We start from the raw sequence: 144,179 nt of genomic DNA, 5'->3' as shown, positions 1-144,179 counted from the left end.
TTGAATCCAAAATATAAAAAGAACTCATAAAACTCAGAAAACAAACAACTCAGTTTAAAAACAGACAAAATGGCCAGGCACGGTGGCTCATGCCTGTAATCCCAGTACTTTGGGAGTGGAGTTTACAGATAAACAAGGGAAGAAGCTAAAATGATCCATGAGATAATGGATTCGAACTAGAAACTTCAATATAAATTCATGTTTAGTTTAATATAGGTACACATTGTTACACATAGAAATATTTATGGATATATGTATACACACTGGTTAGTACACACATACTGCCTTACCCTGTCAGCGCAGACGGTCTAGAGGCAGTAACGCCCAGTAACAAGAAGCACACCTAGATCCCAGGTCCTGGTTTCTAATAGTATTTGCTAATAAAAGTGTCCTGGGCCTCTTGGACAGCTGGCCAATTCTAACACTGGGGCAGGTACTACTCAAGAGGAGCCTGAAGTATCTTGTAGTGACAAAAGGAAGTGCAAAAAAAAAAAAAATCCGACACATACATGCAATGAAGGGGAGAGAGGTGTCTGTCAAAGGAACTCAGGAGCCAACTAAAAGAGCCATCTAGGTATTAAGTCCAGCATGCATTAGCTCTTTCTCCTAATGCTCTACCCCCCGACACCCTGCTCTCCCCCAACAGGCCCTGGTGTGTATTGTTCTCCTCCCTGTGTTCTCATTGTTCAGCTCCCACTTATAAATGAGAACGTGTAATGTTTAGTTTTTTGTCCCTGTATTAGTTTGCTGAGAATAATGGCTTCCAGCTTCATCCATATCCCTGCAAAGGATATGATCTTGCTCCTTTTTATGACTGCATAGTATTCTACGGTGTATGTACCACATTTTCTTTATCCAGTCTATCATTGATGGGCATTTGGGTGGGTTACATGTCTTTGCTACTGTGAATAGTGCTTCAGTGAACATACATGTGCATGTATCTTTATAATAGAATGATTTATACTCCAAGTATATACTGAGTATATACCCAGTAATGGGATTGCTGGGTCAAATGGTATCTCCAGTTCTAAAATTTTGAGGAATCACCACACTGTCTTCCACGTGGTTGAACTAATTTACATTATCACCAGCAGTGTAAAAGCGTTCCTATTTCTCTGCTACCTCACCACTAAAAATTAGCTGGGCATGGTGGTGGGCACCTGTAGTCCCAGCTACTCAAAAGGCTGAGGTGGAAGGATTGCGTAAGCCTGGGAGGTCAAGGCTGCAGTGAGTCATGATCACACCACTGCACTTCAGCCTGGGCAACAGAGTCGGAACCTGTCTAAAAAAAAATTCTAAAATAGAAAGTCCTTTTAAACAAAAGTCTGCATCATATGTAATTCTAATTATTTATATAGGAAAATTACTTTCCATACAACAAAAGAGTAAAAATTTAAAGCACTATCCTTGATTTTGTAACCTTTTCCCCAAAACTACTGAACATACCATCATCACAATATATTAATGTTGTCTGTCATAGCATTTTGACATACTTTCCATGGTTCTCAAATGTAGGTCATACTGTCTCCTCAGAGGGCCACTGCAAATCTGGAAGAGTGAGTTGAATTGATATGTTGCATGGGAATTAGTACTGGCATTTAGAGGATGTAAACAGGGATATTAAAAATCCTGCAAATCAGCAAGGCATGGTGGCGCACGCCTGTAGTCCCAGCTGTTCCAGAGGCTGAGGCAGGAGAGTTGCTTGAGCCCAGAAGTTGAAGGCTTTAGTGCACTATGAATGTGCTTGTGAAGCCCCTGCACTCCAGCCTGGGCAACATAGCAAGACACTGTCTCTAAAAAAAAATAAGTCAAAATTTCAAAAATCCTGCAAATCAAAAGGCAGACCCACACAATGAATATTTTTTCTGCCCCAAATACCAACAAGGCTTTTCACTGAGGAACACTTAAAATGGAAGTAATATTTCCATTTTCCAAGTACATAAACTCCCATAGCATGGGACTAAATTTTACTATTATTTCCACCATCTTGGTTTGGTGCCACTTCTTACATATTGAAATTACTTTCTTGTATTATCATCATCTTCTTCAATAAAGTCCTGGGATTGAGCTAGAGCAGTCATCCTGATGTTACAAATAAGTAACTTGAGAAGCACAGAGGTTTTGTGGCACCCTCACGTGAATCAAAAGCCAACCCTATCATAACTTTCTGTTTGTCTTTTCATGTGGGAATGCAAGTGAATCTATGTTTCTCAGTTTGGAGAAATATCTAAAATAAGGAGCTGGGTCACTCACACTGACTCCTCCTTCTTATCAACTCACAGGTGGAAGAGAAGTTTGGAGTTAATCATTTTCCTAAATTCCATTATTCTTCCTCTCAGAATAATGTACAGTTTTCTTGTCACAAGACAAGAAAATGTACAGTTTTCTTGTCACAAGACAGATCTTCCTTGATTTAAAGTTAACCATATTCTAAGGGAAGATGTAGTTAAGTCATTCTTCTTTTTTTATAATTAATTCTTACATCCTACAGTCTATTCTTTCTCGATAAGCTGCAGTGTTCTGTAAAAATGAGGTGATAGCTGAGGTATGTACCTTCCATTCTTTTAAATTTACATGGTAAGTTTTACTTATAAAAATTTAAGAAATCACTTTCTACATGAATAGCACCAACAATAAAAAACAGAGTTAACTTCACAATGAATGAAGTATACTCTTGTGACTACTTCAGGAAAGAGGTTACTGGTTAATTTAATTTTACGGTTAACTTCGTGTTCACAATATACCAAATTGTTTTCAAAATTTGTTTTAGAACTGCAGTCTAAGTCACAGAAACATACCCAGAAGAATAACAGAAGTAGAACACATTGGGCAAGGCATAACCCAATGGCAAGAAGAAATATGCAAAAGCCCAAATTAGATACAAAACTCACTTAATAGACCGGGCTCAGTGGCTCACACCTGTAATCCCAGCACTTTGGGAAGCCGAGGCAGGCGCATCACCTGAGATCAGGAGTTCAAGACCAGCCTGGACAACATGGTGAAACCCTGTTTCTACTAAAAATACAAAAATTAGCCAGGCATGGTGGCTCGCGCCTGTAATCCCAGCTGCTCGGGAGGCTGAGGCAGGAGAATCGCTTGAACCTGGGAGGCGGAGGTTGCAGTGAGCCGAGATTGTACCACTGCACTCCAGCCTGGGCGACAAAGCTAGACTCTGTCAAAAACAAACAAACAAACAAAAACCCTCACTTGATAAATGTATACATTAGAGGAAAAAAGCTAAATGTTTTTAAGGACTATTTCCATGAAATTTACTCTCCATTCTTGGAATATTTCTTTCCAGATTACCAGTCAATGATTTAAAACAAGAGTGGAATCTACCCAAGAGATAAATGTTATCAAGTGGTTTCAGCTGTCATCAAAAGTGCCACTGCTTTGTGAAAGGTAAATTACAGCATGATTGAATAATTGCAATTTTTTTTTAATCTGTCTATGGTCAGTTTGAATGATCTGGATTGACATCCTGGGGTTTTACCTAATTTCTTTAACCTCACACTTCACAATAATTTGCATATGTGGCTAAACCAATCCATTATATGTTGCTTCTTTTAACTTTCAATCCAGAATATAAACTTTTTCTGACATTCTCAAGTGTTATCAGAGTTAAAGACAGGAGTTCGTCCTCTTCTCAATCTTTAGTGTTCCTAAGAATCACACAGGAATTGAGTGAAAACACAGTTTTCTCAGGTCCCATCTCTAGAAATTCTGGTTTTTAGATCTGAGTGTGGGAACCAAGGAACTGCATTTTTAATGAACAACCCCTCCCCCACCCGCCATCCTGGAAAAAAAAATTCTGTGCAGTCTGTGAATCACACTTTTTAAGTGTTTTTAATTTTGTAATGCTTTATATTGAAATCATTTTAGACTCACATAAAAGTTGGAAAAGTAGTACAAAGAGTTCCTATATACCAGTTACCCAGCTACCCTAAATGCTAACATCTTATGTAACCACAGCGCAATCATCAAACCCAGAAAATTAAAATTAATACAATATTTTCAACTACTCCCCAGGCTGGATGCACACTCAGCCACGTTCTCTGCTGACGTCCCTTTCCCGGTCCAGGAGATGACCCAGAATCCCATTCTGCTTTATGAGTCGGCCCTCCTTAGTCTCCAATTTGGGAAGTTCCTCAGACTCTTGTCTTTCATGACCTTGACACTTTTCAAGAACACTGACTAGTTATTTTGTAGAATGTCTCTCAGTTTGGGTTTTTTTCTTTTTCTTTTTTTTAGACAGGATCTAATGCTGTTGCCCAGGCTGGAGTACAGCAGCGCGATCATAACTCACTGTAGCCTCAAGCTCCCAGGCTCAAGCAATCCTCCCACCTCAGCTACCCAAGTAGCTGAAACCACAGGTATACACCACTATACCCACTTATTTTTATCTTTTTTATTTTTTGTGGGGACAGGGTCTTGCTATGTTGCCCAGGCTGTTCTTAAACTCCTTGACTCAAGTGATCCTCCCTCCTCCCCCTCCCAAAGTGCTGGGATTACAGGCATGAGCAGTGCACTTGCCCAGTTTGGGTTTCCCAAATTCTCTTTGTGATTAAATTTTGCTCATGTATTTTGGCAAGAACACCACAGAAGCAACAGTGTGCCCAGCTCAGGGCATCTTATCAGGAGGCAGGTGATGTCACTATGTCTCCTTATTGCTATTATACTTGATCACTTGGTCAAACTGGCATTTGCCAGATAGCTCCGCAGTAAATTTACTAGTTTTCCTTTGTAATTAATAAGTATCCTGTGGAAAGATACTCCTTGACCAAATACCTTGTTTCTCTTTCTTATTTCTTCTCTCATCGCTCATACTTTTTTTTTTTTTTTGAGACAGTGTCTTGCTCTGTTACCAAGGCTGAAGTTCAATGGCACAATCACAGCTCATTGCAGCTTCAACCTCCCAGTTTCAAGTGATCCTCCCACCTTAGCCTTCCAAGTACCTGGGACTACAGACACACCACCATTTCCACACCTAGCTAACTTTTAAATTTTTTGTAGAGACGGCATCTCGCTATGTTGCCCAGTCTGGTCTCAAACTCCTGGGCTCAAGCGATCCTCCCACCTTTACCTCCCAAAGTACTAGGATTACAGGCTTGAACCACCATGCCCGGCCTCTTCTCTCATATTTTAACTTACTAATTTTAGCAACCATTGATAACGGATGATTGCAACAATTGCTATGTGTTTACTAAATGGTCATTTTCCATTGTTATTAATGATTCCTTCATTTCTTCTCCCCTGTTTTTTTATTTACCTACTTCCTTATATTTATTCAATTAATTTTTTATATTTGAGACACTCCGTTCTACTAAATATTCCACCAACGTTTTTGGAGCTTCTGTGATCAATTAGGCTTTGCTCTAAGTCCTGGAAAGGTAAGTGAGTAATAACAGTTCTTGCTTTTTAGAACATTTTAGTGTATTAGACTCAGGTGAGTTTGATTAGCATAACATATTTTCACCAAGCCTGCTTTAAGAGACTGAGTTAACTGAACTTCTGGTATTGATCAGGGGCTCTCAAATTTTAGTGAAAATAAGAATCACTTAGGGTCGGGTGTACTGGCTCACACCTGTAATCGCAGAACTTTGGGAGACCTGGGTGGGAGGATCACCTGTGGCCAGGAGTTCGAAACCAGCCTGAGCAACACAGCGAGACCTCATCTCTACGAAAAAATTTAAAAATTAGCTGGGTCTGGTGGCACATTCCTGAAGTCCCAGCTGCGCAGGAGACTGAGGCGGGAGGATCACTTGAGCCCAGGAGTTCGAGGCTAAAATGAGCTATGATCTCAATTAGGAAACTTATGAAATGTGCAGACCCAATACAGGGACTGACTCATCAGTGTTTGTAGCTATGGGACCTCAATGATTAAGACCCAGGGGGTCAAGAACCACACTTGAAAAACTGCTCTAGATTGAGAGCTCTGACAAGAGAATAAAACTCTTTGCAAGGCCCCTGGAGGAGCAGATTAATCTCTTCCGCTTTGGCATATTTTTAATTAAAAGATGCATTTTCATTTCTTCAGAAAAAATTCTCTTTTTTCTAAAGCATATAAACAATTCTTTTATTTAGGGCTATCAGTCTTTCCCGAGACTCATCAGTTTCTCTGACCAGTGAAGAAAAACATTTGTGGAGGATGAAAACGCACTGGCTTTCTGCTCATTCAGGGTTGTGTGACCATAGCACTTGTTAGCAGTACTGGAAAACGGTGGTTTTGCTTAATCCTGCTCCTCTGAGGGCTCTGGATGACCTGAGCCTTGTTGTATAAGGTTCTTGAAAACCACCATGGAAAAGCAAATAAAACACATTATTATAGTTTCAAAATATTATAAAATGTTAGCATGTTTAGGTGTGCTCAATACTAGTTTTCTGTATGCTGTACAACTTTTACTTCGTTCCTAAGGAGGGCCTGAAGCACAGTAGAATTGGGAAAGAGAGTCTACTTGAAGTTTTGGTCATCAAAGGCCAGGACTTAGAAGCCACTTCTCCTTCCTAGTGTATGAATGTGGGGCAAACCATTGAAGAGCTCTGAGTCTTAGCTCCTCAAAACAATGGGGTAATCCCGGAACCTTGTTGTGCCAACCTCACAAAGAATGAATGAGCTTCCAATGAGATCATGATGCAGGGAAGTATTTTTTGTTTCTATTACAGTAACTCGCATAAATACTCTTTGTTATTGTGGGCCACAAATAAATTTAGTTGATTGCCGTTCTTAGAAATAAAGGGCATTAACCTTCAATTCTTAGGGTTCCCTGAAGAAAGTACTGCATTCTATTCAGACGATAGATTATGATTAGAATAATGAGGGGAACAGCTTTTCCCACCTCAACAGACTATCAATTTATGTGCTGTTTCTTGTTTTATTGGATCTAATCAGCAGCAAAAAGAATGTTCATTTATAATAAGTTCTGAGAAACATAATTTGAGCTATATAGATAGAAACATTATTTATTGCTTTAAATAAACCATTCAAATGATGGTTTATTTCTTATGAATGGACTCTGTGCCACCAGTTAAATTAATGAATTTTTTCTGAGTGAGATCAATGGTGGAGCTGAGAAACCTGTCAGAAGGAGAGTCTCCAGTCCTCCTGTGCCGCTGAGCACGTTAAGCCTACTATAAAGTTTGTTTGAATTTCTCTCTTAAACAGTCTTAAATATAAAACAAACTCGAACCCTTTAAGGGAAAAAAAGTTCCCTTATGTATCTGCTAATCTCCTTGTAAATCTTCCAAGCGTGATTAATATGATTACTTAAACCCAACTGTCCAAAGGGGATTTTTGACAGTTTTATGAGGGAATTAGTTATTTTCTATTTTACGGCCGGTCCTTTTCCTCTCAGTTGTGAAGCTGGGTGTCTGGGAGCCAGGGCCCGCTGCACTCAACCCGGCCTGGTTCACGGCGAAGTCCCCAGGCCGCATCCTGGACGTCTCAGCTGCAAAGATGCTCCCCTCTCTCACCTGCGAGTTCTCTTTAAAAACATGTATAATGATTAAAAGAATGTCTTTTGTCTCTCTAGCCAAATTACTGCTAAGTAGACTTTCCCTTTCCATCACACTGAACAGGCGTTTGCGAACCACCCATGGCCTCCCAGAGCTGCGTTCCTGGGCTCTTCTTAGAAGTTACTTTCACCGTAACGACTTGTCCTGTTCTCAACTCTGGCCTGTCCCCCTTTCCCCAGATTTATGGCGCAGTCATTTTTATTTTTCATTCAGTTCAACTCTATGCCCATCTATCAACTGCCCGCCTTTAAAAAGGCAAAGGACCTGTTTCCCTTTTTCCCACAGGATATAAAGACTAGAGCAGTGGTTCTCAAAGTGGTTCTCCCAGGCTCCCCTGGAACCTTAGAAAGGAGAGCTGTCCACCTGCTGAGTCAGAAGCCTGGGGTGGGACCAACAGTCTGTGCTTCCACAAGCCCCACAGGGATGTTTGGTGCTCACTTGCTCGAGAACCACTTGAGCAGAGGATCAGCCGGGGTCCTAGTAGAAACGCATGGGTAATGGGGCCCCCAGGAAATTTGTACAAGCTTGCTAGTCAGTATCAAGCAAGATTATGTAGATTGAATTCAGAAAGAAATGTTTTAAGTTTTATTTAATATACTGAAAGAGGATATTTTCGACTGGCTTGGAGAGGAAGAAACGTTTTTTGTTTGTTTGTTTTTTAGAGACAGGGTCTCGTTCTGTTGCACAAGTTGGAGTGCAGTGGCGCCACCCTGGCTCACTGCAGCCTTGAACTCCTGAGCAGCAGCAATCCTGCTGCCTCAGCCTCCTGAGTAGCTGAAACTACAGGTGTGCGCTGTTGTGCTGCCATTTTATTGTTTGTGTTTGTTTAATCCCTCTGATTTTTGTTTCTCTCTTTCCCCTTCCCTGCCTTCTTTTGAGCAAGTAGAATAATTTTGGCATTCCCTTTTAGTTAACTATTATCTAAATAATTATTAATTAGTGACTTTTTCATTAATTTGACTTCACAGTATTTTTTTCAGAGGTTGTTTTCGGGATTATAATACACATTACCTAATCTAATTATAATACACATTACCTAATCTAATTATAATACACATTACCTGTACTTATAGTTAGTATGTTACCATTTTAAGTAGAAAATTGAAGCCTTACCACAACTGAAGTCCCTTTATTCTTCCTCCTTTGTGTTATAGTTATTGTATGTATTACATCTCTCTATCTGAAACGCTCAATTGACAGTGCTATAACTGTCAAATTTCAGCAGCCATACATCTTAAAAGGACTTAGAAGAAAAACATAGTCTAACCTATTTACCCAGACATCTATCATTTCTGTTGCTTTTCCTTTATTTCTGAAGTTCCATGTTTTTCTCTGGTATATTTTTCTCTAAGTTTAAATAATATTCTCTAGCATTTTTAGAGGGGGTCTGATGGTGATAATTTTTTTAAGTTTTCCTTCTCCTAAGAAATTTTTTAAAGTTTTCCTTCTCCTGTATTTTGCCTTATTCTTGAAGAATACTTCCTCTGGATATAGAATTCAGAGTAGATAGCACTTTACTTTCTGCATTTAAAAAGTGTGCTACTTCCTTCTGGCCTTCATGGTTTCTTATAAGACATTCACTGTTAACTAAATTGTTATATCATCAGTTCATAGTTCTCTGGCTGTGAAAAGACTTTATCTTTAGTTTTTAGCTGTTTGATTATGTGTCTGTGTATGCTTGTCTTTGAGGTTATTTTGTTTGGAGTTTGCCAGAATTCTTGGAACTGTATGTCTTTTACCAAATTTGGGAAGTTTTCAGCCATTCGTTTTTCAAATATTTTTCTGCATCATTTTCTTCTTCCTATTCTTCTATTCAATAATATGAATATTAGACCTTTTGATATTGTGATGTTGTTCTACGAGGCCCTGAGTCCCTGTTCATTTTTTCAATATTTTTCTGTGTTCTTCAGACTAGATAATTTCTATGGCTCTATCTTTAACTTCACGGATTTTTTTATTAGTCATCTGTATTCTTCTGTTGAAACCATCCAGGTGAGTTCTGATTTATTATAATTTTTAGTTGTAAAATTTCTATTTTTAAAATATTTCTTCTATATTTCTGCTGAGAGCCTTTATTGTTCTATTCATTTCAAAAGTGTGCAAACTTTATTTCATGGAACATGGTTATGAAAACTGCATTAATATCTTTGATAATTTCAACATCTGATTTATTTTAGGGTTGACATCTGTTATCTTTTTCCTTGGTAATTGGTCACAGTTTCAAGGTTATTTGAATGTCAGGTAATTTTGGATTACATAAAAATGTGGACATTTCAAATATTATATGTAAGACTCTGAGTTTCAGGAGAATATTTATTTATATAAATATTTTTTGATTAGTCAGGCAATAAACTCAATTAAGTTAAGACTGCAAGTTCTGACTTGCTTTCCGTGGGCAGTGTGTTTCCAATGTCTTTGAATAGAATAACATCAAAACCAGAAAACTGACATTGGTACAAGAGTGTGTGTTATTCTATGGTATTTTACATCACACAGGTAAAGTCTTCTGTTTGTTTCTGCCCTACATATGCACCCCTCAAGAGTTAGTCTGGGAGATGTGTAGTGTTTATATCACGGTTTAGTTCCCATAGCTTTTGCTGTGCTTCTTTGGGTCTGATGTGCATATGAACAGTTTGGTTGTGAGCTCAGAAATTGCATGGTTCATACACAGAATTAAGGATGCCCTTCTCCATCTCTCTTCTCTCTGGGGTTACCCCCCATCCACTCCAGTCCCTTTTCCCAATTGCTTTGGGGGTAAAGTGGATTTCATTTAGAGTATTAGCCTCCATGCTGCTGCACATTGTCATGCAACGGTGGCCACCTTCAGTGTGAAGCAGCAGGAGAAAAGAGATAAATTAAGAGTATTTCTTTCATACTCTCCCCACTCAACTCACAGTGGCGTTTTTTTTTTTTTTCCTAGTCTTCAAGCCAGAATGAGGGTTTTCCCTGAGTTATTGTTGTCTGTTCTCGCTATAGTTATGTGAATCAGATCACCCTCAGGTAAAAGAAAAAAAAATCCAGAAAACTCACCAGTATTCCTGTCATACTTTAAGTTTTGACTTCCCTCATCAATCTGCCTCCTATGGTGTACTTTTCAGTGTTCAGATAGCTGAATTTTCTATAAATGTCAATTAGACCCTGTTGATTTGTGGGGTTGTTAAATTCTTCTACATAATTGTTGATTTTCTATTCAATTATTCTATCAGATGTGGAGGACGGGTGTTAAAGTCTCCAACTCTAATTGGGATATGTCAATTTCTCCTTTCAATTCTATCTGTATTTGCTTCATATATTTTATGACTGTTGTGTAGTGACATACTACAGCAATGTCTTCTTGGTGGATTGACCCTTTTATCATTACGTATGTACCTCTTTCTCCATGGTAATTTTCTCTGCTATAAAGTTAACTTGATTTGATATTAATATAGCCACTCCTACTTTCTTTTGATTAATATTTGCATTATATATATTTTCTATCCTTTTACTTTCAATCTACATACATAATCACATTTGAAGTTTTTTTTAAAAAAAAACAGCACATAGTTGGAGTTTTTTTCTACTATGCAAATCTCTGTCTTTAATTTTTTTAACTATGTACATGTAATATAGTTATAGCTATGTGAAGGCTTTAAGTTTACCATTTCATTTTAAATTTTATCTTTATTCTTTCTGTTTTTGCTTCTATGCTTTCTTTTTTTACCTTGTTGTTTGTAACTTGCACCTTTTTGAAGAATTCCATTTGGTTTTATCGATAATGCTTTTGAGTGTATCTCTTTCTTTAGGCTTTTTTTAAGTGGTTGTTAAAGGCATTATATTATACAAACATACCACAGTCTGCTAGTGTTAACATTTTACCAGTTGATGAGAAGTGTACGAAACTTGCCTTCCTTAAATTTCTTTACCCTCACCTGTTTATAATTGTCCTAAATATTTGTTCTACATACTTTGAAAAACACATCAGATAATGTTAGTATTTTTACTTAATAATCATCAAACATAATATTTTTAGTGCAAGAGAAGAATAGTCTATTGTGTTTACACATATTTTTAATAATTCTTTTGTTCTTTCCTCTTTTTTGTTGTTCTCACATTTCTCCATTTATCATAACCTTTTTTGTTTTATAAATTCCTTTTGCTGCTTTTTAGGATAGATCTTCTGAAGTCAAATTCTTATTGTTTTCCATCATCTGTGTTTGTCTTGATTTCCCCTTAATATCTAAAGAATATTTTTACTGTATATAAAATTATGATTGACAGTCATTTCCTCTTAGCACTTGAAAAACATGTGCGACTTCCTTCTAGCTCCCATAATTTCCGATATTATTTGAATAGCACTGTACTCCAGTCTGGGCAACACGGTGACAACTTGTCTCTGGAAAACACACACACACAATAAAATGGTAGGCCTAAGCTAGTCATGTCAATAATTATATTAAGAGTAAGATTTCTGACCAGGCTCGGTGGCTTACACCTGTAATCCCAGCACTTTGGGAGGCCAAGGCAGGCAGATCACCTGAAGTCAGGAGTTCGAGACCAGCCTGGCCAACATGGTGAAACCCGGTCTCTACTAAAAATACAAAATGAGCTGGGCATGGTGGCACATGCCTGTAATCCCAGCTACTTGGAAGGCTGAGGCAGGAGAATCGCTTGAACCTGGGAGGTGGAGGTTGCAGTGAGCCGAGATTGTGCCATTGCACTCCAGCCTGGGCAACAAAAGCAAAACTCTGTCTCAAAGAAAAAAAAGAAAAGAGTAAGAGTAAAATTTTTATTTAGCTCTTCATATCTTCTATTTCCTTGCTGAGACTTTCCATTTTCTCATTTGTTTCAAACATGACTGTAATTACTTCTCACATTTTCTGATAAATATTTACAATCTTTTACCAAAGATTTCAACAGCTGCATCATCTTGGTGTCTGTTGGTTGTTTTTCCTGTTAAGGTTGAAATTTTTCTTGTTCTTTTAATGAAGAGTGAATTTCAAATAGGCATTTGGAGAATTATGTTATGATACTCTAGATATTTTTTAAACCTTCTGTTTAAGTGCCAGGTGTCGTAGCTCATGCCTATAATTCCAGCACTTTGGGAAGCTGAGGTGAGAGGATTGCTTGAGGCCAGGAGTTTGAGGCCAGCCTGGATAACATAGTGAGATCCCATCTCTACAAAAACTTTAAAAATGAGTCAGGCATGTTGGCACATGCCTGTAGTCCCAGCTACTCGAGCAGCCAAGGTGGGAGGATCACTTGATCCCAAGAGTTCAAGGCTACATGGAGCTATGATTGTGCCACTGCACTCCAGCCTGGGCAACAGAGTGAGACCCTGTCTCTAAAAAAAAATAAAAATTAAAAATCTTCTCTTTAAGCAGGACTCCTCTGACACTACACTTGTGAGGTAAGGTGGGCACTACCTTGTTACTGTTAGTTGGGGTGGAAATCCAGATTTCCCCCTAAGCCTCTATTAACATCTGAAGTGGGTATACATCTCACTATTCCTGAGTAGGAGTGAAAGCAGGATACTCACTCAGTCTTCTCTGACACCTCAGCACAGGAGAAGAATTGCCTTATGACACTTAGTCAAGAATGAAAATATATGCTAATTTTGCTAATCGGGATGCCGCTTCTTCCATCGTGTTTGGCTTGAGTGCGATGGTTGTTATCTAAAGTTCTCTCACTTGCTAGGCTTCCCCTTTCCTGATTCTCTCACTACATAGAACAAGCTTTACAAGGCAGAGTTTTGTTGTTGTTGTTGTTGTTTGTTTGTTTTTTTGTTTTGTTTTGCTTTTCTGTACCCTCTTGGCATTTCTTTGTTTCCGCCTTCTCCTGCATCCAGTCAGAGCTATATGCAGCAAAAAGAAAACTCAGGAAAACTCACCCTGTGTCCTGGAGCTCCTAGCTGGGTCTGCCTTCTCCCAGTCTTTCAGAGACTTCTTATGTTTGTCGTATATATAACATTCAGGGATTTTAGCTGTACTTTATGGTAGAAAAGAAGTGTGTCTACTGCATCTTGTTCCAACCCAGAAGTCCGTGTGATGCAAGTTTAATCATCCTGTCTCAATTATTTTTTAATAGGGTCACTCATCAAGAGGACTTACAATGGTGTCACCATAAGTCCCTCTTTTGGATTAAAGATTTTATAATTCATTAGCAAACAAGGCAAAATAAGACAAAACTCTTTTGCTTCAAGTTTCTGAAAGTCTCTCCAAATTTGATTCTACCTATCACCAACTGTGCAAAGATTGTTTCATCATCTTCTGATGTAATTTATAGGGCTCATTCAGAACCCAGCTGTCCTATGACCTCATATTTATCCAGGGTTTTCTTACATCTAATAAAGAGTGCTCAAGTAATTAGTTTTCAAATTACCTGCTTCCAAAACACTCGCATAACTAATTTCTGAGTTGTACTTTAAGGTTTTTCAGAATACGTAATATGTATTTTCTCAATTTTCTTCTATCTAGGAATTAAATCTCACGGAACTTAATTTATTTATCGAAATTAATGGTGCAACCATGAAACTTAGGATAGTTATTGACCATATTTGAAGGTTTTCTCTATGAATCAGAATTTTTCTGTGTGCCTTCAAGAAAACTAATGAGTTGGAGTTAAAGGGAGAACATTTCAAGAATCAGAGATTATGCAAAGATGAAATGAATTGCCCCTGTTGGTCGTAACTTTTTCTATCTCTGGAGAAATTCAGACATCAGTTAGATTTTATACAACTCTATTGATGATTTATACTAGGTCTGAATTTTAGAATACAGGGGTTAAGGTGAATGTTTGAATTCATGCTTTGTATCTAAACCACAACTAAAAAGATCACATGCCACTCAAATAAAGCATCTATTAAATTTTGATTCCCCTGGTAAGTTGTCTACTCACTCTCTAAAAAAATTAAAACACTTTGAAAGTTGTCTTTTAATTAAGAGAATAGATTTTAACTCATCAACTGCCAAAAGAATCCATCAAATATTTATTGTATGTATAAAATCTGAATAATTGAAAAAATTACATGACCATATTAGATTTTTCATCCACTATTCCTCAGTTCAAAGAGAGATTTGAGTAGATGTAAGATAAAGAGGCTTGCTGTACTTCACATATGAATATCAGCCAATTTCAAGAAGACAAGGTTAATTTCATATGCTCTTTGGTGCCCTAATTATTAAAGCAATTGTCACTTTTATAACCAGCATTCCTAGATGTCAAATTGAAGACAGAAAATAGAGTATCATAAACTTGATTACCAATAATTGAAGCACCACACTTACTTTAGGAAGATAATTATTGTTGTTTTCAGTGGGACCATACTCTGACAATTGTGAGATTTTGCCTAGTCTCACCTTCTGCCACTAGGAAACATATCCAGGCATATTTGAGAGGAGCAGGTGGGCAGTAATAATACATGTTTCCTAAGTGTGCTACTCGAAATCTAAATGTCCTTTCCCTTATTTATTTTCTTATTGTGCTATTAGAGGAGTTCAGATGACTTAGATATTGATATCTATAGAGATTTCCTTCATTGAAGCATCTCTCATTCACAGAATATTGTTTCAGATGCTAAAAATCTCAACTATTTTTTCTGACAGTCAAGAATTGGCATTAAGGCCTTTGTTATACCTTTCTGCTAACATACTTTGGGATGTGTAGTTAAGGCCTTGTTGTAAATTGCTCCTCCAGACTTTGATAAGAAATTAGAATGAAAATAAAAATGTGTGAGTAGGACTAAATGTTGTCTTATTACATGAAAATATCTTTGAATTGTGACTTATTCCTGTAAACAAGATGTTTTGTTTTTATTCCTGGTAAAATAATTTTAAATATCATCTCTAAATTAAAGAAAATCATAATAGAACCAATTAGAATATGTCCATGAACACTTTCTTGAGAATCATCAATGTACGGCTTATGTTTTAGAATGTCTTTAGTATCATAAATTACTTAATTTTAATAAATAAAGTGTATAAATTTAATAAGTATTTATTATACAGATCATTTTTAGCACAAACCATTGTCAATATTAAGTTTGATGTACAAAAACAGGAGTGTCTAAGGCTATTTTCTACTGGTTCAGAGTCACAATTTCTTTCCTTTTTTTTTTTTTTTTTGAGATAGAATCTCTTTCTGTCACTCAGGCTGGAGTGGCACGATCTTGGCTCACTGCAACCTCCACCTCCCAGGTTCAAGCGATTCTCCTGCCTCAGCCTCCCAAGTAGCTGGGATTACAGGTGCCCACCACCATGCCCAGCTAATTTTTGTATTTTTAGTAGAGATGGGGTTTCTCCGTGTTGGCCAGGCTGGTCTTGAACTCCTGACCTCAAGTGATGTGCCTGCCTTGGCCTCCCAAAGTGCTGGGATTACAGGAATGAGCCACAGTGCCCGGCTCTGAGTCACAATTTCTAATAGATCATCCCCTTAAAATAATCAATACTCACCAGGAAAAAAGTATTAATAAATGACTCTGAGGATTGTCACTGGCATGACATATGAATGCAGAGTAATTTTACTGAAATAATTAGTAATGGAACCCTTCTATTGTTAGCATTGTTAAATGACTTTGGAGGCAATGTGCTAATTATAAAAAAAGATAAAGACACACTAAATGTGTGGCCTGTGTTTACATAACAGAGAAATATGCAGGGCTATGCCGTGGCAATAGCTCACCATCTTTGCCAACACCATTCTAAGCACTTTACATATGCTAACAACTTTAATCCTCCCAGCTGTCCTTCAAGTTGTTAATACTAACACTATCACCATTTTCATTGTATAGATGAACAAATGAATCATGCAGCAGGCCACTGGTCCAAGGTCAGAGCTGATTAAGTGGCAGAGTCGGAATTTGAACTGGATAGTCTGCTCTAGATATCGTGTTCTTAACTCTCACCTAGTAACTTGTTAGTTTCCTCACTCTACATTCATTTATTCACTGAACATAGTCATGAAAACCAAATCAAATTTCACCAGTTTTGCACATCGGGTGTTTTTTTTTTTTTTTCTGACCTGTTTTAGGATGGTACTTGAGATATTTTTATTAATTTGGCTTTCCTTGTCTACAGAAAGAACACTTGCATCTCTGCAAAATTTGCAATTAGTTCCTTGGCTTGGCTGCAAGCATTTTCACATAACTGCTAAGATAATAAACAACTCCTACTTTTCAACAGCAGAGTTATCTGTTAGAATGCAATAGCCACAAAAGGGCCAGAATTTCAAATGAACAGTGATCATCTAAGAAGCCATACTCCCCTGCAATAGCACGATTCCACATGCACGTTCTCAGTGGTCATTCTGACTAGTCCTCTGTGTCGTCAGGGGATGCTCAAGCCCCTTCTACTCTAAGTCATCATGCTCGCCAGGCTGTGGGCAATCCAGTCACATTGGACAATACAGTGTTTAGTGAGTAGCTTTCATCAGGTTTAGTCCCACCATGAGCTGTTTATAAGGTCACATTTATTTATGGAATAATTTATTAATTTAAGGCAACTTAAACATTCTTGTCTTAAGTGTATGTTAATTTTATCATGGTTCATATGCAATGTAGGACATACATAAAACAAACATTCCTTCACTGTTTTCAACATTAGTATTTCCACATGCAGCCCTCTTCAGCAATGCAGAAGGAGCATGCCCCAGCTTCGCTGACATCTGATATGAGGACTAACTTGAACTTTCTAGGACACTTTTCTGGGTTGCTACCAATGGCCGTTGCAAGCTGGAATCAGTAGTAATGGACAATAGATCACCTTTGTTTTCCAGACCTCTTTTGGGAGGTGGCAGTGAGTTTAGAAGGTAAAAATCTATGAGAAAGCTGAGCCTGAGAGGAGGCCCTAAGATGGAATTTCTAAAGATAGAGAGCAAATGAGGCAGCCAGGGACAGTCTCACCAGAGATGCTGCTCAATGTCTGGCTGAGAAGAGCATAAACCACTTAAGTCAGGTAGAAAGGCCTGAAAGCATGGGTACTTTAAGTTTTGATGAACTTGGTGCTCACTAAAAAGCAGTTCCCAAAAACTCTTTGATACCTATGATCCAACAATGTATACAGCACAGATTAGTCCAAGTTTGATGAGATTGTCAAATATTATTGAATTTACTATTATACCTGATTATATTTTTTCTGTCCAAATTAAGGTCCAGTGCTCTGAGATTTCCCGCCAGCAGTAGCGTATGATGTAACTGTAGTGTTTGTCTCTCAGGTAGCTCAAAAACACCGTTAAGTACAGAGCTGAGATGCACACATAGGGGGCACAAAAAAATAACGGTTGGCCAGGCACGGTGGCTCACGCCTGTAATTCCAGCATTTTGGGAGGCCGAGGTGGGTGGATCACCTGAGGTCAGGAGTTTGAGACCAGCCTGACCAACATGGTGAAACCCTGTCTCTACTAAAACTACAAAAATCATCCGGGCATGGTGGCGCGCACGTAATCTCAGCTACTCAGGATGCTGAGGCAGGAGAATAGCTTGAAGCGGGGAGGCGGAGGTTGCAGTGAGTTGGGATTGTGCCATTGCACTCCAGCCTGGGCAACAAGAGCTAAACTCCATCTCAAAAAATAAATAAATAAATAAATAAATAAATAAAATAAAATAAATGGTTGATGAAAGGCAAGCTTAAATTGAGATGGAGCAGAGACCCCTCTTAGTGGCCTAGCAGGCCTTCTAAGCATGAAAATAAAAGAAAATCCCAAGTTTCTTTCAAGGAAAATTCCAGGCACCTCGTTGGCCTTGAGAAGAAAACGAGCAGCCTGATAAGCAAGAAGGTAACAGTAGCTTAAAACAACAGCCAGGAAGGTTAGAGTCACGAGCTGTTTGGTTCCCTATGGAAACTAAAGATAACATCTTAACATATGTCCCTGAGTTGTTTTTCAGAAATCAGATGGAAAATCCTGTCTGCTGGCAGGTAGACCTCAGATGCAGGGAAATTGAGGACTGAATTCTGACCACTGTTCTTCGTTCTAAATTTCTTTGTGGGGGACCTAGACGAAGTCATGCCCACAGGCCGGAGCTCAACATTCCTTTCTACTGACCCCAGGATTTTAGACAAAGCTTGACAAACTTCAAATTGGAAAATATTTGAATCCACCTATGACTTGTGGACCCTCTCCTGAAGATGTCCCACCTTTTTACACCAAAAGAATGTATAGCCTCCATGTATTGATTTATGACAGCCTGTAACATCTGCCTCCTACTTTGAAAACTCTTACATGTGCCCAGGCACAGTGGCTCATGCCTGTAATCCTAGCACTTTGGGAGGCCGAAGGAAGTAGATCACTTGAGGCTAGGAGTTCAAGACCAGCCTGGCCAACATGCAGAAACATCATCTCTACTAAAAATACAAAAATTAGCCAGGCGTGGTGGCACACACCATAATCCCAGCTACTCGAGTGGCTGAGACACGAGAATTGCTTGAACCCAGGAGGTGGGGTTTGCAGTGAGCCAGAATGGTACCACTGCACTCCAGTCTAGGCACTGTCTCAAAAGAAAAAAAAAAGCCTCTTATGTGTAGGCCATCTGGGAGTTTGAAGCTTAAGCATTTGCTGCCTGATTCTCCTCATGTGGTGCACTTTAATAAATGTCTCACTTTCTCTTGCTGTAAATCCTGATGTCAGTGTTTGACTTTGCTGCACCAAGCAAGTGGACCCAAGTTCAGTTCGGTAACAGAATCTGTACGTAGTACATATTGATCAAAAGTTTTAAAATCAAAAAAGGAAAGAAGACTAAACATTTTGAAATAATGCCTTAGATGCTATGTAAAAGTTGAATTTTGTGGCCAGACTTGGTAGCTCACACCTCTAATCCTGAAAGAGGCAGGAGCAGCCAAATGCCGGCCAGGTCATTGTGCACAGGGGGTTTGCCTAAACATGCCCATGGTAAAAAATTCCATCCCTTAACACATGCACAAGTAAGAGAAATAAATCGATGTGGAATGGCTCAGACTAAGGGACCACCTGTGCACTGAAAGAATGGGTTGGAGCCACCAGGAATTCACACCTTATACTAGGGAGGAGCCTGGCCTCTTCAGATGGTGTGTGATGGTCTGGTATTCCATTTCTGAGGTGGAAAAGCTGTGTGCAGGACCCCTCTTTTTGTTGAGAGCTTTCCTTTTGCTTAATAAATTCTGCCCTCCTCACCTTTCAATGTGTCTGTGTGCCTAATTTTTCCTGGTCATGGGACAAGAAACTGGATTTCGGCTGAACTAAGGAGCAAAAAATCCTGATTCATTTTGGCAGCCCGTACAAGGACATGAGGAAGGGTGAGTAAAATGTGGACATCCTCAGACTTTTTTTCTGAGGGGAGGGGAATCTGCCCCCCACCCCCACCTCACGTTGCTCTCAGGGGTCAGGAATGTTAGCCTTGCTCCACCCCAGTCTTTTATATGGCATTTTCCTTCTTTTTCAGGATGGTAATAGCACCTATTTTTTCTTTTACAAATTGTGGGTCCCCCACTCCCACGGCTGTCCCCCTTTCCTCCCAGCTGGGGCACATGGCCATGTCTACTGCATGTGTGTGCTGTGTCCAATGGCCATGCAGGGCAGGAATGAGCCTCAGCCACTGCCCAGGCCCCAAGGTGGCCTCAGGGGCCCGGGCCCATGTGGCCAGCTGGCCAGTGTCCCCTGCCACACATCCACAGAGTCTTCACCTTCCCTGGCTGAGGGGTCCAGCTTGGTTCAACAGCAGTTAAAAGTTTCTCTCCCTGTTGGAGAAACTCATTTGCGTAAGAATAAGAGGTTTCTTCCCCAGGCATCTTTTTCTTTTATCCACCCCGTCAGCAGTTAACACAGCACTGTACTTAAGCTGTTTTTTCTTTTCTTGTCTTTACCCTGTCAGCAGTTAACACAGCTCTGTACTTAAGCTGTTGTTGTTGTTGTTTTCTCCACCAGATCAGGAGTTAGTGGGTTGGTGCGAAAGTAGTTGCGGTTTTTGCCATTACTTAGAATAGCTGGGACCATGATTGCATTTGCAACAACCTCATCACACAGCCCTGCAATGAGAGGGGGCTTCTCTATGCCAGAGGTTTTTTTTTTTTTTTTTCTCCTTTTGGAAGGCATCTTATTAGACCAGGACCCCAGTTCACAGGAAACCCTTTATGTCTCCCTTGTTGGAGGAGGACTCAATCCCACAGCTTCACCTTAGCATTTGGCTTATGATAAGGAGTCTGTGCAACCCCCGAGACACATTTTTGTCCCAAACTCAATTCCAAGCTTCAGAACTCAAAGGCTCCTGACAGCAGTGGGGACAGGGCATATGTGGGTAACAGCAAATAATCCAACTCCCTAGCCTCCCTTGTTAACATGAATGAAAGTCGCATTGGCATCCATGGGGTGGCACCCTGTCAAGGTCACTGGGACTCGGGGATATAAGCACATAAGGTTATATCCTGCCTCTATCAGGATATAAGCACAGAAGAAAGAAAGAGGGATGCTTTGTCTACCTCTCCCTCACATACCCCAGGTATTTTCTGGGAAGAGACAGGAATTTGGGACTCTTTGCTCCCCTCTTTCTGGATGAGTAACCAATTCATTTTCAGTCTGTACCCCTTTCGATGACTCATGAACCCCTGGGACTCCTTAAAAAAAAAACCAGAATGCCTTCTTTTTTCCTTTTTCTTCCTCTGTTCTCTCTTCACAGAGGGGTAATTGTGTCCCCATACTATAGAACACTCCACTCGGATCCTCCAAACTGAGAAAAGTTAATTTCCCAAACTTTAAACTCGTTGTCTTAGAACTGAGCTCGGAGAAAGGGAACCCATAAGTCTGACATGCTGGCAAAAAGGTAAAAGTTTTTTTACCAGTCAGAATTTTGGCTTCCCTCTCCCTGTGCCAACCAGTAAAAGAAATGAGAAGGATCCGTGTTTATATTCTCTGTAACCTTTTGATCAATGAAAAAGTATTTATTAGGTTGGTCTTAAGCTGTGACAAATCTGGTGTGCTTTGCCTGTCTTAATTGAGACTTGTTGGTTTCACTTGTGAGGTTTCTTGTGCTAAAATTCAAAAGCCAGAAATATTGGCCACTTGGCATGGCTAAAGTCAGGTAATAAAAGATTTAAAAGGAATTTCTTAAAGAGTGCTCAGCTTAATTAGAAGTGGATATCCAAGCTATAAGTATATTTAAAAGGCCTGTATGTTTTTCTCTTCATGGATCTTGTTTTCCTGAAGAAGGTTTTTTTCTCAGTTGACTGAATTATTTTTCTCCATTTTGTCTTTCCACTCTTGGTGCATACATGTGAGGCCCTAAGATAACTTCTAAGAACATGGGACTTCTTAGAAAAACAGAGACGGCGCCACTGACCCTGTCTGGGGGAGAAACCTCTGTTTTTCTCATGGAAACCCAGGAATTAAAGGTGGATAGATCTCTCTCAAAATCTGTTTCTGTCTTTCAGCCACACCTGTTTATTGGGCCCTGGAAGTTGCAGGCTTTCCTTGTCTTACTCTCAAAGGGCTCCACCCAGAGGCCAATAATCCAATTATGAGATTGGCAACTGAAAACTCTTATAGCTACTGGACCTTCTTCTGACTGTCTGTGTAGTTATATATGTGTTGTGTGTGACGTCTATTAAAAAAGCTCTAATTAATTGGCTTAAAGAAGGATAAGCACTTGGATCAAATATATTTTGAAGGAAAGATAAAACTTGTAATGCCTTTTAGTTCACATGACTTTAATCTTTGAGAAATAAAAAGTCTTGAAGATTATTGGTAAAATGCAAATGTCATTAAAATATAAATAGGTGGTCTAAATTATGCAGGTCAGATACTAGGTTTGCTAAATATTTTAAGGTTATAAACTGCTTCTCTGGCTTTTGAGAACGGTTCAATTTGCCTGCTTCACAATTGGTTAGGTCTGGGCATATGTGGAATTAACCAAACCCTTAACTACGCTGGAAGGAGTCACACTTTACCATTGCCTAGTACATAATTAAAATAATTTACCAGATTTTACATTAAAGTTAAAAATTGCTAAGAGTTACCATTATAACATGTAATTGAGACCACTGAAAATGGATTTACATGCAAGGTGTGTAAGAATAGTAAAATGTGTTTGAGTACAAGATTATAAGAAGGCATGGAAATGTAAATTTTTGGCTAGGGCTAAAGGATTGTTTTGAATTAGACAAGATAAAGCTAAAACTTTAAACAAGTTATGGAAGGATTGTAAAAATTAATCTTGCAAAAGAAATTCTGTGGCGAACATACTAAATTCAAAATGGTATTATGGCTTTTCTGTAAATTGAGCATTGAAATAAAAGCACAATAAGGTTTTTTTTTTCTTAAGGCACTAATCTACTCTTTAGCAAAATTTGTAAAGGGTTATAAAAGGTTTATAAGAATCTTACCTTACGGTCAAACTCATCAAGATTGGATGCAATGGTCTATAAGGTTTCATTTTAAAAATTGGGTTGACATTCATAGTTAAACTAATGTAAGCATAAAATTTGGCTTTCTCTCCCTCATACAAGATTTTCATGTAATAGTAAAGGATAATGAAAGATTTCCATTTGCTTTGCCTAAAGGCTGCCAAGAAAAAGAAAAAGAAAACAGGAGACAAATTGTTTGGAAAGCTAAGTCTTCCCTCTTAATGAGTAAAGGTGTTTGCCTTGTCTTAAAATGTTAGAGTCATCATTTTGGCAAAATAAATAACTTATGGTAATGTGGAATTCTATTTCATAACATCAAGTGTTTTAATCCTCTAACATATTTAACAGGCTTTCCAAAATGAAATTTCAGCTTCAAGGTTGTCTTTCCTGACCCTAGCCTTTGGATGCTACAGAGGGGCCCCTGGAGTATCCAGAAGAGAGATAAACAGGATTACCTCATACGTTTAGGTAGATAGGATTGCCAAAATGATGTTTAATCTTCTTCAGGTTATATTTTAGTAAATAATATTAATATATGCTCCAAAACTATATGGGATCTCTAAAGATTCAAATGTCTGAGTATACACTATCAGTCACAATTAAGGTTGTTATGTTAAGTTATTATAAACTACAGAGATAATCAAATTTCTTTGTCAATCGTGTTTTTGACTGTAACTACCCTGGACATTTTATTATTCACAGACAATTGTTGTCTTGTTTTGATCTTCTTCAAAAGATGGTTTATAATCAGCTATAGAACTTTGACAGGTGTTCTTAAATGTAGGTTTCTGATAACATTGGAGATTGTGACATTAGAATAAAGAAACAACATACAGGAACCATGAAGAACTGAAATTTCTATGAATATCAAGAAGAACAAGAACTAACTGAATGGACTCAACTAATAGAAAATGAAGTAATTCTTTTTAAACTTTTGTTTAAAACATTGCTGATCCTTGTTTTGTTTTTCAGAGTCAAGGAAACTTATTTTGAGCTATTTTTGACCCTTAATAATTGAGTAAGGTATAATCCTGTGAAAAAAGTTTGGAGCATATTTGTTTCTCTCTGCCTGGTTTCTCCAGAATTTGAAAACTAGTTGTGAATATTCTTAGCTTATGGCAATATGGTTATTTGCATCAGTGCAATAACCATATAAGAACCCATTTTCTTTTGCCACAGGATGCAATTGGAGAAACTGGTTGTTTTACTAAGGCTTTGACTAGAAGGGTATGCTTATCTTTAAGGAGTCAAGCTCGACTTGCAGAGCCAATAAAAGCCCCTTGGGAAAACTGGCCCCATACCTTCTCTACACAGTCCCTGTACAGGGTTTGTAACCTGTGGTGAGTAAATAATGTCACTTTCTAACAGGCCCAGGAATCCCATATTCTTGGGACCTCAAGAAGAGAGGAATTCACCCAACTTACAGGTACTTGAGGATACAAACCCATGGTTGGGCTTGGCTTTAAAAAGTCCTATCTGAGATTCCTTATGGAACAGAGTTCCATCAAAGCCAATTCAAAAAGTCTATGTAAAAATAATTATTCTTGCTGCACTTTATGCAAATAATCAGGCCAAATATAAGACTAATGTTTATTTTGCAAACAACTCAGTCCTATCATAGTTTTTTTTTTAACAAAAATGAGGAGTGGAGAGAAATTATGTGTCAAAACTTATCATACATTGTCATTAAATTCTAGACACATTAGTTGTTTTTAAGCTATTTTTCCTACATTTTAGACTAACCCTGCTCATTCCTGTGAACCAACCAGCAATCTCTGACTGCAGCTCAGAAGAAGTAAAAGGGATAGGTAATGTAAAAATCTGGATCAGTATTCTAGTTCTGTGCAATTATCCTGCAAATCTTGCCAGGTGATGAGAGTAAATAGAGCACCCATCACCCAGAGGTTTATTTGTTGGGAAAATAAGACCAAAGGAGTTAACCAAAGCCAAGCTCCATGCACCCAAATCTTAGCAGGCTTAACTATAGTCACCAGTTATCTGGGCACACTGGCAGCCTCGGGATTTTTGAGCTGTCCTTAACCCCCGTTTTGTTTCATTTTAATACATGTCTTCTAATAAACCTGTTTGTCTCATCTTGCCTTGAGGCCATCAAACTCCAAACGGTCATGCAACCAGAGCCTCAACTGATGATCCCCCTTTTGCCAGGGACCCTTAGATACGCCTCTGAGGAAGACCTGACTGCCCATTTCCCAAAACAGCGACCCCCCGTCTGCAGGAAGCAGTTAAGATCAGTCATCATCTTTGTCCTTATTCTAACCGCAGTTAAACGTACTTCTTTAGAGGGGGAATAATAGAGGCAGGAGACAGCCAAATGCCACCTAGGTCATTGTGCACAGGGGGCTTGCCTAAACATGCCCACGGTGAAAAATTCCACCCCTTAACAGATGCACAGTAAGGGAAATACATTGATGTGGAGTGGCTCAGACTAAGGGCTCACCTGTGCACTGGAAGAATGGGTTGGAGCCACATTCACGCCTTATACTGGGGAGGAGCCTGGCCTCTTCAGCTTCTGTGTGGTGCCCTGGTATTCAGTTTGTAAGGTGGAAAATCTGCATGCAGGACCCCTCTTTTTGTTGAGAGGTTTCCTTTTGCTTAATAAATTCCACCCTCCTCACCTTTCAATGTGTCTGCATGCCTGATTTTTCCTGGTCATGGGATGAGAACTCAGATTTTAGCTGAACAGGAGCAAAAAATCCTGCATCAATCCCAGCACTTTGGAAGGCCGAGCCTGGTGGATCACTTGAGGTCAGGAGTTGGAGACCAGCCTGGCCAACATGACAAAACCTTGTCTCTACTAAAAATACAAAAATTGGCCAAGTGTGGTGGTGGGTGCCTGTAATCCCAGCTATTTGGGAGGTTGAGGCATGATAATCGCTTCAACCCTGGAGGGAGAGGTTGCAGTGAGCCGATATCATACCGCTGCACTCCAGCCTGGGCAACCAAGCAAGACCCTGTCTCAAAAAAAAAAAAAATTGAATTTTTCCCAGAAGACAAAAGCCACTCAGAAGTAGGTGGGAGTAAACTATTAAGGTGACTTTGAGAGTAGTCTGTGATTTTGACCAATGAGCAACACAATTTTTGTTTCTGCTTTCTCTTTTGATACATTCTCTTCTAAAGTTAAAGAAAACAGGTTCCAACTCAAAATTTCGTGGCATCTTTTGAGATAATTTGACCTATTTATCTATTGATTGTAGTGATTTTCTTGTTCATTTGTGTTTATTTTTAATTGTATAAAATAGTAAGCCTTTCTCATATTTGTAGAAATAATATTTCTTTGTGCAATGTTGGGCATTTCATTTTCATTATGATATGTACTAAAGAGAATTTTTCATTTGTGTGTGGAAATATCCACCTGTTTTTAATTTACAGTATTTAATCCTAGGATTCTTGTTTTTTAATGTTGTCTGCAATTCGTAGCTTCAGTTCATCTGGATATTATTTTGGGGTATTGATGTGATGAGGAGCTAAATTGATTTTTTTTTTTTAGAAGCAATGCAGTTGTCTCCCTTGACTAATTTTATAAGGTGTGCTGATTTGGCTAAGTTGGTCTCATTCCTCTGATGCTTTATGAAAAGGATTCAGTGGACTCAGCTTCCTCCCTCTTTTAATGGTCTTGCAGTCTAAAATGATGGTTTCAGCCCCTAGGCAGAGACAGCTGCGGACCTGTTGTCATGGGAAGAAGTGAATGCCCTGATGGTGGTGTACACTGAATAATGCTTCAGGGGTTCTACCAGGCAGATTGGCAGTGGCTGGCTTTAAAAACTCAAAATAAATCATCCTGTTATCATCCTTTCACCATCCACAAAAATAAAACTGCCTTTCTCTTTTTCATGCAAATACCTCCTAGGCTATAAGCTACATCATTTAATTTTTTAAAAGGGTGGATCGTTTGTTCTGAGCACTGAATCTTTTCTCGGGGTGCTGTTAATGATTGCAGCAATGTACATATTTTTAAAATGTCACCTTTGCAAAGTGTCATATTTTCCCCATTTCCTTTCTTTGAATTCCCCTTTTCTACCATATTTATCCTGTGAGTAGACAAAGACAAAGGGTTCTGTTGTCTGAAACTGCATCAGGATAGATTTAGGCTAGACACAAAGAATGTTTCCAAAATAAAATACACTTGTTTTGGGCACCTTTGCCAGCTGCTGCTCTTGCCTTCCTGGACTCATAGCTTAATGCGACAGGCATAAAGACAGGATGCTGAATTCTAGACAAACACATGCAAAGTCAGACAATAAGTAAAAAAAAAAAAAAAAAAAAATTCTAAGGCAGCTTCAGGTTTAGCAAATACCTTAAAGTAGTGGTCCAATCTGATGCTTAACACGTTTGATTTTGGGAAACTAAAGGGAAGGTAGTGGCCACTTTGGAATGAGAAGAGTCAAAATCAGCTGGGGTAGAGGATTGGGACTACAGCCTCTCAACTCTATACCCCTTTCCTTTCATAGTAGATACTTAAAAGTAAATCTGTTGTGAATAAAATAGATTTTACATCTGGGTTAAAGGGAGAATAATACTGCCTGTTGTCAAAAATGGGAAGTGAGGAGTAGGAGTTTGAGACAAGGTAATTTCCATTTGTCTGTAATAGTTGAATTCCTGAAAAATGAATAAAGTTCATGGTCCTGACCCTGGGCTAGTTCATTAACCTCTCTACACTTCAGTGTCCTTATAAATAAAACACACACACACACACACACAGAGAGAGAGAGAGAGAGAGAGAGAGAGAGAGAGAGAGAGAGAGAGAGAGAGAGATTGATTTTATTTCCAGGTTGAAAAACATGGTTAATCTAGGTCCTGATTATAAGAATTAAAGAAAGAGGAAACAAACACAAAGGATGGCTTGCCAGTCAAGATGGGCTTATTTTAGAGAAAACAAACCTGAGAGGGGTGTCTGGCAGAGTTAGGTCAGAGAGTTTTTAAGGATTCAGGGTAGAGAGTTTATCAGACACTTGGACTGTTTCTGTATCTCTTTGTGGTGCTTATCTGGGAGGGAGAGTTGTGTGTCTGTTCCCATTCATCTTTCCGCAGCTGCAGGCATATCCCCTGAGTCTGCTTTTAGCTTCCCTATTTCAGTGCACCTGAAGGGAAAGGAATGTGCTTATTAAGGCCCACTGTTTTACTGGGGCCCATTGTATGAGGGTGAAGTTTGGCAGTTACCCAAAAGACTTTCCCCTCACCTCCCTCTGTGCCCAAGCTGTCTTATCTGTGTTTTACTGCCTGCTCTTTCTGGCTGCTTGTAGTTAGAAGAGAAGTGATTTCCTTAAAATACATGATGCTAGAAAGGGAGCTGGAACTTAAAGTGATGGTGTTTGTCCAAGATGATGGTGCTCTTGCTCTGTCACTGACTCAACTCAATTTTTGAAATTCTAGGAAAGAAATAGGTGGTTAAGATAATTTGGAGCTAAAATTCTGAACAATGCTAATCTGAACAGTGTCAACAGAAACAAAAGGGACTTAGGAGCTTGCTAAGACTTCATTTAGGGGAAAGCATGGAATGGATAGAAATAAATGAAGCCATAGACACTTATGGGAAAATAAAGCATATACATACATATATATATATATATATATATATATATATGCATATATATGTGTGTATTGAGACCCATATATGTATATGTAAGAAAATATAAAGCATACATATATGCATATATATGTATGTATTGAGACCCATATATATATGTGAGAATATATAAATCAACCATTTTAGTTCTTTTTAAAAAAGGAATGAGGTGGAACACACATATGAAGTCTGTGAATATGCACAGTTAACCCTACTCTGATGAAAATGTACATTATATCTGGCATCTAAAAAATCCCTCTCATGCCCTTTCCTAAAAAATGGACTTATGTCATCATAGTTCATTTGTCTGTACTTGAACTTCATATAAATGAAGTAATTCAATATGTAATCATTTGTATCTGTTATCTTTAACTCATTATTATGTCTGTGAAATTACTTCATGTCATGTGTACCAACAGTTCATTCATTCACTTAAAGACAGGGTTGCTATGTTGCCCAGACTGGCCTCATACTCCTGGTCCTAAGGGATCTTCCCACCTCAGTCTCCTGAGTAGCTGGGACTACAGGCATGCACCACCACACCCAGCAATAATTCATTCATTTAAACTGCTACATAATACTCTGCTGTGTGAGTATACCACAATAGATTTATGCATTCTTTTATTGAAAAGCATTTGGGTTGTTTCCAGGTTTTATCTACAAACATTATTTTACACGGCTTTTGGTGAACATATGTACTCATTACTCTTGGGTAAATATTTAACAGTGAGATTGCCATGTCAGAGTGCAGGATTACATTTAGTTGTGAAACATACTGTCACATTTTTCAAATTACTTCCCACCTGTAGTATATGAGAATTCCAACTGCCTCCCAAGAATCTTTGCCAACAGTTGTTATTGTTGGTCTTTTGAATTTGAAGCATTCTAGTGGGTGTGCAGTGGTACCACATTGCGGTTTTTATTTGCATTGTCCTGATGACTAATGATGTTGAGCACTTATTAAAAATAGTCATTAAAACTGGTCATTTGGTATCCTCTTTTATGAAGAATCCATTCAACACCCAGTTTTGCCCATTTCTAAAATTCACCTATTTGTCTTTTTCTTATTGATTCATGGAGTTATTTATATGTTCTGGATACTAATCTTTTGTTGGATCAATATATTGCATATGTCTTGAGTCTAGGACTTGCCTTTTCACTCTCTTAATGGGGTCTTTTGATGAACAGAAGTTCTTAGTTTTCATCTAGTCCAATGTATCAATATTTTCTTTTATATTTTTAAAATTTTCCTGTTTAAGAATTTTTTCCTTCCCAGGGAAAAGAAGGTATTTGTCTATGTTTTCTTCCAAAAGTTTTATTGTTGTATCTTTCCCATTTAGTTCTGTGATCCATTCCAAATAAATTTTTGTGTCTTAAATAAACTTTGCGGATAGCATGCAGTCAAGGAGAAGGTTCATTTATTTTTCACCTAGCACCTTTTATCAAGAACACTTTTCTTTTCCTACTGAATTGCACTGGTGCCTTGGTAATAAATCAGGAGACCATATATATGTGGGTCTATTTCTGTACTCTGTTTTCCACTTTACTTTGTGAGCACAAATGAGGATGGATTTAAAGTACTGGATAGTAGTTTCCCAAAATGCTATTTTTAGATTGCGACATGAATTGTTTTGTCTTGATGGAGTTCTTTCGATTCTTTTCCCTGACTTACTTTCCATCTCTTTATAAGGAAAAAGATAGCAGTGAGCTCCAGAACATGCACTGACAGTGGCAACCCTAGAATTTTTTTCCATCAATTCTGTTGTATTTTTCTTACAGTTTAATAATATAAAATTTAATATGTTGCTTAATCCAATACACAGAAAGGGAAGCGAAATTATACAAGTACTAAGAAGACTTTATTTTGCATTTTCACAATTCAAATTCATTTTCTATATTCATGACAGTATATACGAACATCTAGAAATATCCTACAAATGTTTTGAGATCTGAGAGAAATATCAGATAGTGCTATAATCTAGAACTTTAACTTTTCCTATTTTTTAATGTATAAAGAAAAAATTACATCACTTTAATGTTAGCATTCAATTATAGTTATGCAATCTCTATTGCAATGACAATATTTAAAATTATCTTTTAATTAGGAGAGTACATTTTTGGCTCCTGCTTGTGAATGAAAACATGAGCTACAAGAAGAAATATTTATATACACTTTGGCTGTGATATTTTTATGAACTGATTCCATATATTCTTTATAAACTGACAAATAAAAAGAACTCTCCTGGCCAGGCGTGGTGGCTCACGCCTGTAATCCCAGCACTTTGGGAGGCCGAGGTGGGCAGATAACGAGGTCAGGAGATCGAGACCATCCAGGCTAACATGGTGAAACCCCATCTCTACTAAAAATACAAAAAATTAGCCAGGTGTGGTGGTGTGCGCCTGCAGTCCCAGCTACTCGGGAGACTGAGGCAGGAGAATCACTTGAACCCAGGAGGTGGAGGTTGCAGTGAGCCAAGATTGTGCCACTGCATTCCAGCCCGGGTGACAGAGCAAGACTGTTTCAAGAAAAAAGAAAAAAAAAAAAAAAGAACTCTCCTGATTTAATTATTAATCAGTTTCCCTGATGCATCTGGTGTAACTAATATACCTAATTCAATTCTCTACAAGTACTTGGTCACTGAACTCTTAATGTCTTCTGAAAAGTTCTAATGTCCATCTCAGAATACACCTGGCTCCTATAAGGACAAATACATTAAGCAACAAGTGCAGCTTTAATTGTAAAATTATGGATTTCTCTTTTCCCTAGATTCACTCTTGCTTCCTTGAAATGTTAGATGAGCCCTTATAAGGTTCCACCTAACAAACACTGATAGAGAGCAGCTGAGTAAATGACATTTATGTCAATAGTTTAGGCAAAGAAGGTTCTGCTAGGATAAACTGAAAGTAACTGGGCATTGTTCATTAGAAGCCAATTTGGGCTAATTATCACTGTGGAAAGTCTACGGTTTGTTGCATCCACGACATACGCAAAGTAAAGACCAAAAAGGAACCTCAGTTTTGCCTGAGATCTTTCTCTGAAGATCTTAGTTTTTAATATAAGCCAAATACAGCTAAAGGAGATAGATGTAGAAGAAGTGACAAAGCTAATCACTTTCTCAGTTCGGTTATTTTTGAAGCATGTAAACTACCTCAAGAAATGTTGCTGGGCGCGGTGGCTCACGCCTGTAATCCCAGCACTTTGGGAGGCCTAGGCAGGCAGATCACCTGAGGTTGGGAGTCGGAGACCAGCCTGACCAACATGGAGAAACCCTATCTCTACTAAAAATACAAAATTAGCCGGGCATGATGGTGCACGCCTGTAATCCCAGCTACTGGGGAGGCTGAGGCAGGAGAATCGCTTTAACCTGGGAGGCAGAGGTTGTGGTGAGCTGAGATCGCACCACTGCACTCTAGCCTGGGCAACAAGAACAAAACTCCATCTCAACAAAAAAAAAAAAAAGAAAAAAGAAAAGAAATGTTTATGAGGTTTATGAGGCACTTCTGTAACAATCCAAAAAGGGCTCATTTAAATTTTAAGAAGTAATCCTCACAGTTTAAAGAACTTCTCTCATTTGGAAAGAAAAAGATAAGTGTGTGCTTTAAGGTTAGTTCTGTAAAATCTTTAATTCCTATGGGGGAGAAAAACCTCTATATCTCATATATGTCGTGTTTTCCTTAACAACTAGTTTTAGAAAAAAGCAAAACTGAACTGTGAAAATAAAAAAAGATTGTTCCCAGTGAATGATTTAAATTATTATTTTAAAAATTAAATTTATTTTTGAGATGGAGTCTCCCTCTGTCACCCAGGCTGGAGTGCAGTGGCACAATCTCAGCTCACTGCAGCCTCTGCCTCCTGGGTACAAACAATTTTCCTGCCTTAGCCTCCCAAGTAGCTGGGATTACAGGTGCCCACGACGATGCCCAGATAATTTTTGTATTTTTAGTAGAGATGGGGTTTCACCATGTTGGCCAGGCTGGTTTTGAACTCCTGACTTCAAGGGATCTGCCTGCCTCCACCTCCCAAAGTGCTGAGATTATAGACGTGAGCCACTGCCCTGGAATGAATGATTTAAATTAAAACAAAGATTAAAGTATTTGAAAATATATTTGTTAAAATTATTTTCAAACACAAAATGTGGATACTAAATAATCTTTAGATGTTGCTAACCACCATTAATTTAATTTTACTTTTTTGAGATGGAGTCCTGCTCTGTCACCCAGGCTGGAGTGCAGTGGCATGATCTCAGCTCACTGCAGCCTCCACCTCCCGAGTTCGAGCAATTCTCCTGCCTCAGCCTCCCAAGTAGCTGGGATTACAGGCATGCAGCACCATATCGAGCTAATTTTTATATTTTTAGTAGAGATGGGGTTTCACCATGTTGGTCAGGCTGGTCTTGAACTCCTGACCTCAGGTGATCTGCCCGCCTCGGCCTTCCAAAGTCCTGGGATTATGGGCATTAGCCACCACGCCCAGCCTAAACCACCATTAATTTTAGGATGAAAAGTTAAATATTTTATTTGTAAAAGCTTTTTTTTGTTGTTTTTGTTTTGTTTTGAGACACGATCTCATTCTGTAGCCAAGGATGGAGTGCAGTGGTGTGATCGCTCATGGCTCACTGTGGCCTCCACCTCCTTGGCTTGAGCAATTTTCCCACCTCAAGTGATCCTCCCACCTCAGCCTACTGAGTAGCTTGGGATCACAGGCGCATGCCACCATGCCTGTCTAATTTTTTGTTTTTGGTAGACATGGTGTTTATTTTGCCCAGGCTGGTCTCACACTCCTGGGCTCAAGCAATCCTCCTCCCTCAGCCTCCCAAAGTGCTGGGACTGCAGGCGCAAGCCACCACATCTGGCCCACTTTTCATTTTTAAAAGATAAATACAACCTTTATCCCAAAGAAAAACAGAGGGAAGAGAGTAGTAGAAATGCATTTTAGTGCTTTCTTAAATACACAGGTGTCTTCTGCCATGTCTGAGCAACTTTTTATGGGATTTGGGGATGGGGTGAGATAGGTTGGAGAGCTTACACGCCTTTTTTTTTTGTAAAGAAAGATAACAGCAGTATTGACATTGAAGCCTAGGAAGACACCCTGCAACTTCTCATCAGTGTTTTGAAAGTATGTGGAAGCTTTTTGAAATCTTTCTAGGAATATGTAAATATTTCTACAGCACTTTTCAATATGCAAAAATATTTTACTTAACTTCCTCTCATTGTGAACATCACAGTAAGTTGTGAAGATTATTTCTTACAGATAGGGAAATTAAAGCTAAAAAAATAAGTTGCATAGGCTAACCAGTAATTTCCTTTAGAATCAGGGTTTCAACCCAGGTCTATAAACCAAAAGTGTTCTGCACCTTGTCAGAATGTGACATTGTATCATACCTACAATTCTAGGCAGCAAGAGCTGCATAAAACACTGGAATTTTCTGGAGGAAAGTGGTTCTGGAGATGTCTACGCTTAAAATATTTACCAAATAAATAATGACGGCTATGTTCGGCTCAAGCATTTTTGAGGTTCAACTACTGACATCGATGATACGGACCTACTGATAAGCTTGGGCGAGGTGCAGTACTGAAGTTTTAATGAGCAGAAAGTAGACTGCAAGCCCTAGACACAGGCAGTTTCGCCTTGCCCTCAGAGTGCACTCAGAGTGACTTTTCTAAGCATTAGGCTTCAGCATTGTTGTGGTCTATTGGTTAAGTGTAATGGATTCACTTTGTTTGATTAGGTTCAGATTTTTCCTTAGAGCAGAGGTTGTATTTCTTTCAAGTACAAGGACTAGATTCAGATAAAATGACAAAGGTCAGCCTTGCAAATAAATGATTACTTCTTGGGTATTAACTCTGAAAATGTGGACTCCTTTCTGCAGTACTGCATTTCATATTACAAAAGGCCCACTGCAGAAAATAGTCAACACACTATTTGTGTGATGAACCATATCCTTTCAAGGTATGTTCGACTGTCTCTTCTTACATTAATGTACTTGCTCCAGGAAGGAGTCAAGGCAACCACCAGTAACATCCAACTTACTATTACAGTAATCTTGAATATATGATCTCTTGAAAAGGTTTGAAGAGCTTGTGAGAAGGGCAGACACAGTGGCTCACGCCTGTAATCCCAGCACTTTGGGAGGCGGAGTGAGAAGAATTGCTTTAGCCCAGGAGTTCAAGTCCAACCTGGGTAACATAGCAAGACCCTGTCTGTAGTACAAAAAGTAAATTAGTTGGGCGTAGTGGCAAGCACCTGTAGTTACAGCTACTCTGGTGGCTAAGGTGGGAGAATTGCTTGGGCCGGGGAGGTCGAAGCTGCAGTGACTGTGCCCAGTACACTCCAGCCTGGGTGACATAGTGAGACCCCATGCCAAAAAAGAAAAAAATATTTTAAAAAAGCTTGTGAGAAAATATCACACAAAACAACTTCAGTGAAGTGATATTCTAGTCAGCTTCCATTTTGCAATCATAGGCATTTTGCTTTGGCCCTTCTAATCAAAATAATTTCACTGTTATGTGAATACAAAGATCATTTTGATGTCAGGCATTATTTAATGAAGATTTTTCCGAACCTCATTCTAATCATAAACTTCTAGTGATGTGCCCTGAATTAAAATAATTAGAAATAATATTGCAGTGAGGCATTGAACAGGTATTTCAGTATGTCAAAAGCTGGAATTTTCCACATTTATGTTAACAATTTGGGCTATTTCCAATTCCAGGATGGTTTAATAGACAAATGCTAAAGAGAACACACAAACAGAATCAGGCACCCCCTACAGCCTGAATAACATTAGACGAGTTTTTTAAAAAAATATCAACAATTATCTAAAGAAACAGTCTAAGAGGCTGTGGATGTGTGGCTAGGATTTTAAAACAATGAGCAGTCCAACCAAGACAATGTGGACTCGGCTGTAGTCTCAGAGATATAACTAGAATATAATTATTGTAGTCTCAAAAAAGCTAACACCTGAAAAATTGAAAAACACAGCATGGACCCAACAGGGATGAGAAAGTGACCTAGAGAAGGGTGCTGGGGGAAGGAAGACATGTGTGAGCTACACTGAGAGGGCGCGTCCGCCCACATTAGGCTACCACAGCTGGGCCATTAGGGCCCCTGACTACTAATTCTTGTTCCCATTTCCAGCTTTCCAGTCAACGTTTTGATAATTCTCCTTTCCAACAAAAAGAATCCATTTATTATATTTTTCTTGGCAACTACATTTTACCAATTATACCAGTGTCATACCCCACATGACATGCCCTGCACATACACAACATGGAAAAACTAGTAGTAAATTATAAAATTTTTCAATTTCACAAAAGTTTGAAGATATTTAGAAAACACACAGTACTGGCATACTTATAAAAGGAAAGAGATTTATCTTTCAAGCAAAAAGATGACTATACATGCACACACATGTGCTCTAAATGTGGAGAAACATCTTGACATTCCAGTTATAGTCACAAGCCTCTACTCACCTTCCAATCCTCTGAACTAGGGACTGTTGCTAGTTCATGATGTGAGATTTCAACTACCTCAACTGACCATACTCTTTATTAATAACAGTAAATGGCTGTTTAATAAAATGAACATTCAATTGTTTGAAAAGCCTCTCTGATGTCTTAGGAGTGCACAATTGCTCATGGTCATCGCTAGTTAACGTGGAGGTCATTTGGGAAATAACAGGTTTCAGAGTTAGGCAGTGACCTCTGTCATACTCCCGCTTCACATGGGAGTATCAAGACCAGAGAGGTGAGAGAATTCTCTTATGGAGTAGCATTTTTAAATGCTCTTACTTATGAAGTTATTTAATAAAATACTATTATTTGTAAGGCACTTCAAAATATTTTAAATATGCACAATTGCCTTTAGTTCTAATTGTTAATAGGAAGAGCCCTCTAGTAAGATTTCCAGAGTGTGAAATGGCCATTGTCAACATTTAAAGAGTAAGTAGCCCACTCATGCTTCCCTGTATTCTTTGATGCTATAGGCTGAACTGGGCGAATATTAATAAAAAATGCATTACTTTTAGAAAGGATCTAATTAAGCATATGGTGGCATGAAAACAGAAAGGAAAAGGCACAGATTTTTACTGGACAATGGATAGCCTATTTTAAAGGTGACATGTTGACAACTCCAGGAGTCGTGCTTCTCAATCAGGTAGAATGTAGAGATAAACTTTTAAGAAATGACTAGGCCAGAAATTGCTGAAAGAATGCAGTTATAGTGTATGCTTGTGAAGATAAGCTTCGTACTTTTGGAGAAGTTTAAGAACTCATTCTTTAAGAAACTAGGCAATTCATGTTAGAAGCCTGGGCTGGTTAAGGAGCCCACTGGTAGAATTCCAAAGAGATTACAGTTGACACCTAATTAACTCCTCACTAATACTATGACTATTAGAGGAATTAATTGATGGTACTTCCAGAGCAGTCTAAGAAAAGGGTATTACACCACTGATTTGGAACTAGATTGTCAAAAGCATCTTTGCTATTAGGTCCCACAAAACTGGAAGAGTTCATTCCAAAGCAAAACATAACATTTGTAAAAATAGCTCTTGAGAGCCTAGTGTTGCAAATTCTTAAATTGTCAACATTTAAAACTTTAGTGATGGTTTAGTACAGTTAGAGGGATTCTTGTCTCTAGAAGGCCAAAGGGTGACATCGTTAAAATGGTTCACTAGCACGGTATTTCAATGGGGCATAGATACTGGGTAAAGAGGCAGTCCTATGTGTATTCTTACAGGACATGTACATTATATTACTGCTTTGATTAGAAGAGTACATGGAGGACTAATCTTGCATTTTGTTATCTCGAGGCTTGCTACTTGTTTCTACTAACATTAGAATTGGTATTGCTATTAAGCTTCATTTTAAGGTGGGAATGAAACAAGCAGGTGGAGCTCTAACTGGTTTCCAAGTCTGAGACACCTAAGAAATATGTAAACCCAAATAGCTTACAGCTGACTGTTCAGTCTCATTACCACTATGTTAAGAATTGTTTGAAATAACTTCCATCTTACCCATAAAGATTATAAACTATACAAAGCATTTTTTTAAAATGGCCAAAGACAGCTTATGTCCTAAGAGTATGACTAACATAAGAGCTATCAATTAGTGGACATTAATAAAGAGTTTTCACAGCTTTCCAGTTTTTACTTCTAAGTAAAATGGATAAATCTATGAAAATGAAATTTTAAAGTAAACATTACCAAATTTGGTGCCTTTAGGCATCATTAAATCATATGCTTAAAAAAAAAAAACTCCAAGTATACCGATAAATTTTTATCTGAATCTTAAAGGGCAATAGCTATTTTAGACCTAACTTTAAAAAAAATGTGATTTTAAAAAGATCACAATTTCCCTGCAGCTACTCTTATACTTGGACTCTGGGTTGGCTCTGTGACTTACTTTGACCAATTGACATGACTTCCAAGCTTCTTTTGCTGTCACTCTTTTCGGAATGCTGCTGCCACTGTTTAAGAAACCCCAGGCATTTTGACAGAGGCTCAAAAGGAACCAAGGCATCCCTAACTAATCTCCAGACATGATTGCAGTCACATGCGCAAATGGTTATTTTAAGCCAGCAAATGTAGGCATTAACAGTTACACAATATACACCTGATACAGAAATTAGCACCAACAGTGAGACTGCTGCCCTAACAAAAACTTAGAACGCATGGCACTGCCTCACAAAGGCTATAAGAATAGTGAAGAAAATTGTACTAGCAGAGGCTGGAAAAGTAAAGAAACTGCTACTGAAAGCTGGAAAGACAGGAACTTGTGTCTTGTGGTGGCAAAACAACTGGCAAAACTATGAAGTTGTGACTCTGGCTGAGGTAGTTTCCAGGAAATGTTCAAAGCATCAATTGGCTTATTTTGGTTCTGTATAGTAAGGCATGGGAAGAGAGAGATGAAACAGAGAAGAAACTGTTCTGCTGGGTTGGATCCAGTCTCTGCAGCAAGCTGAAAATTCTCACAGACAGACAGTTTCAGGGTAAGGAATCAAGCCTGTGGCTGTTAGGCCCTTTGCTATGACTTCAGGTTTAAGTCATAAACCTAACAGACCTTCTTATGTAGACAAGGGGTGCTCCTAGGAGTCTTGAGTGTTTTCCCATAGTACACTAGCCTTCCAGAGAGAAGTCTGTGTGAATTACGACTTAACTTTTAGAGAACTTCTGTCAGTTTTATAGTAAACCCAAAGTTTTTAAGGAAACTATACTTTGCTGAACACATATAAAGATATTTCAAAATGAAAAGGGCCTCAAGGCACCCAACTTTGAACAAACAGGAAATAACCAATCTATTGTATCAGTCAACCTCAGAGCATCTGAAGCAAATACCGCAGTATTCATTTTCAGCAAATGTATCCCTTTAGTCCCTTTTTGTTCTTTTGGGCCCATGCATTAAAGTAATGACATTCAGTGATTCAACTATTTTAACCACTAGAAGAAATTAAGGTACACACTGAAATTTTGCTTCAGATGAGATTATAATTCTGCAACAGTGGCCAAGTCACTAAAGCCTCTGAGCCTGTTTTATCTTTAAAATGATTAGGCCAGTAGTAACGTCACAGAAAATAGCAGATTAGAACCCTCAGATAATTGGTCCCTCCACTTAAAGTACCTGATGCAAAAGTCCTGTACAAAATACTAGCAAATTGAGTTCAGCAGCATATCAAAAGGATAATATAATGACCAAGTGTGATCTATTTGCAGAATGCAAGGATGAGTCAACATACAAAAATCAATCGACATATTACACTAATAGAAAAAAGTCCCACATATTCATCTCAATTTAGGCAGGAAAAGCATTTGACAAAATTCAACACTTTTTTCATGATAGAAAACGACGACAACAACACTCAACAAACTTAAAATAGAAGAAAACATCTTCAACTAAAAGATCATACGTGAAAAACCCAAGCTATTATCGTACTGTTATGGTGAAAGACTAAAAGCTTTTTCTGTAAGATCAGGAACAAGATAAGGATGTACATTTTCACCATCTCTGTTTGACACACTAGTGAAATTTTAGCCAGAGAAATAAGGCAAGAAAAAGAAATAAAAGGCATCCAAACCGAAAAGGAAGATGTACAACTATTTGAATTTGTAGATAATCTGAAAATCCCAAAGAATACACAACACATATACACACAAATGGTAGAGCTAATAAATTCAGCAAAGTTTCAGAGTATAAGATCAACACACAAAAATCAGTTATGTTTCTTTACCCAAGCAATGAATAATATAAGGAAATTAAGAGAACAATTTCATTCATAATAGCACCAGAAAGAACAAAATACCTAGGAATAAATTTGACCACAGTGGGCCTCTACATTTAAAACTATAAATTTTGGTGAAAAGAATTAGACACAAGTGGAAAAATACTTTGTGTTCATGGATGGTAGACTTAATATTGTTAAGACATCAACATCCCCCCAATGTGAGCCACAGACAGAATGCAATCCCTATCAAAACACCAATGATTTTTTTTCCAAAGTGGAAAAATACCAACCCTAAAATTCATATTGAATGTGATGGAACCCCTAATAGCCAAAACAATCTTGGGGGAAAAAAAGTTGAATTCATAATTTCAGATTTCAAAATTTATTACAAAGCTACAGTAATAAAAACACTATCATTCTTTATAATAGTCTCTTCAAGTGGTGCTGAGATTACTGGATAGCCACAAGCAAGAGAATGAAGTTGGATCTCTACCTCACATCATACACAAAAATTAACTCAAAATGGATCAACAACCTAAATATGAAAGAGAACACTATAAAACTCTTGGAAGAAAACACATAAGTAAATCTTTATGACCTTGGATTTGGCAATGGATTCTTAAGTTGTGACACTAAGCAAAAAAGGAAAAAACAGGTAACTTGAACTTTATCAAAATTAAAAACTTCTGTGCATCAAAGATTTAATAAGACAACCTACAAAAGATAAAATACTTCTAAATCACGAGTTTAGCATCCAGAAAATATAAAGAACTCTTACAAATCAATAGTAAAACAAGACAAACTAAAAAACAGGCCAAGAGCTTGAATAGATATTTCTCCAATGAAGACACACAAATGACCCACAAGCAAGTAACACTCACTAAAATGGGCATGATTTTTTTTTTTTTTTAAAGAAAACAAGAAGTGATAGCAAGCATATGAAAAAGTTGGAGCCCTCATACATTGCTGGTGGGAGTGTAAAATGGTTCAGCCACTGTTGGAAACAATTTGGCTGTTCTTCAGAAAGGCAAACATAGTATTACCATACTTTCTAACAATTCTCCTCTTAGGATATACCCAAAAGAATTGAAAACAGGTACCCGTGTACATACGTGTTTTCATAGCAGCACTAGTAACTACAGCCAAAAGGTAAAAACAACCTAAATGTTCATGAAGAGGTGAATGAATAAACAGATTATGGGATATATTTTATAAATATATATATAACATGATATACATGAAATGGAATTTTAGCCATAAAAAATGAAGTATTGATATTGTTCATTTTCAAATGACTAACTTTATGTGAATTTCATCTCAATATAAAAAATGAAACAAAAAGGACTAGGTTAGATGATTTCTAAGATTTCACAAAGGTTTAAAATCATAAGTCTATAATTCTTCCTTATTTTCTGGATACAGGGTGGAAGGGGTTAAAAATAAAGTTCAGCAGTTTAATGCCCTACTCTTGAATATGAGGAGACAAGCCAGGATCATAAGATATTTGAGGAAGACTTCCAACATGAAATAAAGACTAAATGAGAAAAAAAGAACCACGGAAGACAATAGAGAGAATATAAGAAAATTAAAAAAAAACACTAATTTGTATCTTCAGAGTTAAAAAAAAACCAAAAAAAGTAACAAAAAAAATAACAAAAAACAGGTGCATAGGATTCATGAAAAGGTGATCAGCAATCTTGGAAGTTAAAGCCATAGTTGTCAACACAAAATTCAATGACATGGCTTAAAAGACACATTGAGCAAACTCCCAGATGACACTAAAATATTAGTTAAATAGAATGTAGGAGATAATATAAAAAGACATTTTCTAAAAAAAATTTCCTTAGTGCTACAGGACATACATCTCTAGGTTGAAAGGGTTCTCTGACTGCCTAGTACCAAGAATGGTTGGGGTTAGGAACTGCAAGACATTATCATCAGACATAATCTATAAAAGAGCACAAATGGAATGGTATTAGATTTCTCAACACCCTAAATGACAGAAGACAATGTCTGCAAAAAAATGACACTGTTAAACTATCAATCATGAGCCTATTTACAGAGGTTCAGAAAATTTATTACATTAATTCCTAGGAAGTCACTTGATCAAAACCTCTAGTAAGAAAGATGAGAGAGTCCATGAAATGCAGCTTCCTAACAAAAATGTTAAGGAAAGTTTTAGAATATGAAATAGTCAGCTTAAAGAGCAACCAGATGTTTGAAACAGAACAGTTCCAAAATGGAGGTCTGAGAAAAGTGGCTTGATAGACTAAAATATGAAGCAGCATCTGCATCTGAAAATACTGACGCTATGATAACTACAAGGTAACAGCACAATAAGAAAAAAAAAATCTTCAAATAAAAATCTGTGGGCTGTACAAGAAAATGTAATCATCGTTCAGGACCTAGCTCAGCAGGGAACAGTTAAGTCTTCATAATGCAAATCTTAATGAACAAACTAGAACGTAATAAAGTATATAGGAAAGACAGAAAGAACTACATCTTATATGAGAAAGTCAATTAAAAATGTACATGGATTTATCAAAATGTCAGTATAGCCATATAATTTGGCACTCCATATACAAATGTCTTTACAATTAAAAGTAATCGCCTCTAGGTGGCAAAATTTGGGAAATAGGACAGGGATCTTGGGGTGTATTATTTTTTGGAAAGGATGTGCATGTGTTTGTACCTTGACAATTTTAAAAAATCAATAAAAATGACCGTTCGTATGATTTTTGTTCATTTTGTTCTTAGTATATCCACTCACCTTTGCCAAAATAAATCAATGTAATTCATGTGTGCTTAAAGTTTACTTGCAGTAAAATGTGATTTAAATCTTCACTTACATAATAAAGGATCTACATTTCTATGCAAGTCTGAATAGTACCTTACAGGTTTGATTGTATTACATAAACAAATCTTTATAATAGCTAACACATGTTGAGTGCTTAGCATATGCCTGAAATTGTTCAAGGCACTTTACACTTATATTTCTCATTTAATCTGCAAAATAACCCTCTGAGGCAGGTCCTATTATTACCCCATTTTAGACATGGGAAAACTGAGGTTCAGAGTTTATGGAACTCATCTAAAATTAAAGTTATATCTAGAACTGGAAGTGAGGTATCCTAATGCCAAAGATCAGGGTACACCACCTTTACCCAAAGCTAATAACTCAGTTGATGAGTTTAGATTCCCAAGTTTCATTTCTCTTCAACTTTTTAACTAAGAAAAGTATTTCACTTTTTGTGCTTTATAAACATACACGTGAACAATGACAAGACAGACACAAAACAGCATATAAGGAAACTATAGGCAACAATCTTCAACAATATTCAGTAATATTAATAAGATAATGATTTGATTTGATATCATGTGTCACAAAAATTCCATAGCACAATGACCACATATGAAATTTGAAGGGTACCAATTAAGTCAAAATGGCCTACCTGGCAGATTTATTTACACCTAACCAGATCTGCTTAACAAAATCACCCTCTATATAAAGTTATTGCTTTAACAGTCTTTGCATAAAGATGTCATGGAAAGATTAAATAGAAACATGTGAAATCATTTGTTCATTTATTCATTAACTTGTCAAATTCAGTTTTCTATACACTATGATGTTTATTCCATTTTGTACTATTAGATATACATATTTAAAAAAATATTTAACTTATTTTTATGAAGAAATTAAATATTTTCTGAAAAAGAATTATTTTATTATTGTTCTCTAGCAACAAACCTCAAACAATTCTCATCCAACTCAACTAACTCATTTAAATAACTTTGCTCAATGGCAACTTCTCTAAAGATCTAGTTTACACAATTCTATTCTACATAACACTGTTTACCCTGTTACATAGTATATAGTTAAAGAACATTTTTGTAATAAACATGTTTCTCTTTGATATGATACATAACAATATTTTCACACTTCCCAGCAATCACTCAAATATATTAAAAATGTATCCTTCTTTAAAAGGCACACACATTTACAGGTTCAAATCTTTATTGTTTTAAAATTGTACAGTTCTTTTACAATACAATATTTTGTTATTTAAATGACCTCTAAATGGTTAATGTGCAATGAATATCTTTTGTTCTGAAACTCAACCATGAATTACGATTTCATCAATATGATTATTCTAGAGTCATAAAGATGTTGGGAAGGTTTGAGTCTGCATTTGAAATGGTTAGTAGCACAGACTCTTCCCTTTAGAACCCAGATGACCAATCCACTGAAAGTGCTTTTGAAGATTGCTGATTATTTACGGCTGATCTTAAAATCAGTCAATCAAATTACAGTTCCTTTTTTTTTTTTGAAACATCAAAGGGCATTTAAAAAAACTGAAACAATTTGCTTTAGTATCTACTGAGGCAAACTCAAAATGATTATCAGCATGCAATAACACTCCTCTTTATTTTAAATAGTTTTGAATAATTTATACATTTTATAAAGAATGTGTTAAAGAGTGCAAGTATTCTGATACTGATTTCACAAAAGGACAAATGCTGGTAATAATAACATTTAACATCTAAGTTCAAGCTAGTGTATATTTAACAGGCAATTAATATGGCTCATCATAAGCCACAATGCACAAGGTATGCCCTTTGAGAAAATGAAGTAGTTTGGTCCGCATTTCTAGAGTTGTCTGGGTAAAAAAAAAAACCAAAAAACAAAAACCATTTTAATTCAGCCAAGGATTCTGATGAATTTATTATTCCTAAAATGAAGCCAGTTAAAAAGTAAACGATGTACACCAATGAAGTATATTGTCACGCTGACTTTTGCATAAAAAGATGGCCTGCTGTTTTTGGAGTGATGAATGAGCACTGCAGGACAAATCAGAAAAAAATGTCATAGAATGTATTAATTTTGTCCATAAGTTATACTTTCTTATTCCATGATACGGCTTTCACTCTGTAAAACTTTGTCCCCAAAGGAACTTTAAATCTGTTTTGTGCCTAAGAGGGAAAGAAAAAATGGAATCACTAGAGTGATTAAACCACATCACACACACACACACACATACACACACACACACACACACAAAGAAACAAAAAAATAAACCACATCACACAAGCACCCTCCTACCATATTACTCATTGCTGAGTATTGAGGGGTTGGAGGGATGTGGGGGTCTTTATCAAACTATGTAAGATCTACCCCTCACGAACAGGGAATATATTGAGTGAACAGGAAAGACAAAGTTGGTAGCCACTGCTAAAGAATATAATACAAAGTGGGCCATACATCATTGTTTTAAGTATCAAAGAAACCTCAATACTATATGGTTCAAGTTCTATTCGTATTTTGTACATTGAGGCCCCAAATTATAGTGAGTCAGGAAGAATGCTCAGAAGACTTCACTGACTCTAGAGCACTGATATTTTTATACAATCAGTCCATTTGTTAAGCCACCAAATACTTTACACTACCTTTCTTCAATGGGGGCAGAGTATGAAAATAATAAAAGATCAACTGTATTTATAAATAAAATTCCCTTTTTGTCTCTAGTTATGCAGGGATTTTTTTTTCTTGCAAATTAGTTACACTAGTAACCTAACAGTCATAGAACACAGACTTCGTAGTAGTTTTCCATTATATGTTGTAGTTACTACAAGATAGCTTGTAGTTAATCTATCTCTACTATCTAAGGGCAGCATGAATACTTATAAATTGCCAGTTCAAACTCACTCTCATTAAATTCAAGCTCTAACTGAAATGAGCATAAAGGCCAAGAACAGCAGTGGTAATGATTTCTATATAAAGCAGTATTAAAATCTTCTTTACAGTTCCCAGGCTTAGTATCACATGATGTCGTTTTTACCTTTTTGGCTTGACAGTATTCTTTTTCCATTACTTTTCCAAGTACCCAGGGTCTTCTAGATGCACCTGAAGCTAATGAAATTAAATAGTTAATCTCTTTTTGAAAGTATGATTATAATTATTCATGGAAACATAACTGCCAGAATTAAAACAGACTAAAAAAGCTCTCATGAGTGGAAGAATATGTAAGACTTTAAAAACTACTGAAATCACTGAAATGCTTAACAATTTACAAAACTAAATTCATGTTACTTTTCAACCAGTAATGTGTGTGTAGCTCTTGTTACTCATTAAATATACATGATATGTCAAATCACAGAAATAACAGCTCAGGAAACACTAATAATCTAAATACAAATCATGAACAAATATCTAGGAATTCTAGGCTAACTCAGTAGTGCCATCTATTGAAAGAACTAATAAAGATGACCTTTCCCATTTCTTTAAGCAAACAAAATGTATAGGTTCAAAGCAAAACACTGATTTTTGATGGGCAGTATTTTTAATACAAGTTCTCAAAGGCAGCAAGTGAACAGTTCTCACATCTGTATGCCACAGTGCTTGGCACAGCAGTGTGTATACAGTTGGTACTCAATAAATTAATAAGGGCTAAGAACCAAAAAATTCTAGAAGGGCAGTACTTGTGTGAATGAAGGAAAGCTGAAAAATGTGAGAGAAGACACGATAATCCTAGTCCTCATAAAGCCAAAATGTGACAAGCCAAGTGGTACCCATTCTCTTTTTAAATTCATCAGAAAAGAAGCTGTCTTATTAAAGTTGACTTCAAAAGTATTCAGGCAATAAACTACAGATGGCTTTCAACTTATGATAAGGTTATGTCCAGATTAAACCCATCCTATATTGAAAATATCTAAGTTGAAAATGCATTTAATACTTCTAATCTACTATACACCATAGCTTAGCCTAGTCTCAGAACATTTACATTAGCCTTCAGTTGGGCAAAATCATCTAACAAAAAGCATATTTTAAAGTGTTGAATGTCTCATGTAATTTATTGAATACTAAAAGTGAAAAACAGAATGGTTGTGTGGATACCGAAAGTAGAGTTTCTATGAATGTGTATCACTTTCACACCATGGTAAAGTCAAAAAGTTTTAAGTAGAACTACCATAAGTTGGGAACTGTCTGTATTGTGTTTAGGCTAAAGCCTTTGAAAGAAGGCATACGGATTTTTATTCCATAAAAATAATTTGGGAAGATATACACGAAAGATATCCCAAATAAATAATCAGAAATGAACCTGAAGAATACGATCACATGACAGAAACAGAAAAGCCTCTGGACAATAGGATGTGGTGAATTCTCTGAAGAGCAAACTAGCACTTCACAGCCAATTACTAACATCCAAAAAGAATCATCTAAAAATAAATGCTTGTATGATGCCAGAAGAGTAATAAGCCCCACTAACAAAAGGCATGAAAACACTCTGGTAATCCGCACTCTCCCAAGGCAACAACGCAGGGGTAGCATGATCCCAACTGGCATTCCTCAAAGGAAAAAAGGAAGGAGGGGTTATTAATGGTTAAGTAAGACTGCTAAATAAATAAATTCTTTTCTGCAGTACTTGAGAAAGCCTTTAAAATGGCAGTGTGCATTTTTAAAAAAGGTTTTTAATGTTTCCCAGATTTAAACACTGAAGTCTTCAAAATGAACATGGAAATGTTGAAAGGTAATGGGCTAAGATGAAACTTATCATCATACGGTTCTGGGGGAAAAAAGGGGGAACACATTTGTGTATATTTATATCTTAGATACATACACATAAAAAGATATTGCAAGTGGGGTAAAATGTTACAGATGAATCTGGGTAAAGAAATATAGGTTTTCTTTGTACTATATTAATCTTTGCGACGTTTTCTAAGTTTAAAAATCATATTCAAATAAAAGGTTTAAACAACTGAAAACCAAAAAACCCTATAAAAGACAAAAGAAATATCAGGTTCATTATTTTCAAGGTAAAAAGTACTAAGTAAAAATAGTAAGTTATAAGCTATCTTCTCATTTTTCATGGTTACATGATTACTGTTTCATGGATACTCTAAACAGCCAACCACAAATAGCCATGATGGAGTTGTCATGGGAAAAAGTGGCCTAGTTCAAGACTAGGAATTTGCCAGCCTGGTCAACAAAGCGAGACCCTGCCTCTACAAAACAAAACAAAAAATGGGCATAGTGGTGGTGCAAATCTATAGTACCTAGTCCCAGCTACTCAGGAGGCTGAGGCAGGAGGATTGCTTGGGCCCAGGAGTTCAAGGCTACAGTGACCAATGATCATGCCACTGCACTCCAGCCTGGGTAACAGAGCAAAAACTTGTCTTAAAGAAAAAAAAAGCCGGGTACGGTGGCTCAAGCCTGTAATCCCAGCACTTTGGGAGCCTGAGGCAGGCAGATCACAAGGTCAGGAGTTTTGAGACCAGCCTAGCCAACAGGTAAAAACCCGTCTCTACTAAAAATACAAAAATTAGCTGGGCGTGGTGGCACACGCCTGTAATTCCAGCTACTCGGGAAGCTGAGGCAGCAGAATTGCTTGAACCTGGGAGGCAGAGGTTGCAGTGAGCTGAGATCGTGCCACCGCACTCCAGCCTAGGCGACAGAGCAAGACTCCGTCTCGAAAAAAAATATCTATCTATAAATATATAGATAGATACTTGACTTTGTTGCGAGTCAGTCCAATTAGATTAGGAATATCAATCTAAATGGACTTACTTCGTTTTAGTGTTAAAAATAATTCTACTTAGGCTAAGTACGCCAGGATATCTATTCTGTTCTTTTTTAGTATTTTAAAAATCAAATAGATAATAGACATTGTTACTTAGTATATTTTAACAAAGCTTATTTCCTTTTTAAAAAAATAAGTGTATAGAACAGTATAATGATAAACAAGGTAGGAACATAGGATGATATAGGATAGACTAGACATTTTATAATTTAAGAAATTTTTGCCAAAAAATAATGCTTTTATATAAACAAATAAGCATACATTAATTTTGAATAGTCTGTACATGAGAATTTTGACAATATAATTATCCAACTGCTAGGGTTATGAGATGTCCGAATCACTGCACATTCTGATCAACTGGTCCCTTGTATAAGCTACACTCCTTAATTCTGAATTGTAAATGGAATCCATGAAAATAATCTAGATAATACAGATTTTATAAAAAAGCAGATTACACAGGGTTCCCTCTTAGTGACTTAATTCTTATGTAATTAAACAGGGAAAAAAAATCTTTACTTATATAATCTCCTCCATTCCAGGTTTATATTTTAGTCATGGAATGACACTTACCACCCTCACCTGGTTTGAGATCCAGGGCAGGTAGAGACTCTGAATGTAGAAAATATAAAGTAGGACTAACAGTAAATAACACATAATTGTCATGGCGTTCGTCTAGGATGATGAGTACCAAATCTCCCACCTGAAAACTGAATAAAGAAATGCAATTTTATTGACTTAGAGTTACTTTCAATCCCCCTATTCTGAAAACTTAGCATATATACTTAATGCTCAACTACATATTAAGATATTAATGCAACATTAAATTTCACATTTACATGATACTCTTTTTGCATTCTGCCCAGGTCCTAATGGGACTGCTGGTCATGCACAGATATTCAAAGGATGATGTCAGGGGCTGTCAAAAACCAAAAATTTCTTTAATAAAGTTTCCATTATCTAACGTTAAGGAACTGGATGAAAAGCAGAAAAAGCACCCATTACAGTTTATCCAGTCATAGCAAGATTTTTTTCTCCTAATCTTTCATTTCACACCAAAAATTCAGAGAGACATCTCATATACAGTCACAGTGTCAAAGAAAAATTAGATCTTGTCTCCAAACGTAGTGCTCTTCAATTTATAAGAAAAAGCAACTGAGCTAGGTCCAGAAGTCAGGTGCTTAATTAGGTCTAAACAAGTCAACAGATACTACTATTTTGGGGTATAAGCCCGAAAGAAGACAGGGAAAGAGAGAAGTGGGTACAACCAATTACATGCTTAAGTGGTGTTTGTCTCTTTACAGCCTTTTTCAGAACTGTTGTTCCAAACATCAAAAGGCCTTGAAAATCAATCTCATATTTTTCAGTTGTCAAGATCATTTAAATTGGTAGATCCTATACCTAATAAATCATCAAAATCAGCTGGGGAAACTTTTAATGTCTTTTATTTATTAAGTTACCCTACAAATACTTAGTGATTACCTAACAACCATGTGGCAGGCACTGTTTTGGCTAAATGCCAAAAGCTAATAACTTAAAATGGGGAGATGGGATATGGGGCCTCTATGAGGCAGTATTTTTGGAGCTCCTCTCTCTCTAGTCTCTGAAAGAACATTAATGAACGGCCCATTGACATGACATACAGCTGGTAAAGACAGATACCACTAAGCCCTTTCAAATCACTGAGAGAAAATGAAATTTTAATGAGACATGAAAAGTCAGAATCACAGATATCTGACAACCAAAAATGTGGTCAACAAATGTAGAAATTTAGAAATAAAATACAAGAAGTTAAATAAAGGGTCTTAACTTTCACAACCTTCCTGTCAGGATAAAAGGCTGAACACTATTCATAAGTTGCTAACAATGCTTTTATTATTCCAGAGCTCCATTTAAATAACCAAAGCTAAAGAAAAATTTTAACTATGGGGTAATACAGTGCAGGAAAATTATTAAACCATTCAACTGATAATAAATTCTGTAAACCAAAAATAAAATTTGAAGCCCCCCCAACCAACCATCTGAATGAACTTCCTCCTCTAGGCCAGTGCCCTATAAATTTAACCTGAAAGACTGGTTCAGGCCATGACAAAAGGCAGGGGTTGGACTTGCCTCATCATGTCCTCTTCCCTCTTAGAATTCAGGAAAAGTCAACAAGAATTTAACACTAACACAGAGGTTAAGCCTGATAAGAAACATTTACAAACTATTATCTGTCAGGCCTGCTACCTGGAGGCTTCATCTGCATGACAAAACTTTGGTCTCCACAACCTCTTATTTTAACCTAGACATTCCTTTCTACTGACAACTCTTTCAACCAACTGCCAATCAGAAAACTTTAAAAATCTACCTATACTTTGGAAGCTACCCTCCCAGCTTTTCATTTGTCCCACCTTTCTGGACCAAACCAACTTGTATCTTCAATGTCTCATGTCTCCCTAAAATGTATGAAACCAAGTTTCCCCCTCACCGTCATCCAACCACCTTGGGCACATGTTCTCAGGGGCTCCTGAGGGCTGTGTCACAGGCCATGGTCACTCATATTTGGCTCAGAATAAATCTCTTCAAATATTTTACAGAGTTTGACTTTTTCATTGACAATTTGTTTATTATGAATTTGTAGAATATTAATAAAATGAAATCTAAAAACTAAAAATGAGGAAACACTGCAACTTAAAAACAAATCAAAACTCTCCAACATAGATTAACAAGACTAAGGAGATAAATGGGATTTAAAAGAGGTAGCACATGCTGAAAAGTTAACTGGAGGAAAAGGCTTCAAGGATATTTATGTTAATCATAATGCTATAACAGGAAAGTTTTGGCAATCTAAATGTTTCCAGAATAACAATTTAGAAAAATCCTGCTTTCCAATAAAAAACTTTTACTACTACTGAGTGCAGAACACTCAGCTCAATGAACCTGGACCTGAATTACTGTCACTGAAATACATTTTCATTAACAATTCAGTGAATGTTTTTCACAGAAAAATACCCACAAAACTAAAATACTTACTCTCTAATAGCTATCTTTTCAGAATGCCTTGAAGATACTGAAGACATGCTCTGAGACATCTAAAAAAAAAAAAAAAAAGTTTATGAACTTACACAATTTGAGTACCACATGCATTCTTACTGCAAAAATTTCACCCACTGTTATACACATTCAAGCCTGTGTCCAGCTTTAAAGAACCCAAACTAATATAGTTCTTATGTTCATTAATAATTCCTTTATTTCAACCATTAGTAAATTTGGTTAGATTAAAAACTGATTTTTGAATCACATTTTATTAATATTACATATTTAATCTTAAAAATAAAACACAGAGACAAGGACAAATTTTTCAAGAAGACTTTGAAAATTCTAATGCGTTAGATTCAAAATCTTTCATTTTGGAAAAACAACAATGTTGGAAACAAGTGCTCAGTGTACCCAAAAGAAACCCACACTTAGAAAATTTCTTGGCAAGGCAACTTTACTTCTGCAGAAGGCTGCTGCTCACAGCTGTCACAATTGCAAGAGAACACCAAACAAAGGAAGGAAGGGGTTTTATCTCTAATGCAGTTTCTGTTTCTGTGTCCTTCCCCTATTGGCTGGGGTTGGACCACACAATCTAAGCTGATCCCGGTTGGCTCAGACCTAAACTTTTTCCAAATAGGGTAAAAGTGCGATTGGTGAGAAAAGGAGAAGGCAGAGGGGAGAAGGGGATGGGGTTGATTTACAATCTTACAATTTATGACCAGGAAGTTGAGTCTTTGAAGAGTTGAGTCTTTGTAGTTGTCCCAACGAACAACAACAACAAAAAAACCAAAAAGATTTAAAATCTCCAGCCCGGGCAAAATGGTGAAACCCCATCTCTACCAAAAATACAAAAAATTAGCTGGGCATAATGGCAAGCGCCTATGGTCCCAGCTACTCGGAAGTCTGAGGTGGGAAGATCACTTGAGCCTGGAAGGCAGAGGTTAGAAGTATAATGCAGCAAGCAAAGACACCTGGTGACCATCAAACAGGCCATCTGGAGGCGGAACACTATCTGAGGAATTTAGAAATAATTAAACTTTCCTAGCATGTGGTTACAGGTCTCTTTCAAAAATGCTGTAAGTAACTAGAACTTCTATACATCTCCGGAATGTATGCATGCCAAAACTCACTGAGCAACCCTTGCTGACATCAAGACACAAAAATGTCTACAAATGTAATCATTTATCATGACCTACATGGCCAACATTGGTCCAAACTACCTTTAAGATCCTGCCTTAAGGTCCATATATGCTCGTCGGGAAAATTCATCACAGTGTGCTCAGTCCTGTCTTGCTGAGGCACCCAGCTACACTCTTCAGCATCATTCGCTCTAATAAAACTTTCCTTTTTCAAACCTATACTGTTGTCAGTAAATTCTTCTTACCAAACCAGAGTCAACCACTTTGCAATGCCAGCGCTCTGACACCTTGCCTAGCAAACACTACTACTCTTGTTAAACTGGGGTGGGAGCATAAAGTTCTGAAGGCTGAGAACAAACCTCTTTTCTCATCTTCAATGAAACTTCTGAGATGTCTCAGTTTAAAAAAATTTGTGAACAATCACGAAACAATGAATTTTGTGATAGCCACCCATTTCCTCTACTGATGATGAGCACAATCAAATGGTACTTGCTAGCTGATAAGCTATAGCCATAGCTTAGCTGGGACTGTTCTCCTCTTCAAACAAGCTTCAATCCATTTATCCACACCATCTCATAAGACCTGAAGCATGGAAACCAAGGTCTTTGAAGCTTGAAAGGGTGATAAAAACACCTATTTTTCCCAAGCAAAGTGAGCCCAATGCATGGTTGCACAAACCAAGGACAGATAAGGATATTTTGTTTATTAAGTCAAATTTTGATGCTCTGAATTTCCTCCACTTCCCTCTGAACACTATCTGGTACAATGCAGGGTTTTAAAAAGAGAAATAACACAACAAATAATAACTAGGAAGGCCTAAAACTGTATAGCAACTTACTAAAATTATCCAGACAAATGGTCTATATCCTGCCAGTGAAGATAAGATTGACCATCATTTTTAAGACCATAATGCAACTTTAGTTTTTTAAAAGCTTAAGTTTTTTATATATTACAAATGAAGACAATGGAAAAAAAAATTTGTTAATATAGCTGTAAGTCTATGTGAAAGTGTGATTTACATTTGGACACCTTTCTGAATGTGACTGTGATGCTCTCTGGGTCTGAAAGACAATTTATTCTGTGAAAAGAAAATAAATCTTGGGAACCAAAAATCACTAAGGAAAAGGGAGGTCAAGCTGGGAACTACATCCAGCAAACCTGCCTCCCATTTTATTCCTAAAATAAGATAGCTACAAAGACCTCACAATCTGCCCACAAGAAAATTCCTTGTGGACAAAAAACAGAACTTAAAGTCATCCCTCTGTTCCTCTGCTCACGTGAGACAAATGCGTATATGATTGCTTTCTCGGCCCCACTGCTTCAGACTGAAGCATAAGTGACAATTCCTCTACCATCCTCTGACATGTAAATTGTGTATTCAGTGAAAGGCTAATCACAGTTTCAAAATAATGCAACCATTTGTCTCTTATCTACCTATGACCTGGAAGCCCTCTTCCCAGCTTTGAGTTGTCCCACCTTTCCAGACAGAACATCTTACATATACTGGTTGATATCTCATGTTTCCCTAAAATGTATAAAACCAAGCTGTGTCCTGACCACCTTGGGCACATGTCAGGACCTCCCGAGGCTGTGTCATGAGCTCGTCCTTAACCTTGGCAAAATAAACTTTCTAAATTGATTGAGACCTGTCTCAGATACTTTTGGGTTCACAATTAATTTACAAACATATGCCAAGCATCTATAGTATATCAGTTACCATTCTAGAGGCTAAGAATGTAGCGGTGACCAAAACTGACTAAAATTGTTGCCAAACAGAGCTTATATTCTATTGAGGATAAATAAAGCATACTACATAAAACACATATTGAGTCATGTCTGAGATAGACCATTCTTCTAAGTCTTTGTGATAAAATTAATGATTCACAGTATAATCACTACAAAATATGTGATTTTTGCTGTTCAAGTTAAGGTATAAAGAAGAAAGGAGATGTCTCACTACAAGATATTTTTATTTTTTAAACAAACTAAATTCTAAAAAGTATTTCAAAACTTTTCAAAAGTACTGAACAGAAGCCTTAAACTGTTCCTACTACCTTGTAAACTGTAATTAATAGAACTTGAAAAAATAAAGTTATTGCTTTATTAAAACATATAATTGGCTGCAAAATGGGCTGTTCAAATAATTGGTTAAATTCACAGGTAGCCAAGGCAGTTTGGCTGGGTGCAGCAAAATTCCAGGCAATTCCAATTTGCCTGGAATCCCAGCACTTGGGGAGGCTGAGGCAGGCGGATCGCTTAAGCTCAGCAGTTCGAGACCAGCCTGGACAAGATGGTGAAACCCCATCTCTACGAAAACAAAAAAACAAAACCTAAAACCAAAACAAAACAAAAATTAGCTGGGTGCGGCGGCACTCGCCTGTACTCCCAGCTACTTGCTGAGCTGAGACAGGAGGATTGCTTGAGCCAAAGAGGTTGAGGCTGCAGTGAGCCAAGATCGCAACACCACACTTCAGCCTGGGCGACAGAGAGAGACCTTGTCTTGATTTTTTTTTTTTATTAAAAACGAAACAAAACAAATCAATAAAAACCAGGGCAATTTACAGTACCACATGGGATCTCTTGCCTTTCAGGCACTTTCACTTAAAAATAAGATTCATGAAAAGGGCTGGGTGCAATGTTTCACACTGTAAATCCCAGCACTTTGGGAGTCCAAGGTGCGCAGATCACCTGAGGCCAGGGGTTTGAGACCAGCCTGTCCAAAATGGAGAAATCCTGTCTCTATTAATTATGCAAAAATTAGCCGGGTGTGATGGCGCAGCACACTTGTAATCCCAGCTACTCGGGAGGCTAATGCACAAGAATCACTTGAACCCGGGAGGTGGAGGTTGCAGTGAGTCGAGATCACACCACTCCAGCCTAAGCTACAGAGCAAGACTGTCTTAAAAAAAAAAAAAAATCATGAAAAGATACAATGTATTAAAATTACGCACACTTGTGAGTAAATATATTAATCTTCAAAAGACTTATGAAGCATAACTCAAAACTGATTTTTGATGATTTTAAGAATCTTAGGTGCTTCAACTGGTCAGACCTAGAGCCGTAAATTCGCCAAGATATTATTTAATTTCACGCTAAGGAAAAAGTCTGACTCTACAGTCAGGAGATAACTCTGGCCTGACTTCAGCATTCTGAAAATCAATAGGATTCAATGACCAACACGGACCAACAAACCTACTATAGATAAGTCAATCAAAGCATACATCCTCTGATAGAATATCTTCATAATGAAATATAATGCAAATCACTTAAAAATGTTAAGACCAATTTACCAAGAAGAAAAATCTTACCAGTCTTTGATTTAACCGTTTATTTTCTTCTTCTTTCAATTGCAATGTCTGCAGGTGGAAAAAAGAGACCTGTGGTTTATCCTTGTACCTAACTCAAATAAATCTAAACAGTGATTGTCAAAGTTTTCATCAGACAAAAATGTTTGGTTCGGGTATGAAAAGTTGATGGGGATATTATTTTCTATGAATCCTTTCCAAATGTTTTCATTATCTACTAGCTTAAATAAGAACCAGAGCAATTTTAGATACATTTACCAAGGACTGTCAAACATTAATACGCGTTAGAAACACCTGTGGAATATATAAATATGTAGTAAAATCTGAGATCTATCCCCAGAGACTTTGTTAACTAAGTCGTGCCTAAGAGAATACATCTGGCATCTGTAACATACATCTCAGATTATGCTGAGGTAGGAAATCACATAACCCTTTCATAATAGAAAACATGCTATATTCAAATGAAGTTGTACAATTCTGAATTTGGATTTTTATCAGACAATTACACTTGTAAAGAAAAAAAGGCATTGTTGAAAATCTTATAGGCCTAAAGAATGAAAAGTAATCTATGAACAATGATCTGCCAAATGTGTACCAATTTGATCTTATAGTACCCTTAATAAAGGAAACCCTTTATTATCAGTTTTTTCTTGTCCATTTCAATTCTTCATTTAAAACATAACTCCCTTCATTACTTATTTTTGTTTTTGCCAATTTCTAAAAAGTATTTAATATTTTGTTTTTGAAGTAGATGTTTAAAATTGCCATTCATGTTATTTTGCTGAATTCTCAACTATTAGGTAAAACTATTACTTTACACACTGATTTAATAAAAACTACCAACTTTTTCCTCTCATACAGACTTCATTCATTGGGAAATTACAACAAATGGGAGGGTTGAAATACCGTCAACTATTTAGCTAGTAAGATCATAAAATGACAAGACTTCCCAAAACAGTAACCACAAAAATAAGTTAATCATAAAAAGGCTTAATTTATAAACACAAATAGTCTATTGTATGTTTCCAGAATGAAGTTTAACTGTATCCAAAAGTGAACATATGAAACATGGTACTTCAAGAAGATAATTTACTTACTCGTTCTAACAGCATTATCCGCTGTTTTTCTTCAGACAACATATGAATATTTTCTCTAAAAGTGAGAATAATTGAGTTTCAGTTTGAAATTCTAAACTTTACATTCTTCAAGATTTTAGAAATTAAAATATTAATACAGATCACTTTAACAATTTAAGGGTTTTCATAAGTTTTCAAAAGTAGCTTATTTCAGTTAGCATGTAATTTCAATGTTGTATATTCTCTGTAGCAGACCTAGATCTATAAACCTTTTGAAATAATAAGTAAAACTTTGTGTATGCATTTATCTAGAGATGTCTTTAAATTTCTTATTTTTCCCAGGCATTAAGAACCACTCTTCTTAATACTTGTGAGTGAATCCATGATAAAATCGTAGTTCTTGAGTGGCTAAAGACTTCAGTAGATTTACTAAGTGGATGCTATGTACTCACTAGTTACTATGCCAGGTGTGAATTTGCCCAATACACTAAAACATCCGAAAACAAATTAGAAAATTTTAAAAAATGCTATAAAATTAGAAAAGAGAAAAACAATTATTATTTAGGTTTTAAAATTCATCTACAGGTATAATCCCCAAATTATATTTCAAGTAACTTGATGCAAGGCAGGTATTCTGTCTTCTTCAACATGCTACTTCTTTAGGAAGACGCTTTGCCTAATATAAGGTCATAAAGATTGACTTCTGTAAGAGTTTTATAATTTTAGCTTTTACACTTAAGTCTATGATCTATTTAAGTCAACCTGCGCATATGGTGAGGAAAGGGTCCAACTTCATCCTTTTGCATCAGAATATCCAGCTATGCTATCCCTGCACCATTTGCTGAAAAAGCTATTTCCTTCATGGAACCATCTCAGCACCTTTAACCAAAATGCAAGGGTTCAACCGACCATGAATACAAGGGCTAATTTTGGACTCTCAATTCTATTCCATTGATACAGTCAGGCTAGCACTACAGTGTCTTATTACCCTCGCTTACAAATTTTAAGATTAGTCAAACAGTGTGAGACTTTGTTATTTTTCAAGATTGCTTTGGCTATTTTGGGACTCTTGCAATTCCATATGAATTTTAGGATCAGCCTGCCCTTTTCTGCAACAAACACAGTTCAGATTACGGTAAGAATTGTGTTGAACTGGCAGACCAATTTGGGGAGGGCTACCATCTTAAGGCGATTAAGTCTTCCAGTCAGTAAACACAGGATGTCCTTCTGTCTTAACTTTTTTCCATGTTTTGCAATTTGTACAAGTATTAAACTTCTTTTGTTAAATCTATTCCTAAGTATTTTTACCTTTTTGATGCCATCAGAAAAGAAACTGTCTTTTAAATCTCATTTTTGGATGATTCATTGCTAGTAGAAAGAATGATAAGTTTTTAAGAGACAGGGTCTTGTTATGTCATCCCTGTTCACAAACCCCTAGGCTCAAGGGATCCTGCTGCCTCAGCCTCCTGAGTAGCTGGGACTACAGCTGTGCACCACCACAGCCAGCTCCAATTGATTTTTGCACACTGAACCTGTATCCTCCAACATTACTGAACTAGTTTGTTAATTACAGTATTTTTTTAGAGGAGACTTTAGGATTTTCTAAATAAAAGATCAGGCAATGTATGCAAATAGTGTTTTTTCTTCCTTACCAATCTAGATGTATTTATTTATTTATTTATTTATTTATTTATTTATTTATTTATTTATTGAGACAGAGTCCTGTTCTGTCACCCAGGATGGAGGGCAGGGTCGCAATCTGCAACCTCTGCCTCCCAGGTTCAATCAATTCTCCTGTCTCAGCTTCCCATGTAGCTGGAATTACAGGTGCCCACCACCATGCCCAGCTAATTTTTCTATTTTTAGTAGAGACTGGGTTTCACCATGTTGGCCAGGCTGATCTTGAACTCCTGACCTCAGGTGATCTGCCTACTTTGGCCTCCCAAAGTGCTGGGATTACAGGCATGAGCCACTGCACCCGGCCAATGCCTTTAATTTCTTTTTCTTGCCTAAGTGCCCGTGATAGAACTTCCAAGTACAATGTTGAGCAGCAGTGGCAAGAGCAGGCCATCTTCATCTTGATTTTAGGGGAAAAGCATTCAGTCTTACACCATTGAGTATGATGTTAATTGTGGGTTCTCACAGATGCCTTTCAATAGGTTGAGGAAGTCAATTCCTAGTTTGTTGAGTGTTTTTATGATGAAAGGTTGTTGGGTTTGGTCAAATGCTTTTTCTTCATCTATTGAGATAATCATGTGTTTTTCTGTCCTTTCATTCTACTGATATAGTGTATGACATAAATTGACTTTCAGATGTTAAACCAACCTTGCATTTCTGAAATAAAGCCAATTGGAATTCCTTTTGTATTCTGCCAGACTGGATCTATTAGTATTTTGCCGATAATATTTGTGTCAATAGTTATAGAAGATGTATTTTCTTCTTTTGATATATTTGTCTGATTTGGTATTAGTATATAATACTGGCCTCAGAGGATAAGTTGGGAAGAGTTCTCTCCTATTTTTTAAAAGAGATTATAAAAAACTGGCATTATTTAAAAGTTTGGTTTTTATCTTTTATTTATTAAAAATATTAACCACCAGACTTCTGCTGTTTATGTTTTCTGTTGTACTCAAGCTTTAAATTTCAATGTAATATTGATTATTGTTTTCCAAGTGCTCTCCTACTCTGATTTCAGAGTAGTCTTTTATTTTCTTTAAGAAACTCTGTAAGTTCAAAAAAAAATTTAGTCTTTACTACATCTATCATTTTGTTTATATATACAATGTAAAATATGGCTCACCTCTCACCAATAGATCAACAATGCCTCTAATGTCCCATTCTGAGGAGTCCATCCTTTACCAAACTGATTTAAAATGCTACATGTAGATTTCCATATATACCCACTGGTTTGTTTCAAGATTACTAACTCTATTAATCTATTTGCCTGTGGCTATACCAATAATGTACTGAATTAAATACTATTTATGTAGTTTAAGACTATATCTTAACACCTAGCAGGACAAATCTCTACTCTCTGATCTTTATTTAGAAATGCTATCAATTATTTTTACACATTTTTCAATACGAATTCTAGCATCAAACATCACTTTTTAACCTAACATATTGTTAGAATTTTAATTGAGTAATAGATTAAATCACTGAATACATCTGAGGAGAAAAATGATATCTTAATAATACTCCATTTCCATCTATCTTTCCACGTATAGCTTTCAGGCCTCTTCATAAAATTAGTTTTCTTCACGAAGTCTTGCGCATTTTTGTTAAATTAATTACAAGTAAGTTATTCCTTTAAATATTTATTGGGATCTTTTATACATATTAAAGTCAGCTTTTGCTGGTAAATATGCAAACTACTCCTCTTTGGATATATCTATGATCTACACTCTGATGTACTCTGTTAATTCTAATATGTCTTTAGGTCTTTGTGGTTTGTAAAGGATACTGTCTGAAAATGAGGACAGAAAAAGTTGTTTCCAAATTTTATTTATTGTCTTGCTGAATAGCAATGGTGACAGCTGGCATTGTGTTCTTCCCGAATTTATGAAAAACACTTCTAAATGTTTCAATATGAAATACGATGCTTGCTATGTCTCTCCCATATACTTACAAATAAAAAGAAGTTCCCATCTACTCCTAGTTTGCTAAGGATTTTTTTTGTTAAATTATTAAATAAATGGGCACTGCATTATATCAATTGTCATTTCAGCTTCTACTGACATGACTCTATAAACCTTCTCAAGTAATCAGTGAGTATGGTTAGGTATTCTACTGTTTAGTTATTACTCTGGCATTCCTAAAATACTCCACTGGGTCATGATGACTTTATCATCATAAAACCACAAGGCATTTGATAAGCTAAAATTGTCTTCAGGATTCCTTGTATTTATAATTCACAGGTGAGATTAACTTGTATCATGTTCTCTGTAATTTTTAAAACTATAACTAAGGTTATGTCCCTCTTTTCATTACATATATTTATTTGTACCTTCTATTTATCTCAATATCTACTAAACAACTTTTATTTTATTGTGGCTCATTTGTTTTTATTAATTCATTTAAAAATAAAGGAACTACACAGTTCTCTCAGAGTACCACTTTCGTCATATCTGTTTTTGATACTTTAGTTCTGAATAACTCAATTTTCATATTTATAAAAAAACCTACATATGATCTGACTAATATGCAGAATCTTAAGTTTATCTCACGTAGGCAGAGAGCAGAATAGTGGTTACCAGAGGCTGGGGAGAGTACAGAGGAGAGGAGATGAGGAGAGGTTGGTTAACGGGTACAAAGCTACAGCCAGATAGGAGGAATAAGTTTTGGTGTTCAATAATGTACTGTGGTATCTCAAAATTGCTAGAAAAGAGCATTTTGAATGTTCTCACCATAAAGAAATGATAAACGTTTGAGGTGATAGATTACTCTGATTTGAATGTACACATGTAACTACATCACACTGTAAACCATAAATATGTATAATTTATGTGTCAATCAAAAAAGCCTTAAATTCCTAAAGCTTTTTAAAGCCTTTTGCTTTGAATTGCTTTTATATTTTTCCCTTCTGTATCTTTCTGAATCACATTATAGTAAACTTTCTCTATCATTTGGCTCTAGGTACCTCTCCTATATGTAGAATGAAGTTGGATATATTTTTTTTGAGAGGTTTTCATAAGGTGGTTCACTTTTTTCACACATGTCCGGACATATTTATGTCATTCATGTTTGCTAAATAACCATGTTTTCTTGATTTGTTTTTTTGATTTGCTTAACCATGTTTTCTTGATTTGCTTTTTTGAATTACTTTTTTTGTTCTATTTTATTTTTAATATACATTCTTAAGCCTTATACCTTTCAAAGTCTAAAGGTAACCAGTTTCTATTATTTTCCTTTCAACCAGACAGAAACCTAAGTAATTTTATTTTTCAAAAACAAACAAACAAAAAACTCCCCTACCAAAGTTTCTCAAAGGTCAGGCAGATAATGTGCTTATATGAAGATGCAACTAACTGCGTTCCTCTGAGTGGGCAGAGGTGGGGTACGAAGGACCCTGCACTTACTGGTTTCTTACTGTGTACCACACCTTCTCACAGGTGCTCATTAAATTTAATGCCTGGCCGGGTGCGATGACTCACGCCTGTAATCCCAGCACTTTGGGAGGCTGAGGAGAGTGGATCACCTGAGGTCAGGAGTTCGAGACCAGCCTGTCCAACATGGTGAAACCCCGTCTCTACTAAAAATACAAAAATTAGCCAGGCGTGGTGGCAGGCACCTGTAATCCCGGCTATTCAGGAGGCTAAGGCAGAAGAATCGCTTGAACCCAGGAGGCGGAGGTTGCAGTGAGCCGAGATTGTGCCGTCGCACTCCACCCTGGGGGACAAGAGCGAGACTTCATCTCAAAAAAAAAAATAAATAAATAATAAAATAAAATAAAATAAAATATTAATGCCCAAAGCAACCCTGCTGGTGTATCATAACTGTTGTCTTGTTATCATAACTTTTATCTTGATGGAAAAATAAGGGATGATGACTTGCTCAAGTTCCCAAGCAGGTGCCAGACTCAGGACTTGAACCTGGATCTGTTTGAACGAGGGGACCACGCTGATTCTATGATATCTTTTGGTACAAATCACTTGTTCGAATTACTTCATCTCACATGGGGGTGTAGTGTTCACTGACCCACTGGGCATAATTCTTTATGTGGCATAATGATCTGGACTTTCTGCCCTTGGAATCTCAGTTCCCATATCTGAAATCCCAGAGGTGCAACTAGAAATGCAAACTCTACTTGCAACGTCCTTTGGAAAGGAGCACTTTCTCCTCCCAATTCTGTCTCTCCCATAGATATAATTGTAAGCACAATTTTAGTGGTCTTTCACTATATTCAATGGAGAACTGGTAAGAAAGTTCTAAATTCCAGTAAGCTCTGCCACGATTTCAATGTAATGCAGTAAACATTTGCTATATATGAATAAACAAATAATAATAATAAAAAACCCTTCCCTGCCTTTCCTCACCAAAATGAATATATTCATTACTACAATAACCTCTTTATAGGTAATGGACCCCAAAATGTCAACATTCCTTGTAAATAAGAATGGCTCAATACTACTGCCATGATCCTTATCTTGGCAGTATGGGATAATTGTGGCGCACATACTTTGTATAGTATGAGAGTACCCCAAAATAATTCATTCAGTAATGTTTTCTCACATTTACAGTTTAAAGAATTAAAATAGCACAACTTTCAGATACATGGGCTGTGGACAACCAGTAATGCTAAAAATATTTCCTCTCTTCAGAGCTTTACAACTCATGGAATTGCACTAGCCTTAAATAACAGTTGAAAACAGCCATACTTACTGTACAGACATCATGCTTGTCTCCATTGCTGAATCCACTCTTCCTTCATCTGCTGTTTCCACAGCGGATCTATCTGATTCACCTGGGAGTTCAGGTGCACAAGCTCCATAAAGTTCTGGGGCTGTAGCTACATATGGTGAAGGAACAAAACTGCTACTACGCAACTTACTGACTTCTTCTTCAAGCTTTTTCTTTTCCTCAAGCAAACGAGCTCGATCTTCAGAAAGTGACTCTATCAAATCTGAAAGACACCCAAATTAAAAAAAGTATCATGTAATTTAAAAAACCACTTTGCATGAATGTATCTTTTTCACTTTAAAAAATTAAAAAATAGTACAAAACAGTACAAACCTTTATCCCGTTCTTGTTGCTGCATTGTACTTTTCAACTTATCACTAAGATCATTTATTATGTTTTCTTTTCTCATTTTCTCTCTTGTTAAAACAGTGTTAAAATTGGTCTGGAACAAGAGAATAATTATTTAAATTTATCTACATGTACTTAGCAGCTAGGACTTAGAAAATAAACTTGCAAATATTCTTTTCTGTGGCACATTTGTACATGGAGATGATAGGGTATGATTCGTGAAATGTTTTAAAAATGAAAATGTAACATACTGTGGCAAAGGTTCTACTTTCTTGGTTCCAATTTAAGTCTCTTGAAAGCAAATCCTATTTTCTTATTATTGTCCATATATTTACTGTCAGAGATTTTGAAATTTTAAAGAATTAGAAGAATCAATAACTTAGAGTGCTGTTAGACACTTACTTTTTTCCTGGAGTAATCATCCTGCCTCTGAAACCTGCCTTTTGTCTTTAGCATTTGATCACCACCCTAACATTTTAGATATGACTCTATCTTCCTTATTTCTCTTATTTGGATATCTGCAATGGTCACTGGAATGCTGATTTATATTGGCTAGACTTATTACTCCCCCACTTTTATAAACTCTACTATGAAGCTCACATATCCAACTGCCTGCATGGATCTCATGAGACAATCTGGCAATTTTAACTGCACAGTTTCTTTAATAAAGACGACTGAATCTGTATAAAAATTTTGCTTAGGCCGGACTTGGTGGCTCATGCCTGTAATCTCAGCACTTTGGGAGACCGATGTGGGAGGACTGCTTGAGCCCAGGAGTTTGAGACCAGCCTGAGCAACACAAGATCAAGTCTCTACAAAAATTATCTGGGTGTGGTGGCACATGCCTGTAGTCCCAGCCATTCGGGAGGCTAAGGAGGGAGGACTGCTTGAGCCCAGGAGTTCCAGGTTATAGCGTGCCATGATTGCACCACTGAATTCCAGCCTGAATGAGAGTAAGACCCTGTCTCTAAGAGGCAAAAAAAAAAAAAAAAAAAAACATTTACTTACAAGTTTTCTGAGCTTCTTGAAATGTAAAAGCAATAGATGAATGATGAAATGATCTAAATTGACTCTTCTCATCTGCCCAGCATTTCTAATTCCAAAATTTTAAGAGCTCTATGGTCCTTGGATCAATGAATAATGCTAACAATGCTGGCAATAGGGAGATTTAGGAAAAGTAATACAGCATTTTTAATAAAATTTTAATAAATTCATTAAATATTTAATTAAATACAATTTGTGGCCACAAAGCATACAGGAAGATCTCTCAAAAAGAAACATTTATGATATGGCTTTGTATTAAGCCATCTCTATGTATTTTATTTATATATAGAAAATAAACACAAAAACATATAAACCATTATGTTTATTTTCATGATTTTTGCCATTTCTGTAATTTGAAATGAATTTTTAGGAAGATCACAATTTGTAATTGGCATATGAAAAAAGGGGGCTAGTTAAGAACCAATTAGTTCCAACTCAGAAATCACCTATACAGAGCTAGGTACAAATCACCTTAAATAAATACAACTTAACATACACATCATGGAAAATTGGAAGGTACCTTAGAAGTCATTTCTCCCACTCTTATTTTATAAATATTAAAAGAGACATCAAAACATGAAGAAGTAAATTAGACAGCTGTCAATACTATACTTTTGGTTTCAGTTAATTCATTCTTTACTTAATTTTAGAAATTGTACATGTGCTTATAAAAGAACACACAAAGAGACAATGCAACACAAGGAGATAAAGAGATCAATATGCAGAATGAATCATAGAGAAGAATCTATAAATCCAGATTCTTAGAGAGAGGTTACTACTGACCTCCTCATTGTTAATTCTTACTTAAAACTTGGCTATTCCTCCTCCCTGAACACTTAACTTTCCTTGGCTTCCCTTAAGCCACACACTTTTTTTTCTGGTTGTGCTTTTCTCATTCCCTTTTCCCAGGCTCTTCTTTCTTTCCCTGGGCCTTAAAAATCTAAAATTGTTAGAGGTTTCAACTATACTTTATTTTCTTTCTGTTCTCTGATTTACGTTTTTTCAAATTCTACAAAGACACTAATTAATCATAACATTTTAGGAAACGGAAAAATACCACATAATATTACATGTGTACAACAACCATAAATATGCAGTTTCAGAAATGTATCCCTCAAAACGTATACCCCAAACTGCAATATTATCCCTGGCCTAAATTCTAGCAGTAGCTACCAAATTGCTCTTCCAGCTGACTGCTTTGCAGTTCTCCAATCTTTCTCCATGTTCCAGTGGGTGATCTTCATTAAGCATAAATCTAATTATGCCATTGTAATTAGTTGCTGTCCGGTACTTCAGGTAAAGTACAAGCTCTCTAACAAGGCATCTGGTTTTTTATCTAACCCCAATATACTTCACAAGCACTACCTCTTATTATTGACCAACAACAGTAAGTACATTAACAAAATTCAATAATATTCCATCTTAATCTACCACCAGCCTATCAGAAGGATAAGAATTACAGAAAGGGTAAGATATTTATGTTGATCTGAATGTAATTTAGGATAACAAAGTTTAGAGAATTTGAAGCTTAGAGAAAAAATAAAATCATTTTTTAAATTAAAAAAATCATTTCATAGAAAACTAATCTTAGTTCTCAAGAGGTTAAATGATCTACCCAAGATCACACAGGTAGTGAAGAAACCAGGAACAGAATTCACATTCCCTCGCTTCTAATCTAAGACTATCTCATTTTGAAGCACCTGGTATTGTCATGTGACATGTTAACATGAAAAATATTATTCTCCAGATGAGTAAAAAAAACTAAAAAAAATTCTTAAAAATACATGCTTTTGTCATGAGGAAATTTATTAACAGGATCAATGTAAGGAACATCACATCTAAGATATAAGAAACCCTCAACTACATAAAGAAATTATATTTGTTAATTTATGTCTACCTTCTTTAGTTCTCAAATAAATGAAATGGGAAAAGAGATACAGACCTGTTGTTCCGCAATCAAAGATGTTCGAACATTTTGCATTTCTTCATTCTTTCTTTTTTCTTGCTCTTCAAGTTGTTCTAGAAACTTAGCTTTTTCTTCCTGAAGCTTTTCTTGAAGTTCAGCAACTAAGCTTGAAGAATCTCCTCTGGTAGAGTCAATGGCAGGACTTACAAATTAAATATAGCATTAAATTAAAAAAAAAATTACAGACACACAAATATACCAAATATCATATTTAGGAAATTTATCTTCCTTAAGCTCAATAATGTAGCATGAAAGATATCTGTGTGAACCCTCTCTTTGAATCTAAAAAGTAAAGGGAAATAAGTAAAAGTTTAATACAGATTAGATGATGACACTAACAAGGTTTACTGATTTTTATCAGTATAGCAGATAAATTCCAGATAATTTGCTTATATCAACATACATAAAAATCAAGAGGCTGCTCTGCCCATGGAGTAGCCATTCTTTTATTCTTTGGCCGAGCTCTGTGGCTCACACCTGTAATCCTAGCACTTTGGGAGGCCCAGGCGGGAGGATCACTTGAGTCCAAGAGTTTGAGATCAGCCTGGGCAACAAAGTGAGACCCCGTCTCTTAAAAAAACAAACAAACAAACAAACAACAACAACAAAAAACAACAGCCAAGCACAGTGGTGCATGCTGAGGTAGGAGAACCGCTTGAGCCCAGAAGTTCAAATCCTGCCTGGGCAACATAAGGAAAAAGTATTTTCTGGTAAGGGACTATACACATAAGAGATAGGTAAACTCAACTTCAAATGTCAGTTTTGCTATTCCTATACATGAAATTTACACAATGACTTAGGAAAAAAGAAACACCTAAAGACTGCATACGTTGAAATGCTTTAATTTCCATAAAATAGACTTTGGTTCATTTCTGCTAACAAATAGGTAACACAAAGCTAAAACTGAAAAGCGTTTACACGAACAGATCTACATATTCCTGAACTCATACTCATTTTCCTCAAGACTTGCGTACCTCTTAGGGGTTGCTGACAAAGTGCTAGAGATGAGAATAGGACAATGTAAGAAGAAATGAACAAACACTGGTTAATGATTATTTTAACTTCTAATTAATAACTCATTAACTTCTAATTATAACTTCTAAGTATTAATCTCATCTACTTTCAACTTAATCCTTAGCATTAAAAAAAGGTTTCTCCAAGAAGCAGATGAAAAATCCCATTAGTATTAAAACATGCTAAGCCTCAAAAAGTTGCTGTTACTAAAAACCACTTTACCAGGTCAATTTTTAGGCTTAAATGTCCCTCTATTTGTTTTTAAATGATATTTTAATGTTTTTGAAATCAGGGTGTGTTCTGCAATTAATATGGGCATGTATTTAAAATGTTCACTCTACATGTTTCTTATGTAATTTCCTCATCTAATTATATGACAGGAATACACTATTTATATCAATAATCATACAAAAAAATTATTGGAATCCTTTTATTCATGCTTCCAAATTTCCTGATAAAAATCTAATAACTTAAACTTGCTGCTCAGATAACCTTTCCTCCAAAGGGATAGCTTTATACAGCCAAATGCAGAATATGCAGTTTGAAACATAATATCTCTATCAAAGTCTGAGACTCCTTACTTAGTTCCCAGAAAGGCTGGAATAGGAATCCCCTATTTCATAATACAGTTAATTAAAGGACGGAATATATATTCCATAATATAATTAATTAAGGCAAAGGATTTACTTTTAAAGTTTCTCCTTTGGGGCTGAAGAAGAGGGGGATGTGCAAGTTTAAACTACTCCATGGCTGGAAAACTGACATACTACATAAATCAAAGTCTTACTAAGGAACACAAAGAGACTTACAAAAAGAGACTCAGACTACTAACAATGAAGTGCTTGGGATAAAAATAGGTATAGGCAGGGTTTACAAAGAATCCTGCTTGGCCGATTTCTTCCTTGAAGAAATCTCCACAGTTCTAAGGTAAGCTGAAACTTTTAGGAATAAAAAATAAGGCCAGGTTTTAAGGAGGAAATCAAGAGAGCACTGAGGTTGGAGATGTGAAGGACAGATAGTGAACAGTAAAGGTTATGAATTTTATTGCAAGTACCATATAAAGTCATTGAAAGGTTTGGTCTAGAGAATGATATGGTGTGAATCTAGGCTTTGAAAAGACTATTGTGAGAAAGGATATTAGTAAGAAATGGGGCACAGTAAAGAAGCCTGAAGGAGAGCTTTCAACATGATAAAGGATCCTAGAATTGTATTAGAAAAAGTGTGGTTCAAATTGTGCGAGAGGAAGGGGAGGCCATGCACAGGCAGTACTTATAATTTCTAGGTGTCCTGCATCTTTGGATTGCTTGGGGTACTCCATTTCAGGGTCAGTGCTGTGCTGAGATAATACAGGGACAAGAGGACACAGTTCCAGGTACACAAACAGATATAGACACCCCTGACACTCTCTGTAAACACCGTATCATCCCCAAAACTAGAATAAGAACACTAGATGATTAGCATAGGGTATCTCATTTACTGACTCATAAAGTAAAAGCAAAGATTGCACAGGTTATGACATGAAAAATAATCATTATCCTGTACTGAAGACAGGTTTCTTGTGGCTGTATTAATCCGGCCAAAAGTACATACTATGCCATATTGTTTGAAGCTCCCATTAGAAAATGTTCCAAGTGACTATCCGCCACACAACTTTAATTTGACATTACCCTAGGATCTGAAATGGCCCTGCTATCAGGGGAATTAACCCTAGCAATGAAAGGCTAACAGCTAAAATAGGTTTTGTGTTTTAACTAGCATCACTGCCTAGCTTTCTATGGGGAGCAAGAAGCTGTGTAGAGGGGAGGGAGGTCATGAAGAAAAGGTTACAGCGTATCACAGTTCAGTTAGAAAAATACAGTAGTCCCCCTTTACCCACAGGGAATATGTTCCAAGACCCCCAGTGGATGCCTGAAACTGTAGATAGTAACACACCCTGTATTTTTTCCAATATATGCACTACGGTCCTAACTTTTGCAGTTTGAGGTGTGATGGCAAAAAGAGAATGAATTGTCTCCTCCTGCAGTTTCAGATAGGTTGGGTCTTACTGTAGATCTTTGCAATCTCAGCATTTGATTTTTTTTCTTACTAAATCAAGAACTTTCATCTTTTCACTTAAACGAAGCACTTCAAGGCTTCTTTTTGGCATATCCAAATTATCAACATCATTACTCTTGTGCTTTGGAGCCATTAAATAAAGATTACTTGAACACAAGGACTGCAATACTGATAACCCAGATGGCTAACAAGTGACTAACGTGTGGAGAGTGCCCACAGTGTGGATACACTGGACAAATCATGCTACTCAAAACAGTGTCCAATTTAAAACTCAGGAATTGTTTATTTCATTTAATACTTTCGAACCATGGGGTAAGTGAAACCATAAGAGCGAAATCACATAAAACGAAACTAGACAAGAGGGAATGACTGTATTTAATCTAACAACACTACCACAGAAACCTAAGAAATTCATCAATAAAGGTTGTCCACCTAAAAGAAACTTGCATAATCCTGTCTTTGCATATCTGAATACTTTAAAGAGGCCTGGACATTGAAACTCAAGGAAGCAGATACATTTGTTACCAGCTGGGAACTTTAGTATCACGGAAACTTGAAAAAAAGCATCTCTAAAGGCTGACAGTTTTTCCCCACCATTAAAATGTCAGTTCTAGCAAAGGACTGTATTATATCCAAATATTTCTAGCAACTAGAAAATTTACATTGAACATAAACTAGATTGTCTTGATGCTTGAACTCTTAACACTGACTGAATTAAAATGGGGCCTAGTAAACAATTAGTTCACTGTTTTTTCAAAAAAATCTCTTCTATCACTTGAACCCTGGAGGCAGAGGCGGCAGTAAGCCGAGATCATGCCACTGCACTCCAGCCTGGGCAACAGAGTGAGACTCCGTCTCAAAAAAATAATAAAATAAATAAAATAAAAATCTCTTTTGAAATTAGAATTACAAAATTAAAATGCTCCCACCCATACTCACTCAGATCCACATCACTACTTCCTGGGAGCAAGGCCATCAATCATGTAGTAGGTAGATTTCAACCCACGCAAACCACATACACACGTTCCACTCTTATTTCTTTGTACAAAGGTACAGGAGAAAGCTTTCTCCTATATTTTCAAAACTAAACATTTCAAAACTAATATAAACTTAAATAATTCCAAATTAAATAGAAGATATTCTGATCTTGCATTTCCTTAATCACAAGTGGACCGAACAGTATCTACATGTTGGTCATTTGTATTTCTTCTTTGATCTCTTCATATCCTCTGTCCATTTTTCTAACAGATTGTGTGCCTTTTTCTTATTGACTTACTGTGGGAGCTACAGACATAGCTAATATACATATCTTAGAAATGTTTCTCCTTGGCAGCTGGCCCCTCAGTGTTGCTTCTGGCATATGTAGAACCAAGTGGTGAAAGGGAAATATGCCGGACTGTGTGTCCTCACATAAGCATCTTTCTTCTTCAAAGGTTTCCTCTGCATGACAGAGAAGCCAGGGATATTATCCAGAATTCCCTCCTCAGTAGGTTCTATGTTTGAGATTGCCAATGCAAGATATCCACACCTGACCTAGGATGCTGAAGAGAGAGACTCTGGAGGTGGTTGTAGCCAAACATGTGGGCAATGTGAGATTCATAAGAGATTTCCAAGTAAACCACCTGTTTGGGGGTCTTGGTAGACAACTGACAAAAGTCTTCAAAGAACTGTATCAGTTTCCTAAGCCACCAACTTTGGTGCTTCAGATGACTTTCTATTATAGATCTCTTGGCCTTCACCAGATTACTATCCAGTCTCCTAGTTCTCCCAACATTCATGTAAACTCTAAATCTAGTATTAATCCCTTTAATCCTGAAATATTTAAAAGTGGTTGTTTTATAAGCTCAATCCCGATACAAAAAATGACTCTAGAAGAAAAAAAAAATCCCATAAAACATGGAAATCTGAGATTAATTCTCTGATCTGAAAGCAGTAATGACCTCAGTGCCAGTGCAAAACAGAACACTGGAAAACCAGGGCAGTACATGGCATAACAGTACACACTTGTAGTTGTTTGAAAAACCAGTGACTAAGGAAGGCAAGGCTTTGAGACATGTCCCAGCTGTGCCTCCAAATCCCACCAAACCTTCCTTCCTGGAAGCAACAGCCTTTTTCTACCTTGTCTGAGGAAATCAGTGTCCCTTCACTTGAGGTAGTCCTCTTCTCAATGAGATGATCCTTTTCAACAACCTCTCCCACCATTTAATTACTTCCATACTCATTGCTACACTCAAATTGCCAGATCTCCGGAGAGTTAAAAATCTAACAAAGAAGGAATTGCAAAGCAATTACAAATCTTTAATATATTTTGGCAGAAAAATGGAAAATACGTACGGGAATAGATCTAATGACAGTTACAAGACGAGGGACAATGTGGAGTGAGGCCAAAATTATTTATACAGGTGCAATGACCACAGATTCCAGACTCAATATTGGCTATTAACACTTTGCCAAGTTGACTGCCTGGAAAGTAGACTTAAGAATAACCAACATTAAATGAAAATGAGATGGCAAAATGAAATACTCTAGACCAAGGGCAGGTAAATCCAATCCGCTTTTTTGCAGAACACAGCCAAACCGTTCATTTATATAGTCTCACTGCTGTCTTGCTAAAATGGTACAGTTGGGTAGTTTGGATAGAGGCCATTTGGCCCACAAAACTTAAACTATTTACTATCTGGGCCTTTATAAAAGTTTGCCAACCATTTCTTTAGGCTAATGATTCCCAAAGAGTGATCCATAGAAGCCTGGGGTTAACCAAACACATTCAGAGAACAAGTGAAGTCAGAACTGTTTTCATAGTAACACCAAGTGTTGTCTTTTTCACCTTGTTGATATTGGCACTGATGATCAAACTGCTGGTACCTGAACACAAATTAAAGCCATTAGCACCAAACTTTACTTGTAGTCGTTTTATCTTTCACCACAAAGCACTCAAAGTGGGGAGGAAAAAGGGGAGGCTGTTTTTTCTTAGAATATTCTTGAATAGCAAAAACTACTAGCTCTAAAATATGTTAACATTTGGAAGATCTGCATTAACTCCGTGAACTCGTGTTTTCCAAATGACCAATTCATGATGCTATAAAATCATGCATGAGTAAAAAAGTACAAGAGATGTACCAATAAATGTTAAGATTATGAGAAAATCCACTGATAGCTGCATATTCCACAATAAAAACTAATGTTCAGAAATTACCACTTGCTGAATTTTGATTTAGTAAGAAAGAAGAATATCGACAATCATCTGAAAAGGCTATTTAAATATTCCTTTCCTTTTCCAATTGCATTCAGCATAAGGTTGGACTTTTTTTCATATACTTCAATCAAAACTTAAGAGATTTGCAAATACATAGAACAATGGTACTCTTCTAACTAGTTTTCATTTCAGAAAGTTTTTATTAAGAAATCTTACGTATGGCCAAGCATGGTGGCTCACGCCTGTAATCCCAGCACTCTGGGAGGCCGAGGTGGGCAGATCACAAGGTCAGGAGATCGAGACCATCCTGGCTAACATGGCGAAACCCCATCTCTATTAAAAATACAACAAATTAGCTGGGCGTGGTGTCACGCATCTGCAGTCCCAGCTACTCGGGAGGCTGAGGCAGGAGAATCACTTGAACCCGGGAGGTTGCAGTGAGCCGAGATTGCGCCACTGCACTCCAGCCTGGGCATCAGAGCAAGACTCTGTCTCAAAAAAAAAAGTCTTATGTATGCCACCATGTAATGAGGTTATTTGAAAATGACTAAGTTTCAATTTCTTGGCATTAATTTTTAGTATAGAAATACTGACATAATCCCTATAAACAAAATCAGTCTGGAGTCAATTTTTGAGAGCGTAAAAAGATACTGTGACAGAAGTTAGAGAGCCACTGTTCTTGTTTTTCACATATTTAAAAGATGGTAAACACGCATGCACACAGATTATATGAATAAGTCTGTGTGTGACCTGCAAATGCTAAAATTTTACTATCTGGACCTTTAAAAAACAAGTTTGCTGGCCAGGCGTGGTGGCTCATGCCTATAATCCCAGCACTTTGGGAGGCTGAGGCAGGTGGATCACCTGAGGTCAGGAGTTCGAGACCAGCCTGACCAACATGGAGAAACACCGTCTCTACTAAAAATACAAAATTAGCCAGGCATGGTGGTGCATGCCTATAATCCCAGCTACTCAGGAGGCTGAGGCAGGAGAATTGCTTGAACTTGGGAGGCAGAGGTTGTGGTGAAGAGAAATCACGCCACTGCACTCCAGCCTGGGTAACAAGAGCGAAACTCCGTCTCAAAAAACAAACAAACAAAAAACAAACAAAAAAACAAGTTTGCTGACTCCTGATCTACAAGGAAGGCATCCAAAGGCAGGTATACTGGAAGGGATTTATTACTTATACCCTCAGAGGGCCCAGAGAATATGTTCTTTACCAAGGCTTTGCAAAATACAAGCTTAAAAGGCTCTGTAGTGGTGCTCTGCAGGAAACAGCAGAGGGAGATGAGAACACTGAAATTCAATGAATTTAATGGGAATGACAGGCTTCTGGAGTGGCAGAGGCCAGTTAGAGGCACTTCACCACCAGAAACATAATGTGGCTCTATCACAGGCAACAGAGCCAGAGCAGTAATTAGAAGGTTTTGACCCAGAGAAATCTGTGGTAGTGGTTGTCCGTAGGCCCTAATAGAATGAACCAGTTAAAGACCTACTAAAACTGTAAAAACAAGACAAAACAGAAAACTCTAAATCTAGTATTCAGAGGCTTAACTTACCAAGAGAATTCTAACCTTCACCCAAACACTGGCTCTGAGAAGACTGAAGTGACTGTGGTCCACTAGGAGGAGGAGATTATTGGTGCTCATGTGACAGAGTTTGGGCCCAATGGTTCCGTCATCGAGACAGGAACAAGCTGAATAACCCTTATCGGAAATGCTTGGCAGCAGAAGTGGTCTGAATTTCAGATTCTGGAATATTTGCATTATATTTACCAGCTGAATATCTCAAATGTGAAAATCCAAAATCCAAAATGATCCAATGAGCATTTCCTTTAAGCATCATGTCAGGGCTCAAAAAATTTCAGATTTTGGAGCATGTTGGATTTGGGATACCCACCCTGTACATCCTTAGATCCACAATTGTTACTGGAATAGACAGAAAAAACTGGCAGAATCCCCATGTTGCTTCCCTTACTTGTGGAACAAGGACTATTATGGTAGAAAAGGCCAAGTAAAACTCCTAAAACTCTCACTTCACGACACAGGGGAGGGAGGTTTCTACCACGTTCTTATTCAACATTAAGTATGTGTCCTGTCCAGAAGACATGGAGACAAACAATGAATTTTAATGAATTTCTTCAGGTGGTGTCTTCAATCCAACTGCTGTTTCCTATTTTAAGTGTCTTTATTTGGAAGTTCAATACGGGCAAAAGACATTTATCTGTCCAACTGCTGAGTTTTAAATGGGGTATAAAGTGCTGGACTGTCTAGTATTCCATAGGCATTGCCCTTGCCCCTCTTTTATGATCTCATATGCACTGCAATACAGAGATCCAGCATTTCCCAAAATCCCAGGTATAGCTTCCAGTTTGCCAATGAAAAGAAGATGTGCAAGGTTTTGGAAGGCAGAAAAGCAGCACAGGCTTATTCTCCAGAGGTGGCTGTAGCCAGATGCAGTTTCACAGTAGCTTCCTGGCAAGTAACTGAGAACTATCCATTTTGTGATGCAGATTGAGTCAGACTGGTGCTTTGAAGAGATTCTTGAATCTTGTAGCAGCTTCCCAGTGAGCCATGGAGAACCGTCAGCTTTCATGGGTGCTTCAGCCTCTGTTTTCCTCTTATTTCACTTTGAGCTTGAAAAGGGCTCTCCTGAACTAAACTTCAATCAGGCTCCTCTAGGCTTCGACCTTGACATCTATTCTTCTTGGGCCTACGCTGTCCAGCTGTATCAAGAGTCTTGCTAACTCAGTTTAGAGAGTATCTCTCCATCAATATCTGAACAAATTATCGTCCCCACCCTTGGTATTTTATTGCCCTGGCCTGCCTTCAGTAAGAATCCTGTTAGATCAATTTAACCAAAATTCCCCTTATTCCTTATGTTTCCTCTTAGTAATTTTCCATCCACTGACCCTTACCCTCCTTAGCTATAAATCTCAACTTGTTCATGCTGTATTCAGAATTGAGCCTAGTTCTATAATGAGGTCTATTTTCCATACTGCAATAGTGTCTGAATATAATCTGTTTTTACTGCTTTAAGTACTATCCATCTCTGATTCTCTTTGACAAGCTCTCCTGGCCTTTGGCAGTGACTCTGTTAACCTTCTCTCATCCAGCTTTTAAACATACATGCAAACCCTAATTCCTCTATTAAACCCTCTAACCCCCCCCACCAGAAAACCTAAAGAGCTTCTAATTTCAAGCCAAAAGGGGAGGTTTAACAGTATACCAATATATGAGTATTATATAGCAGACAATCACAAGAGATTGTATAAAAGTGACAAGGCAAGACACAGGTTGAAATATATATGTATTCACTTGGAGAATTCATGATAGAATGAATTGACATATTAATTATGTTCTATAAACTGTTTATTGGGTCACAAAACCCCCTTCAAAGATTAAAAGTAAAAATACTAAAAACCATCTTCTGTGATCAAAAGGCAGTAATATCAGACAGTAACAATAATAAAAATGTAAAAACACCACCAATCCACAACCACAGTATCAAACCTGCAATTTAAAAACATCTTTCAAGCACAGAGAAAATAACTGAAACTGTATTAAGAAAATAATAAGGAACACTCTACATGTTCCTATCTATGATTTAGCCTTTAGTAAACAAAATACAGAACAAAATTTTAGTCTTTAATATATATACTAAATTTAAAGAGAATATAAGTAATTTTCTACTGAAGAGTTTAGAAAAAAACTGCAAATAAAGAGAGAAACTTATGAATTAAAAAAGGAAAAACAAAGAGCTCTTTAAAACATTTCAAACTTTCAACAAAAAATTTCTCTGAAAATCCAAACTGCTGATTCATTTTTTAAAAGCCACTCATGGATTTAGTCTATTTCTGTTTGCAAGAAACACTGACTAAAAAGTAAGTTTTTACTTCATGAAAATACCCTAGTTGCTACATTTACCCAAGGTAAATGAGTAAATCAAGGTACTGTGATTACACACACATGAATCACTGATATTTTAATTTTATAATTACAGACTAAACTTAATTCTTACCTTTTTGCTATTTGATTCTCAAGATGTTTAACTTTTTCTAATAACTCTTTCTCAACAACTTCTCTCTCCAATTTAAATTCTTTTAGGGCAGTCTGAATAGCTTCATCTTTTTCACAATTAAGCTTCTGAATTAACTGTTGTCTGTCTTGCTCCTGGCTGCTGACCAATTTTTGTTTGTCTTTCTCAAGGTTCTGGATAATAGCTTCATATTTCTCTTCTTGTTGGGTAATTTTTTCATCTTTTTGTCTTTCAAGAGCACTCAATTCTGAATCCAATTTACTCTGCAGTTCAATTATTTGTTCTTTTAGGTTTTTTTCTATTTCAAATGCTTGGTTATGCAAGGATGTTACTTTGTTTAATTCAGCTTTAAGTATATTAGATTCTTCTTCATGTCTACTAATTAACTCGGAAATACACTGATCTTTTTCAATTGTCATTAAAGTTCTTAGCTCTGCTAAGCCCACCTGATAATTTTCATTATTATCCTGAATCTTTTGGTTGAGTTTACTAATTTCTGTTCTCAAATTTTCTGTCTCTTGTTCAAGAAGAGATTTCAAGGTCTCCTTCTGCTGGGCTCTGCTTTCTTCCAGCAAAATTTTTATTTCATCAGTTTCTGCTTCCTTCAATGCAAGTTCAACCTCTAACTTGCATCTCATGTCTGACAAATCAGAAACCTTGAGTTTTAATTCCTGTAACTGTTTTTCTTTTTCCTGGATAATTGCAGCATGAGATTCTTGTATTTGATTAATTATTTGTTGGTTTTCCTTTTTTAATTCCTCCAAAGAAACTCTGTGGTCTGTCATAACCTTCTCAAACTCTTGTATGTGCCTAACCTGAAGTGTGTCCTCTAATTCCTTTAGATGACTTTGCTCCAAGGACTGAAGTTCTGCCCTCAATAACTGTAACTTCTCATCATTTTCAACATGGAGCTTTTTTAAGTCTTCTAACACTATTTCTCGTGACTGCTTCAGTTCTTTAATTTCACAAGTTTGAGAGTGCATTATATTTTCCATCTCTAACAACTTCTGATCCTTTTCATTCTGCAGGCAGATTACAGCTTCTTTTTCATGTTTAACCAAAGCAAATTCATTATCTTTATTTTGTAAAACCTCCTCAAGGCATACTAACTCTCCCTTCAATTTTTTAATTTTGTTTTCATTCTCTTCAGTTTCCTTTATTAGTCCGTCAAGTTTACCTTCATATTCATTTTTTAAAGACAGTAGTTCTTTTTGATGTTTTTCTTTTAGTGTTATTTCCAGAGAACATTTTACTTTTTCAATAATGTTTCTTATTTCTACTGCTGTACATTTTAATGAATTTGAGAAGTCACACTGTTCTTTTTGTACAAATGTTCTAAAGTGGCAAAGGTCTTCCTTAATGGTTTGTATACTGAAGTGAGAGTCTTGGGCAACAACTCTACATCTTTCCAACTGGACATTCAGAGAAGTATGATCTCCAAAATCCTCCTTACCACATACATTTGTATCCTGCATTCGTCTACTGTCTATCGCATTGATAACTGATGAATAAAGTGATTCCACCATCATTTCTGGGCTTTGTGGATCACTTATAGGATTAGGAGATGACAAATTTTCTTCTATTACAAACTCATTCACAGCAGACATAAAATCTGATTCAGGACTTTCTGCTAATGAATCCAAGTCTAAAGAAACTTGGTGAATAGTCTGTTCTATGTTTGGATGGGGAATAGTTTCAAAATCAAACGTATGTGCATCAATGCTATCTGGAGATAATTCTTCTAAGGGACAAACTGCAGGACATAAGGGATCCTGAACAGTCAGTGGTGGAGGAGTTCTCGGTGAGGTAGTAGTTGTAATTCCTGCTGTACTTTCCATCCTTGGTGAAGAAGCAGACTGTGGGGATGTCTGACTCACAGACGCCTGGAAAACAGAAAGAAGGCTTAAAGAGCTGCAGGAACACAAACATTTTACACTAATGAAGAAAACTGAAAGAACTGAATTTGCCTTTTGTTCACTCAGTAGATCTGTAATGGTCTGTGACATTTCATCCAAACTTTGTGCTGCTTTTACCAAATTATGTAGAGCAAGTACATGCTGGTGTAGAGGTTCAAAGTCACAAAGTAAGGGAACCCTGAAACAGAATGCAATGCAATTAGACTTCTGATTTTTTAATGAACTAGTAGATAACTGCTACCAAATATTTTAATATGTCAAAAATAACAAGAGCCTTATCATTCCTTTTTAAATTAATACCAGAAGTATTTTAAGAAGTCTGTGTCATAATCAGTAAAGTAAAAACTTAGGGCCGGGCGTGGTGGATCACACCTATAATCCAAGCACTTTGGGAGGCCTAGGCGGGTGGATCATGAGGTCAGGAGTTCGAGACCAGCCTGGCCAACATGGTGAAACCACATCTCTCCTAAAAATACAAAAATTAGCAGGGCGTGGTGGTGGGCTCCTGTAATCCCAGCTACTCAGGAGGCTGAGGCAGGAGAACTGCTGGAACATGGGAGGTGAAGGTTGCAGTGAGCCAGTATCACACCATTGCACTCCAGCCTGGGCGAGAGAGCAAGACTCCGTCTCAAGGAAAAAAAAAAAAAAAAAAAAAGTAAAAAGTCAGAAATTTCCCAACAGCATGCAAAAAGTAACTACTAGAAAAAAATAATTACATGTAAGGCATATCTTCCTTTACTTTACCTTCATTTTCCATCATTTTTTATTCCCCAGAAATTTCTCAAAGCAGTCACAGGAAAGCCAGTCTATCTTAAGTATTTCTTATCTTGGCACCTCTTAAGATTACTGGTACTACCTGGCACAACTCCAGAATAATAAAAACATTTTAAGGTTATAAATTAATTTAAAATACTAATGACACTTACCTGAGGAATGGCTGAACTTCCGAAGGACAAAATGATTGCAGAAACTGTAAATCTTTTAATGAAATATCTGGAAGTTCACAGTCAAACTTTCGAGGCTTCTGAGTCTGTACCAAAAAATAAATTACTTAAAAAAATTTTTTTCAACCAAAAACAGACGGCAAATTTATATGATTTCTTACTATAATTAAATTTACTATACCAAACAAACTAAAGTGCTTTAAATGATTAAGAAACAAAAAAAGACCATTCAATAAAGATATGGCATATTATTTTTCTGAGCCTTTAGTAAACTGCGACGTGAACTGCTAGTGATCAAGGGATGCACTTGTTCCTCCCCTTCTCTGCTTTTAGCATCATTTTATGGGAATTACAATATTCCCATCCTGTATGTGTATGTATGTACATATACACATGGTAAACACATATGTAAGTGTATGTGTATATATATATATTTACCATGTTAAAGCCACTAATATATTAAAATGCACACATGTATTTTTTTTCCATGTAACACTTTCTTATTTGCTGTTGCCTTGACTTTTCCATTACATTTTCCAGAAGACAAAGTTTTGGTCAATTTTAGCTTCTGTAAAAAATATTAACCAATAAATCCTACCAATTCATTATTTATAAAATTGCCAAGAGTTGCATTAAAAAAAACTTCAATTGTTTTAAATCATTACTCAAGCAGATGTGGAGATGCCAAGATGCTCTTCATAAAAAAGAGTTCTCGGATAAATAAGTATGGGAATCGCTATGTCACCAATTCTTATATATTAAAAAATGCATACATTTAAAACACTAAGAAATCCTGCAGTATAGAAACATGTTTAACAGCTAAGCACGGCTGGGCGTGGTGGCTCACGCCTGTAACCTGAACAATTTGGGAGGCCAAGGTGGGCAGAACACTTGGGGCCAGGAGTTTGAGACCAGCTGGCCAACACGGTGAAACCCCGTCTCTACTAAAATACAAAAACTTAGCTGGATGTGGTGGCAGGCACCTCTAGTCCCAGCTACTTGGGAGGCTGAGGCACAAGAACAGCTTGAACCCAGGAGGCTGAGGTTGCAGTGAGATGAGATTGTGCCGCTGCACTCCAGCCTGGACGACAGAGCAAGACTCTGTCTCCAAAACAACAACAACACAGCTAAGAGTACATCTGATGGGGGTAAAAGCCCCCATATTGCTTTGATCATGGAAACGTTTCTTCTCACGTAATAAAATTAATGACCCCAGATAATAATGGTTTAGAAATATATCAAACTAACGTTTAATTCCAGTGAAGTCTAACTGAGGCTTTATTATTCTGATTTGTCAAAATATAAAGGGGGGTGGTGTGAAAAGAAATATAGAAGGGCAAGGAGGAGGTGGAGGCTGTAAAGGAGGAGGGAGGGAGAAGAGCGGTGGAAGAAGGAAGAGGGAAGGGTGGAAAGAAAAAAAGGAAGAGAAAAGAAAACAAAAAAACCAAGTGAATCTATTTCTACCAATCCTAACAGTGCAGTATAAGGTATCTTCCTGTGTTATGAAGATTCTTTATAAAAAATTATGAATACAAATATCAATCTTAAAGCTTTATGCTAACTGGCTTTTAAAGCCAAAAACACTTTTATTTTGATTTTTTTTAAACCACAACAATTTCTGCAAGTTTCTGATAAATGTCTCTACTTCTGGAAAAAAGGTTTTAAAACATATGGAATTTAGTCATGGTTAGAAAATAAATACATACACAAAAGGAAGGGGGCCAGGAGTCCAGTCCCCTAAACAGACGATTTCTTAAAAAAGACTTCCCTGTATAAAGAAATTAACAATATGGTTATTTTAGAGCTTTATTTAAGGCAAAAAATTATCTCTGGTTTTTGAAAAGGTAAATTAAAAATTGACAGTACTTCAAGTTTAAAATTTAACAATGGATTCAATTCTATACACTTTAAAAGGAATATTTCCTAGATATCAATGGCAATTAACAGCATATACATCAAGTATGCTACAGAAAATCCAACCTTATAAAAACTTTTATCCCTTACAAAAGTAATTAAAATTATTAATGAACACTTACTAAATAATTTCCCAAAGGATTCCCTTTTTGATTTTTCTGCTTCATATAATCTCTTTCCATCTTTGACTAAAGCACCAGCCCACTAGAAGAGGAAAGCTTATGTTAAACATAAACATACACCAATTCGTTAAAGTTCATATACAGTTAAAATAGATTTCAACTTGCATACCTCCCTGTAGTGTTTTATGAACATTTTTCTTCTTACAACCTCAACAACAGCTAAGCAGTACATCTGAGGAACTGTACTAAGAGCTTCAACAATTTTGACTCTTTCTAACAGCTCTATTACGAGGCGGAGCAAAGCTTGTAACTTCTCTCCATCTTGATCGGCATGAAGCATTACAAAGCAACACCACCTAGAGAATAAAATCCATTATTTTCAACATTCACAAAACTAGTACTAACTTAGTTACTTACTTAGTAAGTTTACTAACTTAGTTAAGCCAAAGAAATCAAGATATATAAGCTCTACAAAAATAGTCTAATTCCAAAGTTCATCAATAAGGTATTTCAATAAAATGGTAGGGAAAAATCACTCCATCATTTGGGAGAAATAAATATAAATACCAATTCTAAACATCTTAAAACAGATATAAATGAATCACTTACTTCAGTCTGACATGTAGGTTATTTGCTAGTTCTTGTTTGGCAGTGGTACACTTCTGCTTAATATCTAACAGTTTTCTATGATTTTGCAACATAATCATCAACTGATTTGCGTGACTCAGGCATAAATCAGGTAATACAGATGCATCCTTTAAGTTTTCAGCTCTCTTCTGATTAGCTAAAAATCCCTTTGAGAAAAAAAATGTTTCAAAGGACATTAATTTTGTTTCATGAAAGGTATGGACATTCAGTTAAGTGGAAAATCTTTATGTTAAACACAACCTGTTTTGTGCCTTCTAACAATATTTTTAAATCTTCTATTTTTCTTGAATGTAGTAGACGCATAAATGGCACAAGACCTAGAATTTTTAAGAATCCTATGCTCATCTTTAATTTTTCAAACTAGAAGAAAACAAAGGCTAGAAAGATGAAGCCCCTTAGCCAAGGACATACTTAATAGTCAATGAGAACTAGAAGCTATGTGTCTAGAATCCTATAACACTATCGGTCAGTCACAGCACAAACAAAACAAGGTCACTGAAAAACAATAAGGGATTTAATCTAGCAAACATTATACAGTAGTATATTAGACACTTTCCCAAATATAAAAATAATAAAATGCCCTTAAAATATTTATCGAAAAGTCACTGCCCTCTCCAGTTATCTCTGGACTGTATTTTGTTCCACTGATCTGTGCTCCCATTGCTAGGACAATGACTGAATTGTGTGATTTTACACAGAGTTTATACTTTATTATTTGGTGGAAAAACATTTTTTCTGTTTTTCTTAACTGTCCTTACTCATTTGTTTTTGTAGGTGAATGGTGTATCTGTCAAGTAGGGATTAAGTTACTAATTAATTTAGATAGATCTGCCATAATCTTCCTTCATTTATCTCTCAAGTATATTTAGTTTTCTTTATATGTGGTCCAAAGATAACCTAATAAGGTTATTACTACATACTTTATTGCTACCACAAAGTTTTTTCCCATGCTATATACTAAGTGGCTTATATGTAATAATGTTGTAGGTTTTGTACATCCATCTGATTGCTGTATTGATACTGTAAATAAACCATTATCCTTCTAGGAACTTAACTTTATGACCAGCTAAAGGACAAGTGTGTCTTCCAATTTTCTGGTAGTTCTCTGTTTCATGTTTTCCTAAATATCATGACATTTAGATTTGAATGATATATACTGAAGTCAAACTGGTTCAATATCTGAAAGGAAGACAATTTTCATAGTAACTGTATGCCTTCTTTTTCCCTTGCAATATACTCTTTGGTTAACTACAACTATAATTTTTCTATAATGTAATCTATTAAAAAACAATTTGCTACTTTTAACTCCTTTCGCAAAGTCTGGTTTCCAATTACTTTTTATTGAATCCATGAAAAAATATAGAATCAATCCCAAATTTAAATTCCAGACCATTAGTAAAGGATTTCCTGACACCAAAAGCATGTAAGTACTGTATTGCTAAAAGAAGGAAAAAATACAGTTTTTCAATAAATTGAATTTCATATTTGCTCAACCATACTCAATATAATTCAGACTAAATAGAAAAAATCCTCATAAATCATCTAGTACTAATTTATTACTAATATTTTTACACGCAAGTAAGGTTTGACAGCTATATGAGCTACATGATAGCACTACAGTACTCACAATCCCGTTCCAGATGCATTCAGCCAAATTTGGTTCAGGAAGAAAACTCCCTGATATTTCCTAATTTTGCTGATAACCCTCAAGGATACGAATGGCTAGAGAATGAATATTCAGGGCTCCAGTGTTACACAGCTTCATAGGTTTGGTGAGTGAGGTGTTTTTTGCCAAAACCATGTAGAAGGGTCTACAACAATCCTCATAAATGTTGTGGTTTAAGAAATTACCCCTTCAAAGGCATTTGAAATGGTCTCTATCTTATGAGATGTTCAGGCAATAAATAATAAATCCCTTTCCACAATTTCTTTTCCCTTTTAATTGGGAGTGGTTTTAAGTTTTAATTGCTATGTAGCTAGAATGTATTATACTACGTTGTAAATGTGTTTAGCAAGATGTAAAATCAACTCCTAAAGTTGGATAATCTGAATTTATCTACTTTTCACCAAACACATTCTAAAGGAAGTACTGACAAACTATCTGCAACAGGGAAATACCATTAGCAGCAACAAAAGTAACTGATGAGACATCTGTAAATAAAAATTCCAGACCAGCCAGAGACTAGATAGAATTGTGACATTTCTCAAATTCAAAAAAACACAAATCCAAATTCTCATTTTATTAAGTATTGATGTGTTCCTACTATGTATGTATCAGGAATGTGTGGTAAGGCCTTGTAGATAAAGCAATGGAAGATAGAGTAGTGTCCTGCCTCCTTGGAGCTTATATTCTAGGAAGAGACTGTATTAAACAGCATGTAATTAATAATTACAACTGTGGTACAGGATAAGTACAGCATACTAAGAGAAAATGAACCTGATGATGTGACCAAGACTTCAAGATCAGAAAAGTTTGGCTGAGGAAGTGATGCTTCTGCTAAAACCTTGACTCTGTACATCCCTTGGCAGCCAAATACATGACAATATAGGTGTGAAAAGTTGTCTCACTCACCATATACCTCCTAGCTTCAACTGGGTATCCCTTTTCTCTAATGAGCTCACTGAAAATAATCTTATTAAACTGAATCCTATCACATTCAGATTCACTCAGGCACACTCAATTGAAAACTGTCTACCTTGGGGTCTACATTTCTGTCTTAAATTTTGCTCCCAATATACAACCAGACAATGTAGATGACTTCTTATGAATACTTAGGAGTACCAAAAAATATCCATTGGAGAACTTAAATAATTAAATATTTAATTGCCTCGAAATGTTTAAAAGGACTATACCACTCAGGTATCAAAGAAAGAAAAGATATTTTCTAAAAGTAACAATATTACCTATAGTATTCATTTGGTGTTCTTTATATTCCATGAGCTACCATAGTTTAAAACAATAGCAAAATACTACAAATAAATTAGGGGGAATGAAGATGTTGAAAGAGGATGCTCTATGAGCACAAGACAACAAAAATTAATTTTGTAATATCCATAGGAACAGCATAAGAAATTTTCACTGAATTTTACTTCAGTTTGGATTCAGGGAGGTTAAATGGTCAGATTTAGAAAGCAAACAAGAAAAGCTCAAATCGCAAATAATGCATTCTTCCATTTTGAGAAAATAGTATTATCACCCCAACCATACTCCCAGAAGAAGACTTTTCCTTGTATGACAAAACTCCATTTGCTGAAACCAAGTAGACTTGAGGGCAATATCAGCAATAAATATCTTTTTGTATTACTAACAAATATAAAACCATCTAATGTACCTGCCTGATTTGACTGTTCAGGTGATATAAAGCAGGAGGACTAATAGCAATATTTTAAAATACTGAGAGATTAAGGGGAGCAAAGAAAAAGTAGAGAGAGAAAAATCGAGTGTCTAAGGTAAGAGAATTGAAAGCCCTAGTTTATTCAATCTGAGAAATAGTTATAAAGAAATCTAGACGATTTTATAGAATAATGGGTTCATAAAATTTAATATGAATAAATATACGAATGAATTTGACTGCATCAAAATTTAAAGCTTCTGTTTTTCGATCCAGATAAATTATCAACAGAGACAATATCTGTATGATCTATAATAGACAAAGAACTATCTGGACAATATACGATAAATTCTAACAAAAACATGAAAAAGAAAATGTAGCGAATGACAATTCAGAGTAAATACATGGCAAACACTGATAACAGAGAAATTACTCTTCTTACTTACTGGAAGTGTCGACTGATTTTGCTTCTGCGGCAGGCATTAGAACATTATTAATTAATATTTAAAATGAACAAAGACCTTAATCCAGCAATCCCATTATTGAAGATTGTGCCTAATGAAATACTAGAACATGCATGTAAAAATGGGTGTATTGAGATACTCAATGAATATTTCTAATATGGAAAAACTGAAACAAACTAAATAATCACCAAAAGAAGTATGGTTAAATAAATTTTGTTTGATTCATTCTATGGAAGTTAAAAAACAACTACACTGCAGAAGAAGCAAAAGATCAGGAATGCAGAGTTCTGTCTCTAGTAATGGTAGCCTGTAATGTCAACAAGCTCCCTGTGGCTCTAGGAAGGCAGTAAAGAAGCCAGGCACAGTGAAAGGGCTAGGATCCAGGAGAAGAACGAAACCAAGAGAGAGAAATTAGGTGACTACAAATGCTTTGCTCTGAAGAATTCTGCTGATTCTCGAAGAGGAGTCCAAAATTACAAATGAGTAGTCAGCAGTCCTGACTTCCCTGAAGAGCTAGAAAATTAAAAGTTGAAGACCAGAGCCAGCCAAGGGAAGGTACAATGGAACAGTTTGTTTGCGTTCAGATCCTTAAAACCTATATCCTATGATTAAGGGTAAACTAAAAGTAGAATGGCCATCCCAAGAACTAGAATACCAACGTCCAATCATCCAAATCTCTGAAACTGAACTAAAGTAATTTACGATGGTAACTGCCCAAAGCACATACCAAAAGCAAACATAAATTATCTGCAGAAGAAAACGTTATCCTAGGCCTCATAATATTTCTTTGATTTTTCTTATTAAAAAAAAATCAGGTACATGAAAAGGCAAGACCATAAGAGTGAGAATTATAAGAAACACCACCAAATATATGGCTGGGCGCCATGGCTCACACCTGTAATCCCTGCACTTTTGGAGGCCGAGGCAGGCCTGAGGTCAGGAATTTCAGACCAGCCTGACCAACATGGAAAAACCCTGTCTCCACTAAAAATACAAAATTAACCAGGCGTGGTGGTGCATGCCTGTAATCCCAGCTATTTCGGAGACTGAGGCAAGAGAATCGCTTGCACCCAGGAGGCAGACGTTGCAGTGAGACGAGATAGCGCCACTGCACTCCAGTCTGGGCTACAAGAGCGAAACTTCCTCTAAAGAAGGAAGGAAGGAAAGAAAGAAAAGAAAAGAAAAGAAAAGAAAAGAAAGAAAGAAAGAAAGAAAGAAAGAAAGAAAGAAAGAAACACCACCAAATATAAACAGACACACAGGAACAGGCAATACAGTGAACAGATACAGACTTTTAAACTGCTATGTGCTTAATGTGATCAAAGAGATGATGAATGGCTAAGACTAAATATTTGGGTAGAGAATATGAAACTATATACAAAAGAACCAAACTGAAACTGTAGAGCTGAAAAATGAACAAAAATAAGAAATGAGCAAGTGGTTAGCTACATTTAGCCACTAAAAAAGAGAAAAAGTTAAAATGTAGGTTAAAGGTAAATATCTAGAATGAAGCACAGATAGATAAAAAGACAGAAAATACAGGAAACAAGTGTAAATGAAACGGATATGGTGAAAGGTCTAACACGTCTAACTGGAATCACTGAAAGAGAAGGAAAAGCAAGTGAGGGAAAAGCAAGATCTGAAGAGAAACTGACTCAGATTTTTCCCAAATGGTGTAAGTCATTAAACCACAGATTCAAGATGCACTACAAGCCCAAAGTAGGATAAATACAAAGAATGCCACATCTTGGCACCTCATACTAAAATTGCTAAAAACCAAACAGAAGGCAAAGAAAAGACCAAAAGTAAAATGCTAACAACCCAGAATTTTAAATGAACCAGGTAAAAATATCCTCCAGAAATCAAGGTGATTTAAGAGATTTTCAAACCACAAAATTGAACTTATCACTAAAAGGAAATACTAAAGGACATTCTAATTTATATCAGCCTTAACTATAACATCAAGGAAGTATGTTTTGCCTTAAAAAAAAGGAAAAGTTAATATGGGGGATGTAATTATTTATATGTTCCAATGAAAGAACACAATTAGAGGAAAAATATTGGCAAGGAAAATTAAACTAGAAAAACAGCTGTCAGAATCTGATTATGACATTCAACTATTCAGCTATGGGTGGTTTTGCCACAGTGCTAGCCATGGTGGGTGAAGGACAGGCAATCATGAATTTAAGAGAGGCACTGGTTTGCTTAGAAACGTCCACATTTACCACTCTTACTTAGCCATTCCATCACCTTCCTTTGGTTTAAAATCCACTTTTTCAACAGTTCTAGGATTATGGCATTAAATCAGATCTAAAACCTAGGTATTACTATTAGAAGTATTAGTAAATTCTTCAAGATTTCGTATTCTCCTATTCTTAAAAAATTTCATTTCTTATCCTTTGTCCTATGGGGGGTAGTAGGAAGCATTGAAATTTTTAGCACAATAACTGATATGATCATATGCTTTCAACATATCAAAAAATGTTGATTTCTGCCCCCAGCTTCAAGTAGCAGTTTCATGGTTTATCTACAGGAAACTCAATCATTAAGAACATGCCTTTCTGCTTTATTACAAGGAAACAATATTAATACATTAAAAATATTCAAGGAAAAAGTGAAAATATGGTGCACACCAAATTGATACTGCATATAAAACATGTGTACAAAAAAACTATAAATTCCTTTTCCTGAGAAAAGTCTAAAATAGGTACCTGAGCAAGCTCTTTCTGTTCATTCACCAGTCGGCCACAGCTAGCAATCATCTGGTCCAGGGCGTAGAGCCGATCTTCAAGTCCTTTAATGGCTTTCATATTCTGATTATCAAGTTTGGCAATAGTTTGACGGCATTCTGCTATAAATGGTCGAATAATCCTTGGATCAAGCTAAATGACAAGGAAACACATACGAATACAATTTTCAGCAAATAGTTTAAAATGTATTTCATGCTATTCTGACATACAGCTTAAGAGAGAAAATAAGTGATAAAAGATATAAAAAAGCAAAAGCATGGGAACTCTAAGTTATACTTTCATAAGAAGGTCAAGTACAGGATAAATATCATCCTTGACAACACTGAATTTACACTAGAATACATAATTAGGAATACATTTTCAGGAATCACACATTTCAATCAGTGCTACAATTTAATCACTTGTCAGTATCTCTCAGAAAAAGGTATTTTCAATGTCAGCATAATATCATTAATTCTCTTATCAATGCAGCTTCTCTTTAAAACATATAAACTTCTTTGGCAAACTTATCTCCCTCCTGGAGACAGAAGATAAAACTTCCTTATTCTCTATCTCTATCTCCTCAACGAATCGGCTTGCTCAATTATGCTTTCTCACTCTTCCATCTCTCCTGTTCCCTGGCTCTAATTCTACACATTTGCTGAAATTCATGGAACCTATAAAATTTTCCGATAATGCTCCTGGTCCCTTAAAAAAATATTTTACCTGGCAGCCTTTCTGTCTGCGTTTTCCATAAAAACTGCTCAGCCAAAAACTACCAATGACCTTGCTTCACTTGAGGCTCTTCAACAGTTAGCATGGCAGATAACCTTTTCCCAAGCTTAAAGGCTCTGGGAAGTTACTTCTACTGGTTCCTTCACAGCATCCTTTTCTGGCTCCTTTTGCTCTGTCTAATCTTTCTAAAACAGATGATTCAGAAGGATTTTGTCCTTAGCCCATTTTTACTGTTCTCAATATGATTTCAGCATTAAGTATAACTTTTCTGGAGGTAACTCCCAAGGCTACTTCAATCACTGATCAGTCTCACAGATTCTCAAACTCTGTTTCTGACTGTTTACTAACATCTACATTTGGGTAGCAACCATGAAACCTTCTATTATTGACTTACTATGCTTGTTCCTAATAAAACCCTCAAATGACTTTCTTCTGCCCACAGATAATATCCAATAAATGTAGAATATAATAAAGGCTTCATTGATCTGATATCAGAAAAAAATCTTTCAAGCCTCTCATCTTTTCAAGCTGAAATGTCTATCATTTCAAGATAAACCGTGTTTTTCTATCTCTGATCTTTGTTCACAATTCTTCTATTAACTGTTTAAGTCAACCTCTCCCTCTAAAGATCCTAGTCAAATACTACCTCCTTCATGCTGCCTTCTCTACAGTTGAAAAAAACTGATTAATGCATAGAGTCTTGTACACAGAGAACATACAAAAGCAATTAAAACTAAACTATTTTATTGTTATTATCAAGAATCCAGTGTAGTTAAATAAGAGGGTGCATGTCTAACACCACCGAAAAAATTAACAAAACCATTATTTCAGAATAGGCACCACTAGTTTTGCACAATGTTGTCTCAACTGCTACTTGTACATTTGTGAACATTTTCTCACTTTTCTCAATTTTGTGGTAACTGAGTCCAATGTGTATGTATTTCTACACCAGAGTACTACGCACATCAAAGCCTGGTTACAAATTATTAGCATGATAAAGATGAAAACTGGTTCAAATGTTCAACCTAGGCAAAATTACAATTATACATAAACTTAACATAGCAACAACTTAAACCAAAAACAAGGGCTCCTGAATACGACGTATCTGAATTTAATAATTCATTGAAAGTATAACTGCACTGACAAACATAGGAGAGTATTTTATGATTCACTAAATAGTTTACACAACTTCCTAAAAAAAATTTATTTTTGAGCCACGTTCTGGCTCTGTTGCCCAAGATGGAGTGCAGTGGCATGATCACAGCTCACTACAGGCTCAAGCGATCCTACGGCCTCAGCATCCCTAACTGCTGGGACTACAGGCATGTGCCACCACAATCAGCTAATTTTTTGTAGACATGGGTATCGCCCTGTTACCTAGGCTGGTCTCAAACTCCTGGGCTCAGGCAATGGACTCCCACCTTGGCCTCCCAAAGTGCTAGGATTATAGGCATGAGTCACCGTGCCCAGCTGACTTCCTAAAATCTCACTGCACTTAATATTTTATTCCATTTGTTATTATCCACAGATAATAAAAATCTTTGAAGAAATGTTTTAAATTACATATATGTAAACCACAGAATCTCATTAGTAATTATTTAGCCAATTTTCAATAATTAACAGTCAGTGATACATTAATTTTTACTCTTGGGCTCTCTGGCATCTACAAAGGCTAACATTATTTTTAACTGAGAAAGAAACTATAAAACAAAGTTTCTTACACTCTCTATTCTTAAGCCTCTGACCTTTAAACCCACTCCCCTGCATAGATTCCTTAAGATCACAAGTTGTCTGAAAGAAATGCTAAAGCTCAATAAATTATGCTGCATTAACCTGGACAGTTTAGAAATGCGCTAAATGCAGACGCTTCCAATTATTAATCGTTAGAAACACAAATCAGTGTGCCTTTTGTAGTATAAACTGAAACAGAACACTCAAGAGTCATCTTAAGGCCGGGTGCAGTGGCTCACACCTATAATCCCAGCACTTTGGGAGGCAGAGCCAGGCAAATCACCTGAGGTGAGGAGTTCAAAGCCAGCCTGGCCAACATGGCCAAACTCTATCTCTATTAAAAAATACAAAAATTTGCCAGGTGTGGTGGCGGGTGCCTGTAGTCCCAGCTACCCAGGAGGTGAAGGCTGCAGTGAGCCGAGATCGTGCCACTGCACGCCAGCCTGGGTGACAGAGCGAGACTCCAACTCAAAAAAAAAAAAAAAAAGAGTCTTTTTAGCAAGAATACACTAAAATCTAAAAATGTGAGTCCACAAAAATGCAACAATTCTAAATTTTTTCTGACAGATAAAATGGGGGGAAAAACAATAATTTACAAAACTAGCATCTCTTAATCCACAAAAATATAAAACTAGGAATCCCATGTTAAGTGACTTATGGATGACAGAGATAGTAAATGAATCTCAATGCCCAGATTTGAGCCCCTGCTATTCCAATTCCAAATCCTAATTTCCAAAATACCTATGTCTCGACTAATTTCCTGAGAAAGACCTTTTAATTTGCCAGTTGAAAGTACATGTTACAAAATACTGTTACAATTGGAATTAATCTGCAAAAATGATAGATTTAAACTGAATTTCCTTTTACGGAAAAAAAAATCTTGGCATATATTTTTATTACTTCATTGGAAAACAGTGCTACTGCGATCAGATATCAGGTAGGTTAGTTGTTTTGGACAACCGTTTAATAAAACGAGAGTAAAAAACCATCTCCAATCAGAGAGAAATCTCATACTCGGTTCATCTTCAGAAATGCCCCTAGTGATACAAGAAAAAGTACAGTACTCCTGAGAGGAGAAAAATACTGATCTAATAAAAACGTCATGGTAAAGTGCCATTCATTAAGCAATACATCACATTTACAGATCATATACTTTGTAAAATATAAATTTTTCCAAATTGGATTTTAACTGCTTTAGAATAATATATATATTTTAATTTCAAACATTTATTTTAAATTCTGGCATACACGTGCAGCATGTGCTGGTTTGTTACATAAATGTATGCCATGGTGGTTTGCTGCACAGATCATCCCAGCACCTAGGTATTAAGCCCAGCATCCAATAGCTACTCCTCCTGATAGAGTAAGTAAAAAAAAAAATCTAATGGGCATATGCAACTGATGAGTACTATATTATAGGCACTATTTTAAAGTCACGTTAGCTAATTTGATAACAAACAACAATAACCAAATAAAAGTTTGTATTTTGCTTTTTTAATATAATGGTCATGTAAAATATCATAAAGACTTCAGATGTTGTTGCTATGCCCTATTCAAGGTAGCATTAACTTCTAAAAAGAAAAAAGTGATTGCTTAGTAATAACACTATAGCTACCTTCTATTTTCTGAAGGTATAAATATTTCTGACATTTATTCTTTCATTCATTATTTAGAGATAGAGTCTCACTATGTTGCCCAAGCTGGTCTTGAACTTCTTACCTCACGTGATCCTCTCGCCTCAGCCTCCCAAGTCACTGGGATTACTGGTACAGGCCACTGTGCCTGGCTGACTTTTCATTAAGTCAGAGAATCATTGTTCCTTTCCTTTAGTCATACAAATTGAAAAAAAACTAAGACTCCATGAAATTTCACACTGAACATGGAAATACAAAGCCGATTTCAGGTTCTCTTCATATATATAACTCTGTTTTGACATCTGGCACAGCTTAATTACAGAAAAAATGATAGGCCAGGTGCAGTGGCTCATGCCTGTAATCCCAGCACTTTGGAAGGCTGAGGCAAGAGAACTGCTTGAGCCCGGGAGTCTGAGACCAGGCTAAGCAACATAGGAAGAAGACCCCGTCTGTGCAAACAATGAAAAAATTAGCTGGACATGGTGGTGTGTGCCTGTGGTCCCAGCTACTCGGAAGGCTGAGGTGGGAGGGTTGCCTGAGCCTAGGAGGTGGAGAACCAATGAGCTATAATCATGCCACTGTACTCCGGCCTGGGCGACAGAGTGAGACCCTATCTCAAAAAACAAAACAAAACAAAATACCTTAATTATTCTGATCACAATCATGTAAGCAATTATCTACAATCATAAATGGAATTTTCAGGCCACTACAATGTCAATAGTTTAAGCAGGAACACTAACTTTAATTCATTTTTGGCAGTGATCAATCTTTGCATAACATATTACATACTTCTCTGGCAAACATGTCTTAATTGAAAGAAATGCTTAGCCTACAGAATGTCATCAAGAAACTGGATACTGAAAGAATGACAAAACCTAGATTTTTTGTTTTCCATTTTACTATATCCTATAACTTTAAGAGCAATGTATGTATTCTTTTTTAGGCATCCCAGACAATGTGCTATCCTGCTCTAAATAGTGAATCAAAGATGAACTCTTTTTCGACTGCATGCTCCTTGAAAAGTTTAACTATTTTTAACAATTATCTTTTGACAACAGCAGCCTTCACAACATTATTTAACATTTCTGTAACAATGAAACATGCCCCATCAACTTCCTCCCTGGTGTCAAAGATTTTGCATCAGTTTACGGATCAGATATGAAGGGGTATTTATTCCTCAGGTTTAAAAGGTTTTCAGGTGTGCTGGAGAAGACCTTAATCCAAAATACAAGCTCACTATAACTATAAAACACAACTAAAAAACACAGTGTCTACGTTTCGAATTTTAAAGATCTCAGGCAGATGCAGCATTTAAAATTTCTTCTTTAAAAGTCAGAAAGAAGTTGCCTCTAAGGAAACAGTGACTGGAAAGAGTCACAAGGGGACTTTCTGGGCAATAAAATTTTCATTATCTTAATTTGTGTGGTGGTTATTTCTTGCATGAACCACTCAAGACCTGTGCAGTTTACTGTATGTAAATTATTCTTATCGCACTAGAAATTTTTCCTATTAATCTCAAATAACCTTCACAAATTTACAATCAATTCATAAATAAAATTATGAATTAAATTGATTCAACCTATGTTAAAAGTTTCACTCCAAGACTCATTTATTTCTACTAAAAGGTAATACCCATTCTCTCAGTACATAAAATATTTAGGATAAATAATATAAAGTAGTAAAATGACAAAACAAACATCAAATTAACGTTACTTACCCTGCTCATAGAATCAAAGCACTTCCTGACCAAAGATTCCACATCATTAGGTCTATCTTGAACATTTATCCAGTCTAACAAAGAAACATTAAAAAAGGGCAGATCACCATCTTTAGTGTCAACCGTAGTTTCATCTTGCTGATGAACAGTACTTTGACAAGATTCCCTAATTTCTTTGCCACTTTCAGCGTCTGCGGTATCTGGGGACACATGTTCCACTGACTTGGGAAATGAGGTTAACAAAGATTCGTTAGTTGTTCTAGGCATATCAGGAGAGAGCACCAGTTCAGTGGATCTTTTCATCTCAGCTTTTTCTGAGCCTTCATGTTCAGGTAAAGAATCCAGTCTTCCCAAACATTCTCTGTAACTATGTCTGGTTAGGCACTCCAACAGTGGAATCTTGGCCATTACTGAAACTGCAGTTCCTAAACTTAAAATACAAAAGATCTGTCAGTAAAACTATGAGACTGCTCTAATTAGGAATTAGCATGTTTGAATGAAATCACATATTATTATACACACAAATCTCACCACCTCCCCACAACATTATACATACATAAACTAGTCTATGAGCTAGCTATTCACTAAAAGTCTAGTTTAGCAGAGAGAGGCTATCGTTAACACATTAAAATATCACTCTAGGGCTGGGCGTGGTGGCTCACACCTGCAATGCCAGCACTTTGGGAGGTGGAGGGCAGCAAATCATTTGAGGTCAGGAGTTTGAGACCAGCCTGGCCAACACGGCAAAACCCATTTCTACTAAACGTACAAAAATTAGCCGAGTGTGGTGGCAGGCACCTGCAATCCCACCTACTCAGGAGGCTGAGGCACAAGAATCGCTTGAACCTGGGAGGCGGAGGCTGCAGTGAGCTGAGATGGTGCCACTGCACTCCAGCCGCCTGGGCAACAGAGCAAGGCTCCGTCTCAAAAAAAAAAAAAAAAAAAAAACACTCTAAAGTAAAGTAGCTATACTAAACAAGTGAACATTAGGCTTTTATAAAACCTTAAAGATGTAACAAATTTAAATTTACAAAAAGATTCACCATAGCAGTATCTTAGAATATAACCTTATGGCCTTAAGTAAATCAAATATATTTGATATATTCAAAGCACAGGATAAAAATAACAATCCTAATGAAGATAACTCTTGTACCCATAACACCCTGAAAACAGGTTTATGTTGTCAAAAGCATAGGGAAAATATGAAATCCTGGTGATTTAACTTCTATAAAATCATATGCAATATGATGTAGGCCCCTACTTTAAACTGATATAGCTAACAGAACCCTTAGAAAGTTACTAGAAAAGGTTCTCATTTAAACTTTAAAAAGATCTTTCTAGTCTTAATGAATCCTTCTCTTTCCTCTCAAGATTTTTCCATTTTTAAGGCCAAAAACTAATATTCATACCACAAAACAGAGAAATCTGAATTTAAAAGGTTACCCAAATTTAAAAAAATGAAAGAAACAAAAAGACAAAGATTAAAACCAGAACATGCTACTTGCCTCTAATTCAAGGTCAAGATAATTAAAAGAAAAAAAAATCTACAGATCCAAAACAAAAAACCTGAACACAAAATGCTAAAAGCATATGCACACACACACAATAAGGGTTAGTTTCATGCTGAATTACCATTATATTTTCAGGTTAACTACAGCCCTTTTAAAAAAAGAATCAATGTGTATTAAATGTACTTCTATGCAAAGAACTAAAACTTGCCATCTTAATGAGCATTGAAAACACATGGGCTGGCCAGGTGCAGTGGCTCACGCCTGTAATCCCGGCACTTTGGAAGGCCAAGGCGGGTGGATCATGAGGTCAGGAGATCGAGACCATCCTGCCTAACACGGTGAAACCCCATCTCTACTAAAAATACAAAAAAAACAAATTAGCCGAGCGTGGTGGCGGGCACCTGTAGTCCCAGCTACTTGGGAGGCTGAGGCAGGAGAATGGAGTGAACCTGGGAGGCGGAGGTTGCAGTGAGCTGAGATCACACCACTGCACTCCAGCCTGGGCAACAGAGCGAGCCTCCGTCTCAGAAAAAAAAAAAAAAAGAAAAGAAAACAGACAACACAAGGGCTTTTTTTCCACCTCATCAAACCTGTATCAGGATGGCAATATTTACAAAGAACTTAAAATTTTCCTCCATTGTCCAGTGTTTCATAATGTGCCTATTTCTGTTAGATGTTATTTTTCACATCTTGCCTTTTGTTTAGTGGACAAGACATAAGCAAAGATTCTTGGTTTTATAAATGATTTCAAAAGTAGTTGGAGCCTTATTACAAGTAAAACAACCCAAGAGAAAGAAATGTGGGAGACTCATACATGTAAAGAGAATTATCATTTTTTAAATTAAAAACTATAACCTACAAAGCACTATCAGAAAAGGCTCAAAGAATAAACCTCAGTTACAATAAATATATGGCCTATAAGAAACAAATTTGAAGTAATTAAACCTACTGATAAATTTCAAAGGCATTTTAAACAAATATCCATTTTAATGGCAAACATACTGAGTAAGTTTTAACTTGATGTCTTCTATGGACTGCAGATAATTTGAATAAATACTTTCAAACTTGAAAAGTAGCTTTTGGTATGAATTTGAACAGTCCTCCAGGTTGGCCATGATTGCAGCCCAGCCTTGGTGTTGAAGATGTTCATCGTGTACAAGACCTTCACAAAAAGAACAAAGTTTCTTGGCAACTTCATACATTTCCTATATTGAAAAAGAATACAAAAGAAAGTAAAAGAAGGCAATGGTTTGTTTGCAGAAGTTTGCATATGTTTACAAACATGTACGTGTGAATGCGTTGTAGAGCACATTTAACAAAGTATTTCAAAGGACTGTTTTAGTTTATCTCTGTTCTCTTCTGTGAAAGACAGCCTAAACATATGTGAGGTGTTTAATATAAGAAAGGTGTTATAACCTATAACATAAGTGAGGTGTTTCCGAGCAGGTATCCTAAGAGACAGTCAAAAGAAGAATCCATAAGATGCTACCTCTGAAAAACAAAGGAGTAGGGCTTTCAATTATTTGACTAATGATCAACATCTGCCATCTCAAATGTCACTGTCCTCTGGTATTATCTCAAGACATTCATGTTAAAAACAATTTTTGGTGAAGGCAAAGCTAAAATACGTCATCTACTTCTAGATTAGTATAACTATAACACATTTAGTAACCCTAAATGAGATTCTAGAAAATATTTAAGCAGTGAAAATACCTTCAGAAAATAGACATCTGACATTCAGTTCCAAACAATGAAGTACAAAAATATTTATTAAGGATAAATTACAAGGCAGCAATGTAGATTGCTTTATATATGGAGATATATAAAGAAGTCCACTGTTATAAAATATTTTAGTTGGCAAGGAAATAAGACAGATCATTCTACCTTTGTTAACTGGTATGAGACAGATGTAAAAGTCACAAAAGAGACAGGAAATGAGAAGTCAAAGTTAACTGAAGGCATTTAACTTAAGTATTAAGGTATGAAAAGAATATGAACAAAGATAGGGAAAGAAGTACTTCAAAAGAGTGGAACACGATGAAGTGGCAAAGACAGGAAATATGAAGTGCTATTGGTTAAGAACAAATGGTCTGGAGGAAAAAGCGAGAGAAAGAGGGCCAGATGATCAAAGACCCAGAAAATACTAAGGTAAGGAGGGAGGAATTGGACTTTACTCAGAAAAGACCTCCTCAAGAACTCTTTAACATGAAGAACGTAATCAAATAGAAGCTTTAAGAAGACCGATAATACGGAAAATGTTATAAGGTGGAACGGGAAGGCACCTGAAAGAATGGATGTAAAATGATTATCTTTAAGTTGTCCAGGCAAACTGTAAAAAAGCTACTGTGAGTTATCTAGTTACCAAAGTAAATAAGAAGTAAGATGGTCTTTATGGGGTAGGAATGTCAGTAAAATGATTATGTGCCATGTCAATTAATGTCAATTAATCAATCATGCTGCCACTAAAATAGAGTGGGGAAAAAAACTCTGGAATTATGAAGTAACAAATAAAATGTTTTCAGATTTTTTTAAACAGATGAAAGAGAGGTGACACCCTTGAAATGACGAGTAAAAGAGCTGTTGGGTACATTAAAGCAAGAAGTTCTTGCAGCGCATGTAGAAAATGTAGGAGGAAGATTCTTAAACACACAAAAGATGGAGGATATAAAATATTCGAATGTTTCAATTTTATGAATTGTTAAAATTTATAAATGTATAAATTTTTTTTTTGAGATGAAGTCTCACTCTGTCACACAGGCTGGAGTGCAGTGGTGCGATCTTGGCTCACTGCAACCTCTGCCTCCTGGGTTCAAGCAATTCTCCTACCTCAGCCTCCCGAGCAGCTGGGACTACAGGCACATGCCAGCACGCCCGGCTAATTTTTGCATTTTTTTTTTTAAGTAGAGACAGGGTTTCACCATATTGGTCAGGCTGGTCTCAAACTCCTGACCTCATGATCCGCCTGCCTTGGCCTCCCAAAGTGCTGGGATTACAGGCATAAGCCACCGCACCTGAAACTATTTTTATCAATGTGTTCATTGTGAAAATTCACTAAGAATGGATGTACAATTACGGTTTGTGCATTTTTCAGTATATCTCAATAAACAAAAATCTATTCTTAAATTTACCAATAAGGTAAATGAGTAGAAGGTCACACCACAGGTAAATGAAGTAATCAGATATAAACTCAGAAAATCTGACTTTAGAGACCACATCCTGGACCATGAAGAAATATCACCTCTAATTCCTCACATAATGAATTGATTAGACCTATGTTACTGTTTTGGTTATAGCAGCTTTAGAATTTGTTTTATAAATCTGAAAAGAGGGCAGGCATGGTGGCTCAATGTATTTTATAAATCTGAAAAGAGGCCAGGTATGCTGACTCACGCCTAGAATCCCAGCACTTAGGGAGGCCAAGACAGGGGGATCATTTGAGCCCAGGAGTTTGAGACCAACCTCGGCAACGTAGTGAGATCCTGTCTCTATATAATAAGTCAATAAAATACCTAATGTAAATGACAAGTTGACGTTGGGGAACCACCGCCTAGATTTCAGAAGATGTATGGAAACGCCTAGATGCCCAGGTAAGTTTGCTGCAGGGGCAGGGCCCTCATGGAGAACCTGGTAGGGCAGTGTAGAAGGAAAATGTGGGGTCGGAGCCCCCACACAGAGTCCCTACTGGGGGCACTCCCTAGTGGAGCTCTGAGAAGAGGGTCACGGTCCTCCAGACCCCAGAATGGAAGACCCACCAACAGCTTGCACTGTGCACCTGGAAAAGCCACAGACACAACGCCAGCCTGTAAAAGCAGCCGGGAGGGAGGCTGCACCCTGCAAAGCCACAGGGACAGAGCTGCCCCAAGTCCATGGGAACCCACCTCTTGTATTAGTGAGACCTGGATGTGAGGCCTGGAGTCAAAGGAGATGATTTTGGAGCTTCAAAACTTGGCTGCCATGCTGGTTTTCGAACTTGCATGGGACCTGTAACCTCTTTGTTTTGGCCAATTTCACCTTTCGCCTCCTGCCATAATTCCGAGGCCTCTCCAGCCATGAGGAACTGTTAAGTCCAATTAAACCTCTTTTTCGTCCCAGGCTCGGGTTATGTCTTTATCAGCAGCATGAAAACAGACTGATATAGAATGCTTGGTATTTGAATCTCAGATTACTATTTATGTATTTAAAAAATATTTTAAATATGATGCATTAAAAGAGAAATAATGCCAGCTTATATTTAATTCCTGATATACGTATTTCTGACATTTTATCTTTTCTTTTTACTTTCTTGTTTTCATTCTTTCGTTGAATATAGTTTTAACTGCTCTTTCTAATCACTTGAAAATTATATATCCTAGTTATCCTTTAACTTATTTTCATATTTAATACTTTCTCTATCAAAATGTAGTATGTACACTTTTCAACCAAATCAAAAAAACAACTCTAAAAGATTCTGTTATGTAAATTCAGTTTACATAAGTATATTTTTTAAAATTTTGTCCTCTCAAAGCACTTTTGGACTCTCAAATGTTTATTAAATATGTTTCACACAGATGAGGTTATTTCCTTTTAATATTGTATCCTATGTGAAAAATGGGGGTATTTGTACAAATGTATATACTGCTTAAAACAAATCTCTAAGAGTTTTACTAATTAAAGCTAATGTTCAGTAATGTTATTTATTTTTACAAAAGGTAAATACTATTATTTCATTGGTTCTAACACATTTTTTCCATGATTAAAAGAAAAATGTAGCTTACTACTGATAGCTTAATGTCAATATTATTAGAAGGTAAACAGTAAATTAAAAAGGAAAATCAAATGACTAGGAAACAATCCATGGGAACTGCAAGTAGCAGTGTTAAGAGCTATATATTAGAAAGAAACCTAATTCTCCTCCAGGAACTAACCATAAATATGGAAAAAATAAATACATTTTTAGAGCTATTTAAGTTCTCTTTGTTAACATCTACTCTACCGTAGGTCCTTTATTAATTAATGTTCAAAAGTAACTATTTACATATCATTATCTAGGAAAGAAGGTGACCAAATCACGTTAAGACAGCTTTTTCACTCTAAAATACTGTCATTATCAAAGTAGAATAACTAGCAATGTATGACCCAGAAATTTTAAAACTAGATATATTAACCGGAAAATATTTTTAAAGTTGATTTGTCAAACTTTTTGCATACTTCCTATGCAATTTAGACTACTGTGCTATTTAGATCCGAATGCTTTTAGAAATAATCAGTTAAAATAATTGTTTGTATCTTACCAATGCAAGCTGTGTCCTTGAAGCAACAGTATGAAAAACTGCAGGCATCATAAGAGATTCTTCAACTTTTATTTCCATGTCATTTTCTGTCGAAAAGGTAGTTTTAGGAATAGCAGGTGGACGATCACATAAGATCATTTCTTTGTTAAAAAGAAAAATTGGATTTGTATCCTATATTTTTTAAAAAAGGAGAAATAACCAAAATAAAATGTTATAAATACTGAGCGTGCACATTGCCTTCAATATATGAAGCAAATAAACCTTACTTTTGAACACTGAGTTCCCAATGTGATATAAAGGTGTTGCATTCTTGTGTGAAAGGACTCTTGAATACCTACCGTCCCAGCACTGTAGGTACACACTCTTCGATCTGCAGCCATGCATTCTCCTCCATTGACCACCAGCACCTGGTGTTGAATAGCAATCTTGTATTTGCTTTGAATGGCATGCTTAAGGTCTGCCACACTTCAAAAAATGAAATAAAATAAATCAGTTGTTTATATTTGCCCAATGACTTTATTTTCCAAGTAGTACTATGTAAAAACACCTTACAGGTTAATGAATTTCACTCTAAAACCTTCCCCCAAAACAGAAATAAAAATATAAGCTTCCTATTTAATGAACTGGATTCCATAACAACTGGCTGATCTTAGGTAAATAATAGCAAAAGAATATGCTCAAACTGGTTATCAGGTCTATTAAAATCCTCAGACTACATAATTTTTGTTAAAATCTCCACACGTTTTAGAAACTACATTAAGTCTAACACATGTGAAGATTCCTTCCTATCCCTATCTTCCAAAAAATCATTCATGTAAGGGTAAAATCAAGTTTAATGAAGACTAATTCTGAAAAAAAAAATCCATAATTCAATTTTTACAACAAAGATTATTATTTCACACACTATTTATAATAATTCCAGTGTCAGTTTTATTCTGCATTGCCATAAAGTCCTTGCTATTATGGCCACTATAAAAATATAAACAGCGTTGGAAATGATATTTACTACTTCTATTTCCTTCCTGTCCTGTCAAGCCAGAGAATTATTAGATACCTGAGTCCCACTAAATTTGGATGAAAATATTAAATTTATTTTTTCTCTCCTTAACAAACAAAATAAACCTATTGACATTTATTCATAAACTGAATAAAAACAAATGACCAAAAACCATGGAAGTGATATACATTGTTTTATGAAGCTTCCGATAATTCCCTCAACAATGGCCTGTGAAACATAGAACAGCAATTGACTATAGGTACTTACAACAATGGAAATCAGTTTGTTTTGTGTGAGTAGATCCGTTTACTGATCTGTTTACTGTTTACATGAATATTATATTCATGCCAACAGGACAAAGCACAATTTAAAGAATGTAACTAGTCTTTTAGAGAAAGATAACAATTATACATAAAATGTGTTGGGATAAAAGATTTAAGACTTGCCATTATGTGACTATTTTTTTTTTTTTTTTTGAGACAAGAGTCCTGCTCAGTCGCCGGGCTGGAGTGCAGTGGTGCGATCTTGACTCACTGCAACCTCTGCCCCCCGGGGTTCAAGTGATTCTCCTGCCTCAGCCTCCCGATTAACTGGGACGACAGGCATGCGCCACCACACCCAGCTAATTTTTGTATTTTTAGTAGGAACAGGGTTTCACCATGTTGGCCAGGACGGTCTCGATCTCTTGACCTCGTGATCCGCCCACCTCGGCCTCCCAAAGTGCTGGGATTACAGGCGTGAGGTACCGCACCCGGCCGCCATTATCCTACTTTTTAAACAGTAGAATAATATTTCTTTAACTTTCTGCATGCAGACAGAATGCGAAAAAAAATAAATGAAATACAACTCACGTTTGCACTGTAAGTTCAGTGTCAAATGTTAGAGTAGTTCCAGTGTTAACCAGAAATACATACAACTTCATGATGATTTATCTGAATTCTGTGAGCTTATACCTCACCCTCTGATACAGTTACTAGAAGAAACAAGAAAAGTGATCAATTTTACAAATGCAACTATAATCACAAATACTATCATCATTATGACACAGTACAGTATTACTATATAAATAACAAAAATATCAAAATGGGCTTTGATGTCTAGGATGGCTAACTGGATAGTTCAGTAAACTCAATGCTTAAAAAAAAATAAATAAATAGTAATGAGTTTAGTGAAAAGAAAAGCGTAACTGTTCTGCCACAGGAAAAAAAGTTTGATTCTTCAAGAAGTAAAAGGCCAGTAGCTAGAGTAAAGGTTGCTATGTGCATATTTCACTCAGTGTTTTACATTAATAATAAAACAGTTGGTCAATCATCTTATCCCTGAGAGTTTTCCCCCCCACTTCTTCCTCAACATAATAAAAAATAGATTAGTATTAAGGTTAAACTTACTAATCGCAAATTAAGAGTAGCCATTACTTGCAAATTAGGGGAAATGAATCCCAATTCCTTCCATCATCTGTGTTTCACCTCTACACTGAGCTAGAAATCCTCCATAATAGTTCCATCACTTCCATCAGCTGCCTGTTGAACTGCGTTTCACCTCTACACTGAGCAAGAAATCCTCCTTAATAGTTCCATCACTTTGTGTAACAGTAGCAAGTGTACAGGTCTGGAGATCAGAATATTTAACACAACTCTGTGATTAACATGCCCAAGGAAAAACCTCATGTAGAAAATAAAGCTTCTTCATCTATAAAATGAGGATAACATACACAACAAGCCACAGTGGCTCATGCCTGCAATCCCAGAACTTTGGGAGGCCAAGGCAGGAGGATCACTTGAGGCCAGGAGTTCAAGACTAGCCTGGGCAACACAGCAACACCCTGTCTGCACAAAATGTTTAAAAAAATTAGCCACACTTGGTGGTGCATGCCTGTGGTCCTAGCAACTTGGGACGCTGAGGCAGGAGGATGGCTTGAGCCAAGGAGCTCAGGACTGCAGTGAGCTACGATTGTGCCACTGCACTCCAGCCTGGGCAACAGAGAAAGGCCCTGTCTCAAAAGAAAAAGAGAAAGGAAAAAAACTTAAAATAATGACATAAAAAGGGGACAGATCTCATGGTCTAGCATTTTACTTTCAACAAATGGAGGAAAAGATTCATAAGATTAATGAAACTGGTGAACGATAACTATAAATAAATTCCCAGAAAGTAGTAGGTACCTTTACTTATGCTCTTTCCACATAAGCCTTAGAGAATTATTAGAGAAGGAAAAAGCAAATAAGGTTTTAAAATTAAGATTTCCAGAATCATTATTTTAAAGGCAATAGATTAAACTCTGCTATACAGGTAGAAACTGTGACTTACCGTCAGGCACTGTGAAAAGGACTACCACTTTTCTTAAAAAGTAGATTAAAACTGGCTTATGTTTGCTTTGCTTGAGATTGGCAACTGAATGGCATTACTGGTTAAACTCAGAAAACTGGAAAAGAAAAATTTCTGGTTATAAAGAGAAACAATTCAGTACGAAACAACATATGGCTATTGTTCCTTTCTTCCTTTTTAAACTACCGTCTAAGAATAATCTCTACTCAGGCCCTTCTACCTGCACATTCACTATAATACCAACCACATGACTTCAACCCACATCAATTCGTGGCATCAAACAAAAGTCACCAATAAATTCCTCAAAATGGCCATTTCCACAATTCCTCATTCCTTAAAATATTATGGTAAAGAAGTATCCAGGCAGTGGAGTTAGAAAGCTTGGGTTTGGTTTGGGGCTCATTACTTGCAATTATATGATCTTGGACAACTGTTTCGGCTTCTTCTTTTGTAAATAGGAATAAAAATGGCACCTGCAGCAGACAGCCTCTAAGACAGCAGCAATTATCTGTACCACATCCACCTACTGTATTCATACTCCAGTGAAATCCCCACCCTCAGGTGTAGGCAGGGCCTGTGATCTGTTTCTAACCAAAAAAATATTGCAAAAGTGATGGGATATCATGTAGGTAATCGTTACTTAAGATTGTAACTCCCATCTTGCCAGCTGACTCTCTCTTGCCAGCTTTGATGAAGCAAGCTGCCATATAGAGAGGCCCACCTGATAAGGAATTGAAGATGGCCAGATAGCAAGAAGCTACAGTCTCAGTCTGACAATTCTCAAGGAACTGAATCTTGACAACCACCACAAGCCCATAAGCAGATCCTTTCCTAGCTGAGCCTCAGAGAAGACCTCAGCCCTGGCCAACACTTTGACTGAAGTCTTGCAGAGACCCAAAAGGGCCCAGTGAAGCCATGCCCAGAATCTATAAAATAATAGATTTATGTTGCTTCAAACAATCAAGGTTACTGTAATTTCTCACTCAACAATAGATGATTAATATAACACAACCATATCACAGGGATATTAGGAGGATGTTATTGTGGGAAGTCAGGGACCCCAAACAGAGCGACCAGCTGGAGCCACAGCAGAGGAACATAAATTGTGAAGATTTCTTGGACATTTATCAGTTGCCAAATAATACTTTTATAATTTCTTATGCCTGTCTTTAATCTCTTAATCCTGTTATCTTCGTAAACTGAGGATGTATGTCATCTTAGGACCACTGTGATAATTCTGTTAACTGTACAAATTGATTGTAAAACGTGTGTTTGAACAATATGCAATCAGTGCACCTTGAAAAAGAACAGAATTAACAGCGATTTTTAGGGAACAAGGGAAGACAACCATAAGGTCTGACTGCCTGCGGGGTCAGGCAAAAAGAGCCATATTTTTCTTCTTGTAGAGAGCCTATAAACATATGTGCAAGTAGGAGAGATGTTGCTAAACTCTTTTCCTAGCAAGGAATATTAATATTAATACCCTGGGAAAGGAATGCATTCCTGGGGGGAGGTCTATAAATGGCTGCTCCGGGAACACCTGTCTTATGCGGTTGAGATAAGGACTGAGATACACCCTGGTCTCCTGCAGTACCCTCAGGCTTACTACGGTGGGGAAAAACTCCGCCCTGGTAAATCTGGGTCAGACTGGTTCTCTGCTCTCAAACCCTGTTTTCTGTTGTTTAAGATGTTTATCAAGGTAATACATGCATGGCTGAACATAGACCCTTATCAGTAGTTCTGCTTTTGTCTTTTGTCCTGTTCCCTCAGAAGCATGTGATCTTTGTTAGACTCTTATTAGTTCTGCTTTTTGTCCTTTGAAGCATGTGATCTTGTATCTACTCCCTGTTCTTACACCCCCTCCCCTTTTGAAACCCTTAATAAAAACTTGCTGGTTTTGAGGCTTATGCGGGCATCACTGTCCTACCGATATGTGATGTCGCCCCCGGCGGCCCAGCTGTAAAATTCCTCTATTTATACTGTCTCTCTTTATTTCTCAGCCGGCCGACACTAATGGAAAATAGAACTGGAAGAAGATGTGTGTGAGGCTAGGGCAGGTGGAAGGGGTGATCATAGCAGGCAGGGCAAACAGAATCCTAAGCGTGGAAAACTGCCCCATGAAGACTCAGAGACTTTAGCAGCTCGATTTGTTTAGGGGAGTTCAAGCAGTGTGATATTTGGGACTGATAAGTTGGGGGAGGGGTAGAGGATGAGGGTGAAAAGTTGTGGTGGAAAGGAAGAGCATTGGGGGCGGGTTCCCCCAATAGGATGTCAAAGAAAAAATGTGGTATTTGGCAGATAAGTCAACTCTCCAAAGTTTGGGAGGGATCTCAGCTGCCTTACCTTTGTAGTAGAGCTCACTTACTCCCATAGCTGCTGCTATCACCACTGTTGATTGCTGACTCCCAAATCTCTCCTAAACTATCTATCCAATCCCTCTCAAACTCAACAAATCCAAATCAATCTCCTATATGCATTTCTTCAACATTACTGTTTCTAAAACTGAGCTCTGCTCCTTAAATCTCCTTGCTTTAATTTTTCATTTCTCTTTGTTGATGAAGTCTAGATTCACCCAATCTCTCACATATTATCCTAGATTTGTCTTCCTCCTAAGAGACATATGAACATCAGCAAATCTGTCCTGTAAATTCTAACATTTAAATACTTAATGACACGATATCCCTATTTCTATCCCTACTGCCTTAAATCAGGCCCTGTTTTCAACCTGCACTGATTTCCTCAATCACTAGTCCGTCAACCTCCATGCTGCCTTCAAAGAAATCTTCCTACATGCTAGGTAGGTTGATCCAAGTTTTTCTGCTGCTTTAAAACTCAAGACGATTATGACTTTTAGGGCAGCAGCTACCACTTTGTATTCATTATATTCCAGGAAACTATTCTAAATGCTTTATTAAATGACAATAACACCTAAGACAGCAAATATAATATGCTCTTCCTTTCCACCACAACTTTTCACCCTCATCCTCTACCCCTCCCCCAACTTATCAGTCCCAAATATCACACTGCTTGAACTCCCTAAACAAATCGAGCTGCTAAAGTCTCTGAGTCTTCATGGGGCAGTTTTCCATGCTTAGGATTCTATTTGCCCTGCCTGCTATGATCACCCCTTCCACCTGCCCTAGCCTCACACACATCTTCTTCCAGACTCAGGAGAATTGCTTGAACTGGGAGGCGGAGGTTGCAGTGAGCTGGGATCGTACCACTGTACTCCAGCCTAGGTGACAGAGCCAGACTCTTTCTCAAAAGAAAAAAAAAAGGCAGTATCTACAGCCAGGGAAAGTCGGCATAATTATCATAAATGTGATACTTTCTAAGAAATATGTGGAGAGTGACAGGGAACTATGAAAGGCACTTAACAGATTGATAGAAGACTGGCCAGAAGGTGCAGACCTAGAAAAGTCATGCAGATCTGAGAGACGTTAACAAAAGGAAGCTAGAGATAAACATGAATCAGATGACTGTATTAAATAAAGATTTGCTGAATGAATGAGTGAATGAATACCAAATCCAAAAGCATAGGCTTTATCTTACAGCTTAAAAGGAGGCATTTTGTTTTCTCAGAGATTAGGTAGCTAAGGGATGCTGACTAAAGTGGAAGGAATATTCATTCATTCATTCATTCATCCAAATCCAAAACACGTGTATTGATATTATGTGCCAGGACTGGGTATTCTGTGGGGAAAAAAACAGACATAATCTTTGTCCTCATGGAGTTCAGTCTTGAAGGAGAAAGCAGCATTAAACAAGAACAAAGCAAACATGATATAAGCTGTAATAAACGCACAAAAGAAAAGAGTGGGTAGGAAGAACGACTTACTTTAGATTTACGTGATCAAAGGAGGCCTCTATGTGGGTTACATTTAAACGGTATTCTTGGGATAAGAAAAGGCCTGAACTGAGAAGATGTAAAGCAGTACAAGGAGACACACCATTTTTGTGAGACTAAACACAAAATCTTCAATAATAATCACTGTATTGTTTTTTGTTTTCTCGTTTTCCTTTGAATATTATCTTTTGTTTTGATATAATTCCAGTTAGAGAAAAATTACAAGAACAGTACAAAGAACTCCCGTCCCCCTTACTCAGATCACCAACTGTGAACACTTGTGTTCTATTTGTCACTTGTGTCAGTGCACACTCCATACATGCTCTCTCTCCACATACGTATACACACAGGGATATATTTTTTCCTGAACTACTGTAACTTGCAGACAGAATTTCCCTTTATCCATAAATACTTCAGAATGTCTTACCTAACAGAAAGAATTTTCTCCTACATAACCAAAGTACATTTATCAAATCATAAAATTTAACACTGATGCACTATTATTATCTAATCTACAGTCCATATTCAAACTACTGCCTCAATAATATCCTTTGTAGTTTCCCCCCCTCAGATCCAGGATTTATTTCAGGATCATCATATTGCTTTTAGCTATAATATCTATTTAATCTCTTCCAATATGGGACAGTTCAGCTTTTCCTTTGCATGATCTACAGCCAATACATTGCTTTCAATCAGAAGCTTTAGAAATCATTAAAGAGTATAGACGACCTCCGTTCCATTCTCCTCTTCCATGATACTTAAAGCAAATTGAGGGAAACTCCAATAAGCTGTAGCAGCTGTGTGCCTTTAAACAAACACTAATCTCTTCATTTGACATGCACACACCTCACCCTAAGAAACCATAATCATAAACAATGCTGACCAAAAAAAGCTGAAAGAAATAAACCTACTTGAGAATGAGTTTGTCTACATACTTGATGAACAATTTAAACGATTTTAAGGATAGTTTTGATTACACTGGCTCCAGAACTTACGTTAAAATTAATTTAAACCACTTCAAGGATAGTTTTGATAACTGTGACTCTAGAACCTAAAATTTGACTCCAGTATACAAATTTCTAACAGCTCCTAAGTGATGTTAATGACAATATCATTTTCCCATGTTTTCATCCATTGTGTATAGTCCTAAGACTGGCATCTTTAATCAGAAGCCTCTTCTAAATATTTTCACTCTCTACATCCTCACTAACTGCCAGCTACCAAAAGTCTACCCAAGAACAGCAGAGAAGAATCCAACTACTAACACAAGGCATCATTTCCCATGGGTCTACCAGTACCGGTAACCTGTGAGGAAATGTGACGCTCATTGCTTTCACGGCCACAAATGCTCTTCTTTCCTCCACATGTCCTAAGTAAATGGCACATAAAATCATAATCATAATCATTGCTAATACTTATTGAGTTATTCACTGTATACCACTCATTATGCTAAGTAGCTTTACATGCATGACTTCATTTATCATTACATGTAATACATTCATATCATTAGGGTTTCCATTTGCAGATGAGAAATTACAATTCAGATTAAACTTGTCTAAAGGAATAAACTTAGTAAACCAAAACAAAAGTAAACTTAGCCAGGGGTGTGAACACAGGTCAATAAATTCATTCATTCAATAAAAATATCACCTGAGAATCTAGTTAGGTACCAGGCATTTTCTTAACTTTGGGAATAAAATACAAAATAATAAAACTGTCTGCTCTCATGAATTTTAATATCATAGTGGGCAACATGAAAATTTTATATTTATATAAAACTCCATGATACCTACTTTCAGGGGGGAAAAAGCTACAAAAAATCTTTTTTTTAAAGTAAAAACAAACATGAAGTTCCAAAATACATAGTTCCACTTTGCTTTCATTCTTTAGAGATAATGATACTGTTGGCATAGCAATAGCTTCCACTGACTGGAAACATGAGTAAGAACTGTATGAAGTATATGATATTCTCACAAATCCTATAGTGACAGAGGTTAAGAATTATCCGCATCATTCATATGACAAAACTATGGCTCAAAGAAGTTATTTCCTGAAGTCACATAGAAAGAAAGTTGTAAAAACTTAAAATCCATAGCTGGATCACGGGGGAAAAAAGAACATGAACACACTACATTAAAATCCCTTACATAAGATTACATGTAGTAAGCATATTCTATGACTTGGGACTTTACTATTCCTTTAGAAATACCAACACTTTTTTCCCCTTGCAGATTTTCTCCTTTATGTGACCATTTAAAAAATTTCCTTTACTAAATACAATACAAAAAAAACCTCTTTCAACATGAAGAAGAGTGGAATAACAGAACACTTTAAATGTGACAAGGTAAGGTTTTCAACGGAAAGCAATGTCATCATCCAAGAAATGGCATGGACCCAGATCCTGAGAGAACAAGATTTCCTTGTGTCCATAAATGAAAAGGTGATCTTCACCTACAACCACCTGATCTTCCACCAACCTGACAGAAACAAGCAATGGGGAAAGGATTCCCTATTTAATAAACGGTGCTTGGAGTCTTGGCTAGCCATATGCAGAAAACTGAAACGGAATCCCTTCCTTACACCACATACAAAAATCAACTCAAGATGGATTAAAGACTTAAATGTAAAACCCAAAACTATGAAACCCTAGAAGAATACCTAGGCAATACCATTCAGGACATAGGCACAGCAAAGATTTCATGACAAAAAAGCCAAAAGCAATTGCAACAAAAGCAAAAATTGACAAATGGAATCTAATTAAACTAAAGAGCTTCTGCACAGCAAAACAAACTACCATCAGAGTGAACAGACAACCTACGGGATGGAAGAAAATTTTTGCAATCTATCCATCTGACAAAGGTCTAATATCCAGCATCTTCAAGGAACTTAAACAAATTTACAAGAAAAAGAAAACATACATGTAGCCAACAAACATGAAAAAAAAGCTCAACATCAAAGATCATTAGAGAAATGTAAAGCAAAACCATAATGATATATCATCTTACACCAGTCAGAATGGATATTATTAAAAAGTCAAAGAAAAAGACAGATGCTGGCAAGGTTGTGGAGAAAAAGGAATGCTTTTACACTGTTGGTGGGAGTGTAAATTAGTTCAACCATTGTGGAAGACAGTGTGGCGATTCCTCAAAGACCTTGAGGCAGAAATACCATTTAACCCAGCAATCCTGTTACAGATGAGAACATATAGACACACGGGGGTAGGATGGGGAAACAACACTCACTGGGGCCTGTCAGAGGGTGAAGGGTGGGAGGAGGGACAGCATCAGGAAGAATAGCTAATGGATGCTGGGCTTAATACTTAGGTGATGGGATAATCTGTGCAGCAAACCACCATGGCACATGTTTACCTATGTAACAAACCCATATATCCCGCACATGTACCCTTTAACTTAAAATTTAAGAAAAGAAAAGGTGATCTTGGCATGTAGTAGAGAGAAATTTTTCCATACCTGGTCATCCTGGCAGTGTGGAATTCTCTAGAAATGTGCATACTGAACACTTCACAGCTAAAGAAACATATAGAGGAGAACCTACCTATCGTAGCCAAGAACAGAGCTGAGTGTTTAACACAGACAGCTACCCCTCTGCATCCTTACACACTTCACTCCCAGGGCACACACTGGGGCCACCTTCAAATAGGGAACTCCACCCTACTGCTGGCAACTGCAGGGCAGTGAGGAGTATAATCTTGGCTCTAGAGTGGAAGACCCAACAGGTCACATGGTCTCCCACCAGGCTTTCAGGAAGAAGAGGAGGGTGATTCAGGATCTGCTTTCAAAGCAGAAAATAACATGGTGTTGGCCTCTACTCCCAGGCTCATCCCCCCCGGGTAGTCCCCTGTGGATCCGGAGATAGTCTCGAACTGATGCCAACTGGGCACAAAATATGCCCACCATCCTGGATGGCTCATCCCGGACAAACGGGACGCAGCAGGAGTTTTCTCTCTTATTACATTAAACATCTATACATCATAGCCTCAATTTTGCCTCTTGGAGAGTAAAGCCTGAAATACTTAACTATCTGGTCCTTTAGAGAGAAAGTGTGTGCCTCTTCCACCAAAGCTTAAGCAACTACAGCCACTTCAGTGAGAGCTGCACATACTTTAGTTAATACCAGGCATCTACTAGTGAAGGACTGAACCTCCTGGTAAGCGGCACTTCCATCATATGGAAGTGACAGCAACAATACAAAGAAGTCCTGCCCAGAGACAAGCCCAATTTCCCAGTTTTCTTTCTAACAGATGATAGACCCAGGACTGATGACAGAATGACTGGTATTCTAGCTTAGTGGGAGAGGAAAGGGTAGAAAACCAAAAAGAAGAAGTTATTTTCCATACCTGCCACCCATCATTTAATTCAAATATCCAAAGATGTGATTACTGGCGAAAATGACAATAACAAGTGACTAAGGATTACTATTAGCTTTTTAGTAGGAGTTTCTATAAATTAATAAGAAAATCACAAAGACTCACAATAGATAAATAGGCAAAGGGCATGAGTAGGTTATCAAGTGGTTAACAAATGTGGAAAATATTTGAGGCCTCTTCAGTAATCAAAGAAATACAAATCTAAAAAGAAGACAGTATTTTTCACCTACCAAGCAAGCAAGATTTTAGACCTAAGATTCCAAGGTTTTAAACCCAAGAGAAAAGAAATAAAATGTATAAAGAAGTAAAAAGTACTTTAGAAATACTAGTATAAACAAGAATTTTTCTCTTTCCATAAAACATTTATTCCATAGCTCCACTGAAAAAAAGGCATTGACAGACCTAGAGCCAGAAGTACCCACAGCACAACAGGCAGTGAAAAATTAACATTAACCAAAGAAAGGTCTGGCCTTTGCCCTTCGCTACTGGGAGGTGATCTCTAGGCCCCTGTAATATCCTGACAGATAGAACTGTGTTTGTTTGCCTTAGGGCTTCAGTCACGTCAGTGTAGCAACGTGACTCATATATCAGTTAAGTTCTGACCTCCAGAGGAACTACTGACTAAAGACATTGGTCTGACCTCCAGAAAGGGCTAGAGACTAGAGGTCAGTCATGTGGACAGTACAGGATCAAGCCCTAATAAAAACTCTGGACACCAAAGACTCAGGTGAGCTTCCCTAGTGAGCAATACTCTGTGTATATTGTCACGCGTTGTGGCCAAGAGAAGGTAACGCTGTCTATGACTCCACCAGCAATGATGGCCAGAAGCTCTGAGTTTGGACCCCTTCCAGATTCTGCTCTCTGCCTATTTTCTTTTGCCTGATTTTAATTTTTGTATGCTTCTAATAAAAGTGTAATTGTGAGTATAGTGCTTTCCTTTGTTCCCTGACCTGTTCCAGTGAATTCTCCAAAGAGAGGGTGGATATGGGAAACCTGTGAGTTTGTAGTCAGCTGGTTTGAAGTGAGGGTGGGTTCTGGGCACCGCCAAACTTGCCACTAGTATCTGAAATGAGGGCAGTTTTGTGGGACTGTTCCTTCTAACTGTAGAGTTGGCTAACCTCATTACACACTCATACTATGGTTTTTTTGTTTTGTTTTTCAGACAGAGTCTTGCTCTTGTCACCCAGACTGGAGTGCAATGGCACAATCTCGGCTCACTGCAACCTCTGCCTCCTGGGTTCAAGCGATTCTCCTGCCTCAGCCTCCCAAGTAGCTGGGATTACAGGCACCCACCACCACGCCCGGCTAATTTTTGTATTTTTAGAGAGACAGAGTTTCTCCATGTTGGCCAGGATGGTCTCGAACTCCTGACCTCATGATCCACCCGCCTTGGCCTCCCAAAGTGCTGGGATTACAGGTGTGAGCCACCACGCCCGGCCTACTATGGTTTCTAGAAAGAACCTTTGGAGAAGTGGCTAATGCTAAATGTCTAAAGTAGAAAATGTACCAATCACATAAGCCTGGAACATCTTAATATGCCATAAAGCAAGACAGCTAACAAAGACTAAAGAGATTAGGTCAAAAAGGCAAGGAAAACAACTTTAAAAGGCTTCTACTGGCTATGATGGGACAGTCTGAGCATCAAAAGAATGAGTACAAGTAACTGAATGGCAAAAACCCATAAAAATCCATGTTGCATAATGATACTCAAAAAAACAAAAACAAAAAACCTCAGTGAGCTAAGATAGAACCCATGATAAAAACTTAAAAAGCAAAGAAATTAAGCACTGTCTTTCCTATATGAAATGTATTTTGGATAGCTGGGCACAGTGGCTCAAGCCTGTAATTCCAGCACTTTGGGAGGCCTAGGCAGGCTGATCACTTGAGCTCAGGAGTTCAAGACCAGCCTGGGTAACATGGCAAAACCCTGTCTCTACAAAATATACAAAAATTAGCCAGGCATGATGGTGCACACCTGTATTCCCAGCTACTTGCGGGGCTGAGGTGGGAGAATTGTTTCAGCCTGGGGGGTGGAGGATGCAGTGAGCCAAGATCACACCACTGTACTCCAGCCTGGGCAAGGGAGAGAGACCGTCTCAAAACAAAAAACAAAACAAAACAAAAAAGATACGTATTTCTGTCCATTTATATGGAAAACCTCCAGCTAACAGCGATTCAACTGGACACAGCCCAAGTATAAAGTTTTCTTGCCACCCCAGACCACCTCTGAAAAAGTAAACCTGAATTTAATCAAGCATCTATATGTACCTACGGTTTCCAGTTTCTAGGAAATATGGAGTATAAAGAAAAAGACAAACATTATGATGAATCAGCTAAATTCAGAATAAGCATTCCACAGAACAATGACTCTGTTTCTTCAACAAATGGTTTCTAAAAAAAAAAAGAAGACTTTTTATAAGCTAAAAAAGATGGACGAGACAAAATAAACAAATGCCATGTGTGAACTTGTTCGGATCCTGGATCCTGACTTAAAACAACTGTATAAAAACATTTTTGGGATAAATGTGCAAATCTAAATATGGACAGGGTATCGGATTATACTAAAGAATTAGAATTACTTTTGTTTGGATGATAATGGCATTGTAGTAACAGAAAATGAACTCTGAAAAATTAGTGTGTAAAATGATGCCTGAGTCTTGCTTTAAACTAGTCTAGCAAAAATAAGCGAAGGAAGGAAGGCTGGAAGGAAAGAACAGAATTAGCTGGGCAGTAGAAAGGTGAGATTGGCAAAATGTTGGTAGTTATTAAAGCAAGTGAGATGGCTATATTAGGTTCACTGTAACATTCTCTCTACTTTTGTATATGTTTGCAAATTTCCATAATAAAACACTAGAAAATGTACTATTTTAATCACATTCAACATTCATATTACAGGTCAGAATGTACTTTAAATAATTATGATGTTTCTGGAAAGCAACTTGTGTTTGTAGAGATAGGTAAGCAAAGGTTTTATAAAATCACATTTCCTTAAGCCAATAACTGTACCATGAAATCAATTTTAGGGAAAAAATTTGAAATATAGTTAAAGCATACACAAGACACTTTCCTACATTTATTAGTAACAAATATTTGTCTACCCATACTTTTATTATTCATATTTTAAGACAGGATTTAAAATGTTATGGATAAAAATTTAAAATTTGATTTATTTATACATTTTTTAAGACAGGATCTCGTCCTGTCACCCAGGCTAGAGTATAGTGGCGGGATCACAGCTCACAGCAACCTCACAACCTCCCCGGCTCAAGCAATCCTCCCACTTAAGCCTCTCAAGTAACTGGGACTATAGGCATGCATTACCATGCCCAGCTAATTTTTTGTATTTTTTTGTAGAGACGGCGTTTCTCCATGTTGCCCAGGGTTGTCTTGAATAGAAATTTTAAAATATGAGAGAATAACTTTTTTTTTTTTACACGGAGTCTCGCTCTGTCGCCCAGGCTGGAGTACAGTGGCGCCATCTTGGCTCACCGGAAGCTCCGCCTCCCGGGTTCACGCCATTCTCTCGCCTCAGCCTCCCGAGTAGCTGGGACTACAGGCGCCCGCCACCACGCCCAGCTAATTTTTTGTATTTTTTAGTAGAGACGGGGTTTCACTGTGTTAGCCAGGATGGTCTTGATCTCCGACCTCGTGATCCGCCCGCCTCAGCCTCCCAAAGTGCTGGGATTACAGGCGTGAGCCACTGCGCCTGGCCAGAGAATAACTTTTAATAAGGCTTACAGTATTAATAAAAACTGTATATGTAATGGTTTTTTTTTTTTTTTTGGAGACAGAGCCTCGGTCTGTCGCCCAGGCTGGAGTGAACTGCAACCTCCCCTTCTCGAATTCAAGTGATTCTCCTGCCTCAGCCTCGGGAGTAGCTGGGACTACAGGCGCCTGCCACCACGCCCAGCTAATTGTTTTGTATTTTTAGTAAGGCAGGGTTTCACCATGTTGGCTAGGCTGGTCTGGAACTCCTCACCTCAGGTGATCTGTCTGCCTCAGCCTCCCAAAGTGCTGGGATTACAGGCATGAACCAGCGCACCCGGCCTTCAATATGATTTTTTAAATGGTCAAAAATAATGCAGAGGAAAGGAAAAAAATCTAACTCTAAGCTAACCCTAACCCAAAACAATTAACAAGTGTCTGTAGGTACTGAATTGGTAATACTCCAGTAAAACATTTAGCTGCTGTCAGAATACACCACCCTCCTTGGTTATAATCTGACCTAAACAGAAGGAAAAACAACTGACTGCAGAGGAAGAACTTAACAGACCTGGTTAAAATTCTTATTCTGCCACTTACAAGCTGGGTGATTTTAGAAAACAAATTTATCCTAACATTCAATTTTCTTATCTCAAAAGTAGAGATAACATCTTCCTCACAGGGCTACTGTAGGGGATATCTGTTCTTCAAAATTTACAGGTCTAAAGTAACAAGAGAATGAGAAGCAGACGGAAGTATAGCTAAAACAAGATTGGCCATGAGGTGATGATAACTGAATCAAAATGATGGGTACATCATAGCTCATTCTTCTATTGCCTATCTTTCTATGTTTTTGATTTCCATTAAGAATTATAAAAATACAGCCGGGCATGGTGGCTCACGCCTGTAATCCCAGCACTTTGGAAGGGAAAGGCAGGTGGATCACTTGAGGTCAGGAGTTCAAGACCAGCCTGGCCAACATGGTGAAACCCTGTCTCTAGTGAAAAAAAAAAAAAAAAATACAAAATTAGCTGGGCATGGTGGCACATGCCTGTAATCCCAGCTACCTGGGAGGCTGAGGCAGGAGAATCACTTGAACCCGGGAGGCAGAGGTTGCAGTGAGCCGAGATTCTGCCACTGCACTGCAGTGAATCTCCGTCTCAAAAAAAAAAAAAAAAAAAAAATATATATATATATATATATACACACACAAAAACAAAAGAAAGCTTATAGAACAATCCCCGTGTTTCTGCACCCACACAACAGGATAAAAATGTCTGAATGATGCCAGGAGCTGTTTCACCAAAGCAAGTCAATTTTATAAAAGGCTACTATAAAGAACCATGTCTACTCTAATACCTACCTACTGGCACAATGCCTATACAAGAGCTATGTGCATGCTAGAATTACCTATATAATCCCCTCCCATAATTCATGCTACACAAAAAACTTTAATTTTTCCCTCTACCTATTCCTCACACTCATCTTTTCTCATATTGATGGGAAGAGGTAACTGAAACACTCTGAAGGCAGTCTTTCACTGTGGTAAGACAGAGCTGAGAAAATTTTCTTTGCCACTATGTCTCAAAGAAAATCAGCAACATGCTGGGTGCATTGGCAGCACCCTTGGGAGGACAAGGCAGGTGGATTGCTTGAGATCAAGAGTTCCAGACCAACCTGGGCAACATGGTGAGACTCCATATCTACAAATATACAAAAATTATCCAGGTGTGGTGACATACACCTGTAGTCCCAGTTATGGGGGGGTGGGGTAGGGGCGCTGAGGCAGGAGGATGGCTTGAACCTGGGAGGTTGAGGCTGCAGCAAGCAGAGACTGTGCCACAGCACTCCAGCCTAGGCAACAGAGTAAGACTATCTTTAGAAAAAACAAAAAGAAAAGAAAAATCAGCAACATGTTCTTAATTAAGTGTGGACTAAGCATATCTTATTGGTCACTGGCATATCTTATTTGCAGCCAATCCATTAACATGAGCAGAACATACAAACAATGTCTGATATGACCACCCTGTATCCATGGCAAGGCATAAACACTAAATATGCTTTACTAAATAAAGGGGACACAGAAACAATTGCCAATAATGAAAATTACAGTTTCCTATAAGTAAACATGTATACACAAAAACAAATTGCACCAACATCTAACCAATATAAAGGATATTCAAGGTTTTCTTATTCTCAGACTACACTCTCAATCTCAATGTTTAACAACAACCACTGCAGGCATGAAACGTGAAATCTTTACTTGAATTGAATTTCCCTGGACCTGTCACTGCATTAAGAGGGAGGTTGACCTAGGTGACACCCAAAGTGCCTAATTACTAAAGATTCTACAAGTAAGTTGTATAAATTGGCCTCTCAAGCCAGTTGTTTAGGGAAACAGACATAACTGGTCTCTTTCTCAAAGGGCTGTACAACCTTATGTATATAACAATGCGTGAAGGACCAGATCTTCTTTTTTTTTTGAGATGGAATTTTGCTCTTGTTGCCCAGGCTAGAGTGCAATGGTGTGATCTCAGCTCACTGCAACCTCCGCCTCCTGGGTTCAAGGAATTCTCCTGCTTCAGCCTCCCGAGCAGCTTTGATTACACGCACCCACCACCACGCCAGCTAATTTTTTGTAATTTTTAGTAGAGACAGGGTTTCAGCACGTTGGCCAGGCTGGTCTCAAACTCCTGACCTCAGGTAATTCACCTGTCTCGGCCTCCCCAAGTGTTGAGATTACAGGCTTCAGCCACTGTGCCCAGCCAAGGGACCAGATCTATACAACAACAGTAAATGGAAAAAGGAGTTTGATTACTGCTTTGCCTGAACACTCTGATCCAGTCAAAACAAGAGGATACTGACCTATTTTTGCTCACAAGGATCATTACTTCCTTTTCTTCTTTTCTTTTTCTTTAAGAGATGGGGTCTCTCTATGTTGCCCAGGCTGGTCATGAATTCCAGCCCTCAAGTGATCCTCCCACCTTGGCTTCTCCAAGTGCTGGGATTACAGGTGTGACTCACCATGCTCGGCCAGATCATCACTTTTCTGTCACTTAAATCTCTTGATAAAGCTGCTTGATCTCAAATTTTCTCTTCTTTACCTTAGCTCCTATACCACTAAAGTCTTCTTTGAAAAAAAAAAAAAATCACTTTTTTTTTTTCTTTTGAGATGGAGTCTCACTCTGTCACCCAGGCTGGAGTGCAGTGGCACAATCTCAGCTCACTGCAACCTCCGCCTCCCGGGTTCAAGCAATTCTCCCTGCCTGAGCCTCCCACGTAGCTGGGATTACAGGAACCTGCCACGACGCCCAGCTCATTTTTGTATTTTTAGTAGAGATGGAGTTTCACAATGTTGGCCAGGCTGGTCTCGAACTCTTGACCTTAGGTGATCCACCCACCTCAGCCTCCCAAAGCACTAGGATTACAGGCGTGAGCCACCTTGCACAGCCAAAACAATCTATTTCTATCTTGAGCTGTTATTTCAACCCTGGATTATTAATCTTTATGTGGTCATGTAATAAAGCTGGTCAGATTTTAATTGAAATGTATGGTTTATAAAATTAGTTAAATACTCTGTATGGGTACCAGGATGAATAAAATATACCTATTCATGCTAATGTTTTAAGTTCTCTTATTAAAAGAAATATCATATGACCTACATAGACCAATTTAGTGTAATCTAAGTCAAAGTTATAAAATTCTACTGAATGAATCTTCTCCAGAAGATCCATGAGCTGCATGACTTTATTATCAGGGAAAGAAATGTAGATAAAACAGGCCAGGCACAGTGGTTCATGCCTGTAATTCCAGCACTTTGGGAGGCCAAGGCAGGTGGATCACTTGAGGTCAGGAGTTCGAGACTGCCTGGCCAACATGGTGAAACCCCATCTCTACTGAAAATACAAAAGTTAGTTGGGCATGCTGGCTCTCGCCTGTAATCCCAGCTACTCAGGAGGCTGAGGCAGGAGGATCACTCGCACCCGGCAGGTGGAGGTTGCAGTGAGCCGAGATCATGCCACTGCATTCCAGCTGGTTGGCAGAGTGAGACTCCATCTCAAAAAAAAAGAAAAGAAAAGAAGAAGAAAAAAATGTAGATAAAACAATAAAACAACTTTCTTCATCAATACACGTCTGTCTAAATTTCCATTCTCTAATCTGTAAATGGGGATATCTATCATACCTACCTCATATGGCTGTTGAAGAAAAAAAAAAAGAAATCACAGTAGATATTCCCAAAATGTTCTCTAGGGACAGGAAGTAACTCTGTGACATAACACAAAGCACTCAAAAGCATCTGTTGAATAAACAGGGTTTCATAAGCAAATGTACTCTTGGGGTTCTAGTAGCAGTACTCTAAGCAAATGACAAAGCAGAATCCAAATAGTAACTTAGTAACAGAGAGAGATCACATGCAGGTAGCTAATTTTCAGCAGTTTCTTTATCAGCCAATGTGTTCCCAGTATCTTATATTAAAAAAAAAAAAAAGAAAAGTAATCAACTTGGTTTAATATATTTTAACATCATATATGAATAAGTACTCCTTGGTTCCACATAAACAGTTACTAAGTATGTGTATCCTCTCTTCCACTTTATTCCCATTAAGCTATCTAATTCAGATCTTTCTACTGCATATCGGGCTCTAACAATTACCTATCTGAGCACCTACTATCTGCAGATTCCATCTCAGATGACACCACCAACTACATAATCTTAGATTCTTTTAATGTTTACTTCTCCCCAAACTAAAAATGCTTCATAACTTCTACTCAAGTATAAATTCCTTAGACTGACACTCTACTATTTCCTTTATTTGGGTCCCTACATGAAGCTCCATACCATTTAGGCTGATCTCCTGAAATGAGGTGCATGGATAAATGGATTTTCATGCCTCTACTCATGTCATTCCACAGCTTCCATTATGTAGCCAAGAATTCACAAATATTCTGTCGTAAAGTCTTCCTCAATGTACTGGCTGTCAGTGGTCTTGTTCCTGAAGTACTGACAGCCCATACTTCAAATTCCAACTATTCAAGTAAGTGTTGGTATTCAGAACATAAATAAATGCCCTGCTACACTTTTTTGCCACTTGCCAAATAACTTACATCGCCCAAGCTGTATTGCAAATGGCTAAAAAAAATTTTGGTCATGACATATTATACCTCAATACCTAACATACTACCTAGAGACAGTAAACAGTCAATAAATGTTTGCAGTCAAAACCATGGATAAGGACTACGGCAACCAAAACTGTGAAATCAGAAAGTTGCTCAAAGAGAATCCACAGGAACACTGTCGCTATTTATTCACAAGACTGTATACTTTATGTTACATACTACTATATGCTATCAAAATAACATGATCCCATCAAACTGAATTCTCTCCTTTGTATGCCACAATTGTTAAAAAACATTCAGCAAAAAGGGACATCAGTAACCAAATACATATTTGGTCACCCTGAAATAAAAAATACTTGTAAAGAAATAAGAGATCTGGTTTTTAGTCCTAGCTTCACATCTTTACTCCTGTGATTTGAGGAGTTATCCAATTTCTCTGAATCTCAGTTTCCTCATCTTAAAACATAAAGGGGTGCACCAGATTATTCTTCTGATCTTCTATAAATAGTCAAATCATACATTAAACATGAGTCTAACACACTGAACAAATACTAATTTTAAGAAACTTATTGTGTGCTAGTGCCAAAGAGTAATAAAAAGCACATTACCTGCCTTCCAAAAAGTTCAATTAATACTAATATGAAGAGAGGTATGCAAAAGTTAGACTGAGAAAGAATGGACAAGAATTCACACAAAGGTGACATTAAAAAAAAAAAAACCAACACAAAAGTATATGTAAAATCAAGTTCCAACTAGAAACTGACAGTTTACCCTCACTGATCACATTACTAAAACTTAAGAGGATAAACTTAATAAACCAATGATTTCTTTTAAGAAAACAATCATTAAAAGGAGCTAATTCTTTTATTAACTTGCAACTTTGGGAATGCTTATTATGTACATGTCCCCCTAATTTACGTAAAGTCCATTAAATCCTGTAAATGGGTTGAATCTCTATGATCTAGAACTAAAGTTATTGCATGTAATTGTTAAGTAAGGTACAAGCATAGAAATCAACTGCTATTCAAGGAATTTTAAAGTAACTTTATAAGCCTTATATAAATAAGCCTAGTACATAAGTATTACTTTTCACCAAATAGTCACGATTTCCTAAAATTTGACTTGATGCTCATTTTATATAAAGTCCTTCTTAACTTGTATAAAATGAAACCATATTTAATACTATACAAGTTAACACAAGCCAATTCTAAATTAAAAGTAACAGGTTAGTAACTCAACAACTGACACAAGATTTTCTTAAATTATTTGACCCTCTGCTTAAACAGTCTTTAGTTTCTACCCACTAAGAATTACTATAAACTGCCTACCATATATACTGAGACTTCGTAGGACAGAACAATTGTCAAAACATGTCAAACATACTCATAACTCACACGGTAGTTAACAAGTTAGTAGGAATCATGGTGCATTAATAAACATAATGCATGAAACTGAACAGATCAGATCCAAATTGATCTTTATACATGCATACCTGCACTTGTGTATCTATACAATAATAGTGGGATTTCAAATTGGGGAGAAAGGATCAACTTTTCATGCAATGGTATTATGACAAATGGCTATCCATAGCATGAAGAAAAATAAACTATCTGGAGGTACATATTCACTAATGAGAACTAAAACATCAACAAGGTACTGCTTTTTACCCTTCAGATTACTACTGATGATTAAAATGAGTGCTAAGTGTTGACAAGATTAACAGTGGGTCCACTGGCACATTTCTGACAAAAATATAAACTGGTATAACTTTTAAGGGAATTTAATCTGGCACTATGTATCAAAATTTAAAATGTACAAACCAGCAATTCTACTTCTGGGAGCAAAGAATGAAACAAGTGTACAAAGGTATATATATGCAATGATTTTCATTATATCATCACTTTTTAAAATGATGAATTTAAAAACTATCAATGGAGGTTGGTTAAATAAATTATGCCTATAGTCCTAGCTACTCAGAAGGTTGAGGCAGGAGGATATGGCTTGCTTGAGCCTGGGAGCTGGAGGCTACAGTGAGCTATGATGGCATCACTGCACTCCAGGCTGGGTGACCCAGCAAGATCCTCTCTCTAAAAAAATAATAAATTATTACACAACCCTATAAGGTATCAAATTTTAGACATTTAAAAATGTTTTGATCTATACGTATTGATCAGTACAAAAAGCAATTTACAGTATATATTATGTGATTCTGTTTGTGGATTTTATTTTTACAACTAATGCAGGAGGACATATGTATATGCAAGCACTTAAAAAGTCTGGATCAATTTAATAGCAATCTTTTTAACACTGGCTATCTCTGGATGCCAGACTTTCACTTTCTCCCAGTTCTTTTAAAGATCACATTTATAATTAGAGGGGAAAAACACTTATATCCATTAAAAAAAAAAAAAAGATGACACCCTATACATTACAAAGAAATAAAGAACCTGAATTTGTTGCACCAAAAGAGTTAGTCCCATCAAGAGAGCAAGACAAAAATTCCCACCTGCCTTCCCTATTTCAGTCCCAATCTGAGGTCCTAGGGGAGTTCTGCCCCACTCCCATTCTAAATATAGCCTTCCCTAAATGGTCATTCATGTTTAGTCTTCCAACTGTTATCTTTTTTTTGAGATGGAGTTTCACTCAGTCACCTAGGGGCTGGGTGCAGTGGTGCGATCTCTGCTCACTGCAGCCTTCAGCTCGTTGTAGCCTCCGCCTCCCAGGTTCAAGAGATTCTCCTTTGGGAGGCCGAGGCGGGCGGATCATGAGGTCAGGAGATCGAGACCATCCTGGCTAACACAGTGAAACCCCGTCTCTACTAAAAATACAAAAAATTAGCCGGGCGTGGTAGCAGGCACCTGTAGTCCCAGCTACTCGGGAGGCTGAGGCAGGAGAATGGCGTGAACCCAGGAGGCGGAGCTTGCAGTAAGCCGAGATCTCGCCACTGCACTCTAGCCTGGGCTACAGAACGAGACTCCCTCCGTTTCAAAAAAAAAAAAAGAGAGAGAGAGATTCTCTCTCCTCAGCCTCCAGAGTAGCTGGGATTATAGGCACCCACCACCACACCCAGCTAATTTTTTTTGTATTTTTAGTAGAGACAGGGTTTCGCCATGCTGGCCAGGCTGGTCTCAAACTCCTGACCCCAAGTTATCTGTCTGCCTCAGCCTCCCAAAGTTCTGGGAATACAGGCATGAGTCACCACGCCCCAATTGTTATCTTTATGTAAACATAAGAGGGAGAACAGAACTGTGAAAAGAACATGAGATTTGGAATCAAAAGAAGTATATTCAAGTCCTGGCCCAATGTGACCTGAACTGACTTCACCTAACAAGTTTTTTCATTTGATTACAAAAAGTAAAAGTACCTGTCTCACAGGGTTGTGGTCAGGATCTAACGAATAATCTATACATATATGGAAGTTATGCAAACCATAAAGTGAAATACAAACATCAATTACTGTTATTAACTAATCCAGATCTCTGTTCTGAGTTTAGAGCTAGCAGTAACTGATGCTTCATATTTCCAGCTGGAAATCCTACTGTTACCTCAAACTTAACATGTCCAAATTTAAATTCGGTGCTTTTCCTTTAAATCTGTTCCCTAATTTATTCACTGTCAATAAGCTATCATTCTACTACTGCCCCAAACTTCAGTTATTTTTCTTTTCTTTTTCTTTCTTTCTTTTTTTTTTTTTTTTTTTACAAACTTTCCAAAGTGACAATGGACCAGGCTTCAGTTATTTCTGTCCAAGTCCTACCCATTTTTTTCCTTTCTAATCCAACCCCTCATTTTCCAATGACATAACCCTTACTTAGGAAACTGCAACCTCTTCTCTCTGTCTTTAAATCTCTATCTGGCTTCAATCCTTCCTAAATACTCCCTACCAGTTACAACCAAGGTAGTCAGGCTGCTTCCCTCAAGTATCTTCCCTAGCACCTTACTGTTGCCTACAGCAGGGCACAAATCTGTAGTTTCTTTACAGCTACACTCTCTTTGTCACCTCCGGTTCAGTACTCAGACAGTTTCACTTAATTGTACTATCTGCCCACCCCTCTTAGCGTGTGAATTTGCCAACTTGATATAGGCTAGATTAACATAAAAATGGCAGACTTAGGGAAAAAATTTACTTGTATTTGAATACCATCTATCTCACTGAGGCTCAGGTAACCTCTACATATCAGCTGACAATCTATAAATTGCAACGATACCTTTCACAGAGATTAGAAGGACAGCAATAATGTACTTTAGAGTCCTTTACGGTGCTAGGAATATACTAAAAGCTTTAAAAATGGTGGCAATTATGACTTTAATTAAACTCCAGCACTCAAGAACTTCATAATTAACCCCAGTTTATTTTTGTAGCAGTATCATCAACTACTCCCTTACATGACAAACCTATACCCTCACTTTACATACTCCTGCCAGGTAAAATACCCCCATCTTTGCTGATCTGAATTTTACTCATCTTTAAAAGTCAAAGTATTGCCGGGCACGCTGGCTCACGCCTGTAATCCCAGCACTTTGGGAGGCTGAGGCGGGTGGATCACAAGGTAAGGAGATCGAGACCATCCTGGCTAACACAGTGAAACCCCGTCTCTACTAAAAATACAAAAAAATTAGCCGGGCATGGTGGCGGGTGCCTGTAGTCCCAGCTGCTCGGGAGGCTGAGGTGGGAGAATGGCGTGAACCCAGGAGGTGGAGCTTGCAGTAAGTTGAGATGGCACCACTGCACTCCAGCCTGGGCAACAGAGCGAGACTCGTCTCAAAAACAAACAAACAAACAAACAAATAAAAGTCCAAGTATTGTCCTATTACCACTTCTGGGAAGTCTTCCCTTATCACAGGTGGCCTATAGTATTCTTTCTCCTTTCTCTGAATTTACACAACTCTTAAGTAGTTAATATAAGGTAGCAGGAATTCTCTTATCTGGGGGGAAAAACCTGTCTCTCATTATAAGGACATCTGGTCCTCCTAAATCCTCCTGGGATACAGTCAGCTATAAATGAAGGGGAGAAGAGAGCTGTATTTTAAAAAATATTGATCCGACAAGGTGGTGGACATTATCTCCATTGATGCAGTAGCCTGTGACCCCTCAATGAGGGAGAATTGCTAATAACTGCAGTTTACAGAACTAGGGATCAGGCAAAATTATTTCTAATCATCTTTTCTCTCTGAAGCTTTTAGTCCACTTTATATGCCACCCAGCACTTTGGGAGGCAGAGGCGGACAGATCACCTGAGGTCGGGAGTTTGAGACCAGCCTGACCAACATGGAAAAACCCCATTTCTACTAAAAACACAAAAGTATCTGAGTGTGGTAGCACATGCCTGTAATCCCAGCTACTCAGGAGGCTGAGGCAGGAGACTCGCTTGAACCCGGGAGTCAGAGGTTGCGGTCAGCTGAGATCATGCCATTGCACTCCAGCCTGGGCAACAAGAGTGAAACTCCAACTCAAAAAAATAAATAAAAATAAAAATATATTGATCCCACTGCATTTGTTTCCAGATGTACAGGAATAACAACTGAACCCATATATATCCATATTTGAGGAAAAGAACCAGAAAGTATCTCACATACTCATTAAAATCTATCCAACTTATCAAGTGGAGATTTACAATTTTCTCTTGAGAGATTATCATGATGATAAAGTCAATTATCCCAGCCTTACTGTCAACTATTCTAATACAGTCAAAACTTAGAATTAGGCCAGATACAGTGGCTCCTGCCTGTAATCTCAGCACTTTGGGAGGCCGAGGTGGGTGGCTCACTTCAGGCCAGGAGTTCAAGACCAGCCTGGGCAACATGGTGAAACCCCGTCTCTACTAAGAATACAAGAATTAGTTGGCAGTGGTAGTGCATGCCTGTAATCCCACCTACTGGGAGGCTGAGGTGGGAGGATCATCTGAGCCCAGGAGGCAGTGGTTGTAGTGAGCCTAGATCACACCATTGCCTGTCGCCTGCCTGGGCGACAAAGTAAGACTCAGCCTAAAAAAACAAAAACAAACAAACAAAACAGAATTCGCTTCCTTATATGATAAGGTGAAAGGGGGACACCCCAATGACAATCTCTGACCTTCAAAACTGGACACATTCATTATTCACCCACTATTTTGGGGGCATCTAAACATAAGCCAGACACTGCTAGGTGCCTGGAATACAAATATCTTCAAGATGCTTTCCAGCTGAATAGAACACATGAGACTCAGATAACCCTAAAGTGGACTAAAAGCTTCAGAGAAAAGATGATTGGAAATAATTTTGCCTGATCTCTAATTCTGTAAACTGCAATTATTAGCAATTCTCCCTCATTGAGAGGTCACGGGCTACTGCATCAATGGAGATAATGTCCACCACAAATGGAGTGTCTAGGTTGCCCAGGGACTGAAAACTGGGCATCAGTCTCCCCAAATCAGATGTATTCTAATCTGATCCTACCCCTTCTCTGCCAAGAAAAAGAATGAAAGATGAGTAGGTCAGGCATTTTCCTCACATTTCCCTGAAAGAAAACCTTTTTCATAAAAGTTCAGACTTCCTAAATATACGCCTTGTCTACAAACTAGACAAGCAACTTCGCCAAAAGAATGAAGCGAGCATTTAGAAAGGTAGTGCCCAAAGACAGCAAACGAGGTAAAAATAGCAGAACAGGAATACTTTTAAAACAAAAATGAAAAACACTTTGGAGTACACCCTTCAGGTTTTTCCCCTAGGTGTACAGGAAATATGTGTATATTCAGGCAATATGGTTTTATAAAAATGAGGTGACACCCTACATACTACTATGGACTTTGCTTGAACTGCATAAAATAACAGAAATCTTTCTGTATCAGTACATATAAATGCATTACACATTTTGGTGTCCCTATCGTTTATAAAAACTACATAAAATGCATGATTTTAGTGAAAATTTTCAGTTGTGTTTTATTTTATAACAGAAACTAACAGTAAAACCAAAATTATCTATATAGCAAATATAGAATTATATAAGACAGGGAAAATGGGGAAAAAAAAGAAAATGTAGAATTAGCTGCATTCTATTAAACCAAGATTATCTATAAACATATAACCAAATTATTAAACCAGCCTGCCCAAATCTGGTATTTGCAGTAAAACAATTACTAAAAGCCGTTATATTACTGTAATATAATATGGTATGGAATTAATATTTCAACAGGTATGCTGGACAGTTACTGAACAAGTATAATGTGTGGAATGTGAAGGAAAAATGAGTGGACAGTCTCAAATCAGTGACAAAAAAAGGAAATGGATCACAATTATTTTTATCTCCTAGCACAATTACAAGCCAATAAAATATGAGAGTTCAAAAGAGCAAACTGACGGGTGGAAAAAAATCATGGATGAAAAAAAATGGGCGAGGATTGTTATTCCACAATCCTCAAAGCACTCACTAAACAGCTATGAAAGCAGAAACAAATTAGCCAAGGAAAGAGGGTACTTGGAGGCATTCAAGTACTGCACTTACAAAAAGTAATCCAACAGAACCGTAACTTTACAAAGGGATAGAAAGAAATGCCATCCTCTCAGGACCCTAAACAATGGGGGTACAGTTTACAGTCAAATTAAGTTGATTTGGTCCATAATAAATAATCAGAGACAAGTAATCTTTACATCCTTTTATCTATGTGAGTTAAGCAAAAACTCATCAACCTAGCACTATACAATCGGCTTAGCTAGCCTTTTATCTACTCTACATCCTCAAAGTAATCTGCGTTTGTCATTTACCTCCATGAAAATTTCCAGTGGTTACCCATTTCCTATAAATAAATATATATACATAGACAGATATGTCTTTCTTGTTCACTGTTGCATTGCTAAAGCTAAAAGAGTATGCTGCAGGGGTTCAATTAGCATTTCAGGAATAAATGGAGTGAATTTGGCTTCAACTGCTTTCCAGCCATGCTGGGTTTACTTGAATTCATCTGTAGACCTTTGTGAGTTAGAGCACATTAGTTTCCTTACTATGACTTCCAAACCTGGATATGTAGAGCCCCACAATCTACCATTACTATCGCCTCTCTCATACCAGTCCAGCTTCAGTAACTTCATTTTTCTTGGTATATGCCATGTATATCAGAGCCTTTCCATTTACTGTTTCTTCCGCCAAAAATTCCTTTCGAGAGTCACACACTTACACCCCTTACTTCTCTTGGGCCTTTATTCAAAAGGCAATCAGTGGCCGGGCTTTGGGAGTCCGAGGCAGGCAGTTCACCTGAGGTCAGGAGTTCAAGACCAGCCTGGCCAACATGGTAAAACCCCGTCTCTACTCAAGAACAATTACTTAAACATTTTTATGTTCCTCATGTAACTAGTTCAAAAACCTCACAGTGGTAAAAAGATAATAAAAGAATCGTGAAAGTGTGTTGAAAGGGACTGCTACATTTTCAAAGTGTCTTAGGCCAGTATTACTACAAAAGAAAAGTGTAACTGGAGTCAGAAAATATCATTACCTGAATGAGAAAATTTTATCAGCCATTCTTTTAAAAAGATATTCATAAGACATACACATCTGCAAAGTAAAGCATGTAGGTGCTCAAATATTTGCTGAATGTATGATATAAAATTTTAAGTTAATATTAGAGTCTAAAAACTTTTCTCAGGCTAACATAATCAAAATTTAGGTTCAAAATTTCGAAAACAAAAGTCTTGTGTCCTCTGCCTTTATGAACTTGATTTGCTAAAGTAAATCCGCCATGCATCCTGATCTTGTGTTTGGCAGCAAGAGCCAAAAAAAAAAAAAAAAACTCAGGGACAAAAGTACCGCTTCATTGTCTTCCCTGTCGTCCAATAACAAACATATAAAGGATTAGGTACATAAATAATCATATCTTGATTACCGTAAAAAGTTCAAAATAGACTAAAATTACTTTAAAAATATGAACTACGTCAATATCCACTTTCCATCAACAGAGGTTTCTCAACATAAGCATTATGTGCCTAAAGCATCCCTGACATAAAACTTTATCCAGGTTTTGAACACAATCACAAACATTAAAAGACATGACAGGAACGTTATTGAGAAAATATCTTCATTAGGGCCCTATTCTGTTACAACAAATATAAAAAGCGAACATATTTTCACATTCCTAGCAATGGTCTGCTTATAAATCCAATAATCCAAAAACTAAAATCAGCCACCTCCCTCAGTAGTTCCTTGGTTTCTCACAGTTTTATCTGATCGGAAGTGGAAGGACCCTCTTTTTATCGTCTATCACAATGTAATAACATTCTTGATTAAACACACAATTAAGTCTACGTAAGTCTCTTCCTAAATTGCTAACTGTCCAAACTTATGTATAAATCATACAAGCTTCACCAAAACACAAAAACTTAAGAAACTACACAATAAAATAGTTAGCAAATAGGTACACTTTAAATGTTTGCAGCAGACTTGAGAACATTCCCATCTGGCTGAATGTCTCGCAGTAACGTGACTCTTTATCAACAGTGAGCACATGAGTCTTCCTTGGCAGCCAAGTCTACACTACTTCAAGGTATGACCACACTTTAAAGAGTCATGATGGAAACGACTAGATTACGAAACCATAAACAGTAAACACAGCACAGGCGGTGGAAGAAACTATAGAGATATTCCATTCAGAAGCTGCTATTTCTACTGTTGGTTAATGTATTTTTGTTTCTACCAAGGAAGCTGTGAAATCCGCGTGCACACCCATCCCAAATCTATCCGTGGGGCGGGCGCAGGCTGAGTCATTCCTAGGAGTAACTTTATACCGATCCTCGCACTCTGGGGTCGGGACAAAGACATCATCTCTCCGTTCCTCCCATTCGGTGAGCTTCGTTCGGCCTCGGCCAAACTCCACTCTCCCGTTTCTCGAGTCCAACACAGAATTAAGGGCTGATCCCTGGCAGCGATGAGCACAAGTCAAGATGCGTCTCGGGAGGTTCGGACGTCCCTCGCCCTCGGCCACTCCGGCAACTAGGCCGGGTGCTAAGCGGCAGCGCAGAGGGAGGGATCCCAAGGCTCCGGCCGAGGAAGCCGCAGGCAGCCCCGCAGCAAGAGTCCGACCCACACCTCCGGCAGCCTGGTGGAGCGTCGACTCGAACCGCTTTTGTCTCCACAGGGGCTGTCGCGCCGGGAAAGCGGCCAGTGGGCAACACCTGCCGGGGCGGGAGGCGCCGGGGCCCTCCCGTGCACACACCTGCGCGTGGGCCGGGCTCAGGCCGATCGGAACCCTGGACCACGCGACCCCGGCCCACCGTGCCAGGGCCCGCCGCGCGACCGCTGTGCCAGATGGGGGAAGGGGACGCGGGCGGCGGCGACACTTACCCGGCAGCGCCTCCTCCTTCGCCGGCGGCAGCAGCAGAGCCAGCGACCCCCGGCACCATCTTCCGCCGCCGCCTAGTCCTCGGCGGCGGTTACCAACCGCCCATTCGGCACCGCTAAGCCGACACAACCGCCGGCGTCCCGGGCGCCCGCCCGCCGCGGCCCCGAACTCTAGGAGGCAGGGAGGGGTCCGGGCGGAGAAGGACGCGAGCAGGCCCCTCGGCTCTGGGTCTGGGGCCGGGGGACAGAAGGCCGCGGCCTGTCAGAGCCGAGGGGCCCAGGCGACTGGGGGATCCTGAGGCAACGCCGAGGGCTCGGCAGGGCCGCGGACACCGCCGCGGCTTGGTTTGTTATTGTCGACTCCGTCTCTTCCTCCGCGGCGCATGCCGGGAAACGGCCTGCCGGGGGAGGGGCGCGCCTGGAGGCGCAGAGAGGCGTCTACGCAGGTCCGGAAGTCGGCAGCCTGCCGGGAAGGGGGCGGCCCCGCCTCCGGCTCTCGGCCTGCCGGGCAGGTTGGCTGTCCTGGCCTGACCCTGGGAGACTCCGCTGGGGCCGCCTGTTATGGTGCTAGCTGCCGTCCCGGTGCGTACTTTCCCAAGGTGAATTTGACCTTCTTTGCGACAGCTAGGCCCTGACTAAGGTCGACCCACCAAACACTGGATCGTCCCCAGGCGAAAGAGAGCTTGTCCCCCCCAGCCTGTCGCGGAGGAGCGGAGCCAATCGAGGGTCTGGTGTCCCCGTCGCCTCTCCAGGGGCAGCCTGCGGACTAGGCCAAGGTCTGTAACAGGATAACGTACCAGCGCCTGGCCCAGGCGTTCCTGCCGCCACCTCCCCGCATATCCGGACCGCCGGGACTGCACGCAGCTGGCAAGCGTCCCCCTGTTAACTCTGCAAGGGTGGGGCGGCACCATTTCTCAGACCAGGTAAGGCAAGAAAACATCCAAGAGAGAAGAGAGGGAAGCCTAGGCCGATCGGAATGAAAATGTAAACGCCACAACCACGTTTTCAGCTTTACAAATACTGAATCTTGTAGTGGGTCTAGTGGGTTAGGGGTTAGCATGAGCACCCTAATGGTTGGGAGACAGTTTCAGGGGACTCTTGCATTTGTGAAGATGATCAGTTACAGGCAATGACTTGAAGCCACGAGGCTTGAATATTAAAACCGATGAGCAGATGTTACACGTAGAATAATTACATAATAGTTCTCAAATTCCTGTTATATCCAGGAATATCTGGTATGAGTGAAAACTTGGAGGTGCCTTCTCTAAAGTCATCAGGAATTCTGAGTTGTGTTTGTAAAAATAGGAGGCACAAGAGGGCACCAAACTGAACAAAATGTTAGGTGGAAACTGAAAAACGTTGGTTAGCATGAACAATTTCAGTTTTCAGTCACACTGACCAGTATCTGTAAGTTAGGATTGAGATGGGCTTGTTTTATTTATTTACTTTTAAATTTGTGCTGCTACATATCCCAAACAAATCTGGTCTTTATCATCACTGGCAAGCCATTTTACTTATTGGTTAAGCTGGAATTTTATTACACCACCCCAGCAAGATAGAGGAGAAAAGCGAAAATTAAGTAGTAAATGGTTATTATGCCTTAAGGGAAGGTGTGAACTGGCAAGACAAAAGAGCCAAATTTAGTAGTAAAGCATAGTCATCAGCACACAGAAAATAAGTGGTGAGGAGGACTTTGGCCAGAAAATTGGCTAAGAAAAATGGCAATATGACCAAGAATGAAAAGAAAAAGAAAGAAAAGAAAAACAGCAGTATGAGGCCTGTAAAGAACGTATTGGTACTTGCACTTCCTCTCATTAGTGATATTCATTATTACAAATATAACCCAATTTAGAATGTAAAAATCTTGCTGGAGCTCGGTGCAGTGGCTCACACCTGGAATCCCAGCACTTATGGGAGGCGGAGGCAGGAGGATTGCTTGAGCCCAGGAGTTGGAGACCAGCTGGGGCAACGTAGTGAAACCCCTTCTCTACAAAAAATACAAAAATTAGCTGGGCGTGGTGATGCACACATGTGGTCCCAGTTACTCAGAAGGCTGAGGTGGGAGAATCAGTTGAGCCCAGGAGGTCGAGGCTGCAGTGAACCGTCATGGCACCACTGCACTCCTAGCCTGGGCAACAGAGTGTTGCCCTGTCTCAAAAATAAAAAAAAATTGCTGAACTATGCCAGTGATAATCTGGTAAATTATAAATGTTGTCTGACTTTTTTCTTTGGAAAATGAATTAATTCAGTCCTAACCTTCTCTCTTAATCACAGGTTGCAATAAATTACCAGAAACAACTGGTTCATACCTTATACACCTCCAGTGTAAATGTTAAGAGTTTGTATATTCTTAACAAACTCTTAACAAACATCAGTAATTCTTTCCTAGGGATAAGTGAAAATGTACTAACATTAATTCTATTATATATATGCAAATATCTAGAGGAAATACTGTTTATAAGTTACTAATACATGTATCCATGGTAGTAGGTCTTGAAAAGTTACTTTTGTTGCCTATTGGACACCCTCTATTCTCCCTTCCTTAATAAAACAAAAAAAAGAACAAACAAAATTCTGTAGCATCACTTCTCAACCAAGCTTTCTGATAGGAAGTCGTCAGTCCAATCTCATTTTTGGCCTACTGTGCATTTCTTACTTAACTTGCAAACAGATCATTAACAAGGACCTCCAAATTACAGTAAATTACAGTACTGAGATTCTACTTGAACTTTCTAAAGCATTTGCCATTTTAAATTATTTAACTTTTATACTCCTCCTTCCCTTTTGTGCTGTCTCCTTCCTGGCGCTCCTAAATATCTGTCCATTCTTTGGACCTCTTCCAAATTTTCAGGTAATTATAATAGTGTGCGAATGATGCAAAGGTAATGTGCCGTGGGAGAGAACAGAAGAGAGAAACCTAATTCTGGCCTCATCACATTATTGTTTTTTTAAATTTAATAACTATTTTAGATGCTTCAGTAGATTTACAGTGAGGGCAAAAGAAAACAGTTTTCTTTAGGAGTATGGAGGGATTATATAGGATGTACAATAAGTACCCTAAGTACTTCAAATCAGTTCAGATCTTTAAAATCCTATTTTTCCTTCAGTTCTCAACTTCAATATCACCTACTCTGGGAGTCATTCCCTACCATGCTTGTTTGTTTGTTTGTTTGTTTTGAGAAGAGTCTCACTCTGTTGCCCAAGCTGGAGTGCAGTGACACCATCTCTGCTCACTGCAGCCTCTACCTCCCAGGTTCAAACGATTCTCTTGTCTCAGCCTCCGTAGTAACTGGGATTACAGGCACTCGCCACCACTCCCGGCTACTTTTCGTACTTTTATTAGATGGGGTTTCACCATGTTGGCCAGGCTGGTCTCGAACTCCTGATCTCAAGTGATCCACCCGCTTCAGCCTCCCCCAAAGTGCTGGGATTACAGGAGTGAGCCACAGCACCTGGCCACATGCTTGTAATTTCTTTAGATTCTCACATTGTATCTTTCAGTGTCATCTAACGTGCTGACTATAAGCTCCTTTTTAAAAGATGTACTCTACCTGGTATATAATGGTATGCACTCAACAAACATTTGACAGTACCCCACAACTTGTTCAGGCCCTCAATTTATACCTGAATTGACCTCCTATCCATCTCCATTATTTACTCCATCCAAGACCAGTCTAATCAAATCTCTTCCCTGCCTAACAGCTTTCATTGGTTTTGTTTTGTATACTAGGTACAATTTAAACTTTTTTTTTTTTTGAGATGGAGTCTCTCTCTGTCACCCAGGCTGGAGTTCAGTGGCGCAATCTTGGCTCACTGCAAGCTCCACCGCCCGGGTTCACACCATTCACCTGCCTCAGCCTCCCAAGTAGCTGGGACTACAGGCGCCTACCACCACGCCCGGCTAATTTTTTGTATTTTTTGTAGAGACGGGGTTTCACCATGTTAGGCAGGATGGTCTCGATCTCCTGACCTCGTGATCTGCCCGTCTTGGCCTCCCAAAGTGCTGGGATTACAGGCATGAGCCACTGTGCCCAGCCCTGGGCATGGGTAAACTTCTTAACCTAGCATGAAAGTCTCTCCATGATAAGGTACCAACCCATCTCTCCAGTGTATCTCCCAGCACTTTTCTCCCCTTTATATGTGCTCTATATGAGTTTCCTCATCCAGGAATGTTCTTCCCCACTTGTTCACCTTTAAAGTCATCCCTTAAAACACAGCTTGGATGTTAGCAGCTTCTAACTTCTAGAGTTTCCACTCTTCTATTAGCTTTGCTCTGTATCTCACAACTGTAAATTTTTCTCTCCCCTCTTAGTCTGTGAAACTCTTAAGATTAAGAACTATGCATTATTAATTTTTAAATTCCTGGAACTTTATGGAGAGCTTGGCAGTCAGCAATTAATACAAGATTTGCTGTATGTAATACATTCTGCAAATTTTTATATTGATAGTTGACTAGAAAGTTACTGTGGAAAATTCCTGCCATCAAATATCTCATAGGCTTGTAAAGGGGACCATTCAAAACAAATGCAGTAACAAAGGCAGGGTGCAGTGGCTCACGCCTGTAATACCAGCTGAGGTGGGCAGATTGCTTGAGCTCAGGAATTTGAGACCAGCCTGGACAACATGGTGAAACCCTGTCTCTAGTAAAAATACAAAAATTAGCCAGGCATGGTGGTGCCCAACTATAGTCCCAGCTACTCAGGAGACTAATGTGGGAGAATCGATTGAACCTGGGGACGGAGGTTGCCATGAGCCAAGATCATGCCACTGCACTCCAGCCTGGGAGACAGAATGAGACTCCATCTCAAAAAAGAAGAATAATAATAATTGCAGGCTGGGTGCAGTGGCTCATGCCTCATGCCTGTAATCCCAACACTTTGGGAGGCTGAGGCGGGTGGATCACCTGAGGTCAGGAGTTCGAGACCAGCCTGACCAACATGGAGAAACCCCGTCTCTACTAAAAATACAACATTAGCCAGTGGCGCATGCCTGTAATCCCAGATACTCAGTAGGCTGAGACAGGAGAATCACTTGAACCCAGGAGGCGGAGGTCGCGGTGAGCCAAGATCGCACCATTGCATTCCAGCCTGGGCAACAAAAGCGAAACTCCGTCTCAAAAAAAGAAAAAATAAATAAATATAATTGCAGTAACAAATTTATATGATATTAATTATTTACCAAAGTACATTCGGTTTATTGGGAAGATCATGGTAAACATCTTAATTTTGTCAACTCTGCCTGAGGCATTCAGCACATGTATTAAATATTTCTCAAACAACTTAGTGTCATTACCCTAATTTTCTTTTAGGCAATGTTCAAACAACCAGCAACCACAATTCACATAATTTGGCTTTATTCAAAGTATGAGGCACAATTATTGTTCATTTTTAAAAGGGTTAAAAAGATGTACGTTTTGGACTTTGTTTTTAAAACCATAACTAATTTGGTGTATATGATTATGTACTATTTAGAGGCTGCTGGCACTATGATGATTAGGTTAATGTTTTCAGTACTGCTTATAGACCTGAAAGCTGCCCTTCTCAGCTGGTTTGTGGGTGCTCACACATACTACTGTAATAATGATGATGGCTAACTTAGGAATGACCATCTTCAAAGCTAGTGATGACTTGATGAGCTCATAAGCAACACTGTTTCCAATGCTGCAGCAACATAGTGAAGAAAACACTTCTAGAATGCTTAATTTCCTGAAAGATTTAAACCAATAGATTAAGACAGAACATTTGTAGTCATTTTTCAGATTGAAAGAGATATCTTTTTGCATCATGTTTTATTGGGTTCTTGTCTTTCATTATTTTGAAGAGCTGCCTAGCAAAGTGTCCAAAAATAGAGCTGGCACTGTTTATAAAATGCCTTAAGGCAGAAATTAATCAGTCATGTAGACACAGATACAGAACTGATTCAAATGTCAAGTGGTAGTTGGACTTCAGGTGGTGACTTTCTAACTTTTACTGTGATCCACATTAAGAAATACAGTTTCACATTGTGACCTGGTATACGTATACAGGAAAAAGTACTTGCTGCTTGTGATATACTCTGATACCTTCTATTGTTTTTTTTTTTCCTCTTGCTAGTCTTACACATTACATTGATTTTACTATCATCCAGTGGTTTCAGAGACATTAGATTCAATGACTTAGGCCCCAAACCTTGAGATTCTTTGTTCCTGATTTTTCTGTCAGTGCCTTCCTATTTCTGTCAGTGCCTCAGTAGTGTTTATAAATAAATGTTTCTTTTTTTTTTTTTTTTTTTTTTGAGATGGGAGTTTCACTCTCGTTGCGGAGGCTGGAGTGCAATGGCGCGATCGATCTCAGCTCACTGCACCCTCTGCCTCCCGGGTTCAAGTGATTTTCCTGCCTCAGCCTCCCGAGTAGCTGGGATTACAGGCATGCACCACCACACCTGGCTAATTTTGTATTTTTAGTAGAGACGGGGTTTCTCCATGTTGGTCAGGCTGGTCTCGAACTCCTGACCTCAGGTGATCTGCCCTCCTTGGCCTCCCAAAGTGCTGGGATTACAGGCGTGAGCCACCGCGCCTGGTCAATAAATGTATTTTTTAAAAAGCATGACCTAACGGAGTTCATGAAACACTTATGGGTGTATCTTAGATGCCAGACATGGGTTTTAAATTTATCAACCTGTTTAGTTGTCTTAGCAGTCCTATGCAGTTTCTGTAAATTTTCTTTGATTTTACAGATGGGGAAATAAGGCATGGAGCGGTTAAGTTGCTAATTCAATGTACTTCCTTCTAGTTAGTGTTCTTAAATTAGTAACTGTCAAGGCCAGGATTTGAACCTAGGTAATCCAATTGTACAGGCTATATCCTATATATCCTATGCATAGCCTATGCTCCCCCTTAATTTGGTGCCGGTCCTGCAGGGGTTAAAAAAAAAATTGGCTCAGCAAGGTGGCTCCCAGCTTACACCAGTAATCCCAGCACTTGGGGAGGCCAAGGCAGGCGGATAGCCCTGAGTTCAGAAGTTCTAGACCTGCCTGGACAATGTGGCAAAACCCCATCTCTACCAAGAATACAAAAAAAAAAAAAAAAATTAGCCAGGCATGTGGTGGCATACGCCTGTAGTTCCAGCCACTTGGGAAGCTGAGGTGGGAAGATTGCTTGAGCCTGGGAGGCAGAGATTGCAGTGAGCTAAGATTGCACTGCTGCATTCCAGCCTGGGCAACAGGGTGAGACCCTGTCTCAAAAACAAAAAAAGAAAAAATGTCTAGCAATAGGCTACAGAGTTTCTCAATCTCATACCTACCAGTTAATTCTTTGTTATAAGGGGCTGTCCTGTACATTTTAGGATGTTGAACCTCCTTGGCTTCTGCCCACTAGATGCCAGTAGCACCCCAGTTATGACAATCAAAAATGCCTCGGGACATTTTGTAATGTTCCCAGAGGGACAAAATCAACCCCTTTCTCAGAATTCAAGGAAAACGTGTGGTACATCTATATAATGAAATACTATGCAGCCATTAATATTATATTTTAGAAGAATATTTAAGACAGGCCTGGCATGGTGGCTCACACCTGTAATCTCAGCACTCTGGCAGGCTGAGGTAGGAGAATCACTTGAGGCCAGGAGTTTGAGACCAGCCTGGACAACATAGCGAAACCCTGTCTCTACAAAAATAAAAGTAAAAATATAGGCCAGGCGCGGTGGTTCACGCCTGTAATCCCAGCACTTTCGGAGGCCGAGGCGGGTGGATCACGAGGTCAGGAGATCGAGACCATCCTGGCTAACATGGTGAAACCCTGTCTCTACTAAAAGTACAAAAATAAGTTAGCAGGGCGTGCTCGGGAGGCTGAGGCAGGAGGATGGCGTGAACCTAGGAGGCGGAGCTTGCAGTGAGCCGAGATCGCACTACTGCACTCCAGCCTGGGCGACAGAGTGAGAATAAAAAAAATAAAAATAAAAATAAAATAAAAATATAGCTCGGTGTGGTGGTGCACTCCTCTAGTCTCAGCTACTTGGGAGGCTGAGGTGGGAGGATTGCTCGAGCCAAGGAGTTTAAAGCTACAGTGAACCATGACCACACCAATGTACTCCATCCTAGGCAACAAAGTGAGACCCTATTCTAAAAAAATTGTAAAAATATGTATATTAATTTGTTTGTTTTGAGATAGGGTCTCACTCTCTCACCCAGGCTGTAATGCATTGGCACACCCACGGCTCGTTGCAGCCTCAACCTCCCAGGCTCAAGCAATCCTTCCACCTCACTGTCCCTAATAGCTGTAACTACAGATGCCCACCACCATGCCTGGCTAATTTTTGTATTTTTTGTAGAGACAGGGTTTCACCATGTTGCCCAGGCTGGTCTCAAACTCCTGGGTTCAGGCTGTCCTTTCACCTTAGCCTCCCAAAGTGGTGGGATTACAGGCGTGAACCACTCTGCCCAACCAAAAAATATTTAAAGACAAAGGAAAACAAAGTAGCAAGCTACTCTATTTTACTATGTTTCGTATTTTAACATCTCTGAAATCTGGGTCCATTTAACAGTGGATGGATAGTGGTCCTCCAAGCTTGTCAACTAATGCCATCCATTTCCTGTGCTTACTATAAGACATCAAAAACACCAGATTGGAAAAAAGTCCTAACTATAATGGTGAGAGAAGTGATGAATAAGATGTGTTGTACAACATTCCCAAAGACAGCTAGGTACCTAGCACCACAGCTTTAGTTCTTTTATGGATTCTGTAAGGAAATGCTTGTTGCCAGTGCTTTCAGTGCTGCAAAGGATAAATTCTGTGGAAAAACCCAGACAATCTCTGAGTCGGAAGTAATAGTTCAAAAGTGATGAAATTTTAGAAATACCTTTACCAATGTGATTTGCTTGTATTTTCATTTTTATGTATGGGCAATATAATAAAAATGTGTCTAATGAAGTCTAAGAAAGCTTTCTAAGTAAGTACAAAATTAAATTCTAAGTGATTTTTCCTATGTGTATATTTTTCTTCATTTTCCAGACTACATATTTTTGAAAAATGTACCATTAGTCTTTTGTAACTTAAAACGAGTTCTGTTGTTTATCATATAAAATGAATGCTTTTTTCCCAATTCTCTGAAGTCCATTTATTCTAATAACACCATTTGTTTTTTGCCTTCTTCCTCAAATGATCCCTTTGTTTTAATCAACCCTACCTGCTATCCATTCATGCAAAATACTTTTCCCAATAGTCATTCCTTTTCAGTATGATGTATTAAAAGGACCACTGAACTGAATGTCTGGAAACGTGGGTTCCAATTCTACCTCAGCCTTCTGTGTTGTTTCCCTAGTAGTTCACTCTTCCTACTCTCCATCAGATTGTCTGCACTATTCTTGAATCCCTAATTCCCACCCCTTCCCAGTTCTCTCTTTGGTAAATAATCTCACCTCCTACAACACTGAGGAAATAGAAGCCATGAGAAAAGAACTTCCTCTTCTGCCCTGAAATCTGCAAACCTATTTGCATCCACAAATTCTCTGCAACAGTCACTATTCTTTCCCTTCTATTTAAGGTAGTCGTGGGTTTTTGACTCCATCTCATTTTACCATCTCATTCTGTCATTCTGTGGAACCACTTACTAAGTACAAAATTTAGTTCATGTGTGACATACCTTACAAAACTTAAATATCTTTAAAATTGAAATTTATCCAGTTTCATTGTTTATTCATTTAAAATTAAAAATCAAGAAGTAAAACACTCTATCATCAATATGATTTAGTAGAAACAAATTATATCTTGTAGATGTTATCTTATTGAAATTCACTTATTAGTTGCTGGACAATTGTTTACATAAAATGACTTTTTAGCAAAGGGTCAAAGTTAAAACTCCTAGGCAGATCTCAAAACTATCAAGTAGTATAGATTTTTTCTTTTTGGTTTTGTAATATTTGTGTGGCTTTTTTTTTTAACTTTTAAATTTTTGACTGCCTTGATTAAAGTTTCAGTTAAAAAATTTTGCTGTCAATTTCTTTTCTAACCATTATTATTATTGTTGTTCTATTGTTACTGAAACTATAGAGGAATGGGGTGTTAAAAAATTATCTACTCTGAGTGTCAAATACACTTCACCACTGGCAGGGCTCAGGGCTCTTCATTTTTTAATAAGTTCTAGGGGGAATTCTAATACAGGGAATGACTTTGAGAAACAGGACTAAATTTTTAAAAATCCTCACAGTCCTGCTCAATCTTCTTTCTGTCAATAGATGTCACCCCTCCCTTGAAATAAGCTCTTCAGAAAAATCCTAATCTACACACAAAGCTTTCCATGTGTTTGTATGCTTATTATGGATTAATTTGAACTCATATAATTCTCAGATGTGCCTTAATTTTTAAAATATGTGTATATAGTTTATACACATACATCATAAGTTGGCTGCATTTAGGAGTTGGAAAATCTGGGACTTCATTTGGATTTGGAAAATCAGTTAACGTCTATAAATTCAAGTTCCTCATTTTGAAACTGTGTTGGCAATATCTACTTTAGCTACCTCACATTGTTCTATAGGTTAGAATGAAAAATTGCATGTAAAATATACTGTAGCTCTGACATTTGTACGGTCCCTACAGAAATTTTACATTAGCCAATCAACACTTTTTGAAAAATCTAACTCCAGTGGTTTTTAAAATGTATGAAGTGCTTGTATTTTAGTACAAACATCTAGTTACATTTAAAACATTTTGTAAAAAGAATTGCCATAAAATATTTTTAAAGTTTACATCTTTCTTACCATTTACATTCATGTTATAGGCTTTTTCTCTCCTCTCCTTTCATTTTTTTCTACTCCCAGAGTTCTGGAAGCTGACCAAAGAGATACTTGTGTGAAATGCTTGTATTTTCCCTACCATATTTAAGGCTCTCAAGAGCAATTTTATGCTCCTGTTTTAAGATTTTTTTAAAAAAAAATTCAATATCACCAAGAAATGAACTGAAAATGACAGGTTTTCTGGAAGAAGGTTCAGCTAGGCTTTATTAAGAAGTTAGGAGGCCAGGTGCGGTGGGTCACGCCTGTAATCCAAGTACTCTGGGAGGCCGAGACGGGTGGATCACAAAGTCAGGAGATCAAGACCATCCTGGCCAACATGGTGAAACCCCATCTCTACTAAAAATACAAAAATTAGTTGGGCGTGGTGGTGCATGCCTGTAATCTCAGCTACTTGGGAGGCCAAGGCAGAATTGCTTGAACCAGGGAATCGCATGTTGCAGTGAGCCAAGATTGTGCCACTGTGCTCCAGCCTGGGTGACAGAGCGAGACTCCGTCTCAAAAAAAAAAAAAAAAAAAAAGTTATGATATGTCCTCAACACAGTGGGGTAGTACAGATTCAAAATAAGTAAAAATGTTAAAGTCCACATTAAGTGACTTTAAAAAATTATCTTTTTCCTATTTCATATAACTGCTTCAGAAGTATTGTTTTTACTTGAAAATATTTTGTTGTATTTCTGTACAATAGCAATAAACAATTAAAATGCAATTGAGAGGCCAGGCGCATTGGTTCATGCCTGTAATCCCAACACTTTGGGAGGCCAAGGCAAGCAGATCACTTGAGGTCAGGAGTTCAAGACCAGCCTGGCCAACATGGTGAAACCCTGTCTCTACCAAAAATACAAAAATTAGCTGGGTGTGGTGGCAGGCATCTGTAATCTCAGCTACTCGGGAGGCTGAGGCATAAGAATCACTTGAACCCGGGAGGCGGAGGTTGCAGTGAGCTGAGATTGCACCATTGCACTCCAGCCTGGGCAACACAGTAAGACTCCATCTCAAAAAAAAAAAAAAAATCTGTGAAACATTCTCTTCCCAATTTCAAAACTTTTCTACAGAGTCACAGTAATCAAGATAGTGTAGTACTGGCGTAAGATCAGACAGATCGAATAGAATTCAAAGTCCAGAAATGAACTAAGTTTAAAGGCAATTGATTTTTCTCCTGAATCAAGGACTAGCAAAAAATAATAATAATAAAATAGGCCAGGCTCTGTAGCACAGGCCTGTAATCCTAGCACTCTGGGAGG

General features: G+C 37.7%; 1 protein-coding gene across 7 annotated transcripts; it reads right to left on the bottom strand.

The window, feature by feature from the left end:
- Positions 1-43,649: 43,649 nt before the first annotated feature.
- On the bottom strand, positions 43,650-132,607 carry RB1CC1 (RB1 inducible coiled-coil 1). 7 transcript variants are annotated; one of them, XM_019032475.4, is made up of 24 exons: positions 132,172-132,607; positions 104,795-104,909; positions 103,342-103,463; positions 101,832-101,958; positions 101,494-101,664; positions 97,226-97,428; positions 94,713-95,142; positions 88,878-89,048; positions 82,332-82,516; positions 81,892-82,078; positions 81,723-81,804; positions 81,393-81,454; positions 79,669-79,772; positions 78,794-78,920; positions 76,809-78,709; positions 66,500-66,665; positions 63,499-63,607; positions 63,148-63,388; positions 56,788-56,842; positions 55,694-55,741; positions 51,241-51,299; positions 48,799-48,935; positions 45,490-45,560; positions 43,650-44,623 (listed from the first exon to the last, which is right to left on the bottom strand). In XM_019032475.4, exons 3-24 carry the CDS (start codon positions 103,410-103,412, stop codon positions 44,546-44,548), a joined length of 4,785 nt encoding a protein of 1,594 aa, XP_018888020.2. In that variant the 5' UTR covers positions 103,413-103,463; positions 104,795-104,909; positions 132,172-132,607; the 3' UTR covers positions 43,650-44,545. The 7 variants fall into 7 exon arrangements, with proteins under 7 accessions (XP_018888020.2, XP_018888021.2, XP_055204750.1 ...); XM_019032476.4 differs by having other exon boundaries at positions 48,808-48,935; XM_055348775.2 differs by having other exon boundaries at positions 66,500-66,644.
- Between the last annotated feature and the right edge of the window lie 11,572 nt (positions 132,608-144,179).

Source organism: Gorilla gorilla, chromosome 7 (genome assembly GCF_029281585.2).
Source record: "Gorilla gorilla gorilla isolate KB3781 chromosome 7, NHGRI_mGorGor1-v2.1_pri, whole genome shotgun sequence".
NCBI classification, from domain to species: domain Eukaryota; kingdom Metazoa; phylum Chordata; class Mammalia; order Primates; family Hominidae; genus Gorilla; species Gorilla gorilla.
This window is presented reverse-complemented; position numbering and strand designations above follow the sequence as displayed.

Excerpts from the sequence above, each read along its gene's own strand:
- RB1CC1 (XM_019032475.4), bottom strand. The coding sequence starts at position 103,412 with ATGAAGTTGTATGTATTTCTGGTTAACACTGGAACTACTCTAACATTT. Across the intron at positions 79,773-81,392 it reads CCTGGCCCCCTTCCTTTTGT|ACTCAGAAGCCTCGAAAGTT; the intron begins GTATGTATTTAT and ends TTTTTGGTACAG. Across the intron at positions 63,608-66,499 it reads CTTTGATTGCGGAACAACAG|ACCAATTTTAACACTGTTTT; the intron begins GTCTGTATCTCT and ends CTCTTGTTCCAG.